Genomic DNA, 144,179 nt, shown 5'->3' with positions numbered 1-144,179 from the left:
TTAGATATGTGCACTTTGGGAGTGTGCTTTGCTTGTACAGTTGTAAATAATCTGAACATATTAAAAAAAGGTTCCCTACAGAGAAAATCTGATAGAATTATTGATATATTAGAAATGTTGATGTTGAGCTGGATGTAGACATACTTAATGCTGTGGTTTGAATATTATTTTAATTTGTTGAGTTTTTTTCCCCCCTCTCATACTGGTGTGTTGAACTGGCTTTGCCTATTTGCTGCAAAAGGGAACAGGAAAGTTTTATTAAAAGCTGTGAGATGTTTTTATACTCTCTTTCAAAATATGGAAATGCATATTAGTCATATTTAATGTGAAAGAGTTCTGAAGACAACGTAGTAAGCAGGAACTGGTAGGATCTTTAAGTCAAAATGGAAAATGATCTACTAATTTGAATCATATATTACTAAGTGTGATTTACCCTACCAGAGAAAACCTGCCTGGTGTCTCTCATTGTTTTCTTCAGAGAAGTAGTCATTATTCAAAGATGAAGAAATACACATATTGCTAATAAGTTTCAAATGCCTGATTAAAGAATGGGAGAATTAATTTCTTGGTAGCTGTCAGACTGCTGGACCAAAAACTCAGAAATAATTGACCTCTTCAAACCAAACCAAGAGATGCTGTAAACACTCAAAGAATAAGTTCTGAGATCTGGGGCCCTTTGTGTCATTTCTTAGTAGCAGATGCCAGGGTGTGCTCAGCCATCCCTGTCCCCAAACACCAGTGGGTCTGTGACAGTAAGTCCTCTCTCAAACATGTGATATTTGCAGCATGATGTGTGTGATTAGAGCCAACTGTGGTTGGTTGGTTGCAAACTAAAAGGCTAGAGCTCAAGAGCAGCATGCAGGAGAGCAGTGGGCATGTGGAGTGGTGTCATCACAGAGAAGGGGCTGTGCTTGTGGGTTCTGCTGCCATCTGGAAGAGGTCAGTACACTGTAATTATCACTTAGCCAGTGACAGTCTGTTGCATCCAGAGCCGAAACCTTGCTCAGATGTGATTTTTATAGTAAAGGTGATATGCCAAATAACTTTTTTTAAAAAAAGATATATTTATTCAAAAGTCAGAGTAACACAGAGAGAGGAGAGGCAGAGAGAGGTCTTTCATCTAATGGTTCACTCCCCAATTGGCCATTATGGCCAGAGCTGTGCCAATTGGAAGCCAAGAGCCAGGAGCTGAATCACAAGTGGTGCAGCCTGGTCTTGAAGTGGCGCACATAAGTGGTGCTGGCACTTCAGGCCAGGGCATTAACCCACTGCCTGATATTAAAATAGTGCACTCAGAGAATTTCATCATGACAGCCTCCATTTTGGACTACACCTTCCACACTGTAAGTTTCTACAGCACCAGCAGCAGTGTGGGCCATTAAGGATTCTTGCTGGAAGAGATAAGAGGAAACTTTTAGCATCAGTGATTCATGCATTAGCAAGACAGAATTTCTGCAAATAATTTAAATCCATAACCATCAGCTTTGTTCAAAACTTTGTTTTCCATAACTGTGAAAGTGAAATTAAGGGAGAGATTTGAGACAGAATTCTTAAAGATACGTGAAAGAAGGTTACTGAGTGGTATCTAACTTGGCAAATCTGCAGCAGCAGGTTTTATATAAGGAACAGATCACCCATAAACAGCTTGTTCACACCATCAGAGTGCCCAATCTTGTTTTCCTTCTCATCAGCTTCACCTCCACTATTATCAATTTTATTCCTGTTTTAGAATTTAGGCTCTCTTTAGTTCAATTTGAAGGTATAATCAGAGGATATCACTACTCTCAATCTAGGTAATACTAGCAAGCAAGAACACAGTGTCTTCAGTGTCAAACACCTTTCAGTATTATGCCAAACTCATTAAAGAACATGATACTGGCATTTTTACAATGATGAAATAATAAAAATCATTAGAGCAATTTATCAGGTTTATAGTGCACACAAAAAGAAAGTGCTGTCAGTGTGTCAAATGTAGAGCACAGTGTGCAAATTGTTGAATATTGTCAGTGAGAAGTGAAAAAATTAAGACAAATCATGCTGGGTAAAAGTATATGGGAACAAGATTTCAGCAGGCAATGTTAAGCAGAGAAGCACCACATGGAAGTATGGAATCATTGTTTATTTGTTGGATACCCTATTCAGTGTTCACAGCTGGGAGGTAGAAATACACTTGGAGATGCAGAGGTCCCTGATCCTCTTCATGATGAGTCTTATCCAATCAAGAAAGTATTCTTAGTCATTCTCACATGGAAGCAAGTGTCTTTTTGCCTTTGTCTCAGCTGTGGGCTCTTTCAGTTATGCTTCTGCCACTGCTGGACTTAAGTATCCTGCAAGTGAAGCAGATTTTCTTTCCCAGAAGAGCAGCTGGGGACAACAGTGGGGAATCAGATGTCAATGATTGTGAAAATGTAATTGACCCTACAGAGCCCTCTAGTGGTGAACAGTCACACTCAAATGATTCATGACCCATTATTATAGCCCAATGAGGACCCCAGCAACACTCAGACCTCCTAGAGTTAATTAAACCAAAGATGTTCTTCAGTTAGCACACCTTCTCTCGCTTATTATTGAGAGAGGCACTTGAGGACTTAATCTAGGAGAGCTACTTTGTCAGATGCTTTGACCCTCAAGAGGAGAGTATTTGCACACAGTAATCATAAGCCTCTCTCCCTGGTCCATGTCCCTAGATGCAATGTGCAAGCTTCATGACACAGAAAAATTAACAAAAAGGAAGAAAGAAAAAGAAAGAAAGAAAGAAAAAGAAATAGAAAGAAAGAAAAAGAGAGAAGAAAGAAAGAAAAAGAAAAGAAGGAAGGAAGGAAGAAAGGAAGGAAGGAACAAGGGAAGGAGAGAAGGAGGGAAGGAAGGAAGGAAAATTGTGTTGTGGTACAACTCATGGGTTTACTGTAAATTTAGATAAAGTGGGAAGCGGTGCGTGCCATAGTCATTAAGCCTCTGCCTGTGGCACTGTTACCCATACAGGTGCCAGTTCATGTCTCAGCTGCTCCATTTCCAATCCAGCTCTGTGATAATGACCTGGGAAAGCAGAGGATGGTGGCCCAAGTGCTTGGACCCCTGCACCTATGTGAGAGACCCAGAAAAATCTCTGGCTCCTGGCTTTGGATTGGCCCAGCTCTGACCATTGTGGCCATTTGGGAGTGAACCAGGAAGACTTCTCTGTCTCTCTCCTGACTGTCAAATAAGTAAGTAAAAATTTAAAAAAATAGATAAGGTGAAATTTATATGTGTAATTTCTGTTCTATAAAGTAAATCAAAAATTGGAGACTAAGTATATTGGTTTTCCAATGTTCTATAAATCAAAAATTTACCTCTTGTAGATTCATCCAGTAAAATTTACTTTCTCAGAGAGGAACACATTTAACAAGAGCCTTCAAAGAATTTTCTATGATGATCCAAATTCACTGTTGTCAGAAAAAAAAATTGTGAATTTTAGGAAGACCTATTAGAATAAATCAGATATGCCTTCTATTCACATGACTTTGTGAGATTAAGAGAGAGTGCTTTGTTTCAACCTTTTTTTTTACAGGCAGAGTTAGTTAGAGAGACAGAGAGAAAGGTCTTCCTTCCATTGGTTCACCCCCTAAATGGCCACTATGGCCAGTGTTGCACCGATCCGAAGCCAGGAGCCAGTTGCTTCCTCCTGGTCTCCCATGCGGGTGCAGGGCCCAAGGACTTGGGCCATCCCCCACTGCCTTCCTGGGCCACAGCAGAGAGCTGGACTGGAAGAGGAGCAACCGGGACAGAACCGGCACCCCAACCAGAACTAGAATGCAGAGTGCCAGGGCCGCAGGTGGAGGATTAGCCTAGTGAGCTGTGGTGCCAGCCTGTTTCAACCTTTTTCTACTAGGTTGATGAATATTGCCACTTGAAATATTTTTATTTAAAACTAAATTCTAATTACCAATAATTAATCATTCAAATTAGTACATGATAATATACATTGGTTGGCGCCATAGCTCAATAGGCTAATCTTCCGCCTGCGGCACTGGCACACTGGGTTCTAGTCCTAGATGGGGCACCAGATTCTGTCCCGGCCACTCCTCTTCCTGTCCAGCTCTCTACTGTGGCCTGGGAGTGCAGTGGAGAATGGCCCAATTCCTGGGGCCCTGCACCCACATGGGAGACCAGGAGAAGCACCTTGCTCCTGGCTTCAGATCAGCGAGGTGTGCGGGCTACAGTGCACCGGCCACAGCAGCCATTGGAGGGTGAACCAATGGAGAAGGAAGACCTTTCTCTCTGTCTCTCTCTCCCACTGTCCACTCTGCCTGTCAAAAATATATACATTAATTATTTTTCTTTTAGTACATCATAGTGACAAAAGTGCAGTAGCAACACATTTATAGTCTGTTCTGGAGTCCTTATTAAAATATTTATTTGTTTTTTTCTTGAATCTGTTCTGCTTAGTTTCTTTTTTAAAAATTATTGATTTACTTATCTGAAAGTCAGACTTTCCAGAAGAGAGGGAGGGAGAAGGGGAGAGAGGGAGACAGGGAGAGTATAAAGCACTGTTTGAAGATTACTTTTACAGTTAATTCTCATATTACAACACATTAATGACAGAGGTCCTACATGGGGATCAAGTGCACAGTGACTCCTGTTGTTGATTTAACAATTGACACTCTCATTTATGATGTCAGTGATCACCCGAGGCTCTTGTCATGAGCTGCCAAAGCTATGGAAGTCTCTTGAGTTCACAAACTCTGACCTTATTTAGACAAGGCCATAATCAAACTGGAAGTTCTCTCCTCCCTTCAGAGAAAGGTACCTCCTTCTTTGATGGCTCATTCTTTCCACCAGGATCTCACTCACAGAGATCTTTCATTTAGGTCATTTTTTGCCGGTGTCTTGGCTTTCCATGCCTGAGAAACTCTCATGGGCTTTTTAGCAAGATCTGAATGCCTTAAGGGCTGATTCTGAGGCCAGAGCGCTGTTTCGGGCATTTGTAATTCTATGAGTCTGCTGTGTATCCTACTTCCCATGTTGGATCATTCTCTGCTTTTTAATTCTATCAATTATTATTATCAGGCAATGATCTTATTTATGTAATCTCTTTGACACTTAATCCTATCTGTATGATCAATTATGAACTTAAACTGATCACTTTGACTAGTAAGATGGCATTGGTACCTGCCAACTTAATGGGATTTGGAGTCCCATGATCCATAGCAAGAGAAAAAGTTTTTCAAATGTTGTTTAGTTAAAAGCATATCCATGGGGTTTTGTATATTTTTTCTTATTTAATCTTTGAAGTACACCTCTACTTATGGATTGAATTCCTGATTCCTTGTGAGGAGAAATGTAGGTCAAAGTTTTAGTAATATAACAAAATTGCCTTGCAAAATATAACATGGCAAGAATTTGCATTCATATGTACTTCTTTTCAAAACTCAGAATCCTAAACATGTACATCTTTAGTGGTACGTATCAGATGCAAATTTTATCTGGAGTATCACCTTCTAGCTTATTCGCACTATTGTTCTATGTGACTCATTTATAGTACTGCAAGGGGATTCCCCCCTCTATTGGACCCACTTCCAATAACACCAACCTCTTATTCATATTTTCCAGTTCACTGTAGTTATTCATTTCATCATACATTAAAAAAGACTCTAAATTCTCATTCACCACATCTTCTGGTTAAGGATGTAAGCTTGGTAACTCAAAACATTTGCAGATCCTGTGGCTGCTTCTGACAGAGCATATGACTAGTGTATTTATACTGGTATAACTAAAGTCATCTTTACAAAATCGCTTAATATGTGTATCTTTCTATATCTAAAAGTTACACAATTTTTGACCATGAATACTTTATATAATCATGCATGGATTGAGTATTTTCACATATTCAGATCACCATTCCCTGTTCATGTGGAATGGATAATATGACATAATGTCTCTACTGATGCCATAAGATTTATACATAGGGGCTGGCACTGTGGCATAGTGGGTAAAGCCACTGCCTGCAGTGCCAGCATCCCATATGGGAACCAGTTCAAGTCCTGGCTACTCCACTTCCAATTCATTTCAATAATAATTTTATTTTGCACATTGGAATCGAAGGGTGAACCCAATCACAACCCTCTCCATTCATCTTCTCTTCCAGTTATGATCATAAGTACATCTATATATTTCCAAGATCAAAGAAAATTAATTTTTCTCCAGTAAGGTGATTACTTATTCTTTTTTTTTTCAAATTATTTTCTTTTTTTATTTTTTAATTAAACTTTTTTTATTAAACTTTTATTTAATGAATATAAATTTCCAAAGTATAGCTTGTGGGTTACAATGGCTTCCCCCCTCCCATAACTTCCCTCCCGCCCGCAACCCTCCCCCCTCCCGTTCCCTTTCCCCTTCCATTCATGTAAAGATTCATTTTCAATTCTCTTTGTATACAGAAGATCAATTTAGTATATATTAGGTAAAGATTTCAACATTTTGCCCATATAGCAACATAAAGTGAAAAAACTACCATTGGATTACTAATTATAGCATTAAATAGCAATGTACAGCACATTAAAGACAGAGATCCTACATAATTTTTTTTTTCAAAATAATTAATTTTCTATGCCATTTCCATTTTAACACCAGGTTGTTTTGTTTTTTTTTTTTCATTTCTAATTCTCTTTATATACAGAAGATCACTTCAGTATATAATTAGCAAAGACCTCATCAGTCTGCGCCCACACAGAAATGCAAAGTATAAAAATACTGTTTCAGTACCAGTCATAGCATCACTTGGCTTTAGACGACACATTAGGGACAGATCCCGCATGGGGTGTAAGTACACAGTGACTCCTGTTGCTGAGTTAACAATTTGACACTCCTGTTCATGGCGTCAGTAATCTCCCTAGGCTCTAGTCATGAGTTGCCAGGGCTATGGAAGCCTTTAGAGTTCGCTGACTTTGGTCTTATTCCGATAGGGTCATAGTCAAAGTGGAGGTTCTCTCCTCCCTTCGGAGAAGGGTACCTCCTTCTTTGATGGCCCCGTTCTTTCCACTGGGATCTCACTAACAGAGATCATTCATTTAGGTCTTTTTTTTTTCCATGATATCTTGGCTTTCCATGCCTGCTATACTCTCATGGGCTCTTCAGCCAGATCTGAATGCCTTGAGGGCTGATTCTGAGGCCGGAGTGTTGTTTAGGACATCTGCCATCCTATGAGTCTACTGTGTATCCCACTTCCCATGTTGGATCTTCCTCTCCCTTTTTGATTCTATCAGTTAGTATTAGCAGATACTTGTCTTGTTTGTGTGATCTCTTTGACTCTTAGACCTATCAGAGCTATCAATTGTGAGCTGAAATTGATCACTTGGACTAGTGCGATGGCATTGGTACATGCCATCTTGATGGAATTGTGTTGGAATCCCCTGCACATTTCTAACTCCACCATTTGCGGCCAGTCTGATTGAGCATGTTTCAAATTGTTCATCTCCTCCCTCTCTTTTTCCACTCTTAGATTTAACAGGGATCACTTTTCAGTTAAAATTTAAACACCTGAGAATAATTGTGTGTTAATTACTGAGTTCAACCAATAGTACTAGAACAACAACAACAACAACAAATACTAAAAAGGATAAAGTATTACATTGTACATCTAAAGTCAGGACAGGAGCTGATCAGTTCATTGTTGCTTATAGTGTCCATTTCACTTAACAGGTTTCCTCTTTGGCGCTCAGTTGTCATCGATCAGGGAAAACAAATGATATTTTTCTCTTTGGGACTGGCTTAATTCACTCAGCATGATGTTTTCCAGATTGCTCCATCTTGTTGCAAATGACTGGGTTTCGTTGTTTCTTACTGCTGTATAGTATTCTATGGAGTACATGTCCCATAATTTCTTTATCCAGTCTACTGTTGATGGGCATTTGGGTTGGTTCCAGGTCTTAGCTATTGTGAATTGAGCTGCAATAAACATTAATGTGCAGATGGCTTTTTTATTTGTCAAATTAAATTCCTTTGGGTAAATTCCAAGGAGTGGGATGGCTGGGTTGTATGGTAGGGTTATGTTCAGGTTTCTGAGGAATCTCCAGACAGACTTCCATAGTGGCTTAACCAGTTTGCATTCCCACCAACAGTGGGTTAGTGTCCCTTTTTCCCCACATCCTCTCCAGCATCTGTTGTTGGTAGATTTCTGAATGTGAGCTATTCTCACCGGGGTGAGATGGAACCTCATTGTGGTTTTGATTTGCATTTCTCTGATTGCTAGTGATCTTGAACATTTTTTCATGTGTCTGTTGGCCATTTGGGTTTCCTCTTTCGAAAAATGTCTATTGAGGTCCTTGGCCCATCTCTTCAGTGGGTTGTTTCTTCTGTTGTTGTGGATTTTCTTGATTTCTTTGTAGATTCTGGTTATCAACCCTTTTTCTGTAGTATAGTTTGCGAATATTTTTTCCCATTCTGTTGGTTGCCTCTTCACTTTCCTGACTGTTTCTTTTGAAGTACAGAAACTTCTCAATTTGATGCAATCCCAAATGTTAATTTTGGTTTTGACTGCCTGTGCTGTTGGAGTATTTTCCAGGAAGTCTTTGCCTGTGCCTATATCTTGCAGGGTTTCTCCAATGCTCTCTAATAATTTGATGGTTTCGGGTCGTAGATTTAAATCTTTAATCCATGTTGAGTGAATTTTTGTGTAAGGTGATAGGTATGGGTCTTGCTTCAAGCTTCTGCATGTGGAAATCCAATTTTCCCAGCAACATTTATTGAATAGACTGTCCTTATTCCAGGGATTAGATTTGGATCTTTGGTCAAATATAAGTTGGCTGTAGGTGTTTGGATTGATTTCTGGTGTTTCTATTCTGTTCCATTGGTCTATCCATCTGTTTCTGTACCAGTACCATGCTGTTTTGATAACAACTGCCCTGTAGTATGTCCTAAAATCAGGTATTGTGATGCCTCCGGCTTTGTTTTTGTTGTAGAGGATTGCTTTGGCTATTCGAGGTCTTCTGTGTCTCCATATGAATTTCAGCATCATTTTTTCTATATTTGAGAAGAAGGTCTTCGGGATCTTGATGGGTATTGCATTGAATGTATAAATTGCTTTTGGGAGAATAGACATTTTGATGATATTGATTCTTCCAGTCCATGAGCATGGAAGATTTCTCCATTTTTTGGTATCCTCTTTTATTTCTTTCTTTAAGGTTTTGTAGTTTTCATCGTAGAGATCTTTAACGTCTTTGGTTAAGTTTATTCCAAGGTATTTGATTGTTTTTGTAGCTATTGTGAATGGGATTGATTTTAGAAGTTCTTCCTCAGCCATGGCATTGCCTGTGTATACAAAGGCTGTTGATTTTTGTGGATTGATTTTATATCCTGCTACTTTGCCAAACTCTTCAATGAGTTCCAGCAGTCTCTTAGTAGAGTTCTTTGGGTCCCCTAAATAAAGAATCATATCATCTGCAAAGAGGGATAGTTTGAGTTCGTCCTTCCCGATTTGTATCCCTTTAATTTCTTTTTCTTGCCTAATAGCTCTGGCCAAAACTTCCAGAACTATATTGAATAGCAGTGGTGAGAGAGGGCATCCCTGTCTGTTACCAGATCTCAGTGGAAATGCTTCCAACTTTTCCCCATTCAATAGGATGTTGGCTGTGGGTTTTTCATATATTGCTTTGATTGTACTAAGGAATGTTCCTTCCATACCCAGTTTGCTTAGAGTTTTCATCATGAAAGGGTGTTGTATTTTATCAAATGCTTTCTCTGCGTCTATTGAGAGAATCATATGGTTTTTCTTCTGCAGTCTGTTAATGTAGTGTATTACGTTGATTGTTTTGCGAATGTTGAACCATCCCTGCATACCGGGGATGAATCCCACTTGGTCTGGGTGGATGATCTTTCTGATGTGTTGTTGCATTCTATTGGCCAGAATTTTATTTAGGATTTTTGCATCTATGTTCATCAGGGATATTGGTCTGTAATTCTCTTTCAGTGTTGCGTCTCTTTCTGGCTTAGGAATTAAGGTGATGGTGGCTTCATAGAAAGAATTTGGGAGGATTCCCTCTTTTTCGATTGCTCTGAATAGTTTGAGAAGAATTGGAGTTAGTTCTTCTCTAAATGTCTGGTAGAACTCAGCAGTGAATCCATCTGGTCCTGGGCTTTTCTTTGTTGGGAGGGCCTTTATTACTGTTTCAATTTCTGTGTCAGTTATTGGTCTGTTTAGGTTTTCTATGTCTTCCTGGCTCAATTTAGGGAGGTTGTATGTGTCCAAGAATCTGTCCATTTCTGATAGATTTCCCTGTTTGCTGGCATACAAGTCCTTGTAGTAATTTCTGATGATTCTTTTTATTTCTGTGGCGTCTGTTGTTACGTTTCCCATTTCATCTCTGATCCTATTGATTTGGGTCTTTTCTCTTCTTTTTTTAGTTAGTTGGGCCAATGGGGTGTCAATTTTGTTTATTTTTTCAAAAAACCAGCTCCTCGTTTGGCTGATTTTTTGTAATGTTTTTTTGGATTCAATCCTGTTGATTTCTTCTCTGATTTTAATTATTTCTCTTCTCCTACTGGGTTTGGGTTTGGTTTGCTGCAGATTTTCTAGATCCTTGAGATGACTTGAAAGCTCATCTATTTGGTGCCTTTCCAATGTCTTGATGTAGGCACCTATTGATATAAACTTTCCTCTTAACACTGCTTTTGTTGTATCCCATAGGTTTTGGTATGTTGTGCTGTTATCCTCATTTACTTCCAGAAAATTTTTGATTTCTCTTTTAATTTCTTCTATGACCCGTTGTTCATTCAGGAGCATGTTGTTCAATCCCCATGTGTTTACACGTGCTCTAGGGATTCCTGAGTTGCCAATTTCCAATTTCATTCCTTTGTGGTCTGAGAAGCTGCATGGTATGATTCTAATTCTTTTGAATTTGCTGAGACTTGCTTTATGGCCTAGTATGTGGTCAATCCTAGAGAGGGTTCCATGTACTGCTGAGAAGAATGTAAAGTCCTTAGATGTAGGATGAAATGTTCTGTAGATGTCTGTTAGATCCATTTGGGCTATAGTGTCATTTAAATCTACTGTCTCCTTGTTGATCTTCTGTCCTGTTGATCTGTCTATCTCTGAGAGTGGAGTATTGAAGTCCCCCAGTACTATTGTATTGGGGTCTAAGTCTCCCTTTAAGTCCCTTAACAAGTCTTTTAAATAAGCTGGTGCCCTGTAATTAGGTGCATATACGTTGATAATCGTTATATCTTCTTGTTGAATGCATCCCTTAATCATTATATAGTGCCCCTCTTTGTCTCTCCTAACAGTTTTTGTGGTAAAGTTTATGTTGTCCGATATTAAGATGGCTACGCCCGCTCTCTTTTCATTTCTGTTGGCGTGGTATATCTTTTTGCAGCCTTTCACTCTCAGCCTGTATGGATCATTGTTGGATAGATGGGTTTCTTGTAAGCAGCAAAAGGATGGGTTTTGTTCCTTAACCCAATCAGCCAATCGGTGTCTTTTAACTGGACAGTTCAAGCCATTAACATTCAATGTGACTATTGAGAAGGAGTAACTTTGCCCTGCCATTTGCCAAAGATATTTTCTAATATCTGGTTTGAGATTCCTGTGATCTTTTGCTCTGAGGTTTCCTTCCTTTACCTTCTTTCATATTGGTGACCGTGTTTCTGTGTTTCTGTATGTAACACATCTTTAAGCATCTTTTGCAGGGCTGGACGAGTGGCAACAAATTCTTTCAATTTCTGTTTGCTGTGAAAGGTCTTTATTTCACCTTCATTCACAAATGAGAGCTTTGCAGGATATAATATTCTGGGCTGGCAGTTTTTCTCTCTTAGTACCTGGGCTATATCTCGCCATTCTCTCCTGGCTTGTAGGGTTTCTGATGAGAAATCAGCTGTAAGTCTAATTGGAGATCCTCTGAGAGTAATCTGTCGTTTCTCTCTTGCACATTTTAGGATCTTTTCTTTATGTTTCACTGTGGTGAGTTTGATTACGACGTGTCGTGGTGAGGATCTCTTTTGATCATGTTTATTAGGGGTTCTCTGAGCTTCCTGTACTAGGATGTCTCTGTCCTTCTCCAAACCTGGGAAATTTTCTGCTAGTATCTCACTAAAAAGGCCTTCTAATCCTTTCTCCCTTTCCATGCCTTCAGGAACTCCTAGAACCCGAATGTTGGGTTTTTTAATAGTATCCTGTAGATTCCTGACAGTATTTTTTAGATTTCTGATTTCTTCTTCTTTTCTTTGATTTGACTGTTTCCTTTCCTGTTCTCTGTCTTCTAATTCCGATATTCTCTCCTCTGCTTCATCCATTCTGTTTTTAAGGCTCTCTAATGTGTTTGCCATTTGATCTATTGAGTTCTTCATTTCATTGAGGTTTTTTTTCATTATCACAGTTTCCTGTTCCACTAGTTGTTTCATTTCATTTTGATTCCTCCTTAATATTTCATTTTCACGGGAGAGATTTTCTATCTTGTCCATTAAGGATTTCTGTAGTTCAAGAATTTGTTTTTGAGAACTTCTTAATGTTCTTGTGAATTTTTTGAAATCTGCTTCTTGCATTTGCTCTATCTCTTCATCTTCATAATCTTGCATTGGCATGTCTTGTTCACTTGGGGGCGTCATAGTGCCTTCCTTGTTCTTGTTACCTCGGCTTCTATGTTTCTTGCTTGGCATGTTAGAGATAATTTGTGGTGTTTTTGTTTTTGTTTTTTTTTCTCTCGTTATACTATGCCTCTAAGTGAGCTGTCTGTTTTGTTGGAGCCTTAGGGGCTGTGATGGGTGTGGTCAGAGAGCTATGCTTGTTTCTTGAGGTTTAAGGCTGTGTAAAGAGCGACTCTCCCAGATTATTTGCTCCTTGCTGGGGCGCTCTCTCTCTCTCTCTCTTTTTTTTTTTTGACTTAGTTGGGAGTGGGGTTGAGGGTAGTTGAAATCTAGCCTCTGTGAGTATTCGTTTGATCTACCCCTGGGACCATACACAGAGTTTATGCAGCCCTCAATGTGTTCTCCAGTTTCGCTAAAGATACTGAGTTTGGCTGAGCTTTACATATGTAAAATCGCGGTGCTCTTTGTTTTGCTTGGTGAGTGAAGGGAGAGGCCTCTGTTCCCCCTCCCCCCAATGTCTGGGACTTCTCAGGTCTTTGTCTTTCTTACCCTCCTCCGTTCCCGCTTGGCAAGTTAGAGATAATTTGTGGTGTTTTTGTTTTTGTTTTTTTTCTCTCGTTATACTATGCCTCTAAGTGAGCTGTCTGTTTTGTTGGAGCCTTAGGGGCTGTGATGGGTGTGGCCAGAGAGCTATGCTTGTTTCTTGAGGTTTAAGGCTGTGTAAAGAGCGACTCTCCCAGATTATTTGCTCCTTGCTGGGATGCTCTCTCTCTCTCTCTCTCTCTCTCTCTTTTTTTTTTTTTGACGCAGTTGGGAGTGGAGTTGAGGGTAGTTGAAATCTAGCCTCTGTGAGTATTCGTTTGATCTACCCCTGGGACCATACACAGAGTTTATGCAGCCCTCAATGTGTTCTCCAGTTTCGCTAAAGATACTGAGTTTGGCTGAGCTTTACATATGTAAAATCGCGGTGCTCTTTGTTTTGCTTGGTGAGTGAAGGGAGAGGCCTCTGTTCCCCCTCCCCCCAATGTCTGGGACTTCTCAGGTCTTTGTCTTTCTTACCCTCCTCCATTCCCGCGCTGGCGAGATTCTCCCGCCGCTGCCACTCGGCTCGTCTCGGTTGGTTTTCCACGCGGTGGGTTCCCTGTAAGTCCTCTGTGTCTCCTCCACAAGATCCGGAAGCGATTCCTCTGCAGTTTTTTTCTTGAGTCTTTTCCTGAGGCTACAGTAATTCCACTTTTATGAAAGTTTATTTTCCCAAACTAAGGCACACGTCCTCACTATCCGCCATCTTGGCTCCGCCCCCTACTTAATTATTCTTAAGCTTATTTTCAGTCTTCTCTTATTTTTAATTCAACTTTCTGCAAACTCTTTGAAGTATGCTTTTTATGTTGGTTGCTAGATCTCATGGGCCTGGCACTGTGGCAAAGTGGGTAAAGCCGCTGCCTGCAGTGCTGGAATCCCATGTAGGTGCTGGTTGAAGTCCTGCCTGCTTCACTTCCCATACAGCTTTCTGCTATGGCCTTGGAAAGCAGTGGAAGATGATCCTAGTCCTTGAGACGCTGCAATCACATGAGAGGCCCAGGAGAAGCTCTGGATCCTGGTTTCAGATTATCTCAGCTCTGGCTGTTTGTAGCCATTTGGAGAGTGAACCAGTGGATGGAAGACTTCTCTCTCTCTCTCTCTCTCTCTCTCTCTCTCTCTCTCTCTCTCTCTCCTTCCGCCTCTCTGTAAATCTGCCTTTCAAATAAATAAATATTTAAAAAATCCTTCCCTATTCTCATTAGAAAATAGACATGAACTAAATTAAAAAAAAATGGGGCTGGTGCTGTGGCATAACTGGTAAGCCTGTTGCTGTCAGTGCTGGCATCCATATGGACACTGGTTCAAGTCCCAGCTACTCCACTTCCAATTCAGCTCTCTCTATGACCTAGGAAAGCAATAGAAGATGGCCCAAGTTCCTTGGGCTCCTGCACCTGCTTGGGAAACCTGGAAGAAGCTCCTGGCTCCTGGCTTCAAATCAGTGCAGCTCCAGCTGTTGCAGCCAGATGGGGAGTGAACCAGTGGATAGAAGAACCCCCTCTCTCTCTGCCACTCCTTCTTTCTCTGTGTAACTCTTTCAAATAAATAAATGAATAAATCTTTAAAAATTTTAAAAATAAGGCCGGCGCCGCGGCTCACTAGGCTAATCCTCCGCCTTGTGGCGCCAGCACACCGGGTTCTAGTCCCAGTCAGGGTGCCAGATTCTGTCCCGGTTGCCCCTCTTCCAGGCCAGCTCTCTGCTGTGGCCAGGGAGTGCAGTGGAGGATGGCCCAAGTGCTTGGGCCCTGCACCCCATGGGAGACCAGGAGAAGCACCTGGCTCCTGCCATTGGATCAGCGCAGTGAGCCAGCCTCAGTGCGCCAGCCATGGCAGCCATTGGAGGGTGAACCAATGGCAAAAAGGAAGACCTTTCTCTCTGTCTCTCTCTCTCACTCTCCACTCTGCCTGTCAAAAAAAATTTTTTAAATAAAAAACTTAATAGTCTCATGGTTTTCTAAAGTTCTGTGCTTTTCCTTCTCTTTTTTTAAATTAACACGATATCCTCCAGAAGCTAGTATTCTGTTTTGTTTTAAAGGTTTATTTATTTAATAGGCAGTATTACAGAGAGAGGGGAGGAGACAAGGAGAGAGAGAGAGGGAGGAAGTGGGAGAGAGAGAGAGACAGAGAGAGACAATGAGAATATTCCATCCATTGGTTCACTCACCAATGGCTGCTATGTCCAGGGCTGGGTCAAGCTGAAGCCAGGAGTCAGGATCTTCATGCAATTCTCCCACATGAGTGCACGCTCTCAAGTACTTAGGGCATCTTTTGTTGCTTTTCCAGGTATATTAATAAGGAGTGATCAGAAGTAAACCAAGCCAGGACTAGAATCAGTGCCCAAATAGGATGCCAGCACTCCAGGCAGCAGTTTAACCTGCTAAGCCACATGCTACCTCTCCATTTTCCTTCTCTCTTTCCTGAAGATGAGAAAATATGTATTGATCTATTTTCAGTCTTAGTCTATTTTGTGTTGTTACAAAACCAGTGTACAATGTGTAATTTATAAAGAAAAAGTGTATCTTGCAGTCATATGAGAAGTCAATGATCAAGAGGCCCCATCAGGAGAGGGCCATATTCCTGTAACTTAACTTGGCAGAAGTCATTACATGGTGAGAGAGTGTAAGAGATAAAACTTATCACCTCAAGGTCCTTTTAAAATTGGTGTCAATCTATTCCTGAGGGTTGAAACTATTGTCTTGGGGATTTTTTTTAAGATTTTGTTTATTTGAGAGGTAGAGCTACAGACAGAGAGAGGGAGAGACAGAGAGAAAGATCTTCCATTTGATGGTTCACTCCTCAAATGGCAACAATGGCTGGAGCTTGGCCAGTCTGAACCTGGGAGCTAGGAGCTTCCTCCAGGTCTCCTATATCAATGTAGGGGTCAAAGCACTTGGGTCATTCTCCACTGCTTTCTCACGTGGCAGAGAGCTATATTGGAAGAGGATCAGCCAGAACATGAACTGGTAACATATGGGATGCTAGCACCACAGGCAGAGGCTCAGCCCACAGTGCCACAGCACCAGTCCCAGGTATTAGGTTTCCAATACATCATCTGGGATGTTACATGTTAAAGTCAGACCATTTTAAAAATTATATTGCATTTTTATTACTATTCCAATTTATTTGGCCTACAAGTAGAATTTTTTATTGTAGTTATTCTATTTCACAGCTATTGAAATTAAATGTCAGTTTTTAATTTTTTTTAATTTAAGATAAACAGATTTCACATATTTCATATATACAGATTTAGGAACATAGTGATACTTCCCACCTTATTCTCTCTCCCACCCACACATTCTCACTCATCCTTTCTCTCTAATTCCCTGTCTTATTTTTCCTTAAATATCTATTCATTTTTTTATTTGAAAGGCAAAGTTACAAAGACAAAGGAAGGAAGAGACAGAGAAAGATTTTCCATCCACTGGTTTAGTCCCCACATGGCTGTGATGGCTGGAGATGGGCTGGTCCAAAGCCAGGAGCCAGGAGCTTCTTCCAAGTTTCCCATGTGGTTGCAGGGGCTCAAGCCCCTGAGTGATCTGATCTTTTCCAGACACATTAGCAGGGAGCTGGATTGGAAGTGGAGCCTCTGGGACTGAAACTGGGCACAGTTCTCCCCACTACTCCACAGTGCCAGCCCTACTTCCTACACTGATCTACTTTCAGTGGACTTTTTACTCTTAAGATTCACCCTATACTTAGTAAAGAGTACAGCACTGTTGTTCAGCAGTAGAGACAAGTGCTGTAAAAAATCATAAACTCTCAAAATGTCAATTTCACTCTTATACATTCCATTTTTTGCTGCTCTATTAGTTACCACAGATCAAGGAGAACATAATGTGTTTGTCTTTTTGGGATTGGCTTATTTCACTAAATTTAATGGTTTTCAATTGTATTCATTTTGTTGCAAAACAAAGGATTTCATTATATTTTATAGCTGAGTAGTTGTTTATTATAAATACATATATAAGTATGTATATATATATATATATATATCACATTTTTATCCAGTCATCAGTTGATGGCCATCTAGGTTGAATCCATATCTTAGCTATTGTTAATTGAGCTCAATGAACATGAGGATGCAGAAAGCTCCTTCATATGCCTATTTCTTTTTTTAAGATTTAAATATTTGAAATACAGAGTTACAGAGAGAGGTAGAGACAGAGACAGAGGTCTTCTACCTGCTGGTTCACTCCCCAGATGACTGCAATGGCCAGAGCTGCACTGATCTGAAGCCAGAAGCCAGGAGCTTCCTCCAGGTCTCCCATGTGGTGCAGGCGCCCAAGGACTTGGGACATCTTCCACTGCTATCCCAGGCTATAGCAGAGAGCTGGATCGGAAGAGGAGCAGGCAAGACTAGAACTGGTGCCCATATGGGATGCCAGCACTTCAGGCCAGGGCATTAACCTACTGCACCACAGTGCTGGCCCCTTATATCCCTATTTCATTTCACTTAGATTAATTCCCAGGATTAAGATTGCGGAGTCATATGGTATATCTACGTTCAAGTTTCTGAGGTGTCTCCATACGTCTTCCACAATAGCTGTGCTAGTTTATTTTCCCACCAATAGTGGATTAAGATGCCTTTTCCCCACATTCTGGCCAGCATTTGTTGATTGTTGATTTCTGTATGAGAGCCACTCTGACAGGGGTGAGGTCAAACCTCACTGTGATTGTGATTTGTATTTCTCTGGTGACTAGTGATATTGAGCATTTTTCACTTGCCTGTGGTTTCTAAAATTTTCTCTTTTGATAAGTGCCTGTAGAGCAGCTCACATTGGTTGTCCAGAGAACCAGCTATATCCTGTGCCTTCTTATGCAGTCACAGAGTTTCCACAGTCTCAGCACAAAGGGCTCCCACTGTCAATGGGTGCAGAGGATTTGATCCACCTTGCTAGACTGTCTCATTCACAGAGAGGCAGAGACATTCCCGGAGCCTCGACAGTTTGAGCACTGAGAGATTGCGGGGACCTCAGTAATATGTGGGTGCACAGACTCTAGTCAATTTGCCCAGCCAGACTCAAAGTCAATGGGAAACATGGAGTTTTCCTTCTGTTAGAATCTCTGGATCACACACATGCACAATAGCCACCAACCAAATGCTTCCAATTCTCCCCATCAGTTGCAAGTTGCATGCATTCAAGCTGCTGCCACTGGTACTGTTAGAAGATGGCATCTTGTCTCAGCCAGGTGCTGAGCATGTGCACAAGAGCTTCTGCATCTTCTGTTTCTGTCCAAAATGGTGCCCACCTTCTCTCAACTGATTATTGGGCACCATTGTTTAGTGAATGTAGTGAGAGAAACATGCCCCCCTTGTTTTTTACTGGGTCAGTGGGTACACTTTCCCCCTCAGAGCTCCAGGCCAGACTCACGTCAAAGTCTCCCTATGTCTATATCACCAGTGGTATGGGTTGCTGCAGTCTGATCTCACCTCACTCTCCAAAGCCGGTGCTTTCTCCTCCTCTTAGCTGCTGGCATCCTGTTGTGTCTGTGTTCATGCTGCATGTCTGCATCTTCCACACAGATCCATGGCATTTCTCTCCTGTAGAATTTCCACCACAGTTTTCTCTAACTCTTCCTCAATAATGTGCTTCCAACATTTTTTGAAACTAGTTACCACTAGTATATGTGCTTCCCTATTCCACCATCTTGGAATCATCCAACATGCATGCTTTTTATGGAATTTTAGGTATATAAAATCTGGAGATACTCTATTGAAAAATGCTAACATGGCATCCCAAGAGTATCCCTGTATTAAGAGGAACATAGTTAATATCATTGAATTATTTTTCAATTGTTCATTTGTTAGTGACACATGATCTTTCTTTGGAATTCTGTAATTTATTTGGATAAAAATTCTTAAAATTATGTTATCTTTACTAACTTTATTTCTTTTTACAAAATCAGTAGCAAATGAATGTCTTCATGAAACCAAGTTGTGTTTAATCTTTACCAATTAATAAATTGTGAGTGCCCTTTCAAGAATGTCTTTCCAAAAACATTGTGAGGCGGAGAGCGGCAAGATGGCGGAATAGGAAGGGAGCACACTGATAGTCCGGGAAAGGACAGCTTAATAAAAGTGGAGATACTGCAGGTTCAAGGAAGTGTAGGGGAAAAAACAGCAGAGGAAACTCTTGCAGAACTAGTGATTCACAGTGGACCTGCGTGGAGAGTGTGGGAGCCCAAGTTCGGGACACCAGTGGCAGAATCAATGCACCAGCGCTGGAACACGAGGTGAGCCAAACCTCAATAGCTTGAGACACTGGCGGGCAAGCAGAAAGAGGAGACTAGAGGGAACGAGGCTTGAAACTCCGTGGGGAAAAGTTCACCAGGCTAACTAGAAGAGAGAGAGAGAGGAAAAAAAAAGTGACCAATATGGACACGAGTTTCTCTCATCTTGCTAATGCCTGGTCCCCATGACAGTCTGGTTTATGTAATCTCTGAACTGCAATTCTTCCTGTTCCTTCATGGGTCTGAAGACTCATTTCCTCCTTGAATGACTTTACATCCCTGTCGTCTGCTGAGAGTTGGGACAATATTGGATTGCTGGTGGAACCAAGCCCACCAAAAACTATAAATACATTCTTCCTGACCAATGACTTGACTGAGAAGGTGATGGAGGAGGCTCTGCATAAGAAGGCAGGTCTCATCTTTTCCTACATTCCACCTATTTTCCTACACATAAAGCATATTACCTGGATGTCCTGAAAGGAGCACCTGGTGTTCTGGGCTTTGGAGATCACAGTTGGCATCTACTCTCTTCACACAGCCTATGATGCTGCACACCAGGGATTGAAAAAGTGGTTTTCCAAAGGGCTTAGAGCCTGCACATCGAGGCATATATATCCTTCCAAAACTCATGGCTATCCTATAGAGGGTACCACTGAGTACAACATTAAGCATACCCAAGATATGGATAAAGTTGTGTCTGCAGTGAGAGAAGTTGAAGGTGTTCCTGTCACTTCTTTTTCTGCTAGGATTGATGAAGAGAAAAATAAGGATCAGCCTGGATTGTACAGAGAAGACTTTGATACAGGTGGTGGCTCAGCTCTCTCAAAACAGATAACTTTACCAGAGAACTGAAATTCTTTCACAGCAGAAGCCTTTGCTCTACATACTGGAATGGGTCAATCATGCACTCTGGATGAATCTGTTGCCCTGGCAACCATTATTGAGTGAATCAAAAGACACCTCAAACTAATTCATATTTACTTAGTAGCTCTTGGGGTAGGAAGGACCTTAGCATCATGAGTCAAAGCTTTGGCCCTGTGTGCTGGTTCTGAGAGCAGGGTGTGGAAGCAGACCTGTACCTCAACAGGTGGAATGTCCCATTATGATGGTCTGGATGCTACTTCCTAAGGAATAAATGTCATCCTCTGTGAACACAGTAATACTGAATGAGGCTTTCCTACTGACCTTTTTGATATTCTGGGTGCCCACTTGGAGAATAAGATCAATATTATCCTGTCAGAGATGGACAGGGATCTTCTTTGTGTGGTATAAGGCATACAGAAACATCAAGATGATACAACCTAGAGATTGCATCTCCACTCATGTGGATGTGTAACATAAGTCAGTGGAGTCGACATATCATTCTGGAAGAGTATCTTAAGATGCATGAGGATGCTTCAAAAAGTTCATGGACATGTTTATTTTGAGAAAACTGCATACATTAAAAAATTCACAAAATAAATAACTTTTAACTCCATTTTCTGCAAACCTTTTGAACTGCCCTTATATTATCTTTTCTAGTTTATCTGGTTCAACAAATGTTTTATAGTTCATAAGGAAATAACTGAACTACCATAATGAAAAACAAATATTAAGAAAGATCAACTAAAATCAGTTGACTAAAGATTCTTGGGAAGTAACCAAGTAATTCTCTCCTTAGTTTAATTATAGTTGGGATATGTTAACGTAGATGTCTCTGCCATTGGTTAGTTTTAAAATGTCCTTTAAAACTTGGAATTGAACACCTATTTTTAGGCAGTAGCCAGTTTGGGATGATATGGTCTGTCTCTGTGTCCATGTTCTGTAGATCCACCTAAATTCCAGTCTTTCACCTCAGTTTTAGAATCAACATGAGATTTATTAGGAGGAATTTTTAAAAATATGATTGGTATTCATATTACTATGTCTTTATTGCTTTTCATTTTATAAAAATAAACCAAATTATAACATTAGTCCAAGCCCTAATCCTTACCTTGGCCCTAGCCCTAGCCTTAGTCTTAGTCCTAGCCCTAACCCTAAACCTAATCCTAGATCTAAACCAATTCTGAAGCCTAATACTAGGTCTATCCCTAGACAAAGCATTAACCCTAAACTTGGCCCTCATCTTAACCATAACCTTACCTTAATTCTATACTTAGCCAAAATCCTAACTGTATCCTAACATGGTGCTTTAACCCAATCTAAACTCTAATCCTATCCCTAAAGTTAGCCTTAATAACTCAAGCATTAACCTTAATCCTAATATTTGCCCCACCTCTAACCGTAACACTAATACCAAAACTTAAACCTAACCCTGCCTTAACCCTAACCCTAACCCTGGCCTAAAACCTATCCATAGTCCTAACTTTAACTATCACACTAGCTCTAACTATAGTCCTAACTCTGGCTCTAACTCTAAAATTTACCATAGAACTAAATATAACCCTAATCTTAAACTAATTTTAAATCTCACCCCAACACTAATCCTGTCTTTCTGCTTTGGCCTAACCATAAAACAAACTAGCATTCAGTGTGAACTTAAACATAGTCCTGAAGCTAACTTTAATGCTATATCTAACACTAGCCTTAAACTAACCATCATACTAACCAAAGACTAAGCCTCATCCTAGTGATGATGACCCTAACTTCAACTACAACTTTATATTATATATAACCAGAGCTCTCTCTATATATTATATATAGATATATAACCATATACATTTATAACCATATATATATATTGTATATATTATATATATATATATAATGTATATAAAACCACAGCTCTAACTCTATCCCTAGCCCTACACCTAAACTTATCCCTAATCCTAGCTCTATCCCTAGGCCTAACAATAGTCAACCCTATCTATAACTGTAATCACAAATCTAATCCTAAATATAACACTAGTCCTAGACCTAATCCTTATTCTAACCCTAAAGCTAAACATAACTCTATGTCTAGCCCTAACCCTAAGCCTAGCCCTAACCATAACCCTAACAATGGCTTTTAATCTAACCCAGACCTAAGCCTAAACTTAACAGAACCCTAATCCTAAAACTAGCCCTGACTCTTGCCATAAGCCTAATACTAGCACCGACACTAAACATAAACCTAGCTCTAAATCTTACCCTAACCCCAACCCTAACAATAGCCTTAATAGTAACGTTCATTCTAAACCTTAACACCAGTCCTAACTCTCATCCTAGTCCTAATAATAACCCTAATACTTATCCTATATATAGCCCTACACTTACTTCTAACCCTAAATGACAGAATTTGCATTCACATGAACTGTGAGGATTTATATACACTTGAGTAACTGAAATGGTCAGAGAAACAGAAAGAGAGCCCAAGCCCTTTTGTGTTTGAATGGTGCCATCATTAGTCACCAATTCTGAAAACACCCCATTTTCAAGCAAATTGTTCTTAAAGTTCTAGGTGTCACTGTGGAGATACATATGGGGAGGCTTGTGGTTTAGGATGAGGAAAAACTGCAACTTTGCAAAAAAAATTCAGAAAACATCAGTTATTGAAGACATAGAATGGCCGGCGTTGTGGTTTAATAGGCTAATCCTCCGCCTTGCGGCGCCGGCACACCGGGTTCTAGTCCTGGTCGGGGCACCGGATTCTATCCCGGTTGCCCCTCTTCCAGGCCAGCTCTCTGCTATGGCCCGGGAAGGCAGTGGAGGATGGCCCAAGTGCTTGGGCCCTGCACCCACATGGGAGACAAGGAGAAGCATCTGGCTCCTGCCTTTGGATCAGCGCAGTGCGCCGGCCACAGCAGCCATTGGAGGGTGAACCAATGGCAAAGGAAGACCTTTCTCTCTGTCTCTCTCAGTCTCACTATCCACTCCGCCTGTCAAAAAAAAAAGACTAATAGAGACTTTATGAGTAACTGCAATGGATTGGCCCTCTAGTCCTAGTATAAAATTTGTAACAGGAGGAAAGCAAACAAAATGCTGAAAATGTATCATTTGAAACATATTAAGTGAAAAAATAAATATAGAAGGCAGATCAAATGAATTTTATTATCTACAGATAAAAAAAATGAGCTGAATGCCAACAGTGGCTGTGTTCTATGATGAAAGATAATATCTGAGTAGTACTTGTGGAAATAAACTGCATCCTCTCAGGAAGGCCTGGAAAAGTGATGCTCACAGTCAAGCATTTAGATGTAATGGGTAAAACACTCCACAGAAAAAGAAAACCTTGAATTTGATCCCAAGTCCAGCTCTAAATAACTCTTCAAACCACAAAAGAGAAAACAGGCATTTTGCATTTTTCCCCATCAGAATAGCAGCAAAATATGCAGTCATGGGAACAGAGAGGAAAGGGAGGACTGAGAAACAGTGAGCAAACCTAAATCTGTTTGTGATTTAATGGTGCTGTGACTTTGCACCTGTTCTCAAAACTGCCCATTTTAAAATAACTTTATCTTTTTATCTTCTTGTGGTGCATTGGCTTTGGGAAGTGGGTTGGCATGGGGACACAGTCACCTTGTGGGCTGCCTTAGATGCTAGAACTGAAGGCATCAAGATCGGCAATGGGGTCCAGCTCTGAGATTAGACCCGAGAACCCTGGGGCTGGCTGAGGTATCTCAGCTTCCAAGCAGGTCCTGGAGGCTGGGGGTTCCTCATCTTGCCAGGCTCTGCTAGATTTCCCCAGGTGCCAAAGTCTGTGCTGTAGGACAGGGTGCTGATGCTTCCCTGCCCCCATTCCTGGCCTTCTCCTACCACTTGCCTCATAGCAAGCAGCGCTGGTTTCTTTAGTGAATTCACTATTGTGTACATGGCGGTTTAATTTTCTGACTTTGTGTTGACTCTGAAACCAGATGCTGTGGAATTATATGGACTTATTATATTTATCCAGAGTAACTGAAATGCTGTTTGTAAAAATTCACCTGAATATTTATTTTAAATACATAATTCAAGGTTTAGATGGTTACATTTTTATATGCTTAATTTTGGTAGCAACCACAATATTTTGACAAAACTATTTGTAGAAATTTCTTTCAACCATGAATTCATATAATATAAAATGTGTGTTGTGTTGATGTTATCATTTGCTGCTGACACTGTAAGTTCATGAAAACTGAGGAACTCAATAGCAAAACCTGCCCAATTCAGTAAGAGGTGGAGCTCACTTGTGCTTTCCATTCCTTCCCAGCAGATGTCTCCCAGACTTGTTTCCATTAAATAAAAGATTCTTTTTTTGCTATGTTTTATGTTTTCAGGTGGGAATGCTGCTTTCATTTTATAACCATAATGCTCTTCACAAGTGCCAGTAATGGGAGGATTGAATAAATGCTGAGATCCCTTTCAATGCCAGCTCAGTAAAGTAGAATAAACAGGAAATCAGATGTCATTTAAGGGATTTTTTTTCCTAAATGTACAAGGTTTTATATATATAATATATGTTATTATATTTATACAATTATATATTATATTATATTCATTTGTTATTAATATATTATATAATATTTATTTTATTTTATTTATATATATATATATATAATAAAAGAACAAGCACTTGCCAAAAACAAATACAGTGCCAATCTTAAGTGATTTGGAGTGCTAGTTTATTGTGTTTTATATCTCAGCATATCAATTATATTCTTTTGTATGCATCAATATTACATAAGAATGTAAAATAGTCTTTACAAAAGAGAAGTAAATATAAGAAAAGTAAATATTACTAATATGTAGCAGTACATATTTATTATTTGCAAATGGTTCAAAGATTACAAGGCCCATTTTTTATGATTAAACTTTTATTTTAATGAATACAAATTTCCAAAGTACAGCTTATGGGTTATAATGGCTTCCCCCCTCCCAAAACTTCCCTCCCACCCACAACCCTCCCCTTTCCTGCTCCCTCTCCCCTTCCATTCACATCAAGATTCATTTTCAATTCTCTTTATATAAAGAAGATCAGTTTAGTATATATTAGGTAACGATTTCAACAGTTTGCCCCCATATAGCAACACAAAGTGAAAAAAAAATACTGTTGGAGTACTAGTTATAGCATTAAATAAGAGTGTACAGCACATTAAAGACAGAGATCCTACATGATATTTTTTAAAAATTAATTAATTTTCTATGCCATTTCCAATTTAACACCAGTTGTTTTTTTTATTTCCAATTATCTTTATATACAGAAGCTCGATTCAGTATATAATTAGTAAAGATCTCATCAGTTTGTACCCACGCAGAAACACAAAGTGTAAAAATACTGTTTCAGTACTAGTTATAGCATCACTGCACATTAGACAACATATTAAGGACAAATCCCACATGGGATGTAAGTACACAGTGACTTCTGTTGCTGACTTAACAATTTGACACTCCTGTTCATGGCGTCAGTAATCTCCCTAGGCTCTAGTCATGAGTTGCCAGGGCTATGGAAGCCTTCAGAGTGGGCTGACTTTGATCTTATTCCGATAGGGTCATAGTCAATGTGGAAGTTCTCTCCTCCCTTCAGAGAAAGGTACCTCCTTCTTTGATTACAAGGCCCATTATTAATAAGATAACAATACATGTGAATTATGACTTAGCAACATAGAGTGTAAAGGAAGTTACATATTTATATTAAAAATACACGTGCAAATACATACCAGTCTCTCTCAAGTGCTCACCATACACTGCTTCAGAAGCAGGAGGCATGAAGCTGTAGCAGTTTGAGTATACACAACATACTGAAATCTCTCAAGCATAAAAACTGTACCTAAATTGCCACAATATTTTCTTTCTTCAAGTGTTTGGGTCTGAACTCAAAGAAAATAATGAACACCAATGATTTTCATTCTATGAAAATATAAACAGTTTAACAGTTGTAAAAATCTTGAAGAATATGGAGTTTATGAGAATGAGAAATGCATTTCATAAAAAAGGCCATAGTGGATCTATTTCTTTGGGGCTGTATATTTTTTAATTTAAGATCTCTGTCTCTTTTTCTTCCCCCTCCCTCTTTGTAACTCTGCCTTTCAATTAAGTAAACCAATCTTTAAAAACAGTGCTGTACACTCTTATTTAATGCTATAACTAGTACTCCAACAGTATTTTTTTCACTTTGTGTTGCTATATGGGGGCATATAAGCTGTACTTTGGAAATTTATATTCATTAAATAAAAGTTTAATAAAAAAAACAGATGGACAGATGTGGCTGCACATACCCAAAAGAATAGATACACAAAGGGAGAATGTTGGATACATGTAGTCTCCAAGTGCAGGATTAGAATGATACTGAACAATCAGTGGTAGGATGACAGCTGCACTGCAGTTATTTTCAGATCAGTGGCAACCCTTAATTCCACAATCCAACTTGCAAAAGTTGGAATTTAGAATTCTCTTTTCCCACTCAAGGATTACCTGAGCCACACATACTGAAAAGGAACTAAGAAGGAGGATCTTCAAGCACATATAGTCATCATTCAATTTCAAAGTCAGAGCTTCAAATGCTAAGGTTAGTCTGAAAAATACCAGGCCCTTTTAGCTTCTTAGGGAACACACACTATATTTTTATTTTTTAAGAAATCTTTTATTTAATAAATATAAATTTCATAGGTACAACTTTTGGAATATAGCAATTCTTCCTCCCATACCCACCCTCGCAACCCCAGGTCATCCTACCTCCTACTGCCTCTCCTATCCCATTCATCATTAAGATTAATTTTTAATTATCTTTATATACAAAAGATCAACTCTATACTAAGTAAAGATTTTAACAGTTTGCACCCACACAGACACACAAAGCACAAAGTAATGTTTGAAGACAAATTTTACTATTAATTCTCATAGTACAATTCACTAAGAACAGAGGTTCTACATGTGGAGCAAGTGCACAGTGACTCCTGTTGTTGATTGAACAATTGAAACTCTTTTTTTTAACATTTATTTAATGAATATAAATTTTCAAAGTGCAGCTTATGGACTACAATGGCTTCCACCCCCCCATAGATTCCCCCACACACAACCCTCCCCTTTCCGCTTCCTCTCCCCTTCTATTCACATCAAGATTCATTTTCAATTCTCATTATATACAGAAGATCAGTTTAGCATATATTAAGTAAAGATTTCAACAGTTTGCAATCACATAGAAACACAGAGAGAAAAATACTGTTTGAGTACTAGTTATAGCATTAAATCACAATGCACAGCAGATTAGGAAGAGATCCTACATGAGGAGTAAGTGCACAGTTACTCCTGTTGTTGACTTAACAAATTGACACTTTTGTTTATGGCATCAGTAATCACCCTAGGCTCTTATCACGAGTTGCCAAGGCTATGGAAGCCTTTTGAGTTCACCAACTCTGATCATATTTAGACAAGGTCATAGCCAAAGTGAAAGTTCTGTCCTCCCTTCACAGAAAGGTACCTCCTTCCTTGATGACCTGTTCTTTCCACTATGCTCTCACTCGCAGAGATTTTTCATTTAGGTCATTTTTTTTTTTTGCCAGAGTGTCTTGGCTTTCCATGCCTGAAATACTGTCATGGGCTTTTTAGCCAGATCTGCATGCCTTAAGGGCTGATTCTGAGGCCAGAGTGCTGTTTAGGACATCTGCCACTCTATGAGTCTGCTGTGTATCTCGCTTCCCATGTTGGATCGTTCCCTCCCTTTTTTATTCTATCCATTAGTATTTGCAGCCACTAGTCTTGTTTATGTGATCCCTTTGGCTCTTAGTCCTATCATTATGATCAATTGTGAACAGAAATTGATCACTTGGACTAGTGAGATGGCATTGGTACATGCCACCTTGAAGGGATTGAATTGGAATACCCTGGTATGTTTCTAACTCTACGGTTTGGGGCAAGTCAGCTTGAGCATGTCCCAAATTGCACATCTCTTCCCTCTCTTATTCCCACTCTTATATTTAACAGTGATCACTTTTCAGTTAAGTTTCAACACTTAATAATAACTGTGTATTGATTACAGTATTCAACCAACAGTACTAAGTAGAACAAACAAAAATACTAAGAGGGATAACGTATTAAATTGTTCATCAACAGTCAGTACAAGGGCTGATCAAGTCACTGTTTCTCAAAGTGTTCATTTCACTTTAACAGGTTTCCTTTTTGGTGCTTGATTAGTTGTCACTGATCAGGGAGAACATATGATATTTGTCCCTTTGGGACTGGCTTATTTCACTCAGCATAATGCATTCCAAATTCCTAACAGGGATCATTTTTCAGTTAAAATTTAAACACCTAAGAATAATTGTGGGTTTATTACAAAGTTCAACCACTAGTACTAGAACAAAAAAATACTAAAATGGATAAAGTATTACATTGTACATCAACAGTCAGGACAAGAGCTGATCAAGTCACTGTTTCTCATAGTGTCCTTTTCACTTCAACATGTTTCCCCTTTGGTGCTCAGTTAGTTATCGCTGATCAGGGAAAACATGATATTTGTCTCTTTGGGACTGGCTTAATTCACTCAGCATGATGTTTTCCAGATTCCTCCATCATGTTGCAAATGACTGGGTTTCATTTTTTTTGACTGATGTATAGTATTCTATAGAGTACATGTACCATAATTTCTTTATCCAGTCTACTGTTGATGGGCATTTGGGTTGGTTCCAGGTCTTAACTATTGTGAATTGAGCTGCAATAAACATTAATGTGCAGACCCCTTTTTTGTTTTCCAATTAATTTCCTTTGGGTAAATTTCAAGAAGTGGTATGTCTGGGTTGTATGGCAGGGTTATGTTCAGGTTTCTGAGGAATCTCCAGACTGACTTCCATAGTGGCTTAACCAGTTTGCATTCCCGCCATCAGTGGGTTAGTGTCCCTTTTCACCACATCCTCTCCAGCATCTGTTGTGGGTAGTTTTCTAAATGTGAGCCATTCTCAATGGTGTGAGGTGGAACCTCATTGTGGTTTTGATTTGCATTTCCCTGATTGCTAGTGATCTTGAAAATTTTTTCATGTATCTGTTGGCCATTTGGATTTCCTCTTTTGAAAAATGTCTATTGAGCTCCTTGGCCCATCTCTTAAGTGGGTTGTTTGTTTTGATGTTGTGGAATTTCTTGATTTCTTTATAGATTCTGGTTATCAACCCTTGATCTGTAGCATAGTTTGCAAATATTTTTTCCCATTCTGTCAGTTGCCTCTTCACTTTCCTGACTGTTTCTTTTGAAGTACAGAAACTTCTCAATTTGATGCAATCCCAAATGTAAATTTTGGCTTTGACTGCCTGTGCTTCTGGGGTATTTTCCAAGAAATCTTTGGCAGTACCTATATCTTGCAGGGTTTCTCCAATGCTCTCTAATAATTTCATAGTGTTGGGTCATAGATTTAAGTCTTTAATCCATGTTGAGTGGATTTTTGTGTAAAGTGAATGGTATGGGTCTTGCTTCATGATTCTGCACATGGAAATCCAATTTTCCCAGCACCACTTATTGAATAGACTGTCCTTACTCCAGGTATTGGTTTTGGATCTTTGATCAAATATAAGTTGGCTGTCGGTGTTTGGATTGATTTCTGGTGTTTCTATTCTGTTCCATTGGTCTATCCATCTGTTTCTGTACCAGTACCATGCTGTTTTGATAACTACTGCCCTGTAGTATGTCTTCAAATCTGGTATTGTGATGCCTCCGGCTTTGTTTTTGTTGTACAAGATTGCTTTAGCTATTCGATGTCTTCTGTGTCTCCATATGAATTTCAGCATCATTTTTTGCAGATCTGAGAAGAATGTCTTTGGTATCTGGATTGGTATTGCATTGAATCTGTAAATTGCTTTTGTGAGAATGGACATTTTGATGATATTGATTCTTCGAATCCATGAGCATGGACATTTTTTCCATTTTTTGGTATCCTCTTCTATTTCTTTCATTAAGGTTTTGTAATTTTCATCATAGAGATCTTTAACATCCTTGGTTAAGTTTATTCCAAGGTAGTTGATTGTTTTTGTAGCTATTGTGAATGGGATTGATCTTAGTTCTTCCTCAGCCATGGCATTGCCTGTGTATACAAAGGCTGTTGATTTTTGTGCGTTGATTTTATATCCTGCTACTTTTCCAAACTCTTCGATGAGTTCCAATAGTCTCTTAGTGGAGTTCTTTGGGTCCCCTAAATAAAGAATCATATCATCTGCAAAGAGGGATAGTTTGAGTTCTTCCTTCCTAATTTGTATCCCTTTAATTTCTTTTTCATATGGTTTTTTTTTTCTTCTTCAGTCTGTTAATGTGGTGTATCACGTTGATTGTTTTGCGAACATTGAACCATCCCTGCATACCAGGGATAAATCCCACTTGGTCTGGGTGGATGATCTTTCTGATGTGTTGTTGCATTCTATTGGCCAGAATTTTATTGAGTATTTTTGCATCTATGTTCATCACGGATATTGGTCTGTAATTCTCTTTCAATGCTGCATCTTTTTATGGCTTAGGAATTAAGGTGATGCTGGCTTCATAGAAAGAATTTGGGAGGATTCCCTCTTTTTCGATTGTTCTGAATAGTTTGAGAAGAATTGGAGTTAGTTCTTCTCTAAATGTCTGGTAGAACTCAGCAGTGAATCCATCTGGCCCTGGGCTTTTCTTTGTTGGGAGGGCCTTATTACTGTTTCAATTTCTGTGTCAGTTATGGGTCTGTTTAGGTTTTCTATGTCTTCCTGGCTCACTTTAGGTAGGTTGTATGTGTCCAGGAATCTATCCATTTCTGATAGATTTCCCTGTTTGCTGGCATACAAGTCCTTGTAGCAATTTCTGATGATTCTTTTTATTTCTGTGGTGTCTGTTGTTATATTTCTTTTTCATCTCTGATTTTATTGATTTGGGTCTTTTCTCCTCTTTTTTTAGTTAGTTGGGCCAGTGGGGTGTCAGTTTTGTTTATTTTTTCAAAAAAAACAGCTCCTTGTTTGGCTGATTATTTGTATTTTTTTTTGGATTCAATCCTGTTGATTTCTTCTCTGATTTTTTTTAACTTTTATTTAATGAATATAAATTTCCAATGTAGAGCTTATGTGTTACAATGGCTTCCCCCTTCCCATAACTTCCCTCCCACCCACAACCCTCCCCTTTTCCACTTCTTCTCTGATTTTAATTATTTCTCTTCTCCTACTAGAATTGGGTCTGGTTTGCTGCATATTTTCTAGATCCTTGAGATGAATTGAAAGCTCATCTATTTAGTACCTTTCCAATTTCTTGATGTAGGCACCTATTGATATAAACTTTCCTCTGAACATTGGTTTTGCTGTATCCCATAGGTTTTGGTATGTTGTGCTGTTATCCTCATTTACTTCCAGAAAATTTTTGATTTCTCTTTTAATTTCTTCTATGACCCATAGTTCATTCAGGAGCATGTTGTTCAATCTCCATGTGTTTGCATGTGCTCTAGGGATTCCCGAGTTGCCAATTTCCAACTTCATTCCTTTATTGTCTGAGAAGCTGCATTGTGTGATTCTAATTCTTTTGAATTTGCTGAGACTTGCTTTATGGCATAGTGTGTGGTCAATCCTAGAGAAGGTTCCATGTACTTCTGAGAAGAATGTAAAGTCCTTAGATATAGGATGAAATGTTCTGTAGATATCTGTTAGATCCATTTGGGCTATAGTGTCATTTAAATCTACTGTCTCCTTGTTGATCTTCTGCCCTGTTGATCTATTTCCAAGAGTGGAGTATTGAAGTCTCCAAGTACTATTGTATTGGGGTATAAGTCTCCCTTTAGGTCCCTTAACAAATCGTTTAAATAAACTGGTGCCCTGTAATTAGGTGCATATACATTGATAATAGTTATATCTTCCTGTTGAATGGATCCGTTAATCATTAAATAGTGCCGCTCTTTGTCTCTTCTAACAGATTTGGGGTAAAGTTTATGTTGTCCGATATTAAGATGGCTACACCCGCTCTTTCTTCATTTCTGTTGGCATGGTATATATATTTTCCAGCCTTTCACTTTCAGTGTGTATGCATCTTTGTTGGGAAGATGTGTTTCTTGTAAACAGCAAATAGATGGGTTTTGTTCCTTAACCCAATCAGCCAATCGGTGTCTTTTAACTGGACTGTTCAAGCCATTAACATTCAATGTGACTATTGAGAAGGAGTAACTTTGCCCTGCCATTTGCCAAAGATATTTTCTAATACATGCTTTGAGAATCCTGTGATTTTTTGCTGTGAGGTTTCCTTCCTTTACCTTCTTTCATATTGATGACTGTGTTTCTGTGTTTCTGTGTGTAACACATCTTTAAGCATCTTTTGCTGGACTGGATGAGTTGAGACATATTTTTTTCAATTTCTGTTTGCTGTGAAAGGTCTTTATTTCACCTTCATTCACAAATGAGAGCTTTGCAGGATATAATATTCTGGGCTGGCAGTTTTTCTCTCTTAGTACCTGGGCTATATCTCTCCATTCCCTTCTAGCTTGTAGGGTTTCTGATGAGAAGTCAGCTGTGAGTCTAATTGGAGATCCTCTGAGAGTAATCTGACATTTCTCTCTTGCACATTTTAGAATCTTTTCTTTATGTTTCACTGTAGTGAGTTTAATTAAAACGTGTCCTGGTGAGGATCTCTTTTGGTCATGTTTATTAGGAGTTCTATAAGCTTCCTGTACTAAGATGTCTCTGTCCTTCTCCAAACCTGGGAAATTTTCTGCTAGTATCTCACTAAAAAGGCCTTCTACTCCTTTCTCCCTCTCCATGCCTTCAGGAACTCCTAGAACCTGAATGTTAGGTTTTTTAATAGTATCCTCTAGATTCCCGACAGTATTTTTTAGATTTCTAATTTCCTCTTCTTTTCTTTGATTTGCCTGTTTCCTTTCCTGTTCTCTGTCTTCTAAGTCTGATATTCTCTCTTCTGCTTTGCCCATTCTTTTTTAAGGCTCTCTAATGTGTTTGTCATTTGATCTATTGAATTCTTCATTTCATTATGATTTCTTGTCACTTTCACAGTTTCATGTTCTACTAGTTGTTTCATTTCATTTTGATTCCTCCTTAATATTTCATTTTCACATGAGAGATTTTCTATCTTGTCCATTAAGGATTTCTGTAGTTCAAGAATTTGTTTTTGAGAACTTCTTAATGTTCTTATCAATTTTTTGAGATCCACTTCTTGCATTTCTTCTATCTCATCATCTTCATAATCTTTAATTGGGGTGTCTTTTTCATTTGGAGGCGTCATAGTGTCTTCTTTGTTCTTGTTACCTCAGTTTCTGCATTTGTTGTTTATCATATTGGAGATATTCTTTGGTTTCTTTGCTGTGGTGTTTTTTTCTCATTATACTATGACTCTAGATTAAGTGGACTGTCTGCTTTTGATAGATCCTTAGAGGCTGTGATGGGAGTGGCCAGAGAGCTCTCTTTGGTTCTTCAGGGTTAAGGGTGTGCCAAAGGTGACTCACCTAGATTGTTCTCTTGCTGGCTCTCTCTCTCTCTCTTCTCTCTCTCTCTCTACTCTTTTGACTCATTTGAGAAGTAATTCCACACAGCTGAGTGGAATTGAGGGTAGTTGATGTATGAAATCTGACCCCTATGGGTATTCATCTGCTCTACCCCTGGGACCACACAAAGAGTTTATGCAGCCCTCAGTGTGGTCTCAAATTTCTCGGCATTCTCTCACCCGGTTGCCCAGGTTACCGAGTTTGTGTACATGCTGAGTTCTCTCACCCGCCCCCTCAGATTTTCACAGTCTCAGTTTGTTAGCTCCACACTTTCATTAGGCCTTAACCTCCTGTTATTTCTTCTCACCAGAGTCAGGTTTTTCTGCTTGGCTAATGGCGGGTGCCACTTTACATATGCAAAATGGCACCTGCTCTTTGTCTTTCTTGGCTTTGTAAGGTGAATGGTGAGAGAGGCTAGTGTCCATGCCGGTTCCCCTTATTTATTCATTTTTTTCTCTCCTCCAGTCAGCCTGCTGAACTTTCCCCAGTGTGGCTTCAGGCCTAATTCCCTGTAGGCTCTTTTTGCCTTTCCCCACCAATGTCTCGGCTTACCGAGTTTTTTGTCTCACCTCCCCTTCCAGCGCTGGCATGCAGACTCTGTGGCTTGGCTCCCACGGCTCGGCTTCCACACGGTGGGTGACCTTGCTCTCCCTGTAGGTCCTCTGTGTCACATCCACTAGATCTGGAAGAGTTTCCTCTGCAATTTTTTTCCTGAGCCTTTTCCTCAGGCTATAGTAACTCCACTTTTATTAAACTATCTTTTCCCGGACTATTGGTGCGTGCCCTCACTATTCCGCCATCTTGGCTCCACCTCCCAATTGACACTCTTATTTATGATGTCAGTGATCACCTGGGGCTCTTGTTAGGAGCTGCTAAGGCTATGGAAGCATTTTGAGTCCACAAACTCCGTCAGTATTGAGACAAGGCCATAAGCAAAGTGGAAGTTCTCTCCTCCCTTAAGAGAAAAGTACATCCTTCTTTGATGGCCCCTCACTCACAGAGATTCTTCATGTAGATCATTTTTTTTGCCACAGTGTCTTTGCTTTCCATGCCTGAAATGCTCTCATTGGGTTTTCAGCAGCTCTATGTTTTTAAGAATTATAATTCTCAGGGCCAGCACTGTGGCGCAGTGGGTTAATGCCCTGGCCTGAAGCGCTGGCATCCCATATGGGTGCCGATTCAGGTCTCGGCTGCTCCACTTCCAATCCAGCTCTCTGCTGTGGCCTGGGAAAGCAGTAGAAGATGGCCCAAGTCCTTGGGCCTCTGTACCCATTGGCAGACCAGAGGAAGCTCCTGGCTCCTGGCTTCAGATCGGCACAGCTCCAGCTGCAGTGGCCATCTAGGAAGTGTACCAGTGGACAGAAGACCTATCTCTCTGTTTCTCCTTCTCACTGTCTGTTACTCTAACTCTCAAATAAATAAAATCTTTTAAAAATGAATTATTATTCTCTATACAAAGCTGCAAGTAAAGCTAGAACAAGCCTGTGACAACATCTGAGAACATTTGTACTATGAGGTTCCTGAGTTAAAGGGATTTAAGTAAATAGATGTGTTTGATTTCCAATGAATCTTTATTTACAAAAAGAGGTGAATCTTTTTTTTTTCAGAATATCTTGCATGCATGTTATTACCCATTTTACAGATACCAATGTGTGCCACCCCACATTTTTCAAGTGGAACTTCAAATAAAACTTTCAAATCTTTAATTAAAAAATAAGGTTTCTTTCTGCTTTTTTTCTTTTATTTTGTAAGTAATTCAAAATTTAAATATGATTAAGAAATTTTATATTTGACTAGGTTAGAATTACCAAGTCTTTAAGATTTTCAAACATTTTATGGTATCTATAAATCTAAGCAAGATGATAAATAGTATACATTATACATATTTGGGAATTTTGAAGAAGTCATTTTATTCTTTAGCTTTAGATGTGTATCATTTAGTACCTTGATCTGCCTTTTACTGCTATATATTCATTTCATAGTTTAAAAGCTTTGAAGTATTGCCAATATAATTTCTAACCATTATTTAAGGATTAGAAAACTCAGATAAAGTAAAATTAGATTGTGTATGATTATGTCACTCAGCAATGATGACTGTGAAAGGACTCTTTACGCATTGTCTCAAATATCCTTTTCCTTTACTCCTTAACTCATTCCAGTAATTTCCACTCCCCTGACCATTCACAATTTGTTCTCTCAAGGTTGACAGTTACTTTTATAAAATTAGAGGTCATTTCTTCAATGTCATTTAATATAACCTGCCAGTAGTATTGTTCTCAACAGAAAACTCTTCTCCAAAATAGCTTCCTCATTTGTCTTCCAAAATATTTGCATCTAGGGAGTTATTTTAGCTCATTTGTCAAATGTTAGTTGTTTGTCAATGTTTGTGTTCATTTCTGGTGTTTCTATTCTGTCCCATTTGTTTACATGTCTATTTTTGTTCCAGTACTAGGCTGTTTTGATTACAGCAGACCACGATTATGTCTTGGAATCTGGTATTCTGATGCCTCCAGCTTCGTTTCTGCTTAAAATTGAGTAATTGGGGTCTTCTTTTTTTCCATATGAACTTTAAAATCAGTTTTTTCTATAATTGTGAAGAATGTCCTTGATATTTTGATTTGATTGCTTTGACTCTATCAATTACTTGGGGTAGTATGGACATTTTGATATTACTTTTTCCAATCTATGAACATGAGAGATTTTTCCCATTTTTATGTCTTTTGTTTCTTTAATTAAGGTTTTGTAATTTTCATTGTAGAGATCTTTCACATTCTTGATTAAATTTAACCCAAGGGGTTTTTTTTTGTTTTGTTTTGTTTTTTGTTTTTTGTTTTTTTGCTACTGTGAATGGGCCTAATCTTACAGTTCTTTCTCAGTCAGAGAATTGTTCATGTATAAGAAAGACACTGGTTTTTTGTGTGTTGATTTTACATCCTGAAAATTTTCTTAATTCTATTATGAGTTCTAATAGTCTCTTAGTGGAGTCTTTTGGTTCCTGTATATAAAGGATTATATTATCTGCAAACAGGGATAATTGGAATTCCTCCTTTCCAATTTGTATCACTTTGATTTTTTTGCCTAATACCTGACTAAAACTTTCAGAAATCTACTGAAAAATAATAATGAAAATGGCCATCTTTGGTTCCAGACTTAGTGAAATTTCTCACAGCTTTTCCTCATTCAGTATGATGCTGCCTGTGGTTTAGTTATATATTGCTTTGATTGTGTCAATGTATGCTTTTTCTATCCCGAATTTTAAGGGTTTTTATCATGAAAGGATGTCATTTTATCAAATGGTTCTCTGCCTCTATAGAGAAAATCAAATGGCTTTATCTTTCATTTTATTGATTTTAAATAACATATTTATTAGCATATGTTGAACTATCCCTGAATCCCTTGAATAAATTCTACTTGGGGTCTCATTGATGTATTATTGATGGTTTTATTGATGTATTTCATACCATTTTGTTGAGGATTTTGAATCTATGTCCATTATGGATATTGGTATATAGTTCTTATTTATTGCATCTCTGTGCTTTTGTAATTGAGCTAATTCTTGTCTCAAAGAATAGATTTATCCCTTTCAATTGTTTTGAATAATTTAAGAATGGGGATCAGTTCTTCCTTCAAAGTTTGATAAAATTCAGCTGCTTCTGGGCTGGCTCTGGGGCATAGAATGTCAAGTTTCCACCTGCACTTTCTGCATCCCATATGGGTGCTGGTTCAAGCCTCAGCTGCTCCACTTCCAATCCATGTTTGTTCTAATGCACCTTGGGTCCCTGCACCCATGTGAGAGACTCAGAAGGAGCTCTGTGCTTCTGTAGTTTACCTGGCCCAGCCCTGACCATTTGGGGAGAGAACCAGCAGACTGAAAATCTCTTTCTTTGTCTCTCTTCCTCCCCCACCATATCTCTGTCTTTTAAATAAATAAATAAATATTTTAGAAATGAATTCTGTCTCTTCTATAAATGATGTTTGGAAAGTTGGATTTCCACTGTTGTAGTTCAAAATCAAACCTATATCTTACTCCCTATACAAGAATCAACTCACAATGGATCAAGGATCTAAATCTAATACCTGAAACCATCACATTACTGATGAACAACATAGGGGAAAGGCTATTGGCCTAAGCAATGAAGCACAAGTAATAAAACAAACACCAATAGACTAATGTGATTACATCAATCTAAGAAATTATTTCACAAAAAAGAAAATAATTAACAAAGGAAAAGGTAATCAAAACAATGAGAGAAAATATTTGAAAACTATGCATCCAATAAAGGATTAATATCAAGAATATATAAGGAGTTCCAGAAACTCAACAACAACAAAATAATCCAGTTAAAAATGTGCCAAGGGCAAGAACAAGCATTTTCAAAGGATGAAATAAAAAGGGCCAACATAGGGCCAGCACTGTGGCATAGCAGGTAAAGCCACCGCCTGCAATACCTGTATTCCATATGGGTGCTGGTTCAAGTCCCAGCTGCTCCACTTCTGATCTGGCTCTCTGCTATGGCCCAGGAAAGCAGTAGAAGATGACCCAAGTCCTTGGGCCCCTGCACCCACATGGGAGACCCAGTAGAAGCTCCTGGCACCTGGCTCCGGACTGGCTCAGCTCTGGCCATTGCAGCCATTTGGGGAGTGAATCAGTGGGTGGAAGCCCCCCCTTCTCTCTGTGTGTAACTCTGACTTTGAAATAAATAAATAAATCTTTTTAAAAAAAGAAAGGCCAACAGACAGATGAAAAAACTCCAGAATCACTGTCATCAGGGAAATGCAAATACAAATTACAGTGTGGTGTCACCTCACCCCAGTTAGAATGGCTGTCATTCAAAAATCAAAAATAGAAAATGCTGGTCATTATCACTCAAAAATATTCTGAAATAAGCATTAAAACTATCACTCACCTAGTTTTCCTATTGCTTTTCTAGTGTATCCATAACAGCCTGTTTCTTTTGATTTTTTCTCATCTCCCCCTTTTTAAACAGAAGTGCTGTAGAGCTCAATCTTTGATATTCTTTCTAATTACTTTTACATCTTTGTTTGCACTAATGGTTTCCATATTTGTATCTCCAGCACAGGAACCCCTCCTTAATTTCAGATCGGTATATCACACTGCCTACTTGAGACCTCTCTTTGATTATCTATTGTGTATTTAAATCCCAACAGGTCCAATATATTACTAATGTTATTCTTTCTCATACATGTCCCTTAGGTAGTCTTCCCTACATGAGTTAATGGCAACTTCTGCAGTTGCTGTGCTGAGATCCACAATGCAATTATTTATTTATTTATTTATTTGCCAGGAAGAGTAGACAGTGAGAGAGAGAGACAGAGAGAGAGAGTTATAGACAGTGAGAGAGAGAGAGACAGAGATAAAGGTCTTCCTTCCATTGGTTCACCCCCCAAATGGCCACTACGGCTGGCGTGCTGCGCTGATCTGAAGCCAGGAGCCAGGTGCTTCCTCCTGGTCTCCCATGCGGATGCAGGGCCCAAGCACTTGGGCCATCCTCCACTGCACTCCCGGGCCACAACAGAGAGCTGGACTGGAAGAGGAGCAACCGGGACAGAACCGGTGCCCCAACTGGGACTAGAACCTGGGCTGCTGGCACTGCAGGTGAAGGATTAGCCTTGTGAGCCACAGCACTGGCCCACAGTGCAATTCTTGATTAATCTCTCTTTCACAACTCCTCTCTTGTCTGTATACAAATCCTATCAAGTTTACCTCAAAAATGTTTCCAGAGGCAAGAAATATCTACCTTTAGTTCACCAACAGATGCAGTCTATATTAGTAGGCTAATTGCTTTTCTTCATTGTTTTTTGTTTAAATGAAATACTCAGTTAATTGATTTTAATGGAGGAGTCTGCTACAAGTGAATGATGAAAACTGTTCATGTGATCAGGATAAAAAAGGTAAACTAAATCCTTCATTTTCTTTTGCAAAAATGTTTGCAGTGATAACTTTTCTGGAAATAAACCAGGATTGTATCTTCCCTGGGTCATAGCAAGAAAACATTTTACTATATCAATGACCTTGAATGCTTTATAGGTAGCTGATAATTGAATTTGTTAAGGAACCATTTCAATAGATGGTTGCTATAGAATTTTGACTGATATGGTTAAATTCAGAGAACTTAAAACATTTTTAATAAGAAAGGCAATAGAAAAGTTGGTGATAATTGAGGAATGTGGAATTCTAAGAAGTTTTCTTTTAAAAATTAATCAATTACAATATGTTTTTACAGTGCTTTAAGTGATCTGGTAGAGAAGGCTGTGTTTATTCTATATACTTTTGTTTGCATGTGTAGGCAGTACAAATCTTGAAACATATTTTATAAATTTACTGTGACAAAATATACATATGTTAGCAAAATTGAGACTTTAAAATGTGAATATGGTTTACTGCGCTTGTCTATACTCTTGAAGAACAGTGGTTTTCCTACTTGATATCTAGTGAATTCTTTACTTCATGGAGTTTTAAAAGTATGTCATTGTAAAAATTAAAAGAAAAATTAAGAAAAGAAGGAAGAGGGAATATGGGAGCAAGGGCGAGAGAGTTGGTGGGAAGTATTACTATGCTCCTAAATCTGTACATATGAAATGCATGGAATTTGTTCACCTTATGTAAATAAAAAATTTAAAAATAATTCTGTTTAGAACTTCAATTGCTTTATAGTTCATGGTTAGATGTGATTCTTTATTAAATGACTCAGAAATAGAATTACTGTCATTTTTTAAATTTGGAAGGCATAGAGACAAAGAGATAGGAATTTAATGAAAGAGCTAAACTCTTCATGTCCACTCCATGAGTGCCTAAACACTTGGGGTTAGGTCAGCAGAAAAGCACTCAATCAAGGCCTCCTAGGTTGGTAGCAAGAGCAGTTATCTGTCTCCCAGGATCTGGATTATCAGGAAGCTTGAGTCAGGTTCTAGAGCCAGAAATGAAACCCAGGTACTCTAACATGGGATGCAGGCATCTTAACTTCTAGGTTACATACCTGCTCCACAAATGAAATATTCTAGAACAACTGAACACTGAAATGCTGAACTGAAAGTTGACCTATCATAAATTTATGTGATAGTAAACAGAAACAATAAGGACATTCTGAATATAATTTACCTATTTCTTTTCCTCCCTAGGACTCCTGGAAAAGGATGACATGAGGCAGCTGTGGGAATTTCTTAGGTGTAGACAGTTGAGAATTAACTTTTTTTTGGCAAGACAATACTGGGTTATGCCGCAAATTTGGGCTTTAGGTTTTGTAATTCACTTTCATGAAATTAATTTTAGAGTTCTGATGGTTTCTTGTAGTAATAATTATTACTTTTTATGCAGAAGTGTAAGTTTACCTACTTAGAGCTTTGTATGTAGTAAATTATCCAAAGGAGATAGCTGCTGTTGAGAGCACTGCATTTCTAGTAATAATGCCTATTACTGTATGAATGTCTCTAGAATAGTTGTCACAGATTGGTGTTCTTTTCCTTTTGAGAATTACCCTAACAGTTGCCTTGGAAACCCCAGGAGGCCAATGAAGTGATCCTAACCACCCCCAAACTTAGAGAAAGCAAATGAGGACATTGATTTCATCCTGGAAGGTCTTTATTTGTGGTGAAGAAATGAGCAGAACTCATCATACATTTTGGTTATTAACATCTGTTTTGTTTAGATAATTCTGATTTCCTAAGCTGGGAATTTGTACAACTGTTACATGTGCATGTATATTTTGTTGCATCAAAGTAGCTTCTATATGTTATTCAGATTTGATTTTTTATATTCTCAGAGTTATACTGTAGGATTTGTGTCTAGTAAAATCAAATTCTTGCCTCACGTGCATTTGGGATTGTCTTTTAATAAAGAAGGCCAACTTCATATGTATGTATGTATTTATTTATTTATTTATTTTTTGACAGGCAGAGTGGATAGTGAGAGAGAGAGACAGAGAGAAAGGTCTTCCTTTTGCCGTTGGTTCACCCTCCAATGGCCGCCGCGGTAGGCACACTGCGGCCGGCGCACCGCGCTGATCCGATGGCAGGAGCCAGGTGCTTCTCCTGATCTCCCATGGAGTGCAGGGCCCAAGCACTTGGGCCATCCTCCACTGCACTCCCTGGCCACAGCAGAGAGCTGGCGTGGAAGAGGGGCAACCGGGACAGGATCGGTGCCCCGACCGGGACTAGAACCCGGTGTGCCGGCGCTGCAAGGCGGAGGATTAGCCTAATGAGCCGCTGCGCCGGCCCTTCTTATGTATTTAAATTTCATAGTAGCTCTGCAAAGTCGGCGTTTTATCTCTGCAGATGAGGAGACAGATGCTGAGGAGCAAGATCATTGGCTCAAAGTCTTGTGACAGACTAACATGTTGCAGGACCTGGATTGGAACCAAGACTTGTTAGTTAAGTACATGTTGTCTCTACAACTCAAACCTGAATTACACACTTCTCCATATTTCTTGTTATTGTGCCTTGTCTTCACTCGAGTTTGGCTTACCAGTCTCTCTGGTCCATCCAGCTACAGAAGCTGAGGATTTTGAAGTAGGGCTTGGGGATAGGGTATAGGCTTCAGTGCTGCTGAACAGAGTAGAGGCCAGCTGATGAATGATGATGGCTACAGTTCAGCTAGGGGGGAAGTATGGCATCTGTTTACCAAAAGGGCACCAGACCCTGGACAGATGCTTCATGAGATGGAGAGCATACTTCAAGCATCATGTTGAAAAATGTGTTTCTCTTCTTGTCTCATTGGAGTCAACCTAACTGGATTCTTTAGCTGTCTTTTCTTCCTGGGGCATCTCAGTTTCTGGGAAGCTTGTTTCTGAATTTTGGAAAGCAAGAACTTTTGGTGTGGACCATCACTCTTTCAGCTAGGGTTGGCTTTTGCTGGTTCAGAGCTTGCACTCTTGTCCAAACTCTTCTCTTCCTTAAACTGCCAGCTGCCTCCACGAAAAAAGGAAAAAATAGCAGCACCCTAGGTTCATTTTCTTATTCATTCCATGATGCTATGTTATCTCTTTGTCCTAATGTAGTAAGTAGCTGATCTGATAATCTAACAAATTTTCATTGGCTAACACAAATGTGTTAGAGGAAGACCTGACCTTTTTTTTTTTTAATAGGGAACTCTATGCTGTCTGTCTTGATCCAACTCCTTGGTGACCTTAGCCATGAGAATTGTAATCTACAGGCTCTGGGAAGACACAAAACCCATGAAGTGTAGGATTGTTCTTGTCTTTTTTTAGTGCCTATTTGTTGAAGGACATAACAGTGACCGTTGAATGACAGAGTGGCTGTTTTTGGAGGTAGAAGCACACAAGTGTCCAAAAAGCAGCATCTAAACAGGAGATGAAGTGATTTGCTCTTCACATTAGTTGGCAGGTGCATTCTTTTTCAGAGAGTGAAGATGATACAGAATCCAAGTTAGAGAGGGCAGTTTGTAGGGAGGGAGGTGCGGTTGGGAAAATGAGCTTAGGGTGAAGCCTTTCTAGTAGTGTTCTCACAAGCATGCATCCAATAAAAGCAATTTGAAAGATGAAATTTAGCCATTCCTTAGCATTATATATATGACAGTGTCATTGACCCTGTTATCATAAACGGCTATGATTTTTCAGGGTACTGTATAATAGTTGTTTATACTCTAGGGAAAATGAGAAGACTTGGTATATGTACTTTAGAAAATAAAATATTGGCAATCTATCACAGATTATCATTTTTATTATAAAATTTTAAAATTTAAAAGCCATGTCTCTTTCCACCATGACTATTAGGACATGCATTGGTTGTTCAGTAAGTATTTTCTGAACCCAATAATAAACAATTGAACAGATGAGTAATTGAACAGATAATGAATTTCTTGAGAAAAAATAAATCAAGGATTGGATTAAGATGGAGGAATAGAGGGAGCTTACTGTTGTAGAAGATAGTATGAAAAAACTGGAGAGAGTACAGTCTCAAGGAAGAGTTAGGGAAAAAATGGCAGAGGAAACTCCACACAAATTAGAGGGACACTGTGGACCATGTGCAGAGTGTGGACATGCACAACTCAGAAACCCAGCAGCCAAGAACCTCAGCAGCAGCTCAGGAAGTGAGACCAGACTGGAGCATCCCAAGCCACTGGTGATAAAGTTGCAGAAAGATCCTGGTGGGAATCCAGCTAGGAGCCCTAGGTAGGACAGTGTACCTGTCATGTTTCTGTCTCCCTGATCATCCTGAAACTGGCATTCTGTAATAAGCTGATAGAGAGCAGGCATCATTTTGGACATATGTAATAGATGCACCAGTGTCTGTACACCCAGCAAACAGCAGAGCAGAGAAACTTGAATTTGGTGGGGGGAACTGATGGAGGGCTGGGTGCCCATGACTGTGGGAGGCTTGTGTGCTAGGACTGTGAGAACACTGATGCTGTGTGGGAGGGCTCAGGGTGTGGCTGGGACTTTGGGCAGTCACTGTGGGAAGTTGCATCTACTCAGGGCTTGCTGATTACCTGGTGAGGATCACTGCATAACAGTCTCCCACATATGTGCCAGGGGGTCAGAATATGTGTGGAATCCACTGCTGCTTTCCCAGAAGCATTAATATAACTGGTTTGGAAGTATAGCAGCCAGAATTCAAATCAGCACTCATATAGAATCCCAGTATTGTAGGAGATGGATCAACCCATTATTAAACAACAGCTCCCTTTCCTGTCTTCTGTGGTGAACTATTTCTAACATGCTTACTATTTTAGAATTAAGGGTTGTTTTGTTGGCATCTTATGTATTACACTATAAAATTTAATTTATCAGGTATATTTTTCCTTTTTCTTTTTTTTAAAAAAAGATTTATTTATTTACTTGAAAGCCAGAGTTGCACAGAGCGAGAAGGAGAGGCAGAGAGAGAGAGGTCTTCCAACTGCTAATTCACTCCCCAGTTGGCTGCAATGGCCAGAACTGTGCCTATCCAAAGCCAGGAGCCAAGCATTTCCTCTGGATCTCCTATGAGGGTGCAGGGGTCCAAGGATTTGGGTCATCTACTACTGTTTTCCCAGGCTATTGCAGAGAGCTGAATCAGAAGTTGAGTAACTGGTACTCAAACCGGTGCACATATGGGATGCCGGTACTCTAGGCAGAAGATTTACCCACTATGCCACAAAGCTGGTCTCAGTATATTTTTAAAGGATTTTTTTTGCTCTTTCATTCTTTAGACAGTATTTTGAAAAGAAGTTTTTGGGGCCATGCTATGGCATAGTGGGTAAAGCTGCTGCCTGCAGCACTAACATTCCATATGGGTATGACTTTGAGTCCTGGCTGCTCCACTTTTGATCAAGCTCACTGTTATAGCCAGGGAAAGCAGTAGAAGATGGCCCAAGTGCTTGGGTTCCTACACCCACATGGGAAATCCAGAAGAATCTATTGCCTCCTGACTTCAGATCAGCCCAGCTCTGGTCATTGTGGCCATCTGGGGAGTGAACCAGCAGATGGACGATCTCTCTCTCTCTCTCTCTCTCTCTCTCTCTCTCTCTCTCTCTCTGCATCTGCCATTCTGTAATTCTGCCTTTCAAATAAATAAATAAGTCTTGAAGAAAAGAAGTTTTAGGCTTTGATTAAGTGTTAATTATCCCTGTACTCAATTATAGATTTTAATTTTTTCTTGTATCTAGGAAATCTTTGCCTAACTTAAAGTGAAAAAAAAATTTCTTCTATGATTTTTTTTTCTGGAAGTATTGTAGTTTTCAGTACTACAGTTAGATCTGTGGCATATTTTCTTTTCAATTTTGTAAATAGAAGCTATTTTATTGGAAATTAGTATCTCATTGTGCTAACACCATGTGTTGAAAAGGCTATACTTTCTCCCCTGCACTGTGATAGTGCCTCTGTAGAAAACCTGTTCACTGTGTTTGGATCTTCTCTGGAACCTCTTTTGTGTTCCATTCATCTGTCTGGCTTTCTGTATGACAACAGCATACTTTAGATTAGTATAAATTTATAACACTTAAAAATCATCATCCCTTTGATTTTATTATTTTTTCAGTTATTTTGGCTATCCTAGATTCTTTGCATTTTCATATGCACTTATATCAGCTTGTTACTTTAAAAATAACCAGGTTGCTAAATGAAAGATCTCTGTGAGTGAGATCCCAGCAGAAAGAACGGGCCATCAAAGGAGATATCTTTCTCTGAAGGGAGGAGAGAACTTCCACTTTGATTATGGCTTTATCTAAATAAGGTTGGAATTTGTGAACTCAAGAGGCTTCCATAGCCTCAGCAACTCAAGATAAGAGCCTTGGGTGATTACTGACTGTCAATTGTTAAATCCACAATGGGAATCACTGTACACCTGCTTCCCATGTAGGATCTCTGTCCTCAGTGTGTTGTACTATGTGAATTAATGGTAAAACTACTACTCAGGCTGGCACCTTTGGAACAGCATGGTGCGCTGGCCACAGCGTGCCAGCCGCAGCGGCCATTGGGGGGTGAACCAACAGCAAAGGAAGACCTTTCTCTCTGTCTCTCACTGTCCACTCTGCCTGCCAAAAAGTAAAAAAAAAAAAATGATTGGCTAAAGTATAGGGTCAGAGCCACTATGGTGTACTTGCCAAACTGCAGGGTCTCAGGATATTATCAATTACCTTAAGTGCCTGAAAAGACACCTGAAACTTTAGGTATCTCCCTGCTAGCTGCTGATTGGCTGTTGCTAGGTGGGGTTTATTGCAAGGGGAGTTCATTTATTTTTTCTTTCATGAGCTTCAGGGTTCAGGGCTCGGTCAGGCCTGAATTACAAGATGGAGGCCTATTCTAAAATAGCTGTGCCTTCATCCAGGCTGAGGTCTCTCAGACACAACACAGTTTACTCATACATTCACCTATTGAAGAATATCCTGTTTCAAAATTTAGTTTGTTTTTTATATTATTGCTCATGTGGAAATTTGATTTCTTCAATCATTGCAGTTGTATAATGTTTGCATTATGGATTAGTCCAGATGTATTCTTCCTCTTTATCTTTTGAAAAGTGTGTAGAATCTTTTTCTCCAGTTTTATTGACTTCTTCATCCTGTCACAATGAAATTGATTTTGAAAACAGGCTGGTGTTCAGACATTGGGACAGACAAGTGATTTGGGTGCTTGGCTCAGGGGCAGTGGTGTGGCTACTTTATGTTGACACTATCCTCGCTGACAGAGGCCATGCCATGCACTGAGCAGTGCTGTGGGGTCTGCTTGGCCATGTCTGAGATTAATTCTAGGCAGCCAAGGGATGAGCCAAGTTTTGCATGGGGCTAAGGCCTCACAGCCAGCATGATTCACATAGTAACCAGTCCTGAAGTGAGGATTGCAGGTGAACAATCCTCTGCCTGCAACAAGAAGTCCACCAGAGGCATACTCACTGTCCTCTGTGAGACCTGGGGAACTCCTGGCCACACTGCCATGGGTCCTTGCCGCTTGTAGAGACTCCAGCTCCAGGCTCCACCTCTGTCACTGTGGGACTGTTCTTGTTCTCTGCAGTGATGCTGGCAACCCAGTCTCCTGTAACAGAGAATGGGGAGCCCTGCTGGGGTTATGCTGAGGTCAAGGTGGTCAAAGTCAGAGGGGCCTCTGGGTCCATGCAGGAGGAGCTGCAGAACCTCGGGCTACATTTTACTGATTTTCAAGTGCAAATGAGCTATGGCCTGACCAGAGTCACTCCATTTTGTCCCTGATTGTCCTCTATTTTTTTGTAACCAGTCCCGCAAATGCTAGCTACTCAAAAACTAGTCTTGTGAAAGGTTTTTTGTAAGTTTATTTACACTAAGTACTGGGAAACTGGTTAATGCCCCTGAAATAAGCATAATGTTGCTTGCTCTAGCTCCTGTAACAAATGCTTGGCTTTGTAATTAACTTCAACAAGATATGGTTTTGGCCTTTTGAAGCTTACCCTTGAGCTCTATCAGGGCAGTATGATTTGGAGAGCACAGGCCCCTGTGCAGCCATAGGCTTTTAGAAATAAAAGACTCCATAATTTGGCCCTAAGACTTCAGCACTTATTAATATTTCTGAAATTAATAATCTGTGTGGGTTCTTGCCATGAATTCAGAGACAAATTCTGAATACTGGCTCAAATAGACCAGATGATAAGCTGAGTTTTTAAGCTTTTATTCAGTGAGAGAAACACATAGGAGATTGAGGGCTTTATCTAAAGGAGAAAGGAAAGTCTGGAAATTCAGTAGGGTCCATACCAAGCAGGGAGCAGGCCAAGAGCTGTGGACTTGTCCTGTGAGGCCCCACCATTGGGGAGAGTGAGGCAATGGTGTTCTTCCACAGAAAGCACCAGGGACAGGCTTCAGTGAACATGTCCACCTTTACTAAAGACCATGTACACTTTCAAAGGGCAGGCAGAAGGGGCATAACTAATTCAGGGCAACCCTAACTCTATAGGATAGAACCAACACTGGCACCAATATGCATCTCCAATTACCTTGAAGGTCTCATAGTTAGGGTAGCTTTCAAGGTGGGCCTGGACCACTCCCAGCAACAGTTTACCTAATTGGCAGAAGGTGGGGGTGGGAGGAAATGTGCCTGAGGCTCCCACCTCCCACCATCAGTCAGGCTAGCCACATGGGCTAAGCAGAAAGTCTCACAGGATCACCCACATCTCCTCCCTTTGTTTTAGGGCAAGTGTGACTCTGCTTAGCGTGGCACGGCAACAAGCTGCAACCCATAATAAGCTTTAAATTAAATTGAAGAATGCCTACCATGGGAATTAAGGGCAGGGAGGAAAAGAAGGGCAAAGGGAAAAAGATCAGGCCCACCATGTTTCAGGCCTTTGTAATTGGCAGGCGGGTGCACAGATATGGGAAAGCAGGGGCATGAGATCACGCAGGGGGCATGGGGAAAGTGTGATGAAGTCATAGCCTTTCAGCTCTCAAGTCTAATGATGTATGACTGCCTGCATCATTCCCCCTTCAGAGACTCCATTCCCTTAATCCTAGGGATGTTGAAGGGTGTAGAATCATCACATCTTCTATAGCTGCTTCCTGTTTATGAGGGATGTAGTGCAGGCCCTGCCTGTCCTGGGTCTGGAAGTCTCTGCCTATCTCATTTAACAAATTCTCTTTGTGAGCTGGAGCAATCTTGGTCACTACCAATGTCTGTGTCCCCTGCATGGTCAGTTACTCCCAGAAGTTGTTGAGTTCTGGAACATGTAAGTTTGTTAATTAGTATGAGCAAAACTGGAACATGACCAATTGTAAGTGGAGTGCCCCTTTAAGATGAAAAGACCACATCCTACAGACTCCCAGATAGTGGGTGGTGATACATTATAAACCCATTTAGCTTGAGTATAGAGAATTATAATAGAAGAACACATTAGGAGTTTTATTATTAATAACAGAGAATCCAAAGAGGCAGGTACGCCATGCCTGCCTTCAGGTGCAGCACTCTTGATGTGAGGAAAGCAAAGGCTTTACTTTTCTTTTTGCTTAAGATCTCTGGCTTACAGGAATAATCAGGCATGTCTTTTGAGTACACCTGTTAGGACTTGAGAGGTAGACATTTAATCCTAATTTTACTGAGGTAGTCATGTTCAGTAGCACCTGGTAAGGTCCCTTCCATTTAAGCTGTAGCTGATCTGAAGAGGATCTTTCTGTGAATGGCTTGTTCAGGGAAAGGCGCTGAAGTTGGCTTGTCAGAGGGTAAGCTTTCAGAGACTGGGTCCAGGGTTTGGCATTTCAGGCTGCTATCCACACAGGCTGCAGAGTGATCTCTGGAAAACACAAGCAAAACCTTTGCCCATCATTATGAGGGGATCAGGCCCCTTCCATTGTTGGGTGGTTGGGTCCCTCCATCAAACCAGAGGCAATTGGGTTGCACCTGTGAGAGGTCTCCAGCATTTCAATGCTGGTGGCTCTCCAGGGGGTGAGACCTATAAGAACTTTATGGTGAAAGGAGCAAAGTTAATACACCAATAGTGGGGGTATCATACTCTCCCCTCTGTTTTTTTAAGCATAGTCTTGAGGTCCTGCATGGGAAGTTAGTGCACAGTGACTCCTATGGTTAATTTAACAATTCACACTCTTTTGTGTGATGTCAGTGATCACCCAAGGCTCTTGACATGAGCTGTCTAGGCTATGGAAGCCTTCTGAATCCACAAACTCAGTCAATATTTAGAGAAGGACGTAAGCAAAGTGAAAGTTCTCCCTTTGAAGAGAGTACATCCTTCTTTGATGACCACTTCTTTCCACAGGAGTCTCACCCAGGGAGACTCTCCCTGTAGGTTCACCTTTTCGCACAAGTGTCCTGACTTTCCATGCCTGAAATGCTCTTGTGGGCTTTTTAGCCAAATCAGAATGCCTTTAGGGATGACTCTGAGGTCACTGAGCGTTACTTAGAGCAATTGCCATTCTATGAGTCTGCTGTATGGACTGCTTCCCATGTTAAAGCATTTACTCCTCTTTAATTATATTAATTCTATTGATATGATCATTTTAACAATTAGTGCCTCCTACATGACCAACTTAAAACTTAATGCAATCAAATACAGTCACTTTTAAACTTAAGATGCCACTTTCACCATCTAGCCCAAGGGAATTTGGGATCCCATGGTGAAGTAAGTCCAGCCATGAAATTATGATTTAAGTTCTCATTTTGGCTATGCTGTTACACAGAACATGTTAGTCACTCCTTTCATAAGATCTAAAAATCAAACTACATCCTGAGGAATCCCTCAGGACAGAGTCAGTGTCCCATCTTAAAGAGAATAGAGAAATGTGGGAGCAAGTCAGGCTTGCCTGAATGCCCACTGACAATGTCAAATGGAATATTAACAAGTGGTTTTAACCATTAAATAATAGCCTATAAAATATTTACTGTAGGTCCAATGCCTTCTATAAATTTTAAGAATATATGTATTTAAATATATCTTAAATATCTAACATGATGTGGCTTGTTTAAACAAAAAACAGAAACATAAAACATTTTTTAGTTCCTTTCTATCAACAAATTTAAAGCATCTGACAAAGAGATTCAGGTCAGATGAATCAAATGTATCTTCAATTAATTTTAGCTATTAAATTTATGAGCAATCCTTCCTTGATAAACCAATTAAGACAGAGCTCAAAGTAAATTTTCCCATGTAGACATACAATATGAATACACACATAACACAACATACAAGATAGAACAATAAAGCAGTTTTAGTAATAGTTTCCTAAAATCTTTAGCTTTTTTTTATTACCAACCAATTAAAATTACTTTCTGTTCTTGAAAACTTGATTAACTATACTTTCTTCCAGTTGGAACCTGTAGTGCATTATTGAATTCATCTGTTTACAGAACAATTCAAAACTACTGAATTCAATAGAAGTGGCTGGAAAAAGTCCATCAGAACCTATAGGAGGGCAGCTAAACACAGAACCAACAATATTTTAGTTTAGAGCAGCAAATCTGATATACAAAACTGTGGATGAGTAAAGACTTTAAATAGCTATGTTTAAAATGATAAACTCATTAACCAACAAGAGGCATTTGCATACTTCACACAGTATTTTCAAAAGCACCTGTAGGATTTTACAAAACATTTAATTCTTTTAGGCCTCTGGGCCTTTCTCATTAAGAGTAACACAAGATGGTCTAGTAACACATGATCATTAGACTTTTTAACTTTCAGACATTTGTATCAGTGGCATTTTATTTTATATTATCAAAACTTAAATTGAGCACGACTTCACATTTTAACAGTATCTGTAATGTGACCCAAATAGCCTGATTAATTAGCTGGTGTCTCTCCAAGATGAGAGACATATATCCTTTGACATTTCCAGGAACCCAACTGGAAATATCAAAGTTCAAATTCTTTGGAACTTTGATTTTTTTGAATGCCTGTAAAAGATGACAAAAAAGGAGAGTGGCAAGATGGCGGAATAGGAAGGGAGCACACTGATAGTCCAGGAAAGGACAGCTTAATAAAAGTGGAGATACTGCAGGTTCAAGGAAGAGTAGGGGAAGAAACAGCAGAGGAAACTCTTCCAGAACTAGTGATTCACAGTGGACCTGCGTGGAGAGCGTGGGAGCCCAAGTTCAGGACACCAGCGGCAGACTCAACACACCAGCGCTGGAACGTGAGTGAGCCGAACCTCAATAGCTCGAGACACCAGCGGGAAAGCAGAAAGAGGAGACTAGAGGGAACGAGGCTTGGAACTCTGTGGGGAAAAGTTCACCAGGCTAACTAGAAGAGAGAGAGGAAAAAAAAAATGACCAATACGGACACGAGTTTCTTTCTCTCCGCTCACCCCTCAAAGGCGAGCAAGACAAAGAACAGGCGCCATTTTGACATACGTCATAAGCAGGGCGACCTCAGGTCTGCACCGGCCCTGAGCCTAGCAGAAAAACCTGACTCTGGGGGGAGGGGTGAAATAACAGGAGATTAGGATATAACTTGGCAACCCAGTGGGAGACTGTAGGAGAATTGGCGCCCACACTGAGGGCAGCAGAGATTCCCTGTGTGGTCCTTGGGAAAGAGCTTCCAATCTCGGGCTCCTGTGGGTGTATCATTTGCCTGCTAACTACCTCCAATTACGTTTAGCTGTGCGGAATTACTTCCCTTTTGAATCAAAAAAAGAAAGAAAGAAAGAGAGATTTACCACACCTAACCTGGGAGTGTCATCTTTGACACACCCTCAACCCTGAGGAACCAAACACAGCTCTCAGTCCACACTCATCTCAAGCCTCTAAGGCTCCACCGAAAGCAGACAGTCCACTTAATATAGAGCCATAGTGTAACAAGAAAAAACACCACAGTGAAGAAACCAAATATCTCCAACATGCCAAACAACAAATGCAAAATCCAAGGTAACAAGAACAAGGAAGACACTATGACATCCCCAAATGAAAAAGACACCCCAATTCAAGATTATGAAGATGATGAGATAGAAGAAATGCAAGAAGCAGATCTCAAAAAATTGATAAGAACATTAAGAAGTTCTCAAAAACAAATTCTTGAACTACAGAAATTCTTAATGGACAAGATAGAAAATCTCTCTCGTGAAAATGAAATATTAAGGAGGAATCAAAATGAAATGAAAAAACTAGTAGAACAAGAAACTGTGATAGTGACAAAAAACCACAATGAAATGAAGAATTCAATAGATCAAATGACAAACACATTAGAGGGCCTTAAAAACAGAATGGACGAAGCAGAAGGGAGAATATCAGACTTAGAAGACAGAACAGGAAACAGGCAAACCAAAGAAAAGAAGAAGAAATTAGAAATCTAAAAAATATTGTCGGGAATCTACAGGATACTATTAAAAAACCCAACATTCGGGTTCTAGGAGTTCCTGAAGGCATGGAGAGGGAGAAAGGATTAGAATGCATTTTCAGTGACATACTAGCAGAAAATTTCCCAGGTTTGGAGGACAGAGGCATCTTAGTACAGGAAGCTTATAGAACCCCTAATAAACATGACCAAAAGAGATCCTCACCATGACATGTTGTAATCAAACTCACCACAGTGAAACATAAAGAAAAGATTCTAAAAGGTGCAAGAGAGAAACGTCAGATTACTCTTAGAGGATCTCCAATTAGACTCACAGCAGACTTCTCATCAGAAACCCTACAAGCTAGAAGGGAATGGCGAGACATAGCCCAGGTACTAAGAGAGAAAAACTGCCAGCCCAGAATATTATATCCTGCAAAGCTCTCATTTGTGAATGAAGGGGAAATTGAGACTTTTCATAGCAAACAGAAACTGAAAGAATTTGTTGCCACACATCCTGCCCTGCAAAAGATGCTTAAAGATGTGTTACACACAGAAACACAGAAACATGGTCACCAATATGAAAGAAGGTAAAGGAAGGAAACCTCACAGCAAAAGATCACAGGAAGCTCAATTTCTCTTTGACATAGAATTAAACTCTGATGCTCTGTTAAAGCAATGTGTTAAAGTAATCTATTATGTTCTCTTGATGTCTGTTAAATTCTAAATGTTCAAAAACAGCTGAATTTTTATTAAGAGCTAAGGGTTATTTAAATATGTGCTTATTTTCAAAGATTTGAATAATCACCTTGTACCAATGATCAAATTTGGTCTATGTTATGTCATGATTTTAAGGAATCTTATTTCAACCAGATATTTTGGATTTTGAGCCTTCTTGGCATTCTTGACAGGCATTCAAAAATTCAAAGTTTCAAACAATCTGGTCTCTAAAATTTCCAGTAAATCCTGGACTTTGGTTTTTCCAGTTTGGGCCCAACTGAAAAAATCGAAGGACCTATGTCTCTCATCTTATAGAGACACCAACTAACATCCAACTATTTGGATTATATTAGAAGTACTGTCAAGATGTGATGTGGTACCAGACTTTAAGTTTCTATAACGGAAAATGCTATTAATACAAATGTTTGAGAATTAAAAAGTCTAATGATCTTGTGTTATTAGACATGATAGTTATCTTAATGAGAAAGCCCCAGAGGCCTAAAGGGTTAAATACTTGTAAAATCCTACAAGTGCTTTCAAAAATACAGTGAAGTAAGCAAGTGCCTCTTGTTGGTTGATGAGTTTATATATATTTTTTTTTGACAGGCAGAGTGGACAGTGAGAGAGAGACAGAGAGAAAGGTCTTCCTTTTGCCATTGGTTCACCCTCCAATGGCCGCCGCGGTAGCGCGCTGCGGCCGGCGCACCGCGCTGTTCCGATGGCAGGAGCCAGGTGCTTATCCTGGTCTCCCATGGGGTGCAGAGCCCAAACACTTGGGCCATCCTCCACTGCACTCCCTGGCCACAGCAGAGAGCTGGCCTGGAAGAGGGGCAACCGGGACAGGATCGGTGCCCCGACCGGGACTAGAACCCGGTGTGCCGGCGCCGCAAGGCGGAGGATTAGCCTGTTGAGCCACGGCGCCGGCCAAGTTTATAATTTTAAACATGGCGACTTAAAGTCTTTTGTCATCCACAGTTATATATGATTTGCTGCTCATAAAACTAAAGCCTTGTTGGTTCTGTGTTTAGCTTTCCTCCTATAGGTTCCTATGGACTTTTTCCAGCCACTTATATTGTATTCAGTATTTTGGGATGGCTCTGTAAACAGATGAAGCCAATAATGTATGAACAGTACCAACTGAGAGAAAGTATGGTTAACTGAGGTTACTAAAAACAATAAGCAATCCAAATCAATTGGCAATCTACAAAAAGAGTTAAAGATTTTAAAAGCTATTATTAAAATTGCTGTATTGGTCTACTATGCTATGTTATATGTGTATGTCCACATGGGGAAATTTTATTATTAAAATTATTATAAAAATATTATTAAGAGTTTTATTTTAAATGGCTTATAGATAATATTGTCAATAAATTTAAGTTGCTAAAATCAATCAAAGATACATTTTAATTTGTGTGACCTGAATCTGTGTATCATATGTTTTAAACTTGTTGGTAGAAAGAAACTAAAAACATTTTATATGGTTGTGCTTAAGTTTACTGGTTAAACAAACTACACCATGTTAGATATTTAAGAGGTGTTTCCAAATACATGATTCTTAAAATTTATAGAGGCCGGCGCCGTGGCTCAACAGGCTAATCCTCCGCCTTGCGGCGCCGGCACACCGGGTTCTAGTCCCGGTCGGGGCACCGATCCTGTCCCGGTTGCCCCTCTTCCAGGCCAGCTCTCTGCTGTGGCCAGGGAGTGCAGTGGAGGATGGTCCAAGCACTTGGGCCCTGCACCCCATGGGAGACCAGGATAAGCACCTGGCTCCTGCCATCGGAACAGCGCGGTGCGCCGGCCGCAACGCGCTACCCGCGGCGGCCATTAGAGGGTGAACCAACGGCAAAGGAAGACCTTTCTCTCTGTCTCTCTCTCTCACTGTCCACTCTGCCTGTCAAAAAAAAAAAAATTTATAGAAGGCATTGGACCTTCTGGTAAACGTTTTCTTAAGTTGTTAACTAATGGTTGAAACTGTTTGCTAAGTATTCATGTGATATTGCTATTGTCAGCAAGCGATCTAGGACTTGCTCCCTCATTTCTCTATTCTAAGCCCAAATTGTTCTTTCATTTCTCTATTCTCTTCAAGGTAGGAAACTAATTCTATTCTGAAGGAATCTGTAGGATGCACAATTTAATCTTTAGACCTTATCAAAGAGATGGCTAATATTTTTCTGTAATAGCATAGCCAAAATAAGAACTTAAATGATAATCTCATAGCTAGATTCTCTTCGCCATCAGCGAAGTAAACAGTAAGTAGAAAAAACCTCCCTTTCAGACCAAAGGGAAAGAAAGTTTTAAAGTGAGAATATAATTTTCCTCATGGGCATTGTCTACCTTAGAAAAACTACTACAGAACATGCCTGTGACTATAGACTTGTAGTTCAGGCCACCGAAGATTAGAGATGGGGCTTGGGCACTCCCTTGACTTGCATCCTCTGGACTGCTTTAACACAAACCAGGAGGAAAAGAAAGCTAGGCACCAGAAGCAATGGGTGGCAGGCCTATTAATGGCTGATCTGTACAGTGATCTGCCCTCAAGGAGACCCAACCAGCCAGTCCACTGCAGTGGCTTTCAATGTGGTAAGCCTGGGCTTCAGCAGAAGTCAGCTTGTGAAGAGCCCTGGCAGCTCTGCTAAGAGTTGGATCACTGGAAATGGACCTGCCCTGGAGTCGAAGGATGCCCAGGTCAGAGCCACAGATCTCATTGGCTCTAAGCTGAAAAGCCCTTCACTCAGCCCAACCCCCAAAGTGACCCCTGCAGCTGAGGGGATGGTCAAGTAGGGTCAGCAACATTGCAGGCAGAACTGTCAATTTCTTGTTAGAGATGCCCCCTGCCTTTACCTGGCCAGCTCTCCTCCCAGGCCAGCCAAGTAATGAAAGTCAACAGAGTGCCTTCCCCTAGGAGGTTCACACCTCCCTTAGGATATACCCCATGGGAAGAGATAGATAGGTCTGGGCCTCTTAACTTGCAAGGCCTAAAGCCCACCAGATTATTATCAAGCCCCTTCTATCAGGTTCTATTTGCCTCTCAATCAGAAAACTTAATTGTAGCTTAGACAGCACCTTTCTTAGCTCCTCTAATAATGACTCTGTCCTTTGTTCTAGGCCCTGTCTAGTGCACTTGGGCCTCATTCCTTTGTAATCATAACCTCTACTCTACCTCCAATGGCTCTACTCCCAACCTGTGTGTACTGATGGTCCTCTTCCCCACTTAATGCTGTATAATTGTTCAAACCTGGTATATGCCACTCTTAGGATCATTGGTTACTATCCTCACTCTGTCTTTTTGACCTTGTCTAAATATGATTAGAGTCGGCAAACTTGGAAGGCTTCCATAGCCTTGGCAACTCATGACGACAGCCTAGGGTGGTTACTGGCACCATAAACTAGAGTGTCAATTTGTTGGGTCAACAACAGGAGCCACTGTGCACTTGCTCCTCATGTGGGATCTCTGTCCTTAATGTGCTGTACATTTTGATTTAATGCTATAACTAGTACTCAAACAGTATGTTTCACTTTGTGTTTCTATGTGGGTGCAAACTGTTGAAATCTTTATACTAAATTGATCTTCTGTATATAAAGAGAATTGAAAATGAATCTTGATGCAAATGGAAGAGGAGAGGGAGTGGGAGAGGGGAGGGTTGTAGGTGGGAAGGAAGTTATGGGAGGGGGAAGCCATTGTAGTACATAAGCTGTACACTGGAAATTTATATTCATTAAATAAAAGTTTGAAAAAAAAAGATGACAAGAAGGCTCAAAATACCTGGTTGAAATAATATCCCTTAACATCATGACAAAGTATAGACCCGATTTAATCAAATCATAACTTCTTTAAAACTCAGTTGTTTTAAACAATTAGAACTTAAGAGGCATTAATAGAACATAATAGATTACTTTAAAATAACACAAAATTTGTCTCTTTGGTTGTTCAAAAGTCAAAAATAAAACCTTAAATTTAAGACCTGGGGGGGGGCGGAGCCAAGATGGCAGATAGTGAGGTTGTGCGCCGTAGTTTGAGAAAATAAAGTTTCATAAAAGTGGAATTACTGTAGCCTCAGGAAAAGACTCAAGAATAAAACTACAGAGGAAACACTTCCAGATCTAGTGGATGTTACACAGAGGACCTACTGGGAGCCCACCGCGTGTAAACCCAACCGCGGGAGACGAGCCACAGAATCTCGCCAGCACGGGAACGAACGGAAAGTAAGACAAACACGTCAGAAACCCGAGACATTCGGGGGGAAAAGCAGAGGCCTCTCTCTTCACTCACCAAGCAAAACAAAGAGCAGGTGCCATTTTACATATGTAAAGCGCCGCCAACGAGTTCACAAACTCAGTAACTTTGAAACTTTGGTGAAACTTGAGAACACAATGAGGGCTGCATAAACTCTTTGTGTGGTCCCAGGGGTGGATCAAACGAATACTCACAGAGGCCAGATTTCAACTACCCTCAATTCCACTCACCTGTGCCAAATTACTTCCCAAATGAGTAAAAAAAAAAAAGCGAGAGAGAGAGAGAGCAATCCAGCAAGGAGCAAGGGAGAGAACAATCTGGGTGAGTCGCTTTTTGCACAGCCTTAAACCTAAAGAATCAAGCGGAGCTCTCTGGCCACACCCATCACAGCCTCTAAGGATCCATCAAAGCAGACAGCCAAATTAGAGGCATATTATAATGAGAAAAAAACACCACAGCCAAAAAAAAAAAAAAAAGCAAACCATAAATTATCTCCAACATACCAAAGAACAAACATAGAAACCGAGGTAAAAAGAGCAAGGAAGACACTATGACACCCCCAAATGAACAAGACACCCCAATCCAAGATTATGAAGATGAAGACATAGAGCAAATGCAAGAAGCAGATCTCAAAAAACTGATAAGAACATTCAGAAGTTCTCAAAAACAAATTCCTGAACTACAGAAATCCTTAATGGGCAAGATAGAAAATCTCTCTCGTGAAAATGAAATAGTAAGGAGGAATCAAAGTGAAATGAAACAACTAGTACAACAAGAAACTGTGATAGTGACAAAAAACCACAATGAAATGAAGAACTCAATAGATCAAATGACAAACACATTAGAGAGCCTTATAAACAGAATGGGTGAAGCAGAAGAGAGAATATCGGACTTAGAAGACAGAGAGCAGGAAAGGAAACAGTCAAACCAAAGAAAAGAAGAAGAAATCAGAAATCTAAAAAATATTGTCAGGAATATACAGGATACTATTAAAAAAACCAACTTTCAGGTTCTAGGAGTTCCTGAAGGCATGGAGAGGGAGAAAGGATTAGAAGGCCTTTTTAGTGAGATACTAGCAGAATATTTCCCAGGTTTGGAGAAGGACAGAGACATCCAAGTACAGGAAGCTCATAGAACCCCTAATAAACATGACCAAAAGAGATCCTCACCACGACACGTCGTAATCAAACTCACCAAAGTGAAACACAAATAAAAGATCCTAAAATGTGCAAGAGAGAAATGCCAGATTATTCTCAGAGGATCTCCAATTAGACTCACAGCTGACTTCTCATCAGAAACCCTACAAGCTAGGAGAGAATGGTGAGTTATAGCCCAGCTACTAAGAGAGAAAAACTGCCAGCCCAGAATATTATATCCTGCAAAGCTCTCATTTGTGAATGAGGGTGAAATAAAGACCTTTCACAGCTAACAGAAATTGAAAGAATTTCTCGCCACTCATCCAGCCCTGCAAAAGATGCTTAAAGATGTGTTACACACAGAAACACAGAAACACGGTCACCAACATGAAAGAAGATAAAGGAAGGAAACCTCACAGCAAAAGATCACAGGAGTCTCAAACCATATATTAGAAAAAATCTGGCAAATGACAGGGCAAAGTTACTCCTTCTCAATAGTCACATTGAATGTTAATGGCTTGAACTATCCAGTTAAAAGACAATGATTGGCTGATTGGGTTAAGGAACAAAACCCATCTATCTGCTGCTTACAAGAAACTCATCTGTCCAACAATTATGCATACAGACTGAAAGTGAAAGGCTGGAAAAAATATATACCATGCCAACAGAAATGAAAAGAGAGCAGCCATAGCCATCTTAATATCGGACAACATAAAGTTTGAAAAAAAACTGTTAGGAGAAACAAAGAGGGGCACTATTTAATGATTAAGGGATCCATTCAACAGGAAGATATAATGATTATCAATGTTTATGCACCTAATTACAGGGCACCAGCTTATTTAAAAGACTTGTGAAGGGACTTAAAGGGAGACTTAGACACCAATACAATAGTACTGGGGGACTTCAATACTCCACTCTCAGAGATAGACAGATCAACAGGACAGAACATCAACAAGGAGACAGTAGATTTAAATGACACTATAGCCCAAATGGATCTAACAGATATCTACAGAACATTTCATCCTATATCTAAGGACTTTACATTCTTCTCAGCAGTACATGGAACCTTCTCTAGGATTGACCACATACTAGGCCATAAAGCAAGTCTCAGCAAATTCAAAAGAATTAGAATCATACCATGCAGCTTCTCAGACCACAAAGGAATGAAATTGGAAATTAGCAACTCAGGAATCCCTAGAGCACGTGCAAACACATGGAGATTGAACAACATGCTCCTGAATGAACAATGGGTCATAGAAGAAATTAAAACAGAAATCAAAAATTTTCTGGAAGTAAATGAGGATAAAAGCACAACATACCAAAACCTATGGGATACAACAAAAGCAGTGCTAAGAGGAAAGTTTATATCAATAGGTGCCTACATCAAGACATTGGAAAGGCACCAAATAGATGAGCTTTCAAGTCATCTCAATGATCTAGAAAATCTGCAGCAAACCAAACGCAAACCCAGTAGGAGAAGAGAAATAATTAAAATCAAAGAAGAAATCAAGAGGATTGAATCCAAAACATTACAAACAATCAGCCAAACAAGGAGCTGGTTTTTGAAAAAATAAACAAAATTGACACCCCATTGGCTCAACTAACTAAAAAAAGAAGAGAAAAGACCCAAATGAATAGGATCAGAGATGAAAATGGAAACGTAACAACAGACACCACAGAAATAAAAAGAATCATCAGAAATTACTACAAGGACTTGTATGCCAGCAAACAGGGAAATCTATCAGAAATGGACAGATTCTTGGACACATACAACCTACCTAAATTGATTCAGGAAGACATAGAAAACCTAAACAGACCCATAACTGACACAGAAATTGAAACAGTAATAAGGCCCTCCCAACAAAGAAAAGCGCAGGACCAGATGGATTCACTGCTGAGTTCTACCAGACATTTAGAGAAGAACTAACTCCAATTCTTCTCAAACTATTCAGAACAATCGAAAAAGAGGGAATCCTCCCAAATTCTTTCTATGAAGCCAGCATCACCTTAATTCCTAAGCCATAAAAAGATGCAGCATTGAAAGAGAATTACAGACCAATATCCGTGATGAACATAGATGCAAAAATACTCAATCAAATTCTGGCCAATAGAATGCAACAACACATCAGAAAGATCATCCACCCAGACCAAGTGGGATTCATCCCTGGTATGCAGGAATGGTTCAACGTTCGCAGAACAATCAACGTAATACACTACATTAACAGACTGCAGAAGAAAAGCCATATGATTCTCTCAATACACGCAGAGAAAGCATTTGATAAAATACAACACCCTTTCATGATGAAAACTCTAAGCATACTGGGTATGGAAGAAACACTCCTCAATACAATCCAAGCAATATATGAAAAACCCATGGCCAACATCCTATTGAATCGGGAAAAGTTGGAAGCATTTCCGCTGAGCTCTGGTACCAGACAGGGATGCCCACTCTCACCACTGCTATTCAATATAATTCTGGATGTTTTAGCCAGAGCTATTAGGCAAGAAAAAGAAATTAAAGGGATACAAATTGGGAAGGAGGAACTCAAACTATCCCTCTTTGCAGATGATATGATTCTTTATTTAGGGGACCCAAAGAACTCTACTAAGAGACTATTGGAATTCATCGAAGAGTTTGGCAAAGTGGCAGGATATAAAAGCAATGAACAAAAATCAACAGCCTTTGTATACACTGGCAATGCCACGGCTGAGGAAGAACTTCTAAGATCAATCCCATTCACAATAGCTACAAAAACAATCAAACACCTTGGAATAAACTTAACCAAGTACGTTAAAGATCTCTATGATGAAAACTACAAAACCTTAGATAAAGAAGTAGAAGAGGATACCAAAAAATGGAGAAATCTTCGATGCTCATGGATTGGAAGAATCAATATCATCAAAATGTCCATTCTCACAAAAGCAATTTATACATTCAATGCAATACCCATCAAGATACCGCAGACCTTATTCTCAGATCTGGAAAAAATGATGCTGAAGTTCATATGGAGACACAGAAGACCTCGGATAGCCAAAGCAATCTTGTACAACAAAAACAAAGCCGGAGGCATCACAATACCAGATTTCAGGACATACTACAGGGCAGTTATTATCAAAACAGCATGGTACTGGTACAGAAACAGATGGATAGGCCAATGGAACAGAATAGAAACACCAGAAATCAATCCAAACACTGACAGCCAACTTATATTTGATCAAAGATCCAAAACTAATCCCTGGAATAAAGACAGCCTATTCAATAAATGGTGCTGGGAAAATTGGATTTCCACGTGCAGAAGCTTGAAGCAACACCCATACCTTTCACCTTACACAAAAATTCACTCAACATGGATTAAAGACTTAAATCTATGACCTGAAACCATCAAATTATTAGAGAGCATTGGAGAAACCCTGCAAGATATAGGTACAGGCAAAGACTTCTTGGAAAAGACCCCAGGAGCACAGGCAGTCAAAGCCAAAATTAACATCAGAGAAATGCAAATCAAAACCACAATGAGGTTTCACCTCACTCCCGTGAGAATGGCTCACATCCAGAAATCTACCAACAATAGATGCTGGAGAGGATGTGGGGGAAAAGGGACACTAACCCACTGTTGGTGGGAATGCAAACTGGTTAAGCCACTATGGAATTCAGTCTGGAGATTCCTCAGAAACCTGAACATAACCCTACCATACAACCCAGCCATCCCACTCCTTGGAATTTACCCAAAGGAAATTTATTTGGCAAATAAAAAAGCCATCTGCACATTAATGTTTATTGCAGCTCAATTCGCAATAGCTAAGACCTGGAACCAACCCAAATGCCCATCAACAGTTGGCTGGATAAAGAAATTATGGGACATGTACTCCATAGAATACTATACAGCAGTAAGAAACAATGAAACCCAGTCATTTGCAACAAGATGGAGGAATCTGGAAAACATCATGCTGAGTGAATTAAGCCAGTCCCAAAGAGACAAATATCATTTGTTTTCCCTGATCAGCGACAACTGAACACCAAAGGGGAAACCTGTTGAAGTGAAATGGACACTATAAGAATCAATTACCTGATCAGCTCTTGTCCTGACTCTACATGTACAATGTAATACTTTATCCTTTTTAGTATTTGTTGTTGTTGTTGTTCTAGTTCTAGTCTTTGAACTCTGTAATTAACACACAATTATTCTTAGGTGTTTTAATTTTAAATTTAAGAGTGGAAAAAGAGAGGGAGGAGATGTACAATTTGGGACATGCTCAATTGGACTTGCCCCAAATGGTGGAGTTAGAAATGTGCCAGGGGATTCCAATACAATCCTATCAAGGTGGCATGTACCAATGCCATCTCACTAGTCCAAGTGATCAATTTCAGTTCACAATTGATGGCTCTGATAGGTCGAAGAGTCAAAGGGATCACACAAACAAGACAAGTGTCTGCTAATACTAAATGATAGAATCAAAAAGGGAAAAAACGATCCAACATGGGAAGTGGGATACACAGCACACTCAGAATGGCAGATGTCCTAAGCAACACTCTGGCCTCAGAATCAGCCCTTAAGGCATTTGGATCTGGCTGAAGAGCCCATGAGAGTATTGTAGGCATGGAAAGCCAAGATACCATGGAAAAGAAAAAAAAAGAAGAAGACCTAAATGAAAGTTCTCTGTGAGTAAGATCCCAGTGGAAAGAACGGGGCCATCAAAGAAGGAGGTACCTTTCTCTGAAGGGAGGAGAGAACTTCCACCTTGACTATGACCCTATCGGAATAAGGTCAAAATCAGCCCACTCTGAAGGCTTCCATAGCCCTGGCAACTCATGACTAGAGCCTAGGGAGATTACTGACGCCATGAACAGGAGTGTCAAATTGTTAAATCAGCAACAGGAGTCACTGTGGACTTACATCCCATGTGGGATCTGTCCTTAATGTGTTGTCCAATGTGAAGTGATGCTATAACTAGTACTGAAACAGTATTTTTACACTTTGTGTTTCTGCATTGGTACAAACTGATGAGATCTTTACTAATTACATACTGAATCGATCTTCTGTATATAAAGATAATTGGAAATGAAAAAAAAAACTGGTGTTAAATTGGAAATGGCATAGAAAATTAATTAATTTTTAAAAAAATATTATGTAGGATCTCTGTCTTTAATGTGCTGTACACTCTTATTTAATGCTATAACTAGTGCTCCAACAGTATTTTTTTTTTCACTTTGTGTTGCTATATGGGGGCAAACTGTTAAAATCGTTACCTAATATATACTAAACTGATCTTCTGTATATAAAGAGAATTGAAAATGAATCATGATGTGATTGGAAGGGGAGAGGGAGCAGGAAAGGGGAGGGTTGTGGGTGGAAGGAAAGTTTTGGGAGGGGGAAGCCATTGTAGTCCATAAACTGTACTTTGGAAATTTATATTCATTAAATGAAAGTTTAATAAAAAAAGTGAAAAAAAGAAAATGCAAATTTCTACAAAATTAAAAATAAAACATTAAAAAAAAAAAGACCTGGTGCATTGAATCAAATCCCATAATTTGGAACACTTTTAAGAGTCAGAACTGGGAAGAAAGGATAGTACCCACAAGGGAGACCAGGAGGAAGCACCTGGCTCCTGGCTTTGGATCATTGCAGTGCGCTGGCTGCAGCCCACCAGCCATAGTGGCCATTTGGGAGATGAACCAATGGAAGGATGACCTTTCTCTCTGTCTCTCTCTCTCACTGCCTAACTCTGCCTATCAAAAAAAAATCAACAAATGACAAAACTGATGAGGATGTGGAAAAAAGTTACCCTGGTCCACTGTTGGTGTGAATGTAAACTGGTGCAAGCCACTGTGAAAGACCGTATGGAGATATCTTACAAATCTGATTACAGACCTACCATATGATCCAGCCATCCCAGTCTTTGGAATTTACCCAAACCAAAAGAAATTAGCATATGCAAGAGTTATCTATAACCCCATGTTCACTGCAGCACAATTCACAATAGCTGAGGTCTGGGAACAATCCAGATATCAATCGTTGACTTGATAAGAAAATTATGGTATATACACACTACAGCATACTACTCAGTTATAAAAAAAAAGAAAAAGAAACCCTGTCTTTTGCAACAAGATAGATGAAACTGGAAATCATTATACTTAGTGAAATAAACTAGTCCCCAAAAGACAGATATCATATGTTTTCCCTGATCTGAGGTAGCTAATAGAGTACCTAAAATGTAATGTATTGGAGTTAGATATACACTTTTTCAGATTTGATGATTGTTTAGAGCACTTGTCTTTTCCATTGAGGAACAGTGATTCTTTTTATTTTTTTCCTTCATACTATTTGCTGAATTGTTGAACTCTTACTTAGTGTAGGGTTAACTATACAATCATTTTGTAAAAGTTAAGTGGAAATGTGAGAGGGAACAGGAGAAAGGGTTGGAGTGTGTGTGGGAGGGAGGGTATCGAGGGAAGTGTCACTTACATTCATTAGTCTGTATATGTGAAATATATCAAACTTATATTACTTAAAAATTTAAAAGGAAGTAAATATTTAAAATTCAAAAAATTTATACCAATAACAAGGAGAATTTTAAAGGTGTTTATATATATAATATATGTGTGTGTGTGTTTATGACATTACAATGTAAATGCACATATATATAATTTGTAATAGAAATGTACACAGAGCAACATTTTGAAATTTGTATAATGTATTTATCATCAGAAAAGAATACTCAGATTTCTGTAATGATCCAGTTTCTGAAAATTACAAGAATGAAGAGTAAGCCATCAAGTTGTAGCTCATAAAGTCTGTTTCTCTGTTTCTCCAAGTCTACCAGCCTCTAAAATTAAATAAACATACATAATTCTGGGATAAAAATAACATTAAGATCCCACTATTTTCCCACATAATTTTCAGGAAATATACTAGTATCTAGGAACACAGTGGCAAATTTATCTATGAATAAAATATATGTATGTTATATATGTTACATATATTCATATATATACTACGTTGAGGAGAAAGAATTATTACCCTTGGCTAAAATGGCCCTGAGACACTGTGTACCTGACAGTTTCCAGAAGGCAACTTACAGAATGCTGGGGGTGATGATGATCTTACAATAAAAATTAAATCACCATGGCCACAGATTCACAGGGTTAGGATTGGTCTAGACTAAAGTATTTGTGCAAAAGAGTGACTCCAGTGAATTTAAATTAACAAATTTTCATAATTAAAGGTTAATTTCAAGTTCCATGAATGTCTATAAAGCTAAGAATGAAATCTCCTGCTAATGAGTGATGGAACTGGCCCTAAATTGTTCTCATATACTGTGAAAATAAAATTTGGACATCTGCCAGAATTTGATAGCCTTACAATGATAAAGTAAATCATGGTAGCCTGAAGTGCCCTGCACTAGAATTGGCACAAATTAGGTTATTATTTATTGAGGTGGTAATAATAAATTTGAATCAACATGAAAAATAGAGAAATGTATTCATTTCAATATATGTTTTATATTGATAGTTGTGTGTACAAATGGTAAATTTAGTAGAAGCAGGAATAAGGTTACAAGGAGATGTAACAGATATTAATAAAAGTAGCCCTCAATACACATTTAAATACAGAAAATCAGTGCTTTCTTAAATCAAAGAAAGTTTATGCCATTAAATTCAGTAATTTTAAAACCAAGATAAAATTGTCTTGATCTAATGAATGGAAATTTTAAAGAGAATGACAATTTTGATTCTCGAAATATAAAGAAGCTATAAAAAAGTGTCCTTGAAAGAGTAAAAGAATGTAATGTTCTAAAATTATTTGATAGGCCATAAAGATGGAGATTGCTAAGACAACTTGAACATTATTTAGTGCATTCATGACATGAAAATATAAGTGCCCAAAAGAATCATCATACATTGGCAGTGCTAAGATTGCTTTCCATGTGGATATTGACATACTCAGATGAAATTAATAAAATGAAAGACAAAATATAGAAAATTGATGCACATGGAAGTTAAAACTTTGTCTTGCCCTTAGTAACAATGTCATTTTAATGTGAGCCATAATAAAAACAAATATGTGGATGAATATTTGGTGGAAAAACAGTCTGGAATAAACTGGAAAAATTACAGTATGATATAGACTTGTAGTTTGGAAAATTTCCACAATCAGAAAATAATTTAAAGTTCCAGGAGCATCTAGAAACATTAATAATGTATCCTATGCTGATGACCATGATGGTGCTGGCACTGCAATGTACTCAAATCCTATACACATGACAGTTGCTGGGACAACTTCCAGCATTTAGAGTGAGTAGATGACCACACAATTATAAATCAAACCATGGAGCCCATCATTTCCCTGTGTTAGGAATGTTATAAATCAGGTTACTCATTACACATGCAGGTGACAGTAGTAAATGACAAAATAAATATGCACTCCATGGAAGGCATTTAATTTTGATTATATGGTATATAAATTAGTAATTTGGCAGAAACAGAGTCATAATGGCAGAAACAGAGTCATAATCATATAGAGATGGGCTAATAATTGGATGGTGGAGTAGGGAGGGAGCTTACTGCTCTAGCCCAGGAGAAAATAGTTTTTAAAAAGTGGAAATAGAGTAGTCTCAGGGAAGAGTTAGGTAAAAAATGACAGAGGGAATTCTACTGATATTAGAGGGACGCAGTGAACCCACATGGATGGCATGGTGCCCATGGATCACGACTCCAACAGCTGAGAGCCTATGCACCAGAACTGGAAAGTGAGGTGAGACAAGACCACAGTAGCCTGAGCCACCGGCAAAAATGTGGCAGGAAACTAGAGGAAATGAGGCTTAAGTATCCAAGGGAAAGTGTGCCAGCCAAACTAGAGGAGAGAAAAAAAAGGGACAGTACAGACATGTTTCTCTCTCTCCAATCACCTCACAAAGACATGCAAGCTGTTAGAGCAGGAGCCATTTTGGACATACATAACATCTGTGCCAGCTTGTGTCTGCATCAGGCAAGCAGCCAAGTGGAGACTCCTAACTCCTAACACTGGATGGATGCAATGGCTGGAGCTGCCACAATCCAAAGCCAGGAGTCAGGAGCTTCTTCTGCATCTCCCACATGGGTGCAGGGCCATCTTCTACTGCTTTCCCAGGCTATAGCAGAGAGCTGGATCAGAAGAGGAGCAACCGGGACTAGAACCAGTGCCCACATGGTATGCCAGCATTTCAGGCCAGGGCTTTAACTTACTGTGCCACAGCGCTGGTCCCAACCTTTCTTCCTTATGGGAGTACCTATTGTATGGGATGTAATTTCCAGCAAATGGCTCTGTCACATGGTTATGTTGATTTTGGAAAAAGTCCTTCACATTCATTATATTCTTAAGTTCTATCCCTTGTTTGAACTACATGTGTTATGAGGTATTCCTTCTGACAAAAGGCTTTCCCACATTTATTACAAGATTTCCACCATGTAATAAATTCTCGATGTTATATTGTGTGATATTGGCATAGTTTTCCAACACTCATTCCATTCATATGGTTTCTCCCCCATGTGAATTCTGATGTTTTATGGGGTGTTACTTATGGATAAAGGCTTTTCCATATGCATTATATACAAAGTGTTTTCCCACATATGAATTAGATGATGTGCAATGAGGGCTGAACTATGGGAAAAAGCTTTCCAAGTCATTATGTCCAAAAGGTTTCTTTTCATGTGAATTTTCTGACACATTCTGAGATGTGACTTATTGCCAAGGGCTTTTCTACAGTCATTGCATTCATGAAGTTTCTCTCCGATGTGAATTCTCTGGTGTGATATGAGCTATGACTTACAACATATGATTTATAAAGGCTTTTCCACACTCATTAGATTGATACGGTTTCTGCCCTGTGTGAATTCTGTTTTGATATAACTTATAGAAAAAGGCTTTTACACAGTCATTACATTTATAAGGTTATTTCCCTGTGTGAATCCTCTGATGCATTTGGAGTTGGGAGTTAAAATCAAGTTTTTCCACAGTCATTACATTCATGAAGTTTCAACACTGTGTGCATTCTCTGGTGCATTATGAGGTTTGACTTTTGTCCAAAGGCTTTTCCAGTCATTATATTCATAAGGTTTCTGCCCTGTGTGAATTCCCTGATGCATGATGAAGGTTGACTTATGGCTAAATGCTTTCCACAGTTATTACAATCATGAGTTTTCTACCCTGTGTGAATTCTCTGCTGTGATATGAGTTTTGTCTTTTGTCAAAAGGCTTTTCCAAAGTCATTACATTCATGAGGTTTCCTCCCTGTGTGAATTCTCTGATGTTTCTAAAGGATTGACTTTTATCCAGAGGCTTTCCCTTGGTCATTACTTTCATGGGTTTTCTCCCCTGTGTGAATTCTCCAGTGTGATATGAGGTGTGACTTTCATACAAAGGCTTTTCCACAGTCATTACATTCATGAGGTTTCTGCTCTGTGTGATTTCACTGATGTATCATGAGGCCTAACTTATGGCCAAAGGCTTTTCCACAATCATTATTTATGAGGTTTCTTCCCTGTGTGAATTCTCTACTGTAATATGAGGTATGACTTGTGTCCAAAGGCTTTTCCACAGTCATTTCATTTATGAGGTTTCTGCCCTGTGTGAATTCTCTGGTGTATGATGAGGTGTGACTTGTTTCCAAAGGCTTTGCCAGTTATTACATTCATCAGATTTCTGCCCCATGTGAATTCTCTGGTGTACGATGAGGTGTGACTTTCGTCCAAATGCTTTTCCACAGTCATTACATTGATGAGGTTTCTCCCCTGTGTGAATTCACTGATGTTTCATGAGGTCTGACTTTCATCCAAAGGCCTTTCCATCGCCATTACATTCATGAGGTTTCTCCCTTTTGTGAATTTGCTGGTGTACGATGAGGCCTGACTTTCATCCAAAGGCTTTTCCACAGTCATTACATTCATGAGGTTTCTCCCCTGTGTGAATTCGCTGATGCTTCATGAGGTATGACTTGTATCCAAAGGCTTTTCCACAGTCATTACATTCATGAGGTTTCTACCCTGTGTGAATTCACTGATGTTTCATGAGGTCTGACTTTCAACCAAAGGCCTTTCCATCGCCATTACATTCATGAGGTTTCTCCCTTTTGTGAATTTGCTGGTGTCTGATGAGGTGTGACTTGTGTCCAAAGGCTTTTCCACAGTCATTACATTGATGAGGTTTCTCCCCTGTGTGAATTCTCTGGTGTATGAGGAGGGCTGACTTGTATCCAAAGGCTTTTCCACAGTCATCACATTCATGGGGTTTCTCCCCTGTGTGAATTCGCTGATGTATGAGGAGGTGTGACTTGTGTCCAAAGGCTTTTCCACAGTCATCACATTTATGAGGTTTCTCCCCTGTGTGAATTCTCTGGTGTACGATGAGGTGTGACTTGTCTCCAAAGGCTTTTCCACAGTCATTACATTTATGAGGTTTCTCCCCTGTGTGAATTCTCTGGTGTATGATGAGGTGTGACTTTTGTTAAAGGTTTTCCCCAGTCATTACATTCATGAGGTTTCTGCCCTGTGTGAATTCGCTGGTGTATGGTGAGGTGTGACTTGCGTCCAAAGGCTTTTCCACAGTCATTACATTCATGAGGTTTCTCCCCTGTGTGAATTCGCTGATGGTTCATGAGGTATGACTTGTGTCCAAAGGATTTTCCACAGTCATTACATTCATGAGGTTTCTCCCCTGTGTGAATTCGCTGATGCTTTATGAGTTGTGACTTGTATCCAAAGGCTTTTCCACAGTCATTACATTTATGAGGTTTCTGCCCCATGTGAATTCTCTGGTGTGTGATGAGGACTGACTTGTCTCCAAAGGCTTTTCCACAGTCATTACATTCATGAGGTTTCTCCCCTGTGTGAATTCGCTGATGGTTTATGAGCTTTGACTTGTATCCAAAGGCTTTTCCACAGTCATTACATTCATAAGGTTTATCCCCTGTGTGAATTCTCTGGTGTATGATGAGGGGTGACTTTTGTCCAAATGCTTTTCCACAGTCATTACATTTATGAGGTTTCTCCCCTGTGTGAATTCTCTGGTGTATGGTGAGGTGTGACTTGTGTCCAAAGGCTTTTCCACAGTCATTACATTGATGAGGTTTCTCCCCTGTGTGAATTCGCTGATGGTTTATGAGGTTTGACTTGTATCCAAAGGCTTTTCCACAGTCATTACATTCATGAGGTTTCTCCCCTGTGTGAATTCGCTGATGGTTCATGAGGACTGACTTTTGTCCAAAGGCTTTTCCACAGTCATTACATTCATGAGGTTTCTCCCCTGTGTGAATTCTCTGGTGTATGATGAGGTGTGACTTTTGTCCAAATGCTTTTCCACAGTCATTACATTTATGAGGTTTCTCCCCTGTGTGAATTCTCTGGTGTATGGTGAGGTGTGACTTGTGTCCAAAGGCTTTTCCACAGTCATTACATTGATGAGGTTTCTCCCCTGTGTGAATTCGCTGATGGTTTATGAGGTTTGACTTGTATCCAAAGGCTTTTCCACAGTCATTACATTCATGAGGTTTCTCCCCTGTGTGAATTCGCTGATGGTTCATGAGGTATGACTTGTATCCAAAGGCTTTTCCACAGTCATTACATTCATGAGGTTTCTCCCCTGTGTGAATTCTCTGGTGTATGATGAGTTGTGACTTTTGTCCAAATGCTTTTCCACAGTCATTACATTTATGAGGTTTCTCCCCTGTGTGAATTCTCTGGTGTATGGTGAGGTGTGACTTGTGTCCAAAGGCTTTTCCACAGTCATTACATTCATGAGGTTTCTCCCCTGTGTGAATTCTCTGGTGTGTGATGAGGACTGACTTGTCTCCAAAGGCTTTTCCACAGTCATTACATTTATGAGGTTTCTCCCCTGTGTGAATTCTCTGGTGTATGATGAGGTGTGACTTTCTTCCAAAGGCTTTTCCACAGTCATTACATTTATGAGGTTTCTCCCCTGTGTGAATTCGCTGATGTTTTATGAGGTCTGACTTGCATCCAAAGGCTTTTCCACAGTCATTACATTGATGAGGTTTCTCCCCTGTGTGAATTCTCTGGTGTATGATGAGGGCTGACTTCCACAGAAAGCCTCTTTCACAATGAAGGCATTTATAAAGTTTCTTCCCTGTGTGAATTCGCTGATGGTTTATGAGGTATGACTTTTGTGTAAAGGCTTTTCCACAATCACTACATTCATGTGATTTCTCTCCTGTGTGAATTTGTTGACATTTCCTGAGGACTGACTTTTGTCCAAAGTCTTTTCCACAGTCATTACATTCATAAGGTGAATTAATACTGAGTGATTTTCCACAAGGGTTACATGTGTAAAGTTTTTCCCTCGTATTTAGTCTGTGATTTATTGCAAGATGTGACTGGTGAATGACAGGTTCAACATACTTAATGTACTTATAAAATTTCTTTCTTGTGTGAGTTTGTTGATGCATATTGAGGCTAGAATTTTCATGGATAGCTTTTTCTATTTGAGTTGCTTTTCCAAAAGTGACAGTTGATTTATTACAGTTTTCTGCCATATGAACCCTCTCAGATTTACAGAACATCTTTCTTGTGAAGACTTTTGCTTGTCCAGTGGGTCCAAATGGCTGCTTCATGATGTGAATATTGTCATACTGACTAAGAGGCTCACAGAACTGGAGAGATTTTCCAGGTATCTTAGTGTTATCAAATTTCTCTCCAGCCTGTAGTTGATCAGGCCCACTGTGGGGATACACAGTGTGACATTTATTGCATTCCTCAGGCTTCAATCCTGAATAGATTCCCTTTTTAATAATCATTGTTGGAATATGGCTTGAATTTAAACTAAGGGTTTTTCTTAATTCAACTCTCTTGTGAGCTGATGTCTTGTTATTTTTCATAAAATCCTGATTCAGATTTTTGTCCTGACTTTCCAGGTTGATCTTAATCAGGTCATCCCTTTCCATGACCACTGAAATGAGAAAAAAGCAATCATGTCACTGAATCACATGTTACTGTTTCTCCTGGCATACTCATGTAAAGAGAATGAAGTTACTTGTTATCCAAGTGGCATAAGATTTTCACAGAATCAGTATGAGGTACTTATTTGTGACCATTATATGGTTTTTCTCCTTAATACATTAATATACCATGAGGTTTCCCAATGTTCAAACCTGATCCTTTTTACTATGGGAATTTGTCAAGGATGGTAGAATGACATTTGTGCTATGATGAGTGGGATGCCTGCCCTGGCTACTCTGCTTTCAGTACAGATCTCTGCCTATGTAAACTGGAAGGAAGCAGATAATGTTTCATGTGCCTGGGAACCTGTGAGACACCAGGGAAGACTAGAGGAATTCTAGAGCTCTGGTTTCAGACTAGTTAGACTTAAGTGTTGCAGACATCTGGGAAGTGAGCTAATAGAGGGCCTCTTTCTCTCTCTTTCTTCTCTCACTATCACTCTGCCTTTCACGAAGATGAAATAATTATAAAATATTTTAAAGAATGGACAAATATTTAATAAAAATATTCACCCACTACCTAGCAACCATTTTTCCCCTGTCCTTTTTCTCCAGTTTATTTTTATAAAAATTGTGTGCTTTTTGATTCTCCGATATTTCAACCATAAACATGAAAAAGTTTTACTGATCATTTACTTGCAGGTGGAGAAGAGTGAAATGTGCCTGTACTTTAAGCAGGACAACATTTAAGGAGTATGATTTGGATCTAAGATTGTCTCATGTTCAGTCTTCCTAGGTAAACATCATTTGTGGGATTTTTCAAATGAAAAACTACCTTGTCTCTACTCTATGCCAGCTTCCCCAAATTCCTAAGGACACCCAACACCTTCAGCCTCTCAGAAATACAACAGGTAGAGAAAAGTCCCAATCTACCACTTTAGTTAAACACTCCCAATCAGTTTGAAGAATTTGTTTCTGCAAACTGGGATGTGCTCATCTTCTTTGAAAAGTGTTTTCTAGCTCATTCTGAAATCATCAGTGCTGGTTACCTCCTCTCGATTCTTTCTGTAAACATTCCTGTGTGATAATTTGAATTTCTAGATGCTTTTAATCAGTTGCCTCCTATTTTCACGGAAAGCTTCATTTCCTATGCTTTTCTTATCTTTTTATTTGCTTATTTTTCAATGATACTGAAAAATAAGAGAGAAATCATACTTCAAACTCCACCCTTAACAAAATCTAAGCCACTCAACATAAACCCAGGAGGCTACTTGAGCTTGGGTCTCAAAAGCTCATTACTTTCTTGGTGAGTCTAGGATCACTTATTTTCATGTTTTATATAAGTTCATGCTTAGTTTATGATTTCTTTTCTTTCAAAGATTTACTTTATTTACTTGAAAGCTAGAATTATAGAAAGAGATAGACAGAGAGAAGCCTTCCATATGCTGGTTCACTCCCCATATGGGCACAACAAACCAATGCTGGGCCAAGATGAAGTTAGGAGCCAGGAGTGTCTTTCCTGTCTCCCACATGGGTACAGGGGGCCAAGGACTTGGGCCAACCTCTTCTCTTTTCTCGGGTACATTAGCAGAGAGCTGGATTAGAAGAGGACCAGCTGGGACTTGAAATGGCACCCATATGCAATGCTAGTGCTGCAGGCTGGAGCTTTAACACACTGCACCACAGTGTCATTCCTAGCTTCATAATTTATGATGTCACAACACAGAGGCTTACTCATGACCATCTTTTTTTTTTTTTTTTAAAGATTTATTTATTTAATTGAAAGTCAGAGTTACAAGAGAGAGGAGAGGCAAAGAGAGAGTAAGCTCTTCCATCCAATGGTTCACTCCTCAATTGGCCACAACTGTGCTGATCTGAAGCTAGGAGCCAGGAACTTCTTCTGGGTCTCCCTCAGGTGCAGGGGTGCAAGGACTTAGACCATCTTCTACTGCTTTCCCAGGCCATAGCCGAGAGCTGGTTTGGAAGTGGAGCAACTGGGTCTCGAACTGGTGCCCATATGGGATGCTGGTTCTTCAGCCTAGGGTTTTAATTCACTGCACCACAGCACCGGCCACATGACCATCTTTTAGCATTTACTTATTATTTGCTTACTTGAGAGTCAGAGAGACAGAATGAAAGATAAAGACAGACTGAAACAGAGGTTTGCCAACTATAGGCTCACTCCTCAAATGTTTCCAACAGACTATAATTTTCTTATTTATTTGAGAGGCACAGAGGGAAAAAAAAAAAGAGACTAAAAAAGAGAGTTCACACTTATTGATTCAGTCCTGAGCAAGTTCTATGCCTGGGCAAAATCATGAGAGGGAACTCAATCTGAGCAACGAGTTAGAAATAAGTTTCCGCGGGCTGGCGTTGTGGTAAAGCAGGTAAAGCCACCACCTGCAGTGTCAACATCACTTATGGGCACCAGTTTAAGTCCTAGCTGCTCCACTTCTGATCCAGCACCCTGCTATGGCCTGGGAAAGCAGTAGAAGATGGCCCAAGTCCTTGGACCCCTGTACCCATGTGGGAGACCTGGAAGAAGCTCCTGGCTCCTGGCTTCAGATCAGTACAGCTCCAGCCATGACAGCCAATTGGGAAGTGAACCAGTGGCTGGAAGACCTCTCTCTCTCTGTCTCTCCTTCTTCTCTCTCTCTGACTTTGAAATAAATAAATAAATCTTTAAAAAAAAAAAAAAAAAAAAAAAAAAACCAGAAACGGGGCAGCACCGTGGCTCAATAGGCTAACCCTCTGCCTGTGACACTGGCACACCTGGTTCTAGTCCCAGTTGGGGCACCGGATTCTGTCCCGGTTGCCCCTCTTCCAGGCCAGCTCTCTGCTGTGGTCCGGGAGTACAGTGGAGGATAGCCCAAGTCCTTGGGCCCTACACCCGCATGGGAGACCAGGAGAAGGCTCCTGGCTTCAGATCAGCATGGTATGCCAGCCACAGTGTGCTGTGGCCATTGGAGGTGAACCAATGGTAAAGAAGACCTTTCTCTCTGTCTCTCTCTCTCACTGTCCACTCTGCCTGTCAAAAAAAGAAAAAAAGACCAGAAACATTAAGATTAAAAAAATAAGTTTCTGTATGTTGCCTAACTAACAAGCACTGAAGGAACTAATAAGTGCATGAAGGAAAAGGTATAAAAGTATAGATAAGGACAAGTTAGAATTTGGGGAATGTATCAAACCTAAATAAAAGCCTTAGTAACATCAGGAAATGACTGGATTTTTTTTTTTTTTTAATCAAAGAACATCTTCACTAAGAACAAAATTTAGAAAAGATACTGGTATCTCTAAATGCCTGTGTCTGATCCACAAAACCAGCTGTCAGCAGGAGTAAGGCTTGAGAAAATTTCATGGAAAGACTACTAGTCAACATATGCACACTTTCTGCTTTGGCCTCCCTGTCCCTTATATGCAGACTGACCTGAAAGGCTCTGATTCAAGCATTTGTCCACCATCCATGGCTCTTCTCCTTGCTCCAACTTGAAGATTAAGTCAGGTTTGGTAATGCAGTGCCCTATTAATGGAAACAAAGTAAGACTTTGTAAAATCACTATCTTGGGTTATTTGAAGGACTACAGCTTGGTTAAGGAGCTATGCAACAAATGTTCCAATTTGAATCTTTTGTTAGATGGTAGATATTCAGATTATTCATGGACTCAAATTCTAATCCTGTCCAATATTAAACATTATAAAGTGTTCCCTTGCTTGTCAAATAGCAAGAAAATGTTATCACTGGGAATGTGATGGGTGTCACTCACCCAAGGAGAAGAGGCTGCTGTAGGTCTCCAGCATCACATCTCTGTACAGGATTTTCTGAGCATTGTTTATGTTCTGCCATTCCTCCCAGGTAAAGTACACAGCCAGGTCTTCAAATGCTATCATCACCTGTAACATTACACTTCCAGTCAACATGTTAACTCTGTCACAAAACAAACACTGACAGTTGTGTATGAATATGAAGGAAAAAGGAAGGATATGGTTTTACATTAGACTTGTTGAGTGTTTAGAAAGCCACACAGAGCATTCAACAGAGTCAAACCCATTATCTACTGGCTGTGAGAAATGCCCAAGCTGGAGGGAAACAGGAGGTTCAAATCACAAAGGCCACATCTGTCAAGGGGAATTGCACAGCAGGCTAAAAGAGGGGCAATACTGACTACACCGCAAGGTGGAGGTGCTGGCCTATTTTTTAAGATTATTTATTTGAAAGGCAGACTTACAGAGATTGGGAGAGACAGGGAGACAAAAGGATATATCTTCTATCTACTGTTCATTTCCCAAATGCCCACAATGGCTGGGACTGGGCCAGGTCAAAGCCAGGAGCCTGGGACTCCGTGGGTCTCCCATATTGATGGAAGGGTCCAAATACTCAAGTCATTTTCACTGCTCTTTCAATCAGATTAGCAGGGAACTAGATTGGAAGTGGAGCAGCAAGGACTCAAATCCTTTGTTTACATGGGATGTCAGCATTGATAGTGGAGGCTTAGCCTGCTGGATTACAATTCTGGTGACTATTGCAGGTTCTTAAACAAATCTCTAAGCATTTTTCTCAGTGAGTCACAAATGCAGATTGTACTGCAGACATTCCCAGGTTCTCTTTTTGGGCAAATAATTCCATTGCTTTCACTTTAATTATGTATAATGTTATTTCAAATGTTTATCATTTCAATGTTTTGGGCAGTTATTTCAATTGTTTATCAGTAGAATAATCATAGACAAGGGCAAAAGCTAATTTGTATTCTTTGTCTTACCTGTATTTTCTCTCTTACTTAAAAATATTTATTAGCTTGATAGAGCAAAATGTTGATGTACTGAGAGATAGAGAGCTTTGACACATTAATTCACTTCCTAGATAACCACACCAAACAGAGGTGGGGCAGGACTGAAGCCAGGATTGAGGAATGGAATCTAGGCCTCCTTCATTAGTGACATCACCATTGCTTCCCCAGGTCTGCATTATCTGGGAGCTAAAAACTAGAGCCAGCATTGGAAATCAAACATAGACACTCTGAGGTGGCATCATAAACACTAAGCTAAATGTCTGCCCTGTCTTTTAATATATTTTTTTCTCTGACATATTGGAAATGATATGCATGGTGTTTTCCTGGAAATTATTTTCTGTTCATTCCCATTGCAGTTTCACTGATGATTTCTTGCCTTTATTCTCAATGCTTCTACATACTTCTCCTTAACATTGCCCATTCAAGAGTCAGTATTGCAGACCGGCACTGTGGCTAAACAGGCTAATCCTCCACCTAGCGGTGCCAGCACACCGGGTTCTAGTCTCGGTCGGGGCACTGGATTCTGTCCCAGTTGCCCCTCTTCCAGGCCAGCTCTCTGCTGTGGCCCGGGAGTGCAGTGGAGGATGGCCCAAGTCCTTGGGCCCTGCACCCACAAGGGAGACCAGGAGAAGCATCTGGCTCCTGGCTTTGGATCAGCATGTTGCACCGGCCACAGCGCGCTGGCCGCGGCGGCCATTGAAGGGTGAACCAACAGCAAAGGAAGACCTTTCTCTCTGTCTCTCTCTCTCTCTCACTATCCACTCTGCCTGCCAAATAAATAAATAAATAAATAAGCCTCCAGTAGATTCTTCACACATTCCTTATTCTATTCCAGAATCCAATTCAGCTTCTCAAAGGTATTAAGGACTCCATTACTCTAACAATTCAAAAACAAACTTAACTGATTTGTGTTTTAGCACTAGGTAACTCTTCCACTTGCGGAATGCTAAGTGTTTACTTCATAGGTAGCACTAAAACACTGCTCAGTACATCATCTACATTTAGACTGTTTCAGACAACACGACCCCAAAAATGTAGCATATTGTGCTTAGTTTCAACTCAATTCATGTAACAAATATATATTTTGCTATAGCAACAGAAAGACAAGAGACCAAACTGCATTATGATAGATGACAGTAATGATTCATAATTGTGCCAAATTCATCATTCATTTCTGTATATACCATGAGAACAAATTTTATGTTTATTTTTCTATTTTAAAAATTTTAAAGATTTATTTATTTATTTGAAAGTCAGAGTTACACAGAGAGAGGAGGCAGAGAGAGAGAGGTCTTCCATCTGCTGGTTCAGTCCCCAGTTGGCTGCAATGGCTGGAACTGCACCAATCTGAAGCCAGGAACCAGGAGCTTCTTCTGTGCCTCCCACATGGGTTCAGGGGCCCAAGGACCTGGGCCATCTTCCACTGCTTTCCCAGGCCATAGTAGAGAGCTGGAGCAGAAGTGGAACAGCAGGGTCTCAAACCGGTGCCCATATGGGATGCCAATGCTTTAGACCAGGGCATTAACCCACTGAGCCACAGAGCCAGCCCCATATTTTCCATTTTAATTAACTAGTATACTGGGACCAGCACTGTGGCATAGCAGGTAAAGCCACTGCCTTCAGTGCTGGCATCCCATATTGGTGCCAGTTCAAGTCCCAGTGGCTTTCCTTCCAATCCAGCTCTCTACTATGGCCTGGGAAATCAGTAGAAGATGGCCTAAGTCCTTGGGCCCCTGAACCCATATGGGAGGCCCAGAAGAAGCTCTTCACTTCTAGCTCTGGATCAGTGCAACTCTGACCGTTGTGGCAAATTGGGGAGTGAACCAGCAGATGAAAGACTCTCTCTCTCTCTCCCTGTGCCTCTCTGTAACTCTGGCTTTCAAATAAATTAAAAAAAAAATCTAAAAAGAAAATAAATAAATAAACTAGCATTAAACACCTAAAATAAGTACTGACAAACTGGGGGATAATTTAAAAAAAAAAAAAAAAAAAAACAAAAAACACTTACAGGTGATATATTCATTTTCTTTCCTCTTAGAAACATGTGGAGGACCCAGAATCATACCTGGGAGAGAAGGTGAATGACAAGAGTTCAAAGAAAACTCTGGAGGCCAACGCTGTGGCATAATGGGTAAAGCTACTGCCTGTAGTGCCAGCATTCCATATGGGTGCTGGTTTGAGTCCTGCCTGCTCAACGTACAATCTAGCTATCTGCTATGTCCTGAGAAAGCAGTGGAACATGGTCCAAGTCCTTGGGCCCCTACACCTTCATGGGAGACCCAGAAGCTCTTGGGTCTTGGCATTGGATCAGCTCAGCTCCAGCCTTTGCAGTAATTTGGAGGGTGAGCCAGCAGATAGAAGACTCTCTCTCTCTCTCTCTCTCTCTCTCTCTCTCTCTCTGCAACTCTTTCAATAAATAAATGAAATCTAAAAAAAAAAAAAAAAAAAAAAAAAAAAAAAACCTGTGCTTTCCTTCTGCACTGAACAGTGGGAAAAAAAGAATATGATAGAATGCATAAATAACAATAAATACATTAACCAAGAAAACACCAGCTTTACTGTGGAGGAATAAACCTGTAAAAATGGAAATACATAGGAAAATGCACCCACCTATATTACGTGGCAGAGATTAAACAGAAGTTATCATTGGTTTAACGAAAGCAAAATCTACAGATTTTTTAAAATAATAGTGTAAAAGTAAAAAGAAATGTTAAGAGTGTTCAAATAAATGATTATCAGAGATAAACATTATGTTGTTATTAAAGGTTACACTAAATAAAGTTAACAAATACACATAATGTATATTTAATGCAGTGCACTTTACCAGTAATGATTCTAAATAGACCTTTTCCCTTCACAAATCCCTGGATTGGGGCTGGCAATTTGGCCTAGTGGGTTAAGCTGCTGCCTGCAAACAGCATCCCATATAGGCACTAGTTTGATTGCCAGCTGCTCCACTTCTGATCCAGCTTTCTGCTATGGCCTGGGAAAGCAGTAGAAGATGGCCCAAGTCCTTTGGCCACTGTACCCATGTGGGAGCTCCTAGATCCTGGCTTTGGATTGGCACAACTCTGCCATTGCAGCAAACTGGGGAGTGAACCATTAGATGGAAGATATCTCTCTCTCTCTCTCTCTCTCTCTCTCTCTCTCTCTCTCTCCCTCTGCATCTCCCTCTCTTTGTGTGTAACTCTTTAAAAAAAAATAAATCTTTTAAAAAAAGACCCTGAGAAAAAAAAATTTGCAAACTATACTACAGATAAAGGGTTGATAACCAGAATCTACAAAGAAATCAAGAAAATCCACAACAACAAAACAACCCACTTAAGATATGGGCCAAGGACCTCAAGAGACATTTTTTGAAAGAGGAAATCCAAATGGCCAACAGACACATGAAAAAATGTTCAAGATCACTAGCAATCAGAGAAATGCAAATCAAAACCACAATGAGGTTTCACCTCACCCAGGTGAAAATGGCTCACATTCAGAAATCTACCAACAACAGATGCTGGAGAAGATGTGGGGGAAAAGGGACACTAACCCACTGTTGGTGGGAATGCAAACTGGTTAAGCCACTATGGAAATCAGTCTGGAGACTCCTCAGAAACCTGAACATAACCCTATCATACAACCCAGCCATCCCACTCCTTGGAATTTACCCAAAGGAACTTAATTTGGCTAACGAAAAAAGCCATCTGCACATTAATGTTTCTTGCAGCTCAATTTGCAATAGCTAAGACCTGGAACCAACCCAAATGCCCATCAACAGTTGGCTGGATAAAGAAATTATGGGACATGTACGCCATAGAATACTATACAGCAGTAAGAAACAATGAAACCCGGTCATTTGCAACAAGATTAAGGAATCTGGAAAACATCATGCTGAGTGAATTAAGCCAGTCCCAAAGAGACAAATTTCATTTGTTTTCCCTGAGCACCAAAGGGGAAACCTCTTGAAGTGAAATGGACACTATAAAAAACAATGACCTGATCAGCTCTTGTTCTGACTCTAGATGTACAATGTAATACTTAATTCTTTTTAGTATTTGTTGTTGTTATTGTTGTTGTTCTAGTACTAGTGGTTGAACTCTATAATTAACACACAATTATTCTTAGGTGTTTAAATTTTAACTGAAAAGTGATCCCTGTTAAATTTCAGAGTGGAAAAAGAGAGGGAGGAGATGTACAATTGGGGACATACGCAATCGGACTTGCCCCAAATGGCGGAGTTAGAAATGTGCCAGGGGATTCCAATACAATCCCATCAAGGTGGCATGTACCAATGCCATCTCACTAGACCAAGCGATCAATTTCAGTTCACAATTGATGGCTCTGATTGGTCGAAGAGTCAAAGGGATCACACAAACAAGACAAGTGTCTGCTAATACTAACTGATAGAATCAAAAAGGGAAAAAACGATCCAACATGGGAAGCGGGATACACAGCACACTCATAGAATGGCAGATGTCCTAAGCAACACTCTGGCCTCAGAATCAGCCATTAAGGCATTTGGATCTGGCTGAAGAGCCCATGAGAGTATTGTAGGCATGGAAAGCCAAGATACCATGGAAAAGAAAAAAAAAAAAGAAGAAGAAGACCTAAATGAAAGATCTCTGTGAGTAAGATCCCAGTGGAAAGAACGGGGCCATCAAAGGAGGTACCTTTCTCTGAAGGGAGGAGAGAACTTCCACTTTGACTGTGACCCTATCGGAACAAGATCAAAGTCAGCGAAATCTAAAGGCTTCCATAGCCCTGGCAACTCATGACTAGAGCCTAGGGAGATTACTGACGCCATGAACAGGAGTGTCAAATTGTTAAATCAGCAACAGGAGTCACTGTGGACTTACATCTCATGTGGGATCTGCCCGTAATGTGTTGTCCAATGTGAAGTGATGCTATAACTAGTACTGAAACAGTATTTTTACACTTTGTGTTTCTGCGTGGGTACAAACTGATGAGATCTTTACTAATTATATACTGAATCAATCTTCTGTATATAAAGATAATTGGAAATGAAAAAAAAAAAAAAAACCTGGTGTTAAATTGGAAATGGCATAGAAAATTAATTATTTTTTTAAAAAAAATATTATGTAGGATCTCTGTCTTTAATGTGCTGTACACTGTTATTTAAAGCTATAACTAGTGGAGGCGGCAAGATGGCGGAATAGGCAGGAAGCACACTTAGTCCGGGGGGGGAGAAAGTTTAATATAAGTGGAGATACTGCAGGGTCAAGGAAGAGTAGGGGATGACACAGCAGAGGAAACTCTTCCGGAACTAGTGATTCACAGTGGACCTGCGTGGAGAGCGTGGGAGCCCAAGTTCGGGACACCAGCGGCAGACTCAACGCACCAGCGTTGGAACGCGAGGTGAGCCGAACCTCCATAGCCCGAGATACCAGCAGGCAAGCGGAAAGAGGAGACTAGAGGGAACGAGGCTTGAAACTCCGTGGGGAAAAGTTCACCAGGCTAACTAGAAGAGAGAGAAAAAAAAATAAAAAAAGTGACTGATACGGACACAAGTTTCTCTCTCTCCGCTCACCTCTCAAAGGCGAGCAAGACAGAGCAGGCACCATTTTGGACATACGTCATAAGCAGGGCGACCTCAGGTCTGCACCAGCCCTGAGCCTAGCAGAAAAACCTGACTCTGTGGGGAGGGGTGAAATAACAGGAGATTAGCATCTAACTTGGCAACCCAGTGGGAGACTGCAGGAGAATTGGAGCCCACACTGAGGGCAGCAGAGATTCCCTGTGTGGTCCTTGGGAAAGAGCTTCTGATCTCTGGCTCCTGTGGGTATATCATTTGCCTGCTAACTACCTCCAATTACGTTCAGCTGTGCGGAATTACTTCCCTTTTAAATCAAAAAAAGAAAGAGAGATTTACCACACCTAACCTGGGGTGTCATCCTTGACACACCCTCAACCCTGAGGAACCAAACACAGCTCTCAGTCCACACTCATCTCAAGCCTCTAAGGCTCCACTGAAAGCAGACAGTCCACTTAATATAGAGCCATAGTGTAACAAGAAAAAACACCACAGTGAAGAAACCAAATATCTCCAACATGCCAAACAACAAACGCAAAAACCAAGCTAACAAGAACAAGGAAGAAACTATGACGCCCCCAAATGAAAAAGACACCCCAATTCAAGATTATGAAGATGATGAGATCGAAGAAATGCAAGAAGCGGATCTCAAAAAATTGATAAGAACATTAAGAAGTTCTCAAAAACAAATTCTTGAACTACAGAAATCCTTAATGGACAAGATAGAAAATCTCTCTCGTGAAAGTGAAATATTAAGGAGGAATCAAAATGAAATGAAACAACTAGTGGAACAAGAAACTCTGATAGTGACTAGAAATCATAATGAAATGAAGAGTTCAATAGATCAAATGACAAACACATTAGAGAGCCTTAAAAACAGAATGGACGAAGCAGAAGGGAGAATATCAGACTTAGAAGACAGAGAACAGGAAAGGAAACAGGCAAACCAAAGAAAAGAAGAAGAAATTAGAAATCTAAAAAATATTGTCAGGAATTTACAGGATACTATTAAAAAACCCAACATTCGGGTTCTAGGAGTTCCTGAAGGCATGGAGAGGGAGAAAGGATTAGAAGGCATTTTCAGTGAGATACTAGCAGAAAATTTCCCAGGTTTGGAGAAGGACAGAGGCATCTTAGTACAGGAAGCTTATAGAACCCCTAATAAACATGACCAAAAGAGATCCTCACCACGACATGTTGTAATCAAACTCACCACAGTGAAACATAAAGTAAAGATCCTAAAAGGTGCAAGAGAGAAACGTCGGATCACTCTTAGAGGATCTCCAATTAGACTCACAGCAGACTTCTCATCAGAAACCCTACAAGCTAGAAGGGAATGGCGAGACATAGCCCAGGTACTAAGAGAGAAAAACTGCCAGCCCAGAATACTATATCCTGCAAAGCTCTCATTTGTGAATGAAGGTGAAATTAAGACTTTTCACAGCAAACAGAAACTGAAAGAATTTGTTGCCACTCATCCTGCCCTGCAAAAGATGCTTAAAGATGTGTTACACAAAGAAACACAGAAACATGGTCAACAATATGAAAGAAGGTAAAGGAAGGAAACCTCACAGCAAAAGATCATAGGAAGCTCAATTTCTCTTTGACATAGAATTAAACTCTGATGCTCTGTTAAAGCAATGTGTTAAAGTAATCTATTATGTTCTCTGGATGTCTGTTAAATTCTAATTGTTCAAAAACAGCTGAATTTTTATTAAGAGCTATGGGTTATTTAAATATGTGCTTTTTTCAAAAATTTGAATATCTGCTGCTCATAAAACTAAAGCGTTGTTGGTTCTGTGTTTAGCTGTCCTCCTATAGGTTCCTATGGACTTTTTCCAGCCACTTTTATTGTATTCAGTACTTTGGGATGGCTCTGTAAACAGATGAAGCCAATAATGTATTAACAGTACCAACTGAGAGAAAGTATGGTTAACTGAGGTTACTAAAAAGAAAAAGCAATTCAAATCAATTGGCAATCTACAAAAAGAGTTAAAGATTTTAAAACCTATTATTAAAATTGATATATTGGTCTATTATGCTATATTATATGTGTGTACATATTGTATGTCCACATGGGGAAATTTTATTAAGAGTTTTATTTTAAATGGCTTATAGATAAGATTGTCCATAAATTTAAGCTGCTAAAATCAATCAAAGATACATTTTAATTTGTGGGACCTGAATCTGTGTATCATATGTTTTAGACTTGTTGGTAGAAAGAAACTAAAAACATTTTAGATGGTTGTGCTTAAGTTTACTGGCTAAACAAACTACACCATGTTAGATATTTAAGAGGTGTTTTCAAATACATGATTCTTAAAATTTCTAGAAGGCATTGGACCTTCTGGTAAATGTTTTCTTAAGTTGTTATCTAATGGTTGAAACGGTTTGCTAAGTATTCATGTGATATTGCTATTGTCAGCAAGCGATCTAGGACTTGCTCCCTCATTTCTCTATTCTAAGCCCAACTTGTTCTTTCATTTCTCTATTCTCTTCAAGGTAGGAAACTAATTCTATTATGAAGGAATCTGTAGGATGCACAATTTAATCTTTAGACCTTATAAAAGAGATGGCTAACATTTTTCTGCAATAGCATAGCCAAAATAAGAACTCAAATAATAATCTCATAGCTAGATTCACTTCACCATCAGCGAAGTATACAGTAAGTAGAAAAAACCTCCCTTTCAGACCAAAGGGAAAGAAAGTTTTAAAGTGAGAATATAATTTTCCTCATGGGCATTGTCTACCTTAGCAAAACTACTACAGAACATGCCTGTGACTATAGACTTGTAGTTCAGGCCACCGAAGATTAGAGATGGGAAACGGGCACTCCCTTGACTTGCATCCTCTGGCCTGCTTTAACACAAACCAGGAGGAAAAGAAAGCTTGGCATCAGAAGCAATGGGTGGCAGGCCTATTAATGGCTGATCTGTACAGTGATCTGCCCTCAAGGAGACCCAACAGGCCAGTCCACTGCAGTGGCTTTCAATGTGGTAAGCCTGGGCTTCAGCAGAAGTCAGCTTGTGAAGAGCCCTGGCAGCTCTGCTAAGAGTTGGATCACTGGAAATGGACCTGCCCTGGAGTCGAAGGATGCCCAGGTCAGAGCCACAGATCTTATTGGCTCTAAGCTGAAAAGCCCTTCACTCAGCCCAACTTCCAAAGTGACCACTGCAGCTGAGGGGATGGTCAAGTAGGGTCAGCAACATTGCAGGCAGAACTGTCAATTTCTTGTTAGAGATGCCCCCTGCCTTTACCTGGCCAGCTCTCCTCCCAGGCCAGCCAAGTAATGAAAGTCAACAGAGTGCCTTCCCCTAGGAGGTTCACACCTCCCTTAGGATATACCCCATGTGAAGAGATAGATAGGTCTGGGCCTCTGAATTTACAAGGCCTAAAGCCCACCAGATTATTATCAAGCCCCTTCTATCAGGTTCTATTTGCCTCTCAATCAGAAAACTTAATTGTAGCTTAGACAGCACCTTTCTTAGCTCCTCTAATAATGACTCTGTCCTTTGTTCTAGGCCCTGTCTACTGCACTTGGGCCTCATTCCTTTGTAATCATAACCTCTACTCTACCACCAATGGCTCTACTCCCAACATGTGTGTACTGATGGTCCTCTTCCCCACTTAATGCTGTATAATTGTTCAAACCTGGTAAATGCCACTCTTAGGATCATTGGTTACTATCCTCACTCTGTCTTTTATGACCTTGTCTAAATATGATCAGAGTCGGTGAACTTGGAAGGCTTCCATAGCCTTGGCAACTCATGACGACAGCCTAGGATGGTTACTGGCGCCATAAACTAGAGTGTCGATTTGTTGGGTCAACAACAGGAGCCACTGTGCACTTGCTCCTCATGTGGGATCTCTGTCCTTAATGTGCTGTACATTTTGATTTAATGCTATAACTAGTACTCAAACAGTATGTTTCACTTTGTGTTTCTATGTGGGTGCAAACTGTTGAAATCTTTATACTAAATTGATCTTCTGTATATAAAGAGAATTGAAAATGAATCTTGATGCAAATGGAAGGGGAGAGGGAGCGGGAGGGGGGAGGGTTGCGGGTGGGAGGGAAGTTATTGGTGGGGGGAAGCCATTGTAATCCATAAGCTGTACACTGGAAATTTATATTCATTAAATAAAAGTTAAAAAAAAAAAAAGCTATAACTAGTACTCCAACACTATTTTTCTCACTTTGTGTTGCTATATGGGGAAAACTATTGAAGTTTTTACCTAATATATACTAAACTGATCTTCTGTATATAAAGAGAATTGAAAATGAATCTTGATGTGAATGGAAGGGGAGAGGGAGCGGGAAAGTGGAGGGTTGTGGGTGGGAGGGAAGTTATGGGAAGGGGGAAGCCATTTTAACACATGAGCTGTACTTTGGAAATTTATATTCATTAAATAAAAGTTTAATAAATAAAAAAAAGGTCATATATATAAATATATACAATGTAAAAAAAAAAAAGACCCTGAATTTCACTTGACTTACCCCATGACATACCAGTAAATGTGATAGAATTATACAATTTGTTAAAAGATTTATTTATTTGAAAGAGTTACACAAAGAGAAAAGGAGAGGCAGAGAAAAAGAGAGAGAGAGAGGAGAGAGGAGAGAGGAGGGGGGGAGAGGAAAGGAGAAAGAGAGGTCTTTGAACTGCAGGTTCACTCTCCACATGGCTGCAATGGCTGGAGCTTTGTAGATCCAAAGATATGAGCCAGGAGCTTCTTCCAGGTCTCCCACAAGGGAGCAGGGGCCAAAGGACTTGGACCATCTTCTACTGTTTTCCCAGGCCATAGCAAAGAGCTAGATCAGAAGTGGAGCAGCCAAGTCTCGAACTGACACCCATATGAGATGCTGGCACTGTAGGTGGTGGCTTTACCTGCTATGCCACAGAACCAGCCCCAGAAATAGATAATTTGTAAAGTATTTGCCTTCTCATATTTTCTTTTTCTGACAGTTATCTTCTGAAAAACCCTGGGGCCTGCCTATTGAAGAGATAGTATGTAGGCTGGCGCCACAGCTCACTAGGCTAATCCTCCACCTGCAACACTGGCACTCTGCATTCTAGTCCAGGTTGGGGCACTGGTTCTGTTCCAGTTGCTCCCCTTCCAGTCCAGCTCTCAGCTGTGGCCTGGGAAGGCAATGGATGATGGCCCAAGTGCTTGGGCCCTGCACCCACATGGGAGACCAGGAGGAAGCACCCGGCTCCTAGCTTTGGATCGGCACAGAATGCCGGCCATAGTGGCCACTTGGGGGGTGAACCACTGGAAGGAAGACATTTCTCTCTGTCTCTCTCTCTCACTAACTCTGCCTGTCAAAAAAAAATAATAATAAAAAAGATAATATGTAGCCAAGATTCACCACAAACCCCAGACACTTAAGTGAAGCCTCAATGAGTTCCCCAAATGACTAAACTCTCATTTCTGCTCCTGGACTGATCATAGGAACTGCCCAGCTGAGTGCAGCCCATAACTCAGAGTCAGAACTCCAAATCAAATGGCTATTTGTTAAGCCATTGTGTTTTCTGATTTGTCCTACATCAAATGCTGATATATATCAGTAAGTATGGCAGAAAGTTGAATTACATGCAAACTACAATGCATACAACTTCAAAATTTCATTTAGAAGTTCCCATAAAACAGGGCCAGCATTGTCACATAGCAAGTAAATCTGCCATCTGCAATACAAGCACCCCATATGAGCACTGGTTCATGTTCTGACTGTTCTGCTTTTGATCCAGCTTCCTGCTGATGGCCTGAGAAAAGCAACGAAAGATGATCCAAATACTTGGGCAAATGCTACCAATGTGAGAGACCCAGATGAAGATCTTGGTTCCTTGCCTCATTCTGTCCCGGCCCTGCTCAATGCGGCCATCTGTGATGTGAACAAGCAGAAGGAAGATCTCTCTGGTTCTCTCCTCTATATACAATATTTTCAAATAAACTTTTTAAAAACTTAGAAAAAATCTGCTATAAACACAATCTTTGCCTATCAATTAGACCTTAGAAAAGCTGTTAATACAAAAAAAAAAAAAAAAAAAGTCCTGAGATTCACACAAATAAATTATCTGGAGACCATAAGATTGGTTTTCACATTTCAGCTTATATATGGTCATTGTGTACTTTGAGTTTATATTTTAAGAAGCTTATTATCACATGAAATCTAATTTAATATAATTTTACTATCTCAGAAACCAAGATAAAGGTTCACAGTAATTTTCTGTAGCTGCATGTATACTGCATATTGTTCAAGAAGAATGACTGAAAGGGGGAATATTTTTATGATATGATTTTTGTTTTTCTTAAAGATATATTTATTTTAAAGTCAAAGTTACACAGAGAGAGGAGAGGTAGAGAGAGAGAGAGAGAGAGAGAGAGAGAGAGAGAGAGAGAGAGAGAGGTCTTCCATCTGATGGCTCACTCTGCAAATGGCAACAATGGCCAGAGCTGCACCAACTAACGCCAGGACCCAGGAGCTTCGTGCAGGTCTCCCACATGGGTGCAGGGACCCAGGGACTTGGACCATCTTCTACTGCTTTTCCAGGCCATAGCAGAGAGCTGGATCAAAAGTGGAGCAGCTGAGTCTTGAACCCATGCCAATATGGGATGTGGGCACTTCAGGCCAGGGCATTAACCTACTGTGCCACAGCACCAGCCTCATGATATGCTTTTTGAAGTCACACACTCCAAATATAGCATTAGTAGCAAAAGGGAAGACATGCTCATGAAAGTTTTCTAAAGCAGTACTGTTTGAATTGGTGACAATTTCTGAAATGGATCTGAAAAATAAATGTTTTTTAATTAAGTGTGGCAAGATAGAGAACATTAGACAGAAGTTACAGTGCCAGGTATTTACAAATCATGTGACACTACACAAAGCACTTTCCGTGATCCCTGTTAAATATAACAGTGGGAAAAATAGAGGGAGGAGGTGTACAATTGGGGACATGCTCAATCAGACTTGCCCCAAATGGCGGAGTTAGAAATGTGCCAGGGGATTCCAATACAATCCCATCAAGGTGGCATGTACCAATGCCATCTCACTAGTCCAAGTGATCAATTTCAGTGAACAACTGATCACACTGATAGGTCGAAGAGTCAAAGGGATCACACAAACAAGACAAGTGTTTGCTAATACTAACTGATAGAATCATAAAGGGAAAAAATGATCCAACATGGGAAGCGGGATACACAGCACACTCATAGAATGGCAGATGTCCTAAGCAACACTCTGGCCTCAGAATCAGCCCTTAAGACATTCGGATCTGGCTGAAGAGCCCATGAGAGTATTGTAGGCATGGAAAGCCAAGATACCATGGAAAAGAAAAAAAGAAGAAGACCTAAATGAAAGATCTCTGTGAGTAAGATCCCAGTGGAAAGAACGGGGCCATCAAAGAAGGAGGTACCTTTCTCTGAAGGGAGGAGAGAACTTCCACTTTGACTGTGACCCTATCGGAATAAGATCAAAGTCAGCAAACTCTAAAGGCTTCCATAGCCCTGGCAACTCATGATTAGAGCCTAGGGAGATAACTGACACCATAAACAAGAGTGTCAAATTGTTAAGTCAACAACAGGAATCACTGTGTACTTATGTCTCATGTGGGATCTGTCCTTAATGTGTTGTCTAATGTGAAGTGATGCTGTAACTAGTCTAAAACAGTATTTTTACACTTTGTGTTTCTGTGTGGGTGCAAACTGATGAAATCTTTACTTAGCATATACTGAATCGATCTTCTGTATATAAAGATAATTGAAAATGAAAAAAAAAAAAAAAACAACCTGGTGTTAAATTGGAAATTGCATACAAAAGTAATCAATTTTTAAAAAATATCATGTAGGATCTCTGTCTTTAATGCACTGTACACTCTTATTTAATGCTATAACTAGTACTCCAACAGTATTTTTTCACTTTGTGTTGCTATGGGGGGGGGCAAACTGTTGAAATCTTTACTTAATATATACTAAACTGATCTTCTGTATATAAAGAGAATTGAAAATGAATCTTGATGTGAATGGAAGGGGAGAGGGATTGGGAAAGGGGAGGGTTGTGGGTGGGAGGGAAGTTATTGGGGGGAGTCATTGTAATCCATAAGCTGTACTTTGGAAATTTATATTCATTAAATAAAAGTTTTAAAAAAAAGCACTTTTCTCCTGAAAAACAATTTGTTTCATCTTTTTTACAGAGATACTGGCAAAACTTCCTTGAGCTACCAGGAAGGACTATTAGAATACAGGGGGCAGGAGTCCTCCAAGATGGTGGAATAGGAAGGGAGCACACTGATAGTCTGGGAAAAGACAGTTTAATAAAAGTGGAGATACTGTAGTTTCAGGGAAGAGTTAGGGAAAAAAACTGCAGAGGAAACTCTTCTGGAACTAGTGGGACATAGTGGATCTATGTGGAGGGCATGGGTGCCCACAGATTGGGACCCCAGCTGCCGAGTCCACACAGCAGCACTGGAAAGGGAGGTGAGGAAAAGCCTCAGTAGCCCAAGACACAGGTGGGGAAGTGGCAGTAAGAGCCTAGAGGGAACAAGGTTTGAAGCCCTGTGGGGGAAAGTCCAACAGGCTAACTAGAAGAGAGAAGAAAAAAAAATATATATATAAAAAATAAAATAAAAGGGACCCGTATGGATACGATTCTCTCCACTCACCTTACAAAGGCAAGCAAGACAAAGAGCAGGCACCATTTTGGACATACATAAAAGCTGCACCACCTCAGGGCTGCACCCACCCTCAAATAAGCAGAAAAACCTGACTCTGGTGGGGAGAAATAACAGGAGGTTAGGACCTAGTGAAAAGTGGAGCTTATGAACTGTGACTGAAAAAAAAAAAAAAAAAAAACCTGAAGGTGTATGAGAGAATTCATGGAGTGCCTGAGAGTGAGTACTCTCAGGAAATGCCTCAAACTTGGTAACCTTAGCAAGCTGGTGGGAGATTGAAGGGGAAACTGAGCTTACACTGAGGACTGCACAGACCCTTTGTGTGGTCCTTGGGGTAGAGCAGACGAATATAATACCCACAGGGGGCAGAGCTCAGACACTGACTGCCTTCAATTCTGCTCAGCTGGGCAGAATTAATCCCTTCTGAATCAAAAAAAAAAAAAAAAAAGAGAGAGAGAGAGAAAATTGAAAATTTACCATGCCTTACCTGGGTGTGTCACCCTTAACACTGAAGAACCAAACAGAGCTCTCTGGCCACACCCATCACAAGCCTCTAAGGATCCATCAAAAGCAGACAGTCCGCTTAATCAAGTCATAGTATCATGAGAAAAATCACCATATCAAAAAAAAAAAAAAAAGAAAGCAAAGAATATATCCACACTACCAAGCAACAAATGCAGAAACTGAGGAAAGAAGAACAAGAAAGACATTATGATACCCCAAATGAATAAGACACCCCAATTCAAGATTATAAAGGTGGTGAGATAGAAGAAATGCAAGAAGAAGATCTAAAAAAATTTATGATAAGAACACTTGGAAGTTCTCACAAATTCTTGAACTACAGAAATCCTTACTGGGCAGGGTAGAAAATCTCTCTCATGAAAATGAAATCTTAAGGAGAAATCAAAATGAAATGAAGCAATTAGTAGAACATCAAATTGTGATAGTGAAGAGAAATTAAAATGAAATGAAGAATTCAATAGATCAAATGACAAATGCATTTGAGAGCCTTAAAAAAAGAATCAGTGAAGCAGAAAAGAGAATATCGGACTTAGAAGACAGAGCACAGGAAAGTATACAGTCAAACCAAAGAAATGAAGAAGAAATTAGAAATCCAAAAAATATTGTTGGGAATCTACAGGATACTATTAAAAAAAAAAACCAACATTCAGGTTCTAGGAGTTCCTGAAGGCATGGAGAGAGAGAAAAGATTAGAAGGCCTTTTTAGTGAGATACTAGCAAAAAACTTCCCAGGTTTGGAGAAGGACAGAGACATCCAAGTACAGGAAGCTCATAGAGCCCCTAATAAACATGACCAAAAGAGATCCTCACCACAACACGTTGTAATCAAACTCACTACAGTGAAACACAAAGAAAAGATTCTAAAATGTGCAAGGGAGAAATGTCAGAATAGTCTTAGAGGATCTCCAATTAGACTCACAGCAGACTTCTCATCAGGAATCCTACAGGCTAGGAAGGAATGGCAAGATATAGCCCAGGTACTAAGAGAAAAAAACTGACAGCCCAGAATATTATATCCCACAAAGCTCTCATTTGTGAATGAAGGTGAAATAGAGACCTTTCATAGCAAACAGAAATTGAAAGAATTTGTTTCCACTCCTCCAGCCCTGCAAAAGATGCTTAAAGATGTGTTACACATAGAAACACAGCCATCAATACGAAAGAAGGTAAAGGAAGAAAACCTCCCAGTAAAAGATCACATGAAGTTCAAAACATATATTAGAAATACCTTTGGGAAAATGGCAGGACAAAGTTGCTACTTATCGACAATCACATTGAATGTTAATGGCCATACCTCTCCAGTTAAAAGACACAGACTGGCTGAATGGATTAAGGAACAAAACCCATCTATTTGCTGCTCACAAGAAACACATCTTTCCAACAAAGATGCATGCACACTGAAAGTGAAAGGCTGGAAAAAGATATTCCATGCCAACAGAAATGAAAAAAGAGCTGGTGTAGCCATCTTAATATCAGACAAAATAAACTTTAACACAAAAACTATTGAGACAAAGAGGGGCACTATATAATGATTAAGGGATCAATTCAACAGGAAGATGTAACTATTATAAATGTATATGCACCTAATTACAGGGCACTAGTTTATTTAAAATATATGTTAAGGGACTCAAAAGGGAGACATAGACTCCAATACAATAGTAGTGGGGGACTTCATACTCCACTCTCAGAAATAGAAAGTTCAACCAGACAGAAGATCAACAAGGAAACAGCAGATTTAATCAACACTATAGCCCAAATGGATCTAACAGATATCTACAGAACTTTCAATCCTACACTTAAAGAATTTACATTCTGCTCAGCAGTGCATGGAACCTGCTCCAGGATTGACCACATGCTAGGCCATAAAGCAAGTCTCAGCAAATTGAAACAAATTAAAAGCATAGGATGCAGCTTCTCAGACCACAGTGAAATGAAGTGAGAAATTAGCAACTCAGGAATCCTGAAAGCATATGCAAACACATGGAGATTGAACAACATGCATCACTGAAAGAAAATTACAGACCAATATCCCTGATGAACACAGACGCAAAAATCCTCAATAAAATCCTGGCTAGTAGAATACAATAACACATCAGAAAGATCAGCCACCCAGACTAAGTGGGATTTATCCCTGGTATGCAGGGATGGTTCAATGTTTGCAAATCAATCAATGTGATACACCACATTAACAAACTGCAGAGGAAAAACCATGATTATCTCAATAGATGCAGACAAAGCATTTGATAAAATACAACACACTTTCATGATGAAAACTCTAAGAAAACTGGGTATGGAAGGAACATTCCTCAATACAATCAAAGCAATATATGAAAAATCCATGGCCAACATCCTATTGAATGGGGAAAAGTTGGAAGCATTTCCATTGAGATCAGGTACCAGACAGGGATGCCCACTCTCACCACTGCTATTCAATATAGTTCTGGAAGTTTTAGCTAGAGCCATTAGGCAAGAAAAAGAAAGTAAGGGACACAAATTGGGAAGGAAGAAGTCAAACTTTCCATCTTTGCAGACAATATGATTCTTTATTTAGGGGATCCAAAGGACTCTACTAAGAGACTATTGGAACGCATAAAGGAGTTTGGCAAAGTAGCACGATATAAAATCAATGCACAAAAATCAACAGCCTTTGTATACACAGGCAATTCCACAGCTGAGAAAGAACTACTAAGATCAATCCCCTTCACAATAGCTACAAAAATAATCAAATACCTTGGAATAAACTTAACCAAGGATGTTAAAGATCTCTATGATGAAAATTACAGAATCTTAAAGCAAGAAATAGAAGAGAATACCAAAAAATGGAAAAATCTTCCATTCTCATGGATTGGAAGAATCAATATCATCAAAATGTCCATTCTTCCAAAAGCGATTTATAGATTCATTGCAATATCAATCAAAATACCGAAGACATTCTTCTCAGATCTGCAAAAAATGATGCTGAAATTCATATGGAGACATCGAAGACCTCAAATAGCTAAAGCAATCTTGTACAACAAAAACAAAGCCAGAGGCATCACAATACCAGATATCAGGACATACTACAGGGCAATAGTCATCAAAACAGCATGGTACTGGTACAGAAACAGATGGATAGACCAATGGAACAGAATAGAAATGCTGGAAATCAATCCAAACATCTACAGCCAACTTTTATTTGATCAAGGATCCAAAACCAATACCTGGAGTAAGGACAGTCTATTCAATAAATGGTGCTAGGAAAACTGGACTTCTACATGCAGAAGCATGAAGCAAGGCCCCTACTTTACACCTTACACAAAAATTCACTCAACATGGATTAAAGACTTAAATCTATGACCTGACACCATCAAATTATTAGAGAACATTGGAGAAACCATGCAAGATATAAGCATAGACAAGGACTTCTTAGAAAAGACCCCAGAGGCACAGGCAATCAAAGCCAAAATTAACAATTGGGAATGCATCAAATTGAGAAGTTTCTGTACTTCAAAAGAAACAGTCAGGAAAGTGAAGAGGCAACCAACAGAATGGGAAAAATATTTGCAAACTATACTACAGATAAAGGGTTGATAACCAGAATCTACAAAGAAATCAAGAAAATCCACAACAACAAAACAACCCACTTAAGAGATGGGCCAAGGACCTCAAGAGACATTTTTTGAAAGAGGAAATCCAAATGGCCAACAGACACATGAAAAAATGTTCAGGATCACTAGCAATCAGGGAAATGCAAATCAAAACCACAATGAGGTTTCACCTCACCTCAGATTGGCTCACATACAGAAATCGACCAACAACAGATGCTGGTGAGGATGTGGGGAAAAAGGGACACTAACCCACTGTTGGTGGGAAAGCAAACTGGTAAAACCACTATGGAAGTCAGTCTGGAGACTCCTCAGAAACCTGATTATAACCCTACCATACAACCCAGCCCTCCCACTCCTTGGAATTTACCCAAAGGAAATTAAATTGGCACATAACAAAGCTGTCTGAACCTTAATGTTTATTGCAGCTCAATTCTCAATAGCTATGACATGGAATCAACCTAAATGCCATCAACAGTAGACTGGATAAAGAAATTATGGGATGTGTACTCTATAGAATACTATAAAGCAGTGAAAAAAAAAATGAAATCCAGTCATTTGCAACAAGATAGAGGAATCTGGAAAACATCATGCAGAGTGAAATAAGCCAGTCCCAAAGAGACAAATATCATATGTTCTCCCTGATCAGTGGCAATTAACCGACCACCTAAAAGGAAGCCTGTTCAAGTGAAATGGACACTATGAGAAACAGTGACTTGCTCACCCCTTGTACTGAATGTTGATGAGCAACGTAATACTTTATCCCTTTTAGTAGTTCTTTGTTTTACTTAATACTATTGGTTGACCTCTGTAATTCATACATAATTATTCTTAGGTGTTTAAATTTAACTGAAAAGTGACCTCTGTTAAATATAAGAGGGGGAATAAGAGAGGGAGGAGAGCAACAATTTGGGACATGCTCAATCTGACTTGCATCAAATGGTAGAGTTAGAAACGTGCCAGGGGATTCCAATTCAATCCCATCAAGGTGGCATGTACCAATGCCATCTCACTAGTCCAAGTGATCAGTTTCAGTTCAGAATTGATCATAATGATAGGATAAAGAGTCAAAGGGATCACATAAGCAAGACTAGTGTCTGCTAATACTAACTGAGAATTAAAAAGGAAAGAATGATCCAACATGAGAAGCAGGATACACAGCAGACTCATAGAATGGCAGATGTCCTAAACAGCACTCTGGCCTCAGAATCAGCCCATGAGGCATTCAGAAATGGCTGAAGAGCCCATAAGAGTATTTTAGGGATGGAAAGCCAAGACAATCCAGCCAAAAAAAAAAAAAAAAAAAAAAAAAAACAAAACACAAAAACCTAAATGAAAAATCTCTGTGAGTGAGATCTCAGTGGAAAGAATGGGCCATCAAAGAAGGAGGTTCCTTTCTCTGAAGGGAGGAGAGAACTTCCACTTGGACTATGACTTTGTCTAAGTAAGATTATAGTTGGTGAACTCAAAAAGCTTCCATAGCCTTGGCAACACATGACAAGAGCCTAGGGTGATTACTGAGGCCATAAACAAGAGTGTCAATTGTTAAATCAATAACAGGAGTCACTGTGCACTTATTCCCCATGTAGGATTTCTGTCCTTATTGTGTTGTTCAATGTGAATTAATGCTATAACTAGTACTCAAACAGTACTTTACACTTTGTGTTTCTGTGTGGGTGCAAACTGTTGAAATCTTTACTTAATATATACTAAATTGGTCTCCTGTGCATAAAGAGAATTGAAAATGAATCTTGATGTGAATGGAATGGGAGAGGGAGTGGGAGATGGGAGGGTTGTGGGTGGGAGGGAAGTTATGGGGGGGGAAGCCACTGTAATACAAAAGCTGTACTTTGAAAATTTATATTTATTAAATAAAAGATAAAGAGAAAAGGAATACAGGGGGCAGCATAGCCCAGGTACCAAGTATATGACAGAGTAGGTTTCACAGACCTCCATTTCTAGAGATCATGATAGTGGAATGAATTAATGGGCATGTGGTAGGAAGCAATGCAGATGGTGACTCTCAGATAGGAGAGGTTATCCCTCCACCCCAGGCTGCACCATTAATACCACTGTCTTTCTAATCCATTCACAACTCTCTTTTGAATGCTGGTCCAGAACTTCTATTACCACCAAGCCTTGAAAACTAATGGATGAGGTAAGTTAATATCAAGTATATCTTGTTCACTCTGGTCAGTATGATCCATAACTGCTTGGACAATGCAACTAGGATCTTTACTTTTTAATGACTCTTGTCTCTGCTCTTAGTCTTAAGGTGTTATCTCAGAGAGCATTAAGTTGTATTCTGTTAGAAAAGATTCCTATTTATTGAGCTCTCTTCTTCAAATACCATAACAACTTCTCACTTCCAAAGGAAATGGGACTGTTCCCCAGTACCCAAACTTCAATGTTCCCAGAAACTATGCAATGTATAAGTTCTGTAACCTCAAATGAGTAGCTATTGACAGGCTATACAGTGCAGGAAACCAGAAACTTCATTTAAAGGAGATACACCAGAAACCCCATAAATGCAATTGCAATACAGTGTAAGTCAGCCGGCACACATCTCACAATAAGGACATTTCACTAATATTATTGCTATACTCATCTTAAAGATGAGTAAACAGTGACAGAGGTGCAACCTACATTCAGCTCATATACAATTCAGCTCAAATGGTCTGAATATCCATCTACATCCCACGGCCATCTTGTATGAGACCAGTTGTCTACAGAAATTTTAGAACCCCTTTCTGTATATCTGGAGACCCATTGGTCTTCTGTCAGACACCTCATATACTTTTTTTTTTTTAAAGATTTATTTTTATTTATTTGACAGGCAGAGTTACAGAGAGAGGTAGATAGAGAGAGAGAGAGGTCTTCCATCCACTGTTTCACTTCCCAGATGGCCACAATGGAGCTGTGCTGATCTGAAGCCAGGAGCCAGGAGCTTTTTCTGGGTCTCCCACATGGGTGTAGGGGCCGAAGGACTTGGGCTATCTTTTACTCCTTTCCCTGGTCACAGCAGAGAGCTAGATCAGAAGTGGAGCAGCCAGGATTAAAACCGACGCCCATATGGGATGCTGGCACTTCAGCCCAGGGCGTTAACCCACTGAGCCACAGCGCCAGCCCCTCATCTTCTGACAAAAAAAAAAAAAAAAAAATCCTTGAAAATTCAACATTATTCATTTCTTCTATGTCTTTGGAACTGAGGATCTACCATTGGTATCCCTTCCTGAACCAGCCAAGGTCTATAGGGTGTACCTGAATGAGAGATTATAATGCCTCCAATCTACATCTGCACCTATGCCAAGAAGAGACAGGAACCTGTCCTGCTCTCCAAAGTTCCTTTTACCCCCACACTAACATTCACAGACATAGAGACCAATCACACAGTCCTTGAGCAATAATGAGGACAGCTTCAGGACCAGAAATTCTTTAAATATGGTGGGAGTGGTTGCAATGGCATATGCTGAGAAGGAAAATAAAGGAGACTTTTCATGATCTTTCCCTGTTGACATCATGGGCTAATGAAGCAACTTTCCCTGTAAAACAGTGCACACCTCCATTAGGAAGAAACTTGCTGGAAAATCAACCTCTTAGGATACAGCAGGGATACATAAAAACTTGTCTAACCACATGAAGTGCTCACATAATATTCCAATTCCTCATTAATTCCTGGCTTGGCAAATACATTTGAAAGAAACATACTATAAGTTGGCCAGCACCACAGCTCACTTGGTTAATCCTCCACCTGTGGCGCCGGCACCCCAGGTTCTAGTCCTGGTTGGGGTGCTGGATTCTGTCCCAGTTGCTCCTCTTCCAGTCCAGCTCTCTGCTGTGGCCCGGGAGTGCAGTGGAGGATGGCCCAGGTCCTTGGGCCCTGCACCCGCATCAGAGACCAGGAGGAAGCACCTGGCTCCTGGCTTTGGATCAGCGCAGCGCACTGGCCATGGCGGCCACTTGGGGTGTGAACCAATGGAAAAAGGAAGACCTTTCTCTCTCTCTCTCTCTCTCTCTCTCTCTCTCTCTCTCTCATGCTCTCACTGCCTAACTCTGCCTGTCCAAAAAAAAGAAAGAAAAGAAGAAAAGAAACACACTATAAGTGGAGAAATTAAAATGTGGATAGAATTTTTGGAAATTGCCATTAAATATTTTTATTATTTTTTCAATTCTCATAATTAAACTGTGGTTCTAAAACCTCAAATACTTCTTTTTTTGATTTTTTATTAAACTTTTATTTAATGAATATAAATTTCCAAAGTACAGCTTATGGGTTACAATGGCTTCCCCCTCCCAAAACTTCCCTCCCACCCACAACCCTCCACTTTCCCGCTCCCTCTCCCCTTCCAATCACATCATGATTCATTTTCAATTCTCTTTATATACAGAAGATCAGTTTAGTATATATCAGGTAACAATTTCAACAGTTTGCCCCCATATAGCAACACAAAGTGAAAAAAAAAATACTGTTGGAGTATTAGTTATAGCATTAAATAAGAGTGTACAGCGCATTAAAGACAGAGATCCTACATAATATTTTTTTTAAAAAAATAATTAATTTTCTATGCCATTTCCAATTTAACACCAGGTTGTTTTTTTTTTTCATTTTCAATTATCTTTATATACAGAAGATTGATTCAGTATATAATTAGTAAAGATCTCATCAGTTTGTACCCACGCAGAAACACAAAGTGTAAAAATACTGTTTCAGTACTAGTTACAGCATCACTGCACATTAGACAACACATTAAGGACAGATCCCACATGGGATGTAAGTCCACAGTGACTCCTGTTGCTGACTTAACAATTTGACACTCCTGTTCATGGCGTCAGTAATCTCTCTAGGCTCTAGTCATGAGTTGCCAGGGCTATGGAAGCCTTTGGAGTTTGCTGACTTTGGTCTTATTCCGATAGGGTCATAGTCAAAGTGGAAGTTCTCTCCTCCCTTCAGAGAAAGGTACCTCCTTCTTTGATGGTCCCGTTCTTTCCACTGGGATCTCACTCACAGAGATCTTTCATTTAGGTCTTCTTCTTCTTCTTTTTTTTTTTTTTTTCTTTTCCATGGTATCTTGGCTTTCCATGCCTACAATACTCTCATGGGCTCTTCAGCCAGATCTGAATGCCTTAAGGGCTGATTCTGAGGCCAGAGTGTTGTAAAACCTCAAATACTTCTACAGATACCTGGAAAAAAAAAAAAAAAAAAAAAACCAAGGACTCTTTTTAACTTTAGTGTTTAAAGAAGAAAATAATATCCCTGAATAAATCATTTTTAATCCTTTAAAATGATTCCTGATCTTACCTACTAAAACAATTTCTGGATCATATTTCACAGTAAAATAGTAATAATTTGGTGGATTAATATGGCTGGAAAACAGGGTGAATGCCTTGTAAAATCTTTGTGAATATTTAAAACTGTGGTATCTGGTAATTCTTTACCCAAAACTTCCTGAAATTCATCTGTTCATCAATCCAGTTATCTGTATATTTTTAACAAAGCTATATCAAAAAAAAAAAAAAAACCTGCACTTAAGTTGCAGTTTCTGCCAAAAAATTAGGCAAGAGACAAATATAAAGGTATCATGAAGCTCCTGCCTTTACTCCTCTTGTCTAAATGAGAATTGGCATGAAATTATAGTCAAACTCTTGAGGATTTGAGTGATGGTCTCATGGGCCATTGACTGTTGGCCCACAGCTATTAGTAATTTTTTTTTATGGATAGTGTATGAATTGTGCTATTCAAATGCCTATATCATCACTGATCTGGTAATTGCCTTTCAGTGACTTCATTCTTCAAATTGAGGGACATCAGTTTTGAACTTCTATCTTAAATAACTTCATCTCAGACCCAGAAGAAAATTATTACTTAGTTCCCAGCATCATACAATGTAAACAGAAAATGAAGTTTTAGGCATCAAACAAGAATAGTATCATGAAATAGTGGATTCTCTTGTCCTTTCTGAAAATTATTGCTCCCTATAGTGGTAGCCAACCACTTCTGACAGCAGGAGTTGGTGATTTTGGAATTACGGTTGTAAATTCTGTGGGGATTCCTGAGAAGAAAGTGGGCAGGCAGCAGGCAACACTCAATTGTTGTTGATTGATCTTTTACAACTCATTTCCTCTCACTGGTTTTAAATACATCTTTTTTTATTATTATTATTATTTGACAGGCAGAGTAATAGACAATGAGAGAGACAGAGAGAAAGGTCTTACTTCTATTGGTTCACTCCCCAAATGGTCACTATGGACAGCACTGTGCCAATCTGAAGCCAGGAGCCAGGTGCTTCTTTCTGGTCTCCCATGTGTGTGTAGGGGCCCAAGCACTTGGGCCATCCTCCACTGCCCTCCCTGGACAAGAACCTGGTGTCCATATGGGATGCCGGTGCCACAGGTGGAGGATTAACCAAGTGAGCCACGGCACCAACCCCTACTTAAACCTTCTGAGTAATGACCAGCATTTATAATTTCAAACACTTGGAAATAGGAGCTCTAACACTTGATTTTACTGAATCAATAATGAAAAATATAGTCGCTAAGATATAAAGAGAGTGATGATCACAGAGTGAAACTAATTCAGCATCCTACAAGGACTAAATTTGAGGTCAAGCTTGAGCTACTTATGACTAATAGAAATGTCACTAATAGAAACAACCAGTGTTATCTGACCAAGTTTTACTAGGTGGGAATGGCATCCCATGTTTGTGCCAGTTTGTGTCCCAATCTCTCCACTCCTGATCCAGCCCCCTGTTATTGAACCTGGGAAAATAGCAGCAAAAGATGGCCCAAATGTGTGGGCCTCTACCCACACCACAGTGCTAGCCCTAATAAATCTTATTAAAAACCTAAAGGAGGAAAATGTAAAATGTATAAATTACAGTTATATATAGGTATAAATTTCTGAAAAGTACATAATTTCATCCTTTTAGAGATCTAAAATTTATTTGTAAATTATATAATTAAAAGATAAAGAAACATTGATTCTTATGTCTCTTCAGCATAAGACATCAACTTTTCCAGGTTCTAGATGCAGTTATTCAGAGTTTCATAGATGTAATCAGTAATGTGGCTCAAATAAGTCTTACCCAGGGGATCCCAAATTTAAACAGGGTACTCAATACCATTTTAGAAAAGTCCCAAAATATGTATCAGAAGAAAAAAATAATTTATTTGGTACATCTCATTTTATTATAGTATTACCTAAATTTCCAATAGTCAGATGTACTCAAAAAATCCCACAGGTCGGAGAGATGGCCTAATACAGCAAGTAATTATTAAAATAAAAATGTTAAGCTACAACTTAACTAGGGAAAATAACACTCCACAGGTCCCAAACTAAAATAATTAAGATGACATAATAAAAAAAAAAACTCAATGTCTTCATGCATTAAAATTTATTACATTAGATTTAATTAACAAAAAGGTGATTATTCCAGCTCTTTACCACTTGGCAGCCCAATTTTACCTGTTGAATCTGGAAAAAAGTAAATGGCATCTCATGGTAGATTACTAAAATCTTAATGCTATATGCCATCAATTATGTCCACCATACTTTATATCTAATATTAATATATCTGATGCCTCTTAATAGATAAATTACCCATCTTAACTATTACAAAAGTGGCAAATGTGTTTTGCTCAAAGCTTTTCCAACAGCTCCTTAGTATAGTTTGCCTTCACTTTGAAAAGACACTTCTAGGCTATACATGAGCATCTCATTGACTTTGCCATCAAACACAATTTTTGCAAAGAATTTAACTGTACTCACCTTTTATCAGGAGCACAAGAACACATCACATTGATGACTTCCTCCCTGAATGAGACTATTTGACAGACTTGTGAAGAACATACAACACTAATACCTTTTAGTCCTTCCTGGGTTTTGGTGCAATGCATGCCTCATTTAAAAAATTAATTGTCATGGGTGCTACAAATCAGCCCAGCTTAACTGGCCCCCCTTCCAATGAAAAGTGCTAAAATTCAGTCAAATTAAATTCTGTAGGCACTATCATTAGTGCTCTCAGTGAATTCTTCACTTGTGGAGCTCATACGCCTTCTAAATTCTTTGCATCATCTATGATATCCATTACTTCTCAAGGGTGTGATGCAAGAAATAACCTCTCTTGGAACCTTGCCATGTGCCAGTAAAATTAAATTAGATGGCTATTAACTATGCTATACTGGAAAAACAGTCACCTACACACCTTGAGCCTGTGATTCTACAAACCTTGATGTCTAGTAGGACTTTGGCCATGGATATATAATAGTGAAATGTGAGAATGGCTACTAAGGCCTCCTAAATAAATGATGGACCCAAAACTTGGCATACTCCTTTTGGCAGAGGGGATGGCTTCCAATGTCTACTGTCTATGTCCAGATGCCAGGGTACTGCAGGAGGTCACTATTCTAACAATAAAAAAGAAAAACCATTTAAGTTCAGCTGGACACCATTCTGCTGACTGTTGATCTCATTACTATTAATCTGGATGCCTTCATTGATGACAATCCCGAGACCCAAAGTAGTCACAGCCATTATCTGCTAACAAAAGCTCAAACCAAGAGTTATGGATTTATACCTGTTATAACACAATTCCTCAGAACCCATCTAGTCCAAACCTTGAGAGTTGAAAGCTGTTATACTTGGCCCACCCATAAATAGGACATAATTGTGCCAGATGGGCTCTATATCCTTGTACTGCAAGGAGGATGTCACAGATATTGATGCTCCAAACTTATCCAGCTCCCTACTTATGTGTCTGGGAAAGCAGCAAAGGATTGCCCAAATGCTTGGGCCCCTGAACCCATGTGATATCTGGAAGAAGCTTCTATCTCATGAGATCAGCCTGGTCTAGCCCCAGTCATTACAGCCATTTTGGAGGAGAATAAACCAGAAGGAAGATCAGTCTCTCCCTTTCTCACTCTAACACTGCCTTTCAAATATATAAATAAATCTTTTAAATGTAATCATTTCAATAGATTCTTCAGTGCTCAATCATGATGACCTTTACTATCTTAAGGACATTTTCATTTCTTTTTTAAAGATTTGTTTATTTGAAAGGCAGAGAGGGGGCTGGTGTGCTGCAGTATACAAAGCTGCCATCTGTTATACTGGCATCCCATATAGGCACCAGTTCAAATCACACTTGTTCCACTTCTGATTTAGCTTCATGCTAATGGCCTGATAGAGTGGAAGATGGCCCAAGTACTTGGGCTCCTGCCACCCCCATGGGTGACTCAAAAGAAGCTCCTGGTTTCAACCTGGCCCTACACTGGCCATTGGAGACACCAGAGGCATGAAACAGATGATGGAAGATTTCTCTATGTCTTTGTCTTTCTCTTTCTCTCTCTCTCTCTCTCTCTCTCTCTCTCTAACTGTGACTTTCAAATAAAGAAGTAAATAACTTTTAAAATGATTTTAGAAAGGGCAAAGAAACACAGAAAGTGGGTGAAGAGAGAGAGGAAGAGAGGTCTTCCATATGTTGGTTCACTCTCTAAATGTCTGCAACAGCTGTGGCTGGACCAGGCTCTCACATCCCCTAATAAGTAGTAGATCTTGCACTTAGGTGAAAGGAACTAAAGAATTTAAGCCACTACCCCATGCTTCCCAGAGATATTAAGCAGGAAACTAGTTTGGAAGTGAAACACTGAAAACTTAGATTAGCACTGCAATATAGAATGTGGGCATCACATTCAATGACAAACAAATTCGAAAACCTGGAAGAAATCAAGACACATGCTAGGTACAAAAATTGAGCCATGAAGACATATAGAAAACCTAAGCAAACAAAAAACCAAGACAGATATTGAATCAGTAACAAAAACCCTCCAAAGAAAAGCCCAAGACCAGAAAGCTTCACTGCTAAAGTCTACCAGACTTTTAAAAATAGAACTAATTCCAATTCTTCTTAAGCTATTCAAAGCAATTGAAAGAGAAGAGTATTCCCAAACTCCTTCTATTTGGCCAGCGTCACCTTATTTTCTAAACCAGAAAATGATACAATAGAGAAAGAGAATTAAAGAACATTAAATCTGATAACCACAGATCCCAAAATTCTCAACAAAATACTAGCTAATAAAATCCAACAATAGATCATAAATATAATTTACCTGGACCAAGTGGAATGTACCTAGGGTATGCAGGGATAGTTCAATATATGCGAATCAATAAATGTGATATGTGACACTAGCAAACTAAAATAATAAGAATAAAAACCACATGATGATCAATAAATGAAGAGAAAGTATTTGATAAAAAGCAACCTTTCATTATAAAAACCTTAAGCAAGTTGGGAATAGAAGGAACATTCCTTATCATAATCAAGGCAATATATGACAAATCTTCAACCAATATCATATTGAATGGGAAATCGTGGAAGCATTTCCACTAAGATCTGAAACCAAAGTTGCTCTCCATCACTACTGCTGTTCAATACACTACTGACAGTTTTAGCCATGGCAATAATGCAAGAAAAAGAAATCAAAGGAAAACAAATTAGAAAGGAGAAAGCCTAATAACCTGTTTGCAGATGATATGATCCTAAATATCGGGAAACCAAAAGACTCCACCAAGAGATTATTGAAACTCACAAGAAAGTTTGGTAAAGTTGTAAAATATGAAATCAACACACAAAAATCAATAACCATTATATACACAAAAATGCCATGGCTGAAAAATAACTTATCAGATCAGTAACATTCTCAATAACCATAAAATTTTTTATTACCTTGGAATAAATTTAGTCAAGGGTGTGAAAGATCTCTATAAGAAAAATTATAAAACATTAAAGAAAAAAAAGAAAACACAAAAAAAGGAAAAATCTTTGATGTTCATAAATTAGAAGAACTAATATCATCAAAATTCCCATTCTACCAATAGAAATTATTTTTAATTTTACTTTTACAATCATGTATTTATTTGAGAGGAAATTATAGAGAGATGGAGAGACAAAAAATGATGCCTTCTACCTGTTGGTTAATTCTCCAAATAGCTGTAATGGCTGGTGCTGGGCTGATCTGAACCCATGAGCTAGGAGCTTCCTCCTAATCTCCTATGTGGATACAGGAGCCCAAGCACTTGGGCCATCTTCCACTGCCTTCCTAGGCCATAAGCAGAGAGTTGGATCAGAGGACCAGCTGGGAGCCAAACTGGCATCCATGAGATGCCAATGCCACAGAGGTTCAAACTACTATTCCACAGTGCCAGCCCCTCAAAAGCAATTCACAGATTCAATGTGATCTCAATCAAAATACCAAGAACATTTGGAAAGAAGACATTTCTCTCTGTCTCTCACTGTCTATAACTCTACCTGTCAAAATAAAAAAATAAAATAAAATAAATTTAAAAAATAAAAGAACATACAGCATCACCTGATGGTTCAGGAGCATGACAAGTAGGACCCTGTGGTGGCCTATTACTGAACAGTTGCTCAAGAAATGATCTGAGGGGTGTTTGTTGGTAGTCATTGTTTGATCATTACATATTTCACCAAGGGGGTCATTTATATGCCATGCAAATTAGAATGAAGATTGATAATAAAACTCCTGGGTGTCATAAATTTTTATCAAAATTAACAGGTTAGGAGCTCTTAATAAATAGGTGGGGGGTTGACACTGTGGTACAGCAGGTTAAAACCCTGGCCTACAGTGATAGCATCCCATATGTGCTCCAGTTCAAGTCCCAGCTGCTCCACTTCTGACTCAGCTCTCTGCTCTGGCCTGGGAAAGAAGTAGAAAGATGGCCCAAGTCCTTGGGCCCCTGCACACATGTGGGAGACCTGGAAGAATTTCCTGGCTCCTGGCTTCAGATCAGCACAGCTCTGGCCATTGCGGCCATTTGGGGAGTGGATGGCAGAGGCTGACTCTCTTTCTGTCTCTCTACCTTTCTGTAATTCTGCCATTATAATAAATAAATAAATCTTAACAACAACTATTAGACCGGACTTGGATAGGACTCAATTATCCCAATGAGAGACTTCAATGATGCAAAAGCAAAGAGGTTTATTGTTCTAGCTCAATCTAGGGTCCACTCCTCCAATCATCACAATGGTCATCTGATGAGGACCCATCCCATTTCCTTTGTGGGGTTTATATAGGGTTTTCAGAGACATTCTATACATTATAGCACCATCAGCAAATTATCTCATGCTGTGAGAATTTAAAGAACATCTCTTAAAATTGATTAGTAAATCCAGTAGTGGGAATAGACCTAGTAAAGGTGGTTAGATGGCTTTGGGGCTGATGCTTCCAAACTGCAGGGTTTGGGGGTGTTATCAATCACCTTAATGGCCTAAAAATACACCTGGAAAAGACATCTGGATAGCAGGTATTTCCCTGCTATCTGCTGATTGGCTGTTGCTAGGGGAGTTTATCACAAGGGGAGTTTATTTTTCTTCTTTCAGGAGATTTTGCCAAAGGGTTCAGGGTCTGGTCAGGCCTGAGTTACAAGATGGAGGCCTAGTCTAAAATAGCTACGCCTTGACCCAGGCTCAGATTCTTCACAAAAACAACAAAAAGAAACAGTGGGGGTGATAATAAGCTATTACCCAAGGAGTAGTTGGTTCTGCCCATTTGGGGAATTATTCTTGGAAAATGTTTATATATGCAGACAATGAACATTGTGCTGGGTGATTTCACAAAAAACATGATCATGTTCTTCTATACTGCAAGTCTTTTAACAGATGTCATAACCGTGCTTTACATAACACTGATGAAAATGTGAAACACATGAAGTATGCAAGGTGGAAGGTAACATATATCCATAATTGCTTAAACAATGAGGAGACTCCTCAAGTAGGCCCTATTGCAATTGAGGAAGATACTGATGGTGAAGAAAATGAAGATGCTGTAGTAGCATCTCTGCCCATTCAACACACCTCAGCCATCATCATCTTCAGCATTTGACCCAGGCAGCATGCCATCAGACAGCTATAGTTGAATACAGGGTCCTCTGGGTGCACATGCCCTAGCCTACACACCAGCAAAAGTGCCTCATAGCATGGGTGTAACAAGGAATACTATCCAACCTACTCTATAGACTATTCCAGCCATTGATCCTGCACTTTTCAGTATGGTTTCCCAAGGCTATATCCACCTCAAACCTGAGGAGTTTGTGAGAGCTCAGAAATACTGCAAATATGCTAGCAGTGCCTTACAATATGAAGATGCAAACACTGCCATTCAGAATATACAGAAAGACCTCAAGTTACTGATGACTGACAGAGAATGAAGCCTTTGTACAACAGATCCATGCCTCTTTGGCATAAAGAATTAACTCCATTACTGTCTTCAGCCTATCAAGAGTACAATTTCAAGAAAGACTTCAGTTGAGTTGAATATGACAATAAAATCTGTGTGTATCAGATTCCTTTTGAAGCATTCATCAGTAGCCTCAACCAGTTTTTATTGTCCATTTAATGGCTTTGGTAATTTATGGGTACAGAGGGCAGATGTTGGCAAGATCCTAAAAACACCCTTTGAACCCTGCTCCAGCAAATGAAAACACAGAAAATATATACTGGAAATAAGCTTTATTAATTTACATACATGAAGAGAATTTTTTAAAAGGCACACTATTTGGACAAACAGATCATATTATTTTGCTGTAAAATTCTAAATCTAATGAAAGATTCCAGAATTGTCTAGATTAGAGATTATCTTTTTGTTTTCCTTAAGGCTTATAAAACAAATACAAATGTCCTAAAGTGCTAGATAAACCTGAAAAAAATTATGTTCAAAACATAGTTTTTATTCATTAGAGTTTAACATTGACAGAAAGGAAAGTCATTCAGTAAAGAAGTAGAAATGCTTTCAGACTTAATATTAATAATGTTGGTTTCCCAAATGCTTTTTCTTATCCATTAAGCTTAAGGTGAATTGGTATTTGCTGCACTAGCAGTCTGACTGCATGTCTTAGAGAATGAAAAATAGAGGCCTGTAGAGATGCCTGAAGAGTTGGTGCTTTTAAGTTAAGATTCTTCTCAGCTGCTGAGGAGTTCATTCCATTGAGTGCATAACTATGGATGATTCAGAAGATTTATAAGACTTAAGATACTCAGTTGTTAAGTTTATGAATTTTGTGGTAAATTATGGACTTACTGTGTCACTCAAATTTGCTGTGTTAAAAAAATAAATACAAAGATTATTTTTAAATAAAACTTAAAAAAAACTATAGGCTTGTATTGAACAAGATGTATCTAAACTTCATAAAATGCTGTTATTTTAATACAAAACATACATAAGCATATGTTTTAAACATAAATAATTGATTATAAAAGCTTGTGTTTCTACTCAAATACACTTGTGAAAAGAAATTACAATTTGGCTGGCGCCGTGGCTTAACAGGCTAATCCTCCGCCTTGTGGCGCCGGCACACCAAGTTCTAGTCCCGGTTGGGGTGCCAGATTCTATCCCGGTTGCCCCTCTTCCAGGCTAGCTCTCTGCTATGGCCCAGGAAGGCAGTGGAGGATGGCCCAAGTCCTTGGGCCTTGCACCCGCATGGGAGACCAGGAGAAGCACCTGGCTCCTGGCTTTGGATCACCACGATGCACCGGCCGCAGCGGCCATTGGAGGGTGAACCAACGGCAAAAAGGAAGACCTTTCTCTCTGTCTCTCTCTCTCACTATCCACTCTGCCTGTCAAAAAAAAAAAAAAAAAAAAGAAAAAGAAAAAAGAAATTACAATTTATCCACAAAATAATCTAGACTTTCCTAATAGTATCTAACTTAAATAATGAAGTAAAACATCCTAAAACATCTTTTCTTTGTGTGAATTTAATTACAGTACCTTACATTAGTATTCTCCAGCCCAAAGGTTATTAAATGTTTTGAAAGGGAGATAAACTCCATGAGATTGGTAGATTTTCTGTTCTCAATTCTTCATGTACTTCGGGCTGGTGATGTGATGCAAAGGCTAATCCTCTGCCTGTGGTGCTGGCATCCTTTATGGGTGCCAGTTCTAGTCCCAGTTGCCCCTCTTCCAGTCCAGTTCTCTGCTATGGCCTGGAAAAGCAGTGGAAGATGGCCCAAGTGCTTGGGCCCCTGCACCCACATGGGAGACCAGGAAGAAGCAGCTGGCTCCTGGCTTTAGATCTGTGCAGCTCTGGCCATTGCAGCCACCTGGGGAGTGAACCAATGGAAGGAAGACCTTTCTCTCTGTCTCTCCCTCTCTCTATCTGTAATTCTACCTCTCAAATAAATAAATAAAATCTTAAAAAATATATTCTTTATATATTCATATTAATTACAACCTCTTATTTTAGAAAAATGAGGGTTAATGGTTTATGACTTCTACTAGTCTGTGATTGTTACAAAGTAAAACTTCTAGTCAAGGTATGATTTTGTAAATTCCTTATCAGCAATCAAATTATTATAACAAAAATTATGGTACTAAGTTAATAGTCTTTAAATAAATACAAATTAGGAGAATATTTAGCAACTTAAAAACACCTCACTATCAAAATTATTCAGATGCAGACAAGATAAGCCTCCTTGTGGGGTAACCACATGCTGAATATCTTTTTTTATTTATATGTCTCACTGTCACAGGCTGAACAGCAACAGAACACAGTATGAGAATGATGAGCACTCCTCTAATTCTAGAGACATATGTGCCCTGTCAGGACTTCATTGGCCTAACTCATCAAAAGACTCAGGAATAAATGTTTCTGTTTTCAAGAGAATTGTGGGGCTGGCACCATGGCGCAGTAAGTTAATCTTTCACCTGTGGCACTGGCATCCCATATGGGCACTGGTTCTAGTCCCAGCTACTCCTCTTTCACTACAGCTCTCTGCTATGGCCTGGGAAAGAAGTAAAATATGGCCCAAGTGCTTGGGCCCCTGCACCCATGGCAACTGGGAAGAGGCACCTGGCTCCTGGCTTTGGATCAAGCAGCTCCAGCTGTTGTGGCCATTTGGGGAGTGAACCAATGGATGGAAGACCTTTCTCTCTGTCTCTACCTCTCACTGTCTGTAACTCTGCCTCTCAAAGAAATAAATAAAATCTTTCAAAAAGTCTGTTAAAGTGAATTACAACCACCATTGTATGTTTTCTTTCACAACTTCAAGTGGACATAGCTCATAAAATAAAATAATTCATAGGTTGATGCCATGGCTCACTTGGCTAATCCTCTGCCTGTGGCACCAGCACCCTGGGTTCTAGTCCCAGTTGGGGTGCCGGGTACTAGTCCTGTTTGTTCCTCTTCCAGTCCAGCTCTCTGCTGGGCCCAGGAGGGCAGTGGAGGATGGCCCAAGTGCTTGGGTCTCTGCACCTGCATGGGATACCTGGAGGAAGTACTCTGCTCCGGGCTTCCGATCAGCAGAGCACTGGCCATAGCAGCCATTAGGGGAGTGAACCAATGGAAGGAAGACCTTTCTCTCTGTCTCTCTCACTGTCTATAACTCTACCTGTCAAACATAAATAAACAAATAAATAAATAAATCATAGTTTCATAAATACTAAAGCTTAGACAATTGGTTCCAATGAATAGCTTCTTTCATAATCTCTCTTTATAAATAATTAATAAACCAATTATTTTCTTCCTACTCTGCAAAGCCAGTCAACACAATTGATTTCAAATTTAGAATTTTCTTTTTTTTTTTTTTTTTTTGACAGGCAGAGTGGATAGTGAGAGAGAGAGACAGAGAGAAAGGTCTTCCTTTTTGCCGTTGGTTCACCCTCCAATGGCCGCTGCAGCCAGTGCATCTTGCTGATCTGAAGCCAGGAGCCAGGTACTTCTGGTCTCCCATGCAGGTGCAAGGCCCAAGGACTTGGGCCATCCTCCACTGCCTTCCCGGGCCATAGCAGAGAGCTGGCCTGGAAGAGGGGCAACCAGGACAGAATCCGGCACCCCAACCGGGACTAGAACCCGGTGTGCCGGCGCCACAAGGCAGAGCATTAGCCTGTTAAGCCACGGTGCAGGCCCAAATTTAGAATTTTCAAATCACCCAGAAATGCACAATGTTAATGCTTTTGCAGCTTTATAAGAGCATAAAATAATAACAATTTTTAATTCTTGCACTTTTTAACAGCAGGCAATGTTCAGCCTGAAGCCAGGATCCCAGAACTCCATGCAGGCCTGGGTGAGTTCAGTTAATTATGAGGCCACACAGTATTCAGTGACACCTGTCTTTATAAAGACACATCTCAATACAAAATAAAACTCCCTACTCAGGACTTTTGAGATCCAAGAGAAAACTCAAATATTTTGCAGATGAGTGCAAAGCAGAAATCTGGAGACTTCTGTGAGCCAACAAGTTCCCTGCCTACCTGAGAATCAGCTTGTCACCAGGGAGATCAAGGGAAGAGGACCAAGCAAAGCCACTTGGAACCCGTGCCCAGAGTCTTATCTCTTGAGTGAGCATAAAGGCAGCCAAGTCATTGGGCACTGGCAGTTTTGGACCACCTTAATCCTGAAGTGGGTACACAAACTAGTCCAACTCAATTTGGGCTGAGTTATCAGACTGGAAATCTGGACAAAGATTGTCACCCATTAAGGAATCTGGACACAGGAATGGCCAAAAAAGAACCATCAGGAGATGCGCACAATAGGAGTCAGAGTACTGAGTGGGTAATAAATGCACAGATCCTAGACCAAGGCAACAGGCAATGCCAACCTTCTCTTTTGTTGCAAAGTTTTCTTATTTTATCTTAAAGGCCTTGAGAAACAGATCTGTAGACATCTCATGTGTAAGACAAACATGGATCATTCATAATTGGCCTATAAATATTAGCATTCTTACCCTGATCAATAAGCCTCAGGAACTAGCTCAGGGAGGGACAATTAAAGGGAATCACTTCAGTTTCATTTCTAGGGAAGTATACATCCTCCATGAACTGCTTCTTACAAAATATTTCTCCAATTTTCCAGGAGAAATACATCAACTCTGAAGAGGCTACTTTTTTTTTTTTTTTTTTCCATAGAGTCCAACACCTGTCTTGGGAATCACCTGTGATACCAGGTAGATGGATAAGAAAGCCAATTGGAATCATCAACTAGAAGACAAGATACTTTACCCAAATCACTATATTTCACTCTACAGAAAAACACAAACTGAATCACAAAGAACTCCAGTCAATCAATCCCCTGGTTTAATCAAAGGGCATATTTGCATTACTCCAGATATGCAGGCCTCTCTTTCTGTTGTACCTTCATGTGGACTATCTGCATAGGGATACAGAGTGAGGGGGAGGCTGCAGCAGTAAAAATGGTCAATGTTTCAATTATAAAACTGATTTTTAATTATCTCAAATTCAGTCATAAAAATTCTGCTCTAAGCAAGACACATAAAGCCAAGCTCATCCCTTTCTCAACAAAAATTTAATGCTAACTGCATATTTAGGAGTGTACTATTGCATTTAATTCCAGTACTTCTCTACATCTTATTTTTTAAGATTTTATTTATTTGAGAGGATGAATTATAGACAGTGAGAGGAAGAGACAGAGATAAAGTTATACCATCTGCTGGGTCACTCCCCAAATGGCTATAACAGATGGAGCTGCACTGATCTGAAGCCAGGAGCCAGGAGTTTCTTCTCTGTCCCCTCCTTGGGTGCAGGGGCCTAAGCACTTGAGCCATCTTCTACTGTTTTCCCAGGTCATAGTCATAGCTGAGAGCTGGATCAGAAGAGAAGCAGCTGGGACTAGAACCGGTGCCCATATAGGATGCCAGTGCCACAGGCAGAGGGATAAACTACAAAGCCACAGTACCAGCCCCTCTACATCTTATAAGCATATCTTATCTGTAAGAAGAAAACTGAAAAGTGAGTCAAGTATATCACAAATTATGTTAGAAATTATCTTTAATTAAAAAAAAAAAAAAAAAAAAAGGAAAACCCTATAATAGAAATCCTCACAAATGACCTGTGCCCTATTACTTTATCCTTTGGAATACTTTTCAAGATTTCTTCTGGCCTTCTTACCTTCCCTTGTTCCTCATACCCTTTCAATATCACTGCCCTCTCTGTTCCTGCAGCTCTCTCCCTTTGGAAGCAGTCTTGTAAACTGTCAATCATTATTTCAAAATGTTTTGTAGGAAGGGCCTGAATGGCCTTCTAATGTCCCTTAAATATATATTTCCATAAAATAGATGATAGAGGGGCTGGTACTGTGTCCCAGCAGGGAAGCTGCTGCCTGCACTGCCGCCAACCTATGTGGGCGCTGCTTTGAGTCTCAGCTGCTCCATTTCTGATCCAGCTCTCTTCTAAGGTCTGGGGAAGCAGTAGAAGATGGCCCAAGTCTTGGGCCCCTGCGCCCATGTGGGATAACTGGAAGAGGCTCTCAGCTCTTGGCTTCAGTTCAGGGTAGTTCCAGCCATTGCAGCCATCTGGGAGTAAACCAGAAGATGGAAGGCCTTTCTCTCTCTCTCTCTCTCTCTCTCTCTCTCTCTCTCTCTCTCTCTCTGCCTCTGCTTCTCTAACTCTGCCTTTCAAATAAAAATAATAATAATAAAAACAGACAGTAGAGCATACTGGGAAAGCCATTGCCTGTGATGCTGGTATTCCATATTGTGCATGAATTTATGTCCCAACTGTCTACTACTGATCCAGCTCCTTCATGTGCCTAGGAAAGCTACAAAAGATGGTGCTTGTGCTCCTAATCCCACATGGGAAATTTGGAAGATACTGGCTCCTGACTTTAATCCAGTCCAACTGCAGCTGTTGTGGCCAATAGGGGTGTGAACCAGTGGATAAATGATTTATGTCTCTCTCTCTCTTTGTAACTCTGCCTTTCAAATAAATAAATATTTTTAATTTTTTAAAAAATTTAACAAATGGCCCTATATATTCTGACTCATCTTGACATGTAACAAGAGCCAAGAACGTTGCTGCTGACTTTATGTAGTGCCTCCTCAATCCATTCTATAAGAAAAAAATATGTATTTCTTTTGCTATCCGAGCACTCGAATCTAAAAGAAACAATACTACCCAGTACAGCTCTGTTTAAGGCTGCTCCTGCACTGAAGAAAAGTAAAGGAGCAAGGGGCCCAAACCCTGTGTGGAAGGCTGGCAGTCTCCTCCTCACTCTGCATCTGAGTTTCTGGTTAGAGATGGAGACAAAGGCAACTCCAGATACTGCAGCGGTACACAAACAGCCTCAATCACAGACACTCCTTGTGTTGTGCAACAGAAGGAGAGCACAGAGCACTATGTAAGGGAGGAATACATTGAACGAAAAGGAAAGTATGTGAATGGACATAGCTAAGAATTTCCCCACTCTGCTGATCATGATCTCAAGGATGTCCAGGCCAGAATTCCATTTCACTTTGGAAAGCCCACTCCATAAAGTTTTCTCCACCTAGGTGTATTCTTCTGTGAGGAATCTGTCTTCCTGTGAAGGATGGTACCACCACAGACTGAAAACCAGTCAAAAAGCAGAGTGATGGCTTTAATTCTCAGAGGTGAATGGACAACCACATCTATGAATTCTGCCTTGAAAAATAAGCTTCCTTCTGCTCTATGAATCTGATATAGGTTTGGGCTAAAATGAGAAACACAGAGACCAGTTGGGTCTGTTAGGTGAGAAGAAAGGAAGCTTGATTTCCAGTTGTTACTTTGTAGCATGTTAGTTTTGAGAGGATTTCATTTTCCACTTCTATTTGAAGAAATGGAAAGGTAGAATCTGTGCCAGCCTAACACATGGCAGCTTTAGCCATTGATGACATCACAGCTTGCTACCCAAAAGTGGCAGCCAAAATGAACTCAACAAATGAGAACCAAAATAAAACAGGAGTCTAACATAATAACAACATTTGTTCAGCAGATATTACCAAGATCCTGACACACAGCATAAAGGGTGGGGCTGGCTTTGTGGCACAGTGGATTAAGCCACCACCAAATGAAATACTGGGATCCAATATGTGTGTCCACCCTTTAAAAAAGATTTATTTGAAAGTCAGAGTTTTGGGGGCAGGTGATGTGGCACAGCTGGTTGAGACACTGGCCTGCATCCCATATGGTCACTGGTTTGGATCTTGGCTGTTCCACTTCCAATCCAGCTGCCTGCTAATGTGCTTGGGAAAGTGGCACAGTTGGCCCAAGTCCTTGGTCCCCTATATCTATGTGGGAGATCCAGAAGAAGCTACTGGCTCCTGGCTTCAAATCAGCTCAGATCTGGCCACTGTGGCCATTTGGGGAGTGAACCAGCAGACTTAAGACCTCTCTATCTGTCTCTATCTCTATCAATAACTCTGTCAAATAAATAAAATAAATCTTTTAAAAATGTCAGAATTATGGAGAGGAAGGAGAGTCAGATGGGATGGCATTGTGGACTAGCAGGTAAAGCTGCTGTCTGCAGTGCTGGCATCTGCTATAGGTACAAGTTCATGTCCTGGCTGCTCCACTTCTGATCCAGTTCTCTGCTAGTAGCCCTGGAAAAGTAGAAGATGATCCAATACCTGGGTCCTTGACACCCAAGTGGGAGACCTGGATGAAGCTCTTGGTGCCTGGCTTGGGCCTGGCCCAGTCTTGGCCATTGCAGCCATCTAGGGAGTACACCAGCAGATGGAAAATCTGTTTCTCATTCTCTCCCTTTCTCTATCTCCTCCTTGCAAATAAATAAATAAATGCTAAAAAAGAGAGAGATCTTCCATCTGAGATGGCTGCAATGGCCAGGGCTGAACCACACAGAAACCAGGAGCCAGGCATTTCATCTGGGTCTCACACATGGGTTACAATGGCCCAAACAGTTGAGTCATCCGCTGCTGCTTTTCTCAGGCCATCAGCAGGGAGCTAGGTTAGAAGTGGAGCAACTGGGACATGAACTGCTGCTCATCTGGGAAGCTGGCATTGCAGATGGTGGCTTTCCCCATTGTGCCACAATCCCAGCCCCATGAGTGCCAGTTTGAGTCACAGCTGTTCCACTTCTGATCCAGCTTCCTGCTAACACAACTGGGGAAGCAGAAACAGATGGCACAAGTACTTGGGTCCTTGCACCAACATGGGACACTGAGTTGGACTTCCAGGCTGGGCCAGGATTATTCATTGCAGGCTCTTGAGTGAACCAGCAGATGCAAGATCCTCATCCTTCTGTCTCTGCCTCTTTCTCTGTAACTCTGCTTTAAAATAAAAATTTTTAAATCTTAATAAAATAAAGAGAAAGGGTGAGAGAGTAGCCACAGTAAAGTAACAGAGCAAAGCTACAGTTGTGCTGTCCCTCAGCAGCCTTCTGCCTTAAGTGGGAAGTCTCTGGCTTACAGACACTGACATAAGACACATTCAAAACACATTTCAAAACAAGAGATGAGAGGTTTACAAGGCATATTGATTTTATGATGACTTTCATCCATTAGGTACACTGGGTTTAGGTATATGCCTTTTGTGCAGCCAAGTTAACCCAGGGTCTAATTCAAAGAGATATACTGAGGAAGATGTGCTGACAGGGGAGACAATGTCCTATTGCTCTTATAGCATCATAAAGGGAAGGAAAAGGGCTACTCATGTCCATGGTTATAAGGAGGACAGAAGCACAAACATTTCAGAAGGGGGGAGCAAATTTCAAATATAGTTATTTTAAGAAAATAAAAGGAAGTAAATTTCAGAATATAACGTGGGGTAGAAACACACCATCAGTTCATCAATTCTCACAGGAATCCAGGAAAACTGCCCTGTCTACCCATAAACCAAATGTTTCAAAACACATTTTCTGATTAAATTCAGAAGATTACAGGAATCAGCACTCTGGGTGTTCAAATGCCAAATTAAGTTTTAGTTTCCACTATGGGCAGATGTAGCCGAATCACTCAGAACATGAGAAAAACTTTTCGATAAGAAACATGAAATATTCAGTCACACAGAATAACTGTGCTTAGTGCTCAAAGTGAACCCCAGGATAAGCACCCAGAAAACCTGTTAGGTCTTGGGGCCAGCTCCATGGTGTAGCATGTAAAAATTTATTTATTTATTTAAAAGGCAGAGTTACAGAGAGGCAGGGCACAAAGAGAAGTCTTCCATGCACTGATTCACTCTGAAAATGGCTGCAATGGCCAGAACTGGATCTATCTGAAGCCAGGAGCCAGAAGCTTCTGTTAGGTCTCCCATGCAGTGCAGAACTCAAGAACTTGGGCCATCTTCCACTGCTTTCCCTGGAGACAGCAGGAAGCTGGATCTCAAACCAGCACCCATATGGGATGCCAGCACTGCAGGTGGTGGCCTCACCTGCCATGCCACAGTGCCAGCCCTCAAAATAAACCTATTTTAAAAAGCATTTTAAATGAGGGATGGGAGAGAGTTTGTTTATCCAAAGCAAGGATAACATAACATAACATAACTACTACACAGAAGAAGCTCCTGGCTCCTGGCTTTGGATCGGCACAGCTCCGACCACTGTAGCCAACTGGGGAGTGAACCAGCAAATGAAGACTTATCTCTCTCTGCCTCTCCTCCTCTCTGTGTTCAACTCTGACTTTCAAGTAAAATAAATAAATCTTTTTAAAAAATAAGGTAACTACTAGTACTCATTAACTTAAAAAATATAGAAATGTAATGAAACTCAAAATATAACCAAAATCATCATCTACTACAAATTATAATTTTTTTTTTGACAGGCAGAGTGGACAGTGGGAGAGAGAGACAGAGAGAACCGTCTTCCTTTTGCCATTGGTTCACCCTCCAATGGCCGCCGCGGCCGGTGCGCTGCGCTGATCCAAAGGCAGGAGCCAGGTGCTTCTCCTGGTCTCCCATGCGGTGCAGAGCCCAAGCACTTGGGCCATCCTCCACTGCACTCCCTGGCCACAGCAGAGAGCTGGCCTGGAAGAGGGGCAACCAGGACAGAATCCAGTGCCCTGACCAGGACTAGAACCCAGTGTGCTAGCGCTGCAAGGCAGAGGATTAGCCTGTTGAGCCATGGTGCCGGCCCAGAAATTATAATCTTTGAGAGTCATATTAGACAAAATTTAACCCCTCCCCCCCTTTGAAAAATGCACATGGGACTGGTGTAGTAGGTTAAGCAGACCCTGGCAGTGCCAGCACCCCACATGGGCACTGGTTCAAGACCTGGCTACTTCATTTCCAATATAGCTCCCTAATTCACCTGGGAAAGCAAAGGATGATGGTCCAAGTGTTTGGGCCCCTGAAATCAAGTGTGAGAACCAGAAGAAGCTCCTAGCTTCTCATTTTAGCCTGGCCCAGCCCAAGTCATTGTGGCCATTTGAGGAGTGAACCAACGGATGGAAGACCTCTCTCTGTCTCTCCATCTCTCTGTAAATCTGCTGTTCAAGTAAATAAAATGAATAAAAAAAAAAACCCTATACAATGTTGTATTTTGGTTATTCCCTCATACAAAGAAAGCTCAGATGAACTGTAGATGAATCCTCCTGGCTTGATGCAATTCAGAAGGAGGATTGTTTTCTGCCACCCTGTGCTAGACATCAATGAGTTATTAATGGGAAGATGAAAGGACACATCAGACTGCTTCCTCACATGGCACCTTTTCTTAAATACATCACTGCTACATTATCAGATTATGTCTCTCATATGAAACATGTCTCTCCTAAAAATTTTAAAGAACTTGCCAGAAACTTATAGCAGAGCAGGGAATGATGTGCCAAGAACAGTGAGTTAGCCTGAGTAGTTTAGGAATCCTGTTCTTGGCTGTTTTCAAGTTCATATTAATGTACACACAACATAGTTGCTGATAGAGTGTCTTACAGTTGTTTCCTGGGTGTGAAGCAACTGTTTTCAGCAGAAATATAACTGCTTGCCCACTTACAAGCACTGTGATAGGGAGTACATGGGAGAAAAGGTCAAAAACACACTGGGTTTGAGAGGAAGAATGCTGTTACTCTAGCAACCTCTATCCAGGATTCCCTTTCTATTTTTACTTCCTAGGTAACCTTACTATGCTAAATGAGTTTCACAGATTAGTAATCTGGTGACAACAGGACTCTAACAGAATCTATGAATCACTCAGTTAATCAAGTGAAAACGTCATTATACTGAAAGTTAGTCTATAGTAATAGTTTTCAGGGCCACATTGCTCTTTTTTTAAAAGATGTTTTATTTATTTATTTGAGAGGTAGAATTACAGATAGTGAGATGGATAGACAAAGAGAAAGGTCTTCCTTCTGCTGGTTTACTCCCTAGTTGGCCAAAATGGCCAGAAGAACTGCACTGATCAAAAGCCAGGAGCCAGGAGCTTCTTCTGGGTCTCCAACATGGGTGCAGAGGCCCAGGCACTTAGGCCATCTTCTACTGCCTTCCCAGGCCATAGCAGAGTGCTGGATCAGAGGAGCAGCTGGGACTCAAACAGGTGCCCATATGGGATGCTGGCACCACAGGCAGAGGATTAACATACTGAGCCACAGTGCCAGCCCAAAGCCACATCTTTTACCGTACTGTGTGGGCATCTCTGTGGGGGGAGAGGGGCACATTTTCCCTTTTCTTCCTTACCCCTCTTCACATTAACACCTTGTACAAAGGCTTCCACAGACCAGTCATTTTGAAAATCTATCACTAACATCCTCCCATGTTGAAAATGCCATGGGGTTAAACACAGAACCCAGAATAAGAAAAGTAACTTGAAGCTGGTGTTGTGGCTGAGCGGGTAAAACCATATGGGTGCCGGTTCAAGACCTGGCTGCTCCACTTTTGATCCAGCTCTCTGCTATGGCCTGGGAAAGCAGTGGAAGATGGCCCAAATGCTTGGTCCCCTGTACCTGTGTGGGAGACCTGGAAGAAGGTCCTGGCTTCTGATCCATGTAGTTCTGACCATTGTGACCATCTGGGGAGTGAACCAGCAGATGGGAGATCTCTCTCTTTCTCTCTATCTTTGCCTCTCTGTAACTCTGCCTTTTAAATAAATAAATAATTTTTTTTTTTTTTAAAGTAACCGGCCGGCACTGTGTCTCACTTGGTTAATCCTCTGCCTGCAGCGCTGGCATCCCATATGTGCACCGGTTCTGTCCCAGTTGCTCCTCTTCCAGTCCAGCTCTCTGCTGTGGCCCAAGTGCTTGGGCCCCTGCACCCACGTGGGAGACCAGGAGGAAGCACCTGGCTCCTGGCTTCGGATCAGCACAGTGTGTCAACCATAGTGGACATTTGGGGGGTTAACCAATGGAAGGAAGACCTTCCTTTCTGTCTAATTCTGCCTGTCAAATTAAAAAAAAAAAAAAAAAAAAAAAGCAACTGGCCCTTTAATTAAAACCATATAGACTGTAAGATAATCAGCTTGGTGGAGCATTGAGTGACTGTAAAGAACTAGACAAGAAAAATTGATACTTTTCTGTATTTATGTTTTCGTAGCTCTCCACTATGAAAATCCAGATTGAAGTAGCTCATTATTAACTCACACGGTAGACTTGCATTAATTTCAGTTCACTTCTCACTTTGCAAAGGGATTGGCAGCAGGTAATAAAAGTTGACATCCCTAATAACATGAGAAGAATGGTTGAAGACAGAAATCGAAAAGCAGGAAAATAAATCAGCCTCAAGCTCCAGATTGAAAAAGAGTCTGTTAATTATACACGGAAGAGAGATCAATCCACAAAGCTACTGCACAAGCTTCACGTGCTGCTGGGAAAGTCAGCCAAACACACAGAGCCCCAGCTGTCAAATGTGTCCACGGGATCCAGCATGGGGTCCATGAGAGCCAGATCCTACTCTGATCTTCCATCTCCACCTCTCCGGAGCCTCGGGCTCCGGCTGAGGGCCACCAAGCCCCACCCAGCTGGAACTACCAGGGGATATAGCCTAAGGCCCAGCCACAAGGCATTCTCTGACCCACCCAAAGTTAGAACTGGGCTTATTTAAATGGGAATCCTTCCTTTGCGTGTTCTCAACTGCCCTGCTTGTGCCGTACCTCGTCCAGTGTACTTTAAGGAGAATTTGAGCGAGGCGGACTGTGGGACCGGCCGAGAATTCGGAGACTGGGAAGCAGCGGTGGGAGACACAACACCTGGGCCCCAGCCTTGACTCTGCCGGAGAAGCTCCCAGGATCACTGAAAAGCAAGTGATCGAGGTCTGGGAGCCGCCACCCGCCATCGCACCCACCGCTCTCCCACACACGCATAGATGCCCCCTCCTGGTCTCCATACTTGCCGTGGAAAATCTCGGGAGCAGGTCCCCTTTCTTCAGGACACACGGGGAGCAGAGCGGAGAGGGTGGGACAGGAGAAGTCACTGGAACTTGGGACCCACGGTGGCAGATGCAGAGGCACAGAAGCGGCGGGCAGCAGGTCTGGGGCTGCGCTCCCGAACCGCCTGCAACTGCACTTGCAGAGCAAGACTCCCCAGTGAATGCGGGAGAAGGAGCAGCGCGGCCTCTTGAACTTCTGTTCCTAACGCCGAGCCACATGGAAAGGCACGCGCATGCGCACGTTCTTCCGCATGCACACGCACAGGCGTTCAGAGAGGAAAACGTAAGAGCACCGGGTGACTCTGGGAAATGGAGTCCAGGCCAGGGCATTCCTGGATAGACTTACTGGCCCTCTCCTAGGACTTCAGTGTGGGGTGGGCGGAGACAGGCTGGGAACCAGAGGGCCTTTGCTGTTGTTTACATCCCTCCTTCCCTTCCTTCCCACCCCAGACCTCAAGGGTCAGCTGCTGTTCTTCCTTTCTTGAACAAAATCTTAAGAAGTGACAGCCACTGCTGCTGAGTCCCAAACCCCGGTTCCCTCACACACGCTGTTTCCCTCAGAAAAATCCTACTGGCTGCTTTATTCCTGGACAGCTTCTCTCAAGTAATGAATGACAAGGATTTCAATGTAACTCTTAGCACAGGTGTACACAGCATAGTTTAACATCTAGATTTGAGAATACAATTTTTATTTGTGTCTTTTATTTGTGGTTCTTTTCAAAGCATTTTACACCACCCTCTAATTCACCAAGTACAAAAAAAAAAAAAAAAAAAAAGAGAGAGAGAGAGAGAAAACTGGATACAGGACTAACATTGCCAAGTATCTTCTAGGGGCCAGATTAACAGTAAACGCCTTACTTTGTATCAATTATACCTCATTTAATTCTGGAGACAGCATTCTCAATTTACAAAGAGAAAGCTGAGGTGGAAAGAGATTAGAATTGAATTTGCCCATGGAAGTATGGTAAAAAAAAAAAAGTCTAGGTTAAAGGCCAACCAAAGTGAAATATTGGTTTAAGAAATCTTTTGGGACCAGCACAGTGGCATAGTGGGCTAAGCCGCCTCCTTCAGCACCGACATTCTATATGGGAGCTGGTTCAAGTCTCTGCTGCTCCACGTCCAATCCAGCTTTCTGCTCTAGCCTGGGAAAGCAGTAGAAGATGGCCCAAATGCCTGGGACCCTGCATCCACATCAGAGACCCAGAATTTCCAAGTGGATGGAAGACTTCTCTCTCTCTCTGCCTCTGCCTCTCTGTAACTCTGTCTTTCAAATAAAAAAAAAAAATCTTCTATTAAAAAAAGAAATATTTCTTTTATCTTGCGACTCAGTTTCTAAAACCCCAGATGTCTCATCTCTAAAATAAAAAGTGAGGAAGAGGAAGAGTATCTACAATCCTAATCTTCACTGTAGAGAAACACATAGGATTATAACTTATCTAAAAAAGAAAGGAGGTTCAAAGTTGCTATTGCTGTATGGTTATTTTTCTCATGTTTAATATCAAGATAGCATATAAACATTATGCATTCTTGGGTATATGTGTGGTGCTTGATTTTTAAGATTTTAAGTAGAAATGTAAATGGAAGCAGGATGACATGGAGTTCTGTTTGTGGTTACTTCTGTCAATTATAATTCAGGGGATTAGAATTGCTGGATGAGGAATGCTTAAATGTATCCATTCATTTCACACTAATGTTTATTATGTCAGGCAATATGCTTTGTGTAGACTGCTTTTTCTTGCCAGATTGAAAGTTCATGAGGGCAAGAAACATGTTTGCTTTGACATAAAAACTCAGCATCTTGATAGAGTCATTCTTTTAGTTGAATGAATAAATCAGGCTATAAAAATTAAACAAATACAATTTCTGATCCCAATAACTACCTAGTTGAGGAGACAATGAAATAGATATCTATTTGATAACAGACACAATTAGATGAATGTATAATTTGTTGCTCAGAGACAACTTTGATAATAAGAAAGACATGTTATGATGACACAGGGCTGAAATATATAAACAGAAACCATCCAGGGCCAATCAGGTTAAATGTTCACCCAAAGGCATTCCATTCACTATTTAGTAAGCATTTACTGAGCATTCTTTTGTGTGGTGTGTTGAAAGAACTACCAGCCACATGATTTTCCTAGATATTGGAATAAGAGATCCTGAGCAATCAGAAAAGGTTGGGATGAACTAAGAGGCTTTTGACACAAAGGTAAGAAAAACAAAAAGCAGAGAGTTCAATTAAAAAGTATATCAATGGTAATTTAGAAGGATCTGAACCAAGGTATGGTGGTAGTAGGAATGAAGAAGAGGCAACAGATTACAGGGAGATCCAAAAGGCAGGAACAACAGAATTTCAATGATAGAAGAAGGCAGGAGGGAACTCATTTGTAAATCTTCATTTGGATTTTATTATCTAATGGACAAGGAGTTCTCAGTACATTCATGTTCATCAGTAATAAAAGGCAACCTCCAACTGACTTATAAACTTTCTCATGGGTAGCTACTATCTATAAGCCTTATGTTGATAATCAAGCCAAATATTTTTGACTGCTACAATCTACAATGGTCCTCATTATGATGCAGTTACTTAGAAACTAGAAGACATAATCCATGTCTATAAGAAAGGTCTAAATAAAAAACTAAAATTCAGGGGCTGGCACTGTGGCACAGCAAGTTAACACCCAGGCCTGAAGTGCCGGCATCCCATATGGGCTCCTGTTCAAAATCCGGCTGCTCCACTTTCAATCCAGCTCTCTGCTATGGCCTGGGAAAGCAGTAGAGGATACTTGGTCCCCTGCACCCACATGGGAGACCTGGAGGAAGCTCCTGGCTGCTGGCTTCGAATCAGTACACCTCTGGCCATTGTGGCCAATTGGAGAGTGAACCATCAGACAGAAGAGCTCTCTCTCTCTCTCTCTCTCTCTCTCTCTCTCTGCCTCCCCTCTCTCTGTGTAACTCTGATTTTCAAATAAATAAATGAATGAATGAATATTTTTAAAAAAGAGTAGTAATGGCCAATATTTATAAAAAAAAGTTAAGTTAAAAAACCCACAAAATCATATAATTCAAAGCTAAATTTGGAATACCTTGCTAATTCACCATTTATATATTCACCAACCTTAGGTAACTAAAGCACAATTAAGCAGGAAAGAAGTAAAAAAAAAAAATTCCCTAGAAAGGGGCCGGCACTATGACATGGTGGGTAAAGCTGCCACCTGCAGTGCCAGCATCCCATATGGGCATCAGTTCAAGTCTTGACTGCTCCACTTCTGACCCAGCTCTCTGCTATGGCCTGGGAAAGCAGTAGAAGATGGCCCAAGGCCTTGGGCCCCTGAACCCATATGGGAGACCTGCAAGAGGCTCCTGACTCCTGGCTTCAGATTGACACAGCTCTGGCCATTGCAGCCAATTGGGAATGAACCAACGGATGGAGGACCTTTCCCTCTCTTTCTTCCTCTCCTTCTCTCTCTGTGTAACTATTTCAAATCAATAAATAAATCTTTAAAAAAACAATTTCCTGGAATAGCCAAAATGCACATTATAAAGTCCAAGTAAGGTGTCTAGCCACTGGCTCACCATCCTGACTCATAAAAACTCACTCTGTCCTGGCTATTATGATATGAGTGGATGGACACAAGGCAGAAAAGAAAGCAACAGGTTTGAGCAGTGAATAAATGGAAAGGGCTCCAACAACAATGCTGCAGAGCTCTGTGGCTCCTAACTGAATGTGATATGCAGGCAGGCATCTCCTTAATTTCTGCCATGCTCTCAGTTGTTCTAGGACCATAGAACTGAGCACAACAATCAGAGCTTTCAAGTCCAACATCCACAATTCACTTAGTGATAGTGGAGCACTGTAGCTTTGCTTTATGAGTACAACTAAACCTCCACAATTTATATGTCATCCTGTTTGGATCCACTGGAACTGGAGAGCATATGGGGTCAGAGGGAGTATAGGAGCATGGTGTGTGAGGGTCTCATGGTGGTGGTAGCTGTGCAGAGGGAGGGGTGGAGGAGGAGGAGAAGAGCAAGAGCCCCTAGCACTGTGGGAATGAGGAGCCAAGGATGAATGGAGATGGGGTGACTTGTCTGTATTATGCCTGGTACTCTCCTGGGTATAATTGGTGCAACACAAATAATGTAAATATCATGATTATCCTAAAGGCAATTTCAGTCCTGGTGGATGGATGACAAGGACATAGATAATTAAAAACAATGTGACAAAAGTTGTAGGTGCACAATACAATCACCTGCATCATTTGTGGATGCCATGCCCATCAGGCAGGAACCACCAGGTTAAGGTCAGATCTCAGGGCTGGCATTGTGGTGTAGAGGGCAAAGCCACTCCCAACAGTGCCAGAATCCCATATGGGCACTGGTTCAACTCCCAGCTGCTCCACTTCTGATCCAGCTCTCTGCTGTGGACTGGGAAAGCAGATGGCACAAGACCTTGGGCCCCTGCACCCTCATGGGAAGACCTGGAGGAATCTCCTGGCTCCTGGGTTCTAAGCAGTGCAGCTCTGGCTATTGCAGCCACCAACTGTGAAGTGAACCAGTGTATGGAAGACCTCTTCTCTCTCTGCCTCTCCTTCTATCTCTGTGTAACTGACTTTCAAATAAATAAATAAATCTTTTTTTTAAAAAAAAGAGTCAGATCTCAGAGGTAGCAGAGCCCAGAAATGACAACATTGTATGAAATGAAAATAGGCAGATGGTAGGTAGAAGCTTGGTAACTAAAGCTGGGATCAGCACATGGATCTTGACTGGCAGGCTGTCAAACCAATCATTAACCTGGACTAGGCTGGGATCTCCCAATTTCTATCCTAGTGCCCATGTCTGCAGAGAGGCATAACCAAGAAAGAGAAAATCATCTCTCGTTTTGGCTGAGGGGACTGTGGGAGCTCCCCACATTTGAAGCCAGAATCTTCTTTTTAACCCTGAGATTCCCTCTTTCATAGGAAGGCTCTTTTCTGGCCTTGTCTTCTTAGCATAAACCTCTCAAGCCACCAGACCTCCCATAGACTCACATCACAGGGCACATGTGAATGTGAATGGCTGAATGAACAGAATCTTGAGGTATCATGTAAATGGAAGACTCATGAATCTATTCTCACCTTATGGGTGTACATGAAGGGGAGAAAACTGAGGCAGAGGACTTTGATCATGCTCAACCATAGAGTCCTCCTTACAAAGCAGAAAAAAAAATTTTAAAATTAAAAAAAAAATCCTGTTCACACTTCAGAAGTGCCCAGCCACCCACCTCCTGAGTACATGCTCTAACAATGACAAATCCCCTAAGACCAGAGTTGGGCAGGCACTATCTTGACTGTGTAGAAAACATTTGGGGAGGAAAAGCCCTGCCCCTCTAGAGCCCATTGGTCAAAGGAACCAGCAGAAGACTCAGAGGCTTGCCACATCACAGATCTGCCCACAGAGAAGGATGGTCACAGATGTGCTGTGAGCTGTGGCCTCGTGGTACTGGCTGCCGTTGTTGACACATCAGGGATGACTGGTGGCAGTGGTTTGAGCTAATCCTGCCTCTGCCTGGCCAGCGCTGCAGTATGCATGGAGCGAGTCTGCTCCTGGAGTACCTGATGAGGCCAAGGCATGTGTGTAGACCTAGAGTCAGAGGAAGTATGAAGCACTGGCCTCAAGGTTGGAAAGTTGCCAAAGCAACAATATTTTCAGAAGGTGATGTGGCAGGGGTAGCCCTGCAAGGCAGCGTGGCCTCCTGACTACATGTCCTTCCCCTTATGCTCCTCTGAACTTAGATGAGCCTGAGTTGAATGCAACAACCTGGGTGGGTGATGCTGAGAGACCACCAGATGAGATTCTGGTTAATGTATGCAGGTTGTGGGTCATAATGACCACCAAATGTGCAATGTTGGGTGCTGTCCCATGTGTTCACTCACATGCCTGATTCTGAATTGGTGGTAGTAATGATGTTGGAACTTGTGAATAAAGGGCCTAATGTGGCTAATATTCTGCTTGTCTTTCCTACAAATGGCCCAACAAATGATATTTGCTTAAAACAAATATAGGCATGCACATAGCTTGAGACTTGACTGAGAGTTCTTGCAAAATGTAAGTACTCCTTGCTGACTTGAAAGATGCTAAATGTGTGGCTCCATATTGGGGATTTGGAGTTCTGTCATTAGAGCTGGATTTTGCCTTTGGTGGTGCACATCATTTTCTCTACTAGGTCTCTGACAACTCCTATGGCATCTACCCTTGCTAGATATTTCCTCAGGTCCCAGCTGAAAGGCAGCAAAACATGAATCCCATTATCGAAAGATTGACATCTGTGGTCTCTTTGTGTGAGACCCTCAGCTGTTGGGATGGAAGAGCAACAGCATCTCTCCACAAGAAACACTGGAGACAGGCCTGATGAGCCTGTCTGTTTATTAGCAATCAGGCTCAGAATTTATAGGGTAAGAGGGGTAGAAAAAACCTTGGGTGGCAACAGCAAGTCTATAGAGCAGAAGGGGCAACATGCCAAAAGGCCTCTAACTAATTGACTTATAGGTCACGTAGGACACATAGGCCCCTGGGTTCCTTTGTGCAACCAGCCCACATCTGGGAGTTGCTTATCAGCTCTCTGTTTATGAATCACAAAAGTACAGCCACAAGGCTTCCAACAGGAAGAGGGGATGGAGGAAATGGGTCTGGAGCTCCTGCCACCTGCCAGCAGCCAGGCTGTGGGGTCCCTCCTGGGATAGCGCACCATGCCCTCTCAACCTCCCATATGGGCAGGGCAGGCAGTCCCATGGGATAACCCACAGAAATCTATCCAAACTGCAAAAGATTGTGATTGGCTAAATTTTTTATTATAGAATGTATATCAGAAATTTCCCACCAAAATCTGCTTTATTCTGACTTTGTCATACACAGTGATGGAGAAAGGACAAAAACCCTTATGTCCATGTTGATCTCCTACCTACACAACAAGCATTCCCCCGTTTCTCTGACTTGCTAATACAGCCTCTCCCCCCACCAACCCGCATTGACCAGCCTTGCCCTGCCTCAACTTTTGGGCACAACACTATGTGAAAACTCTGCTATCAGCCTGAGATCTCCCCCACTCCTCCCAAGCTGTCTCCCTCTATCTCAGCACTCAGCCTCAGAGTCCAGCCTCAGCCCAAACCCTTCCCAGCTCACACTGTGACCTCAAAGGACCTTTAAATCTAGCCCAAGCACTGCTCTATCTCAGCAGCCCTGCTTTCGCTCTGACCTCCAAGCTCCTTCTTACCACTTTGTGCTATATAAAGCACTAGCCTGTAAGACAGGGGGTTCTCTCTTTGCTGTGTTTGCTGGGAACTCTCTGCCATGCATTCACCTTGGAGTGAATCAACCTTCTGAATAAACATGGACTGCCTGTGGCTCCATGCTCTGTCTCCTCTTTCTTGGCACACAGCTTGTCTTGTTTTGTTTTATGGACTCATGCATGGAGATTTAAGATTACTACCCCAATCACCGACCATTTAAAAGCTAATTTATAAATATGGACTTAGAATGTGGCTCCATTAATGTGTGTCTGTGATCTTAGAAGTTCTTTTGGCTGCTTTTATTGGGAGGTGGCTGTCAGGAAATAAACTGCTAGGAAGAGATTGATGAAATTTCCTTTGAATTCTGTGGTGCTTCACTGAAACTTGGAACACTTTGGTGATCTAAGATTAAAAGCTCATTAACAGTTCTTACTCAAAGATGCTAAAAATAATCAGCTATCTAGATCATAGACCTTGGCTAAATGTTCTCTCCAACTTGAAATTTCTTTTCTTTTCTTTTTTATTTGACAGGTAGAGTTATAGACAGTGAGAGAGACAGAGAGAAAGGTCTTCCTTCTGTTGGTTCACTCCCCAAATGGCCACAATGGCTGGAGCTGCACCATTCTGAAGCCAGGAGCCAGGTGCTTCTTCCTGGTCTCCCATGCGGGTTCAGGGGCCCAAGCACTTGGGCCATCCTCTACTGCCCTCCCGGGCCACAGCAGAGCTGGACTGAAAGGGGAGCAGCTGGGGCTAGAACCTGGTGCCCATAGGGGATGCCACCACCACAGACAGTGGATTAATCAAGTGAGCCACGGCGCCGGCCCATCCAACTTGAAATTTTTAAAGACTTCACTTAAATGTATTTGGCATTGATGTTTTCAGAAAGGAAATACAAAGAGCTACCCTTTTCCTTGACTTAGCTGAACTTAGTTGTGGGAAGGAAGGGGAATGTGGAACCCAGTGACTGGTGATGTCTGGAGACCTAAGCTCCTAATGGCTACTCCTATGATTTCCTACAGCTTTTATAACTGAGTGAAATCAGGTGAGAAACTCTAGTGTGCAAGCAAAGCACTCTGACAATCAATATGTTGTCCACAGTAGAGACTAGTACCTGAGGAGTCAATATAGTCATTTCTCAGCATGGTGATTGCCTTAGAGCCATGAGCTTCAGCCCCCTGGGTGTAAGAAATTCCCAATTTTTGGTCCCCCAAATCCAGAGAGGATTCCATACAGCTCACGACAAGAGAAGTTTTCACCAAACATGTGAAGCCCTTTTGCATTCTTGGTAGGATTTCTCAGGATCAAGGTTCTAAGCATTTTGACCTTGATATTTCTAGCTGGACCTTTGGATATGTCAAAGGATATGCATCTCATCTTATAGAGGTAATAGCTACTTTGTCTCTTTGGATTTTATATAAAGTTCTGTTGTACAAAATCATGCTAAATGTTGTTATACTAACATGGATATGATAATGATATAAATGTCATAGAAATTATATAAAAGTGGGCTGGCACTGTGGCATAGCAGGTGAAGCCACTGCCTGCAGTGCCAGCATCCCATATGGGCACAGGTTTGAGTCCCAGCTGCTCCAGTTCTGATCCATCTCTCTGCTATTGCCTGGGAAAGCAGTAGAAGATGATCCACTCATCTTGCCATGAGACCTCTCTGGGACACATATATGTGAATAATCATGACATTCAACAAGTGTGTACTAACAGGCTGGGTCCAACAAATGTCCCTTTAGCAGGAGTAGGGAACATCCATAGTGTAGGCCATAAAAAGCCCATGAAATCACTTGGTCTGACAGTGCTAAGGCAACTGCAAATGGGATTTGAAATTCAATAAACCTATAGTAGGCTAAATCTTTTTTTAAAGATTTATTTATTTATTTGAAAGGCAGAAGGAGGGAGAGAGAGACAGAGAAAGAGGGAGAGAGAGAGAGAGAGAGAGAGAGAGAGAGAGAGAGAGAGAGGTCTTCCATCCACTGTTTTACTCCCCACATGGCCACAATGGTAGGAGCTGGGCCAATCCAATGTCAGAAGCCAGGAGCTTCTTTTGGGTCTCCTGAGCAGGTGCAGGGGCCCAGGGATTTGGATCATCTTTTACTGCTTTCCCAGGTCATAGCAGAGAGCTGAGTCAGAAGTGTAGCAGCCAAGACTTGAACCAGTGACCATATGGGATGTTAGCACTTCAGACAGTGGCTTTACCCACTACACCACAGTGCTGGCCCCTGGGCTAAATCTTACATTGATAATTTGGTATGGCCTGTGAATAATGGTATAGATATACAAATGGCCCTTGGAAGAAACATCCTTTGCTTTAGAAACTACAAACCAGAAGCAATCATGGGTGGAAACAGTTTCACAGACAAGAATCACATGCTGACTATGCAGCAGTAACTCCCCAGGAAACTTTGGCAGGAGTAGCATTGCTACAAGGTATCTTAGCACAGAATGCTAAACTCAAAGCCCTCACCCATGCCTATGTCTAGGAGAAAGTAAGAGTCACAATTCTCACTGACTTGAGTTAGGAAAGAGGGATGTTGATGGTCTGAATATTGATTAAAGACATATTTTGCACCTTCCCTGGGTTCAAGAAAGATGGGATAGGTATACAGAAATCTGTGTTACCCAAACTTTCTTTGTAGCTAGTCCATATCTCTGTTCCATTCATATGAAAACTAGCTATTCATCTTTGTTCTACAGATAAGACTGGAGAGTGTGATTTTGCACATTAAACACTGGCAAAGTGTTTTCAACATGTCTTAAAATGCTATGTCTAGACCAATTCTAAGGTTTTTTTAATATAAAGATTTATTCATTTACATGCAAAACAGAGTTACAGAGGGAGAGAGAGAGAGAGAGAGGCAGAAATATCTTCCACCTGCTGGTTTATTCCCCAAATGACTGCAACAGCCAGAGCTTGGCTGATCTGAAGTCAGGAGCCTGGAGTTTCTTCCAAGTCTTCCAAGTGGGTGCAGGGGCCCAAGCACTTAGGCCAACCTCTGCTGTTTCCCAGGTATCTGAGCATGGAGATGGATCAGATGTGGGGCAACTGAAACTTGAACCTGTGCCCATCTAGGACACAAGCTAGTGAAGCAGGTGGTGGCTTTACCCTCCACACGATAGTGCCAGCCCCACCCACACTAAGCCTGAATTCATAACTCTACTGCTGGTTTGGACTGGACGTTTTCTGGCAGAAAGATTATTAATGTCTCTGGCTTTCATTATAGGTATAGAAATAGTAGTGTGTTCTTAGTTTCATTGATATAGAATGGTGATGCAACTGCAGGATAAAGCTGTGCAGAGGGGCTGGCACTGTGGCATAGTGGGTAAAGCTGCCACCTGAGTGTCAGCATCCCATATGGGCACTGGTTTGAGTTTCAGCTGCTCCACTTCCAATCCAGGTTTCTGCTATGGCCTGGGAGAGCAGAGGAAGATGGCCCATGTACATGGGCGCCTGCACCTGTGTGGGAGACCTGGAAGAAGCTCCAAGGCTCTTGGCTTTGAATCAGCTCAGCTTTGGCCATTGTAGACATCTGGGGCATGAACCAGCAGATGGAAGACCTCTCACTGCTTCTGCCTCTCTATAACTCTGCCTTTCACATAAATAAATAAATCTTTAAAAAAAATCTGTGCAGAAACTGGCAGTGCAACACTTTGGGGTGCTCTGCTATGAGCTGCTGGTGGGAAATCCACCTTCAAGAGCATCTCTCACACTGAGACATACAAGACACATCCTTAAGGTGGATGTCAAGTTTCCTGTAACAATGTCTTTGGGAGCCCTAGACTTGATATCCAGGCTTCTGAGATACCAGCCATCAGAGTGGCTGCCCCTGGCCCAGATCTTGAGGCACCCCTGGGTCCAGGCCCACTCCCGGAGGGTGCTGCCTCCTTGTGCTCATCCAGCTTCCTGAATCCTGTCTGCCTCTGTCTGCATTTGTGCAGGGAGCTCTCCTGGCTCTGCTAACTCATCTATTTTTTTGTGTGTTTCCTTTTTAAGATGCAAGATATAAATTAATAAAAGCTGAATTGTTTAGTACCAGCTGAAAAAAAAATGCAGAGGATCTCTACAGCTAAACCCAAGACTAGGAACTTTATTTAAAGAAATGCCTACAGGGATGGTGTTGTGGTGTACGAGGTACAACTGCCATCTGTGACTCAGCATCCCATATGCTGCTGATTTGAGTCACAACTGTTCCACTTCTGATCCAGCTCCCTGCTAATGGCCTTGGAAAGCAATGGAAGACGGCCCAAGTTTTTAGGCCTCTGCATCCAAGTGGGAGGAAGTTTTGGCTCCTGGATTCAGATCAGCACAGCTCTGGTCATTGTGGCCAATTGGGGAGTGAACCAGCAGGTGGAAGACTTCTCTCTCTGCCTTTTCTTCTCTCTGTGTGTAACTCTTTCAAATAAATAAATCTTAAAAAAAAGAGTTGTATGTATACTTATTTCAGAATATCTGACTGATCACCTAATGAAGATTTATCAAATTTATAAAATAAAAATCATCAGATTTATAATTTATACAAATTTATAAAATCATCAGATAGAATAAATCTGGTTTATAACTGGTTGGATCACTCTAAGTGGATGGATGTTATTTCAAAATTAATAGGGAGTTTATTTTGACCAAATATTTTAAGCCCCTTTGGTATCCTTAACAGATTTCTCAGAATCAAGATTCTAAATTTTTTCACTTTGAGATTTCCAACAGGAACCCTTGATATTTCAAAGGATATATCCTATCTTGTAGAGGTAATACCTGATTATGCAATTTAGATTGTATGTGAAGTACTGTCATGAAATTATGCTCAATTTTAAATTATATTAATATAGATATACCATTGATATATAAATTTCCTAAAAGTTATATGTTTTAAAATCTGATAGTTCTGTTGTATTGTTATCAGTCATGATGGTTATCTTGATAAAAAGGAGACCCAGAGGACTAAGGAAGACAATAGGTTTGTAAAATCATTCAGTTTCTATCCTTCCTTTTAAAAATATTTATCTATTTATTTGATAGGCAGAATTCCAGAGAAGAAAAGACAGAGGGAGAGAGATCTTCTGTTGGTTCACACCCCAAAGGGACACAATAGCCAAGGATGGGCCAGGTTTCGGTGATCATGTCTGCTTTATTAACAACCATGTATACTTTTTTTTATTTTTATTTTTTTATTTTTTCTTTTTTATTTTTGACAGGCAGAGTGGACAGTAGAGGGAGATAGAGAGAAAGGTCTTCCGTTTTGCCGTTGGTTCACCCTCCAATGGCCGCCGCGGTTGGTGCGCTGCGGCTGGCGCACCGCGCTGATCCGATGGCAGGAGCCAGGTGCTTCTCCTGGTCTCCCATGGGGTGCAGGGCCCAAGAACTTGGGCCATCCTCCACTGTACTCCCTGGCCACAGCAGAGAGCTGGCCTGGAAGAGGGGCAACCAGGACAGAATCGGTGCCCTGACCGGGACTAGAACCTGGTGTGCCGGCACTGCAAGGCGGAGGATTAGCCTAGTGAGCCATGGCACCGGCTTACAACCATGTATACTTTTTAAAGGGCTGGCAGTGGGAGAATAACTAATTCAGGGCAATACTAATTCTACAGGATGAAGCTGACATTGGCACTGCTATGCTTCTCCATTCAGCTTGAAGAGTAGATTTCCAGGTGGGCCTGGGCCACACCCAGGAGTTTACCTGATTGGTGGTGGTTAGGGGAAATGCACTCAGGGATCCCATTGCCTGCCAGGAGGGAGGCCGTGGGGTCCCTCCTGGGAGGCATGGTGCACCATGCCCTTTCAACCTCCTGCATGGGCAAGGCAGGCAGTCTGAGAGGATCACCCATATCTCCCAAAAGGGTGCAGGAGCCCAAACACTTGGCCATCCTCTGCTACTTTCCCAGGTGCATTAGCAGGGAGCTGGATCAGAGTGGAGCAACCAGGACTTGAAGTATAACCCATATGGGATGCTGGCATCATAGGTGGCAGCTTAACATGCTATGCCCCCTCTTTAGTTGCTTTAGTTGCTGTATGGGATGAATGTAAATGGCTCATGTCGATTAATCAATTTCATTTTAACCATGTATATTCAAAGATTTGTGCCATCCATAATTTTGTATTTTCTAAAAACACTTGAAATCAGTTTAACAGAAAATATTCTTAAATACAGATCTTAAGCTACTTTAGACACTAATTTCCAGAATGCTGAGGGAAAGAAAAAAACTAAAAATCCCATTAAACTGCTAGTAGAGGGGCCAGTGCTGTGGCACAGTGGGTTAAAGCCCTGGCTTGATGCTCCAGCATTCCATATGGGTACCAGTTTGAGTCCTGGGAGCTCCACTGTTGATCCAGCTTCCTATTAATGTTCCTGAGAAAGCAACAGAGGATGGCTCAGGTCCTTGGGCCTCTACATCTACATGGGAGACCCAGAAGAAGCTCCTGGATCCTAGCTTCAGATCAGCTCAGCTCCAACTGTTTCAGCCACTTAGGGAGTGAACCAGCAAATGGAAGTGCTCTCTCTCTCTCTGTCTCTGTCTCTCTCTGTAACTGTCTTTCAAATATATAGAATTAGTTACATTAGAATGAATTAATCATATTTTTGGATTTCTATGCTTTTATTTAATTTTTTTTTGGTTCTGCATTTCAGTGTTTCATCTAGATTCAGGAAGATTTCTACAATTTCTATTGGTTACTATACTTTAGTACAGTTTTGTAAATAGATGGAAATTTTTACCTCTCCACCTACTTAATTCTTCTAAAATGCAAAACTTTTTTGATTTCTTGTGGCAATGTTATTGTATGAGCTCAGTAAGAATCCATTATCAGGGCCAGCACTGTGGCATAGCAAGCAAAGTCGCTACCTGCAGTGCTGGCCTCCCATATGGGCAATGACTCAGGTCCCGACTGCTCCACTTCTGATCTGGCTATCTGCTATGGCCTGGGAAAGCAATGGAAGATGGCTAAAGCCCTTGGGCCCCTGCACCAGTGTGGGAGAACCAGAAGAAGCTCCTGGCTTCAGATCAGCCCAGCTCTGACCTTTGTGGCCATTTCGAAGAGTGAACAAGCAGATGGAAGACATCTTTCTCTCCCTCTTACCTCTGCCTCTTTGTAATTCTGGCTTTCAAGTAAAAATGAATAAATTTAAAAAAAGAAGAATCTATTATCATCATACCACAATGTCCTTGAAAACATTAGCATACACAAAAATTATGCACAGATATCTGGCATCATGAACTCCTAGCCTTGCAATTAGTGAATAGAGTTGTCCCTTCTTAGTGAACCCCAAAACTTGAAAATACCAGATATTGCAGTTAAAAAAGAAAATATAAGCCTGTCTTGGATTCAATTTTTAACTTTCAGAATTTTTGGTTCAGACATTATACATATTTCATGTAAGTAGTTAGCACACTGTAATACTCCTTCTTTCAGATCACAACTCTGTTCATTGTTTTTGTTTTATTTCAAAGATTTCGTTTTTCATTTATTTGAAAGGCAGAATTACAGACAAAGAGGGAGAGACAGAGAAAGAAAGGTCTTCCATTCATGGTATACTCCACAAATGGCTGCAATATATGGAATGGGGCAAGGCTGAAGTCAGGAATCAGGAACTTCATCTGAGTCTTCCCCATGGGTGATGGGGTCCAAGCACTTATATCATCTTCTACTGCTTTCCCAGGTCCATTAGTATGGAGTCAAATCAGAAGTGACTCAAATTGGCACTCACATGGGATGTAGGCATCAAAGATGGCAGCTGAAACACTGGGCCACAATACCATCCCATGTTCATGGGCCTGAAAACTTTCACTGAGGTTAATAAACATTTCCTGTGTACTTATATGATGTTAATTATGGTATTCTGCTATTTGCTTTTAACCTTGTTCATTGTTTTGACATATAAATTCTGCATAGCTTATATGCATAGATGTAACTCAATTTGTTATCATCTTGTTGGTTTTGTTAAACACTTTTATTTTGAACTTTGGGCCTATTGAATGCCATACTTCTACAGAAGTACAATTCCCAGCAAAATAATCCTGGCTAGATACTTCAGGGCAATGAAGACTTCTGTATACGGAACAGATATATCTAAGTTTTGCAATGGACTACAGATAAAGTTAGCCTAAAGACCACTCCTAAATCTTCATTGTTAATCAAATGTGACTAAAAACATGTTTACACTGACATCTTCTCATCAAATGTTTCTATCTTGACATGGGTCTGCATGAAAAACCAGGTCAAATACAACTTTGCAACAAGAGACAGATAGAACATGATTGATCAGCTGTGATTTCAGAAATAGATCTTGATCATAAGGAAGAAACAAAAGTCAAGATGTAGTGAGTCACTGGTGTGAACTCTAAAGCAAATTAGATAAAGCAAAGAAGCTATAAAGATTTTTAATGAATGATGGATAGTAACTGGCACAAAAAGACTCTGCTAGAACTACAATCTCTAGAGTGCCCTCCCATTTTGAAAAAGAGATAAGAACTAGATATGATACTTAATATTCTCACACCTAATGCTACATCTATATGCTATTTAAAATGATTGTCATCCTATGAGTCTGCTATGTGGATTGCTTCTGAACTCAACATGTCTTAAAATGCATTGTCTGGCCTCATTCTAAGTCTTGTTTATTTTTGCTAAATATTTATTTTTTATTTGAAAGATTGCCTTACAAAGAGAGAGAGGGAGAGACAGAGAGATCTTCCATCTGCTGGTTCACTCCCCAAATTGCTGCAACAGCCAGAGATGGGCCCACCGAAGTCAAGAGCCAAGAGCTTCTTCCAGGTCTCCCAAGTGGTTGCAGGAGCCCAGGACTTGGACCATCCTCTGCTCATTTCCCAGGTGCATTATCAAAGATGGATCAGAAGTGGAGCAGCTGGGACTCAAACCAATGCCCATATGATGCTGCCAAGGCAGGCGGTGGCTTTATCCTCTACACTAAAGTGGAAGCCCCATGCACACAAAGTCTTAATCAGTGACTCTTCCTGGTTTTAAACTGAAAGTTTTCAGGCAGAAAAATCACTAATTTCTCTGGTTTCATTTGAGGTACAAAAATAGCATGTTGCATTTATTACTGATGTAGAATGGTGATGCACCTGCAAGATAAAGCTATGCAGAAGCTGGCTGTGTAAACCTTCTATTTATGCAGAAGATCACTACAGCTAAACCCAGAACTAGGGAGTTTTTTCTTAAAGAAACACCTACAGCAGCTGCTGTTGTGGTGTAACAGGTGAAATTGCCAACTATGACTCCAGCATCCCATATGAGTACTGGTTTTAGTCTTGGCTGCTGCACTTCCAATCCAACACGTTGCTAATGGCCTTACAAAAACAGTGGAAGATGACCTAAGTACTTGTGCCCCAGCCACCCAAGCAGGAGACCATGAAGAAGCTCCTGGCTCCTGGATTTGGCATGATCAAGCTCTGGCTGATGCCACCATCTGGGGAAGGGAAACAGCAGGTGGAAGATCTCTCCCTCTCTCTCTCTCTGTTAATTAATAAGTAAGCAAATAAATAAATTAAGGAAATGACTACAGCCTCCTCTCTTTTCATCCTTAAAATACCCTCACATTACCCCATAAATTTCATGAAGCACTCTAGGCTCTCAATGTTATCTGGATAATTTCTCTTCAAATGCAAAAAAATTGGTTGACTTTTCCAAACACCTTGTATTAAAGAGACTACTCATTGTTCTTCATCTGTTCTAGACACCTTAAAAATCAATTGACTATAGGTTAATGACTTGTTCTCTATTCTGCCCCATTGCTTAATGCATCTGCTTTAATGCCAGTGATATGCTATTTTGATTACTATAGCTTTGTAAAATATATTAAGTAGTGTGACCATTCCAGCATTCTTCTTTTACTTCAATATTGACTTGACTATTCATTATCCTTCACAGTTCTGTACAATTCTGGGGACTTTAAAATATTTTGTTAAAGAGGGGCTGGTTGGCACTGTGGTTTAGTGGGTAAAACCACCACCTGCAGTACCAGCATCCCATAAGCGTGCCAGTTCAAGTACCGACTACTCCACTTATGACTCAGCTCTCTGCTATGGTCTAGGATAGCAGTGGAAGATGGCCCAAGTCCTTGGAGACCTGGAAGAAATCCTGTTTCTTGGTTTTGGGTCAGCACCCTGCCCCAGCCTTTATATCCATCTGTGGAGTGAACCAGTGGATGGAACACTTCATTCTCTGTCTCTGTCTCTCTGCAATTCTTTCAAATAAATCTTTTAAAAAGTTTGTTAAAGAATAGCATTGAAACTTTGCAATTGCACTGAGTCTGTATATTGCTTTGGATAGTCAGAATATTCTAATACTATTCTAATTTAGGAATGTGAGTAATGTGTTAATTATTTCTATTGTATTCAATTTCTTTTATCAACATTATGAAATATTCAGCATTCAGGTAATTATCGTCCTAGATTAAATTCATTCCTATATATTTATTTTTTCTGCTAGAATTTGTTTTTCAAAAAATTGGTTCTTAGGTTATATAAATTCTCTTAATTTTGTATTCTATAACAGCTGCAAAGAAAAAAGCATCTGGCAAAACAAACCCAGATTCATTATTTAAAAATTTCAGCCGGCGCCGTGGCTTAACAGGCTAATCCTCCACCTTGCGGCGCTGGCACACCGGGTTCTAGTCTCGGTTGGGGCGCCGGATTCTGTCCCGGTTGCCCCTCTTCCAGGCCAGCTCTCTGCTATGGCCCAGAAGGCAGTGGAGGATGGCCCAAGTGCTTGGGCCCTGCACCTGCATGGGAGACCAGGAGAAGCACCTGGCTCCTGGCTTCAGATTAGCGCAATGAGCTGGCCACAGCGGCCATTGGAGGGTGAACCAACAGCAAAAGGGAAGACCTTTCTCTCTGTCTCTCTCTCTCTCTCTCTCACTATCCACTCTGCCTGTAAAATAAATAAATAAATAAATAAATAAATAAATAAATAAAAATTTCAAGAGAGAGGGCCAGGGGCTGATGCTGTGGTACAGCAGATTAACGCCCTGGCCTAAAGTGCCAGCATGCCATATGTGTGCCAGTTCTAGAACCAGCTGCTCCTCTTCGAATCCCCCTCTCTGTTGATGGCCTGGGAAAACAGTGGAAGATGGCCCAAGTCCTTGGGCCCCTGCACCCAAGTGGGGACCTGGAAGAAGCTCCTGGCTCCTGGCTTTGGATCAGCAAAGGTCCAACTGTTGCAGCCATCTGGGGAGTGAACCATTGGATGGAAGACCTCTCTCTCTCTCTCTCTCTCTCTCTCTCTCTCTCTCTCTCTCTCCTTCTCTTCTCTCTGTGTAACTCTGACTATCAAATAAATCTCTAAAAAAGAGAGAGAGAGAGACAGGGCCAGTGTTGCAGTACAGATGGTTAGGCCACTGTCTACAGCATCAGCATCCCACATGGTCACTGATTCAAGTCCCAGCTGCTCCACTTTTGATCCAGGTCTCTGCTACTGTGCCAGGGAAAGCAGCAGTGGATGGTCCAACTGCTTACACCTATGTTGGAGACTAGTTGAAGCTCCTGGTTCCTGGCTTTGACCTGGCCCAGCCCTGCCATCAGTTGGGCATTCATTTGGGGAGTTGAACTAGTAAATGGAAGATCTCTGCCTCTCCTCTCTCATTGTAACTCTGACTTTCAAATACTAAATAAATATTTTTTAAAAAGAAATGTATCTCAATAAAATAAAGGCCATAAATGACAAGCTCACAGCTAACACCACAGTCAACAGTGAAAATTTGAAAACTTTTCCTCTTAGGCATACATTGTGGGATACTGGCTAAAGTCACCATCTAATGCCAACCTCTCATATGGCATTGGTTTGTGTCCCAGATGCTCCACTTCTGATGAAGCTCCCTTTTAATGACCAGGAAAAGTCAGCAGAAGATTCTCCAAATGCTTGGGCCCCTGTAACCCATGTGAGTCCCAAAAGAAGCCTCTGACTTTGGGCTGGCCCAAGGCTGGCCATTGCAGCCATCAGGAATGAACCAGAGCATGGAAGATTTCTCTCTGTCTCTCCTGACTCCTTGAAAATATAAACATTCCCAGGGCCAGCACTTTGGTGCAGTGGATTAAAGCCCTGGTCTGAAGTGTTGGCATCCCATATGGGTGCTGGTTCTAGTCCAGCTGCTTCTCTTCTGATCCAGCTCTCTGCTGTGGCCTGGGAAAGCAGTAGAAGATGGCCCAAGTCCTTGGGCCCCTGCACCCAAGTGGGAGGCCCTGAGGAAGCTCCTGGCTCCTGGCCTCTGATGGCACAGCTCCAGCTGTTGCAGCCATCTGGGGAGTGAACCAGCAGATGGAAGACCCCTATATCTCTCTCTGCCTCTCCTCTCTCTGTGTAACTCTAACTTTGAAATAAATAAATCTTAAAAAAAGAAAAGAAACACTTTGTGTTTCTGCATGGGTACAAACTGATGAGATCTTTACTAATTATATACCGAATCGATCTTCTGTATATAAAGATAATTGGAAATGAAAAAAAAAAAACCTGGTGTTAAATTGGAAATGGCATAGAAAATTAATTAATTTTTTAAAAAAATATTATGTAGGATCTCTGTCTTTAATGTGCTGTACACTCTTATTTAATGCTATAACCAGTACTCCAACAGTATTTTTTTTCACTTTGTGTTGCTCTATGGGGGAAAACTGTTGAAATCATTACCTAATATATACTAAACTGATCTTCTGTATATAAAGAGAATTGAAAATGAATCATGATGTGATTGGAAGGTGAGAGGGAATGGGAAAGGGGAGGGTTGTGGGTGGGAGGGAAGTTTTGGGAGGGGGAAGCCATTGTAATCCATAAGCTGTACTTTGGAAATTTATATTCATTAAATAAAAGTTTAATAAAAAAAGAAAAGAAAAACATTTCCTATAACAACAAAAAAATACAAGGATGTCTACTCTCATCACCTCAATTGTGTATAGGACTGAAACATCTAGTGGGAGCAATTAGTGACAAAAAGAAATAAAACTGGAACTTAGCTATTTAGAAAACCCTAATGATTCCATGAGAGGCTATTCATTGTCCTGAATTGTGCAGCATGTCAAGCCATTGTTTGTGTTGCCAGAATTCCATATCAGAGCACCAGCTCTAATCCCAGCTACTTTGCTTCTGATCCAGTTTCTTGTTAATATGCCTGGGAAAGCAGCAGAGGATGGTCCAAGCCTTATGTGCCTGTTACCCAATGTAAGAGACAATGATGTATTTTCTGGCTGCTGGCTTCAGCCTGCCAAAGATCTGGCTGTTGTAGCCATTCAAGAAATAAACTGTCATTCTTACTTTCTCTTCCCATCTATCTCTGCCTATCTCAGAGTCTCCAGCTTTTAAAACAAATAGGGACCCGCACTGTGGCAGAGGAGGTTAAGTGGCCTCCTGTAATGACAGCATCTCATATGGATACCAGTGTGGGTTCCATCTGCTCAACTTCCATTCCAGTTCTCAGGTAATACACCTGGGTCCAAGGTCCAAGTGTCTGGGCCCCTGCAACCACGTGGGAGACCTGGAAGAAGCTCCTGGATCCTGGCTTTGGCCTGTCCCAGCACTGGTTATTGCAGAAGTGAACCAGCAGATGGAAAAACTGATTCTCTCTCTCTCTCTCTCTCTCTCTCTCTCTCTCTCTCTCTCTGTAACTGCCTTTCAAGTAAATAAATATTATAGCAAGCAAACATAGCAAATAAATATTTTTCAAGATTTCTTTCATTTATTTGAAAGGCAGAGTTACAGGGAGATAGAGAGATCTTTGATCTTGGTTCACTGCCCACAAGTCTACAGTGGCATGGCTGGGGAGCCAGAAGCATAGGTTGCAGAGGCCCAAGCACCTGAACCATCTTCCCCTAATTTTCCAGCGCATTAGC

At 40.5% G+C, this 144,179-nt stretch overlaps 1 protein-coding gene, 1 long non-coding RNA gene and 3 pseudogenes across 2 annotated transcripts; 3 read left to right on the top strand and 2 right to left on the bottom strand.

The window, feature by feature from the left end:
* The first annotated feature begins 1,307 nt into the window (after positions 1-1,307).
* LOC133755124 (BRISC complex subunit Abraxas 2-like) lies at positions 1,308-2,514 on the top strand (annotated as a pseudogene).
* Positions 2,515-19,505: 16,991 nt separating this feature from the next.
* On the top strand, positions 19,506-20,634 carry LOC133755226 (NIF3-like protein 1; annotated as a pseudogene).
* Positions 20,635-41,669: 21,035 nt separating this feature from the next.
* LOC133755328 (uncharacterized) lies at positions 41,670-50,276 on the bottom strand. Its single transcript, XR_009865370.1, has 3 exons — positions 49,240-50,276; positions 47,056-47,194; positions 41,670-46,724 (listed from the first exon to the last, which is right to left on the bottom strand). It is a non-coding gene; the product is annotated as an uncharacterized LOC133755328 (long non-coding RNA).
* An 18,161-nt stretch (positions 50,277-68,437) lies between these two features.
* Positions 68,438-123,292, bottom strand: LOC133755327 (zinc finger protein 585A-like). The gene is given in 5 exon segments (XM_062185468.1): positions 68,438-70,468; positions 70,470-72,925; positions 76,342-76,434; positions 76,679-76,805; positions 123,037-123,292. Coding segments are annotated over 5 exon segments (3,354 nt in total). The 5' UTR covers position 123,292; the 3' UTR covers positions 68,438-70,045.
* Positions 107,393-109,234, top strand: LOC133755271 (vacuolar protein sorting-associated protein VTA1 homolog; annotated as a pseudogene).
* Positions 123,293-144,179: the final 20,887 nt, after the last annotated feature.

This window comes from Lepus europaeus, unplaced genomic scaffold, assembly GCF_033115175.1.
Source record: "Lepus europaeus isolate LE1 unplaced genomic scaffold, mLepTim1.pri SCAFFOLD_3_1, whole genome shotgun sequence".
Lineage (NCBI taxonomy): Eukaryota > Metazoa > Chordata > Mammalia > Lagomorpha > Leporidae > Lepus > Lepus europaeus.
Note: the sequence above shows the minus strand (reverse complement) of the source record. Positions and strands in the feature narration are given on the sequence as shown.